Raw genomic sequence first — 144179 nt, forward strand, 5'->3', positions numbered from 1 at the left:
TTTACCTTTGGGGAATCACGCTAAAATTCAATGCATTCGTGTGGATGCATTGTACCCCAGGTTTGACCATTATGCCTGTTCACTTTCCCATTAGTGTGAAAAGTGGCTTTGTCGCTAAAGATTAAGCGATCAACAATGCCATTCCCATCCTCATTCAATTGTTGCAACTGCGAACAAACTCAAAACGGTTGTCTCTGTCGTCGTCATTGAGCTTCTGCACTAGCTCCAGTTTGACTGGTTTCCATAGACAGCTCCTGTTGCAGGACTTTCCACACTGTCATTGGACCCATTTCGAGTTCACGGGATGCACGACACACCGATTTCTTTGGACTCCTTACGAATGTGTGTAGTACGCGCTCCACATTCACTTCGCTCATACTGGGACGTCCGATTCTCTTTGCCGGGCACAAGCAACCCATCGTAACGAATTTGTTGTGTCAGTGGTAAATGGCCTTCCTTGTTGGTGGCTTCTTACCGTACTTGGTTCTAAACATCTGTTTAACAGCTGTAGAAAACTTGTTTTTGTCGAACTCCAACACACAGAAAGCTCGCTCTGCACCTGAACTCTCCATGTTTGCGACTAGCACTGACTATCGGCAAATTACCAAACTACGCTATCGCGGTATATATGAAAAAAAAATTCCGAGTTCCTGTTCAAAATGACATATGTATAATATCTGTACAATGTTTGGTTCTTGTGTAATAAATAATTGAAAGTGTTCCCGCACTTTATATGCACCGTTATAATGAATGCAAAAACATGGACGAAAATATAGATGATAAAACGGAAAAAGTGAAGTTAAAACACAAAACTAATTAAAATCATATGAACAAAGTTTCACAGTGGAAAAACAATGACAGGGAGAAAAATGACAGCAGATGAAAAAGTCAGTACGGTGATTAAAATGATGTGACAAAGGAATAGACATAAAAAATTACACTTAAACCAATTCACTGAATAAAAATACTGACTTACGTCATTTCGAGAAAGATTTAAAATATCTGAAAGGACATGAGGATATTCGAACCAACAACCCTATTACGCTACTTAAGCACACTTTACAACTTTGCTTTTTTAAAGCTGTTCGGTTGTTACATTTGACTGAGTCTCTGGACAGTGCTGCCCCTTTGGAGGTATTTGAACATGAGGGACAGTGGTCAGTGGGCCACCCCTCCAAGGGCACCTAACGGGACACTCGCCGCGGCGAGGGAGAGATTTGGCAGTGGCGAATGGGCCGTCGGTCGGACAACTGTCAGCTCGTGGCCGCGCGCGCCATGTAAACGGCAAAGATGTGTATTCCGTTTGTTAACTTACCTATGAATAATTAGTGATTCTCTCAACTCTCGTGTGTCATTACAATCTCAATGGATTCGAATCATTATACAATTCGTGTTCCTCCGGTACATTTACGTTTCCGTCTGCGGACGCAATTATTTTGGTCCTCCGGGCCTGATTGTGATGGATTCGACGAAGTCTCGTGCAGCGACAGCCTTCCATCGGCGGAACGGCAGCGACGAGTGTCGACGGAGCAACACGGAGACGCAGCCTGCAGCGCCGAGACGACGCATCTGAAAGTTAAGTACCTGGTCTGGCTATCCTGCTTCCTGTAGTTCCCACTCATTTTCAACTGCTGCTTCTGCTGTTGCCTGCCACCGCTAGCTTTCCATGATGTATCAAGAAAGAAACTTGTAACCACACGCTCGGTGGCGAAAGCAAGCCTCAAACGGTTGTTAAAGTTTGCAAACGAATTCGACGTAACAGGCAAATCGGATACTTTGGACATTACTGTCAAACAAGGACAGTTGCCAAAGATGGTGGAGAAGTATGAAGATGCGCAGTCACAACTCGAATTGTTTGAAGATGCAAAGAGTCATACTGAGGACAGAGAAACTTTCGAAAATATGGTCTTCGAGGTTTCGAAAAAACCTGAGAGCGATTCAGATGAATCACACAAACGCAGTTGACAAAGTTTCGGCAGATGCTGGGTCTGATCGTGTGTATCAAAACGTAGCATCAAGCTGCCCACCATAAAACTGCCATCATTTAACGGTGATGTAATGCAATTCCGGCATTTTCACGACACATTTGTGAGTCTCGTCGTAAACAATGAGGAACTAGGGGACATTGCAAAGTACCATCATTTGCTGAGTTCATAAACAGGTGAAGTACACAATGTAATTGCCCATCTCCCTGTGACTAATACTAACTTTAAGGTGGCCTTTGATCTGGTCTGTAATAGATACAATAATCCTCGACTGATTGCATCAGCATACTTAAAGAACCTGCTGACGCTACCGGCAATGACAAAGCCATGTTCCAGTGAACTTTGTGCGCTGCTAAACGAGGCTTTAAGCAATGAGCTGATGGCATTGTAGCTAGATGTCTCTTTGCAAGACATAATTACGTCACAGCTCATTACAGAAAGGGTTGAACATTCTATAAGAACCGAGTTTGAAGCCAGTCTGAGTTTGAGTAGCTTTCCAAAATTTAAAGAAACTTGTGCCTTTCTCGAGAATAAATGTAAATCTTTAGAAGCAGCCAAGACTATAAAACCACAACATCACAGCATAACTGATAGTAAACATCATAATGCGCCCAACACCAAGCAAATTGGGCATTCGAAACAGACATACGTTGCTATAGGTACCGCATGTGTCATGTGTTACCAGCCTCACGCGCTGCACAAGCCACGTGTAGTGAACGCAAGGCTGTTGTCATGCGCAACAAGTTGTGCTACAACTGTCTGAAGAATGATCATAGGGCCTCTCAATGCAACTCCATTGCCTGTCGTACCTGTGGTAAACGATACCACACGTTATTATATCCAGAATCACAACGGACACAAGATGCACCACGGAAGGAGTGTACAGGTGACATGCAACACCAACACAATGGCAAACATCAGTCAACTACATCGAGCTATTGTTCATTGAAGATCGGTCCAGGCAAACGACAGCGATAATAAGGTAAGGTTGCAAGAAAACAATGGAAAATGGTAGACTTGTCGTGCTCTATTAGATTCTGGGTCGCAGTCGTGCTTCATATCGGAAACATGTGCACAGCGCCTCAGACTTCAAAGGTGGCACGGCAGAGCACAGATTCAAGGAATAAGTGTAACCCGCTCAGAAACAATCCAACGTGTCTCTATACTAGAGGGCTCCTGTGTAAGCGACTTTATGTTATCTGTTGAACGCTTAGTTTTGCCAAAGCTAACTGACACCTTGCCCGAACAAAAAATTGATCCCAGTACGTGGCCCTTGCCAACTATACAAGTCGCTGATCCAGAGTTTTGGTCACCTGCAAAAATCGATCTGTTGCTAGGAGCAGAATTTTGTCCATACATTCACAAATGAAGGACTATCTCCTTAGGAACTGATTATCCAGTGCTTCAAGAGGCAGAACTAGGTTGGGTCATATCTGGTCAGTATCTAACGGTAGAGGGCAACATTTCTTCACGGCGGCCGGTCGTGTCGTGCTTTGTAAATACGAACACTGATGTTCAATCACTCTTGAAGAAATTCTGGGAGACAGAAGAATTAAATCGTGAAGTAATGACGAAATAAGAGGAACAATGTCAAGCACACTTCGTACAACACACAGCGAAAGATTCCATAGGCAGATTCGTTGTCCATCATCCGTTTCGCGAAGAGCCAAGTTAATTACGACACTGCAGCGAAGTTCTTCTCTCAGACTGAACAGAAACTGGCGAGACACCCGAAGCTTAAAGAAAGCTACACACAGTTTACGAGGGAATATGCAGACCCAGGACGTATGGAACCAGTAGCTACACCTGCTGCTATTTCATACTTGAAACACGTATGTAACATAGCAGCGATGGCGAGGCATTGTAGCATCTGTGACCAGAGAGTTTGCGCTTGACCGCGCGAGTGTTGCGAGCGGTTCTCAGTCTGTCAGTAGTCGTTGCTCAGTCTGTTAGTAGCTGTAGGCCAGTGCAGTAGCAGTCAGTCAGTCGTTGTGAGTCTGTCAGCAGTCGTTGCGAGTCTGTAGCTCTGTCTAGTTGAGAGCAGTACTCTGTCTGTAGTCGTCATGCAGAGCGGTCGGTCAGTAGTAGCAGCCCAGTGCGGTTGTGTGATGTAGGCGGTCGGCAACACTGGTCAAGATGAGGAATAAGGTATACTGTTAATTAATATAATCATTAGATAATGAAAAATTTTATTTACTGTAATTATTCTCCAACAAGTCTCCCAATAATAATTTTTTTATTTCAAAAGCATTTTTTCAAAAATTTAATTTTTTATTGAACTAAAGATCTCGTTGCACTTCCCATTTCATTCCACTTCTTTTGAAGAAAAAATTTCATTAGAATCACAAAAAAAAAGAGAATATTATTATTTGCAATGCAGTTCCTCCGAGCAGTGCGCAACAACAAGAGCAGATATGTGACATCTATTTATTCTGAGGTAAGACTTTAATTCTGATTGTTTTACACAGGGCCAAAGACCGATATTTCGGTTTAATTGAATTTTCTTGTCACTGAATGGACTTTAATTTTTTGAAGGATTTATATTTGAGTCAGATTGCGAATTTCACACATTTGTTGCCATTGTCAGTACATTTGATTGTGGGCAGGTTACTCATAGAGCCATGTCCATCAGCATTTCTAATTAGTATCGTCCTTTTTTCTTTCATTTAAATTTTTGTAGGGAGGTTACACTTGGCTCCCATTTCTATTGAGTATTGTCATTTCTTTTTCTTTTAAAATTACGGTGGGGAGGTTACACTTGGCGACCCTGCCAGGATCGTATTTCGTTGAGAGTCTTTTGAACAACAGTCAGATATCTGCTCTTATTTGCTTAGATATAATTAGGATTTGGCGCTACGCTTTTAATAATATTGTGACTTTCTCTCTACAGGTCAACGGCAATTTGTGCTTTGTTGTATTTGTGTGTTGCTTTTGCATATGTGCTTAATTGTTTTGTGAATAATTTTGACTATTGTTAAAATGCCGCGAAAGACTGTGAATAGTGTATCGCGAAGTATTTTGAATGAAACTACCGACTCAAACAACTTTACCGATAGGACATGTGACACGCAATGTAATGATGACAATCCTGCGTTCACTAACAATCAGTGCATTCCAACCACTAATGATGCCTTTTACCTTAATGATGAACAAACGAACTCAATTGTCTCGTCTGTTAATTTGACGACAATTGATGACGCGGGACGCTCTATTGCAATGAGCGCTGCCGAGCTTAACACACCCGATTCGGAAAACTCAAGTAATGTACAGACAAATTTGTCTAATGAAAATGAACAGATCACACAAAGTAGGACAGATTTATATAATTCCGAAACAATGACTGATAGTATACATTTGACTGACAAACCTTTTTGTAAATTTCAAAATGACCAAATGGTTACAGAAAGTGAAACAATTCCAGATCCACTATTGAACAGCACAGAGAATAGAAATGCTGACCTTGAGTCGAATCCAATTATGGCATTTTTGCGGCAAAATTTCAAACAGTTTAATGAAAGATTTGATAAAAATGACGAAAAATTAGACAAACTAAGGGAAGATAACAAACAAGATAACGAAAATCTCAAACAACAACTCAATGAACAGGTCAAACAACTTAGGGAAGATAACAAACACTTAAATGAAAAACTTGACAATAATGACGAAAATTTCAAACAACTTAGTGAACAAATTACAGCCGTTGCCGCGCAGTGCCATGACACTAAGGAACAGTTGCGAGTGGAAATTGAGGCTTGTTCACGAAAAAATAGCGAAGAAATTAAGTCTGTTGCGCAAGAATTAAGAGAAATGCAAACAGTCGCAACAGAAACACTCAGAGACGAAATTAGCGGAGTCGCTAAACAATGCTCTGAAAAAGCGACGCAATTACGGGACGAGTTTAAAGCAATGACGGTAGAACTTTCGCGCACTATGGACGCAAAGATAGACGCGAAATTCGAACAGCAGAACACTCAGATTAACGAGCGCTTTAGTCAGCACATACAGAACAGTGATACGCGTTTCCGCAGATTTATTCAAGATCAAAACAAAGTAAAACGACAAGTCATGGAAACAATCACTGCACAAAGACAAGAGGACAAACGTAAAATGTTCGCGAAAGCAAAGACGTATGTAGACAATAATATTACTACAGTGTCCGACAAAATTAATACCATAGAACAATTGAACGCGGAATTACGGGATGAAATTTCTGACCTTAAATCAAAAACAGATACACACACAGTAAATATTCAAACAGTGACAGATAGATTCGAACAATTAGATCTAACACAGGATTGTGATGTTATCAAAGGTGATGTTAAAAAACTGAGCGAAATTACGCGCAAGTTGCAAAAACAGATTAATGCGTCTGATTCTAAAACCGATGATCAGGTTAAAATACTGACTGAAAAATGTGATGAATTGGCCAGTCGTATTGATGTTATCGAAAATGCTAATGACAATAAATCAGACGATACTGCACCGGTTTCATTTATCCAAACGCCTGAATTTCAAAATTTACAGCAGACAATTAATGAGATCGATTCATCTAACAACACGTTACGTAGGAAGTTGTCAAATTTACAACAAGAAGTAACAGAGATGAAAAACATTTCAGTTAATAACATACCGCAACAGACGCCACTTTATGAACATGTGTCAAACTCACGCAGCGCGTATAATTTGGGTAATCTACAGAGAGTACGGGACTTAGATTCCGAACAACCACAGTTCAATAGATACTCTTACGATCCTGAACCTGTTCCATCATGCAGAGATGATAACTTCGACTACAAACATTTTCTGTCAGTGAGAAAGTTTAAGGTTTTCAAAAACGATAGAACGCAGATTCACCCACTGGATTGGATTCAACAGTTTAGTTTTGCTCTTCCACCGACTTGGCCTGTAACACATAAACTTGAATTTATTTGCAGTTTTTTGGAAGGCGAACCGGCAACTCGTATGAGACCGATCGCGAGACAGTGTTACTCGGTAGAGGAATTTCAGAATGCTTTTCTGTCAGCGTACTGGTCGAAGACGACACAGCGCGGAATTAAAGATCAGTTGATTAGTTTGCCAAATTACGAGAACTCAAATTTTCCGTGTGTGACGCAATTTTTTGAGCACATGGTACAACAAAACCAGTACCTAAGTGAACCGTACAGTGAATCCGCACTTATACAACTATGCATCTCTAAATTACCACGGTCATTACGAGTGTCACTTCTAACGGGCCAGCAAAAAGAAAACATTTCAGCATTCAGAGATCTTTTACAGCTCTTGGAGGTACAGCAATCCGATTATTCTTTTGTAAACAAAAACTTTTCGAGTAACAACCAAGGTCAACAACAGTACTGCAATTATGATCAGGGACGTAATTCCAATCGGAAAGATAACAGACGTTTTAGGAACGACAATTACCAAAACTTTAATAACAGGCAAAATTCTAATTATCAATACCGTCAAAATTTTCAGCAACAGGAACAACACTTTAGTAACAATAGAGGTGTTTCACAACAACAACATCAAAACCAGCCGGTTAACATACCTAACCAACAATGGAATACACAAGGTCAACCAGGCTTTAATGTTTTGCCGCGTGGACGTATAGCCCCTGGTCCAACAAATAGTAACGTACGTCAGCAAGGAAACAACTACGTACAAAGAAGACAGTATTTCAATTCCTATCGTAATGCACCGTATAGGAATGACTATTACGACAGACGTAAAAATAATGAGGACAATTTTCAGCGAACATCTAACAACAGTCGGTCATACCAACAGCAAAATCATACGCAAGAGCATATTCTCATGAATGAACCCGACAGTAGGTACCATCCAGAGCGTAACACGCCTGGAAAAAGTAATAGGACAGTTCAAATAGTCGAAATGCCACAGAATCCTCCTAATAATAATAACACGTCAGATAGAATCTGACTAGATAATGTACAGGACGCATCTTCCAATAATACAAGCACTACCTTAGACACGCAAAATGTTGTTCACCAAAATGTAATTACTTTTGACGACATCAGAGACACTCTTTTACAGGAAAGACCAGTTATTCAGAAAACCATTTCACATCCTGTTATCGAAATTAAAATTGGTTCATCAAAATTCTCAGCACTAATTGATTCCGGCTCACCTATATCAGTAATAAATGAGGAGACTTTTAATGAGTGCAACAAAGAGAATACCTATCCGACACTACCTTTAGGCAAAACAAAAGTGAAAGGAGCAGTATCGAGTAAAGGTGTAGACGTTAAATTACAGACGCATTTATCATTTTGTATTGGAGGTCATACTTTTCACTCTAATTTTTGGATTGTGCCTTTATTGACAACAGACATTATTTTAGGTACGAATTTTCTGGTACAACACGACGCAGTTATTGATTTTCAGAATTCTTATTTAATGTTAAAGGATGAAAATGTACAACTTGCTTTAGAATTTCAGCACTCATTATCTGCGGAAGAACAAACAATTAACCGCACAGAGGTCATTTCCGCAACACGTGACATAGACTGTAATCCCACATTGTTAACGGATACGTACGTACACAACTATAATACTCCAGACGAAGCTGACTTCGACGTAATGCAATTGATTTCTGATAAGGTTAAAGAAAGCAGTGCAACTACAGACGACGAACGAACGCAATTACACAAAATTCTTTTACAGCAAGCGCCAGTTTTTGACAACATTCCTGGTACTATGTCCGGCTTTATGTATGAATTTCAAGTCAAACCGCACGACACATTTAAAGCAAAGCATTATCCTATTCCATACATTCACAGAGAACAGGTTAAAAAAGAATTGCAGGATATGCTCGACCAAGGAATTATAGAACCAGCAGTTAGTCCGTACATAAACCCGCTACATATTGTTAAGAAAAAAGATGGCTCACTTCGCCTTGTACTTGATTCACGTCACATTAATGACATTATTATTAATGAAACAGACCGACCACAGACATTAGAGGAACTTTTACAGAAATTTCACGGCACTGCTATTTATTCCACATTAGATTTGAAATCGGGATTTTGGCAAATTCAACTTCATCCGAATTGTAGAAAATATACAGCTTTTCTCTGTTTCGGCGACTGTTATCAATTTTGCAAACTACCGTTCGGCTTAACTATTTCTTCTGCAGCTTTTATTCGCGGTTTGAACACTATACTTCCGACAGAACTTAAAGACAGAATTACGACGTATGTAGACGACATTCTTATCGCAGAAGCTAACTGGTATGAACACAATCTGATTCTTGAACAACTGCTGCAAACTTTTCATGCACAAGGACTTACAGTTAACCTCAGTAAATCGCATTTTTGCAAAACTTCCATAAAATTTCTTGGACACGTAATTTCAGCAAAAGGCATTGCGCCTGATCCAGAAAAACTTCAGGCTCTACGTGACATTAGTGTTCCTACGACGAAGAAACAATTACGCAGTTTTTTGGGCTTCATTAACTTTTTTCGTAAATTTATTCATCATTCTGCTTTAGACACACCCAGATTATGTCAATTAACAGGTAAAAACAGTATTTGGTCTTGGGATAAGCAAGCACACTCTGAATTCATGAACCTGAAACATGCTCTGTTGAATGCTCCACTTTTATCGCACCCAGATCTCACCAGAAATTTTTCCATTGCCACTGACAGCTCTAACACCGCTTTAGGTGTACATATTTTTCAGGAAATTGAAGAAGATGGTTCAATAGTAATCAAAAACATCGCATTTGCAAGCCGCATTCTGTCACCTGCTGAGCGAAATTATTCTGTTACAGAATTGGAAACATTATGTGTTGTATGGGCTTTCACGAGATTTAGGCACTTTCTTTATGGCAGACATACCACCGTTTACACAGACCACAGAGCGATACAATTTTTGCTTTCAGCTAAATTTACTCACGATAGATTAAGCAGATGGAAACTTTATTTGCAAGAATTTAATTTTACGATTGTTCACATTCCCGGCACGCAAAATGTTATAGCAGACGCACTATCGCGTTCTCTCAGCAACAATCAGCAAGACGTAGCAACCCACTTCTGCAAAGCAAATTTCAGTGTCATGTACATTCAGCAAGTTGCATTTGAAAACTTTATTTCATCGTCATTACAGGACATAGCAAAGGAGCAAAATAAAGACAACGTGTGGAAAGAAATTAAACAGCTTTGGCAAGATAAGAATAATGTTACGATTAGAAACCACTACACTGTACGCAATGACATTCTGTTTCGCCGCTCTCATCCTGACAGCAACAATTGGTTATTATGCATTCCTGACGAACTGGTTAACAAATTAATCTGGTACACTCATTTAAGTTACGCACATTACGGAGCAAGAAAATGTTTTCTTATACTGAGACAGAACTGTTATTTTTCTAACATGGAGAAACGTATTCGACGAGTTTTAGCGTCTTGTAAAATTTGCCAGAAAGCTAAATCAGACACCACTTCACATATTCCTCCATTATATCCCATTATACCTGTTAAATTAAGACATATGGCCGCAGTAGACATTTTTGGTCCGATTCCCAGAACTAACAGAGGTTTTTGCTACATATTTGTCGCTGTTGAGCTCACTTCAAAATTTGTTACTTTCACTCCGTTACGCAAAGCTACTGCTAAAACTGTTTCGAAAGCATTTGTAAAACATTTTCTATCTCATGTAGGGCATGTAATGAAAGTAATTTCTGACAATGGATCTCAATTCCGTAGTAGCGTATGGACACGCATGTTACGAGCCAGAAACATTTCTCCGATCTATATATCCAAGTACCACGCTTCTTCGAACCCCTGTGAAAGGTTAATGAAAGAAATTGGTAAACTGTGTAGAATATACTGCCACAAAAGACATATTGATTGGGATACACACATACTCTCATTCCAAGATGTAATTAATTCCATTCCAAATGAATCCACTATGCTATCTCCGTCTGTTATACTGAAAAACGTTGAACCACCAAACAAAATTAAAGAATTAGTAAAACTACCCAAAAGTCGTCGCCTACGACACCACGAAATAATTGACATTGCGCTGAAGAACATCAAACGTGCCGCAGAGTGCCGGAGAAGACAGCAAAAACAGGTTTGTACACGCCGAGACTTTCACGTTGGACAGAAGATACTAGTACGTACACACTATTTATCCAGCAAATTAAAAGGTAAGTGCAGTAAATTTGAACTTCTATACGCAGGTCCGTATCGGATTCGCAGCATCCCTCACCCCAATGTTGTACACGTCGAAACTTTGAGAACCAGAAAATCGAAAGGCAATCACCATATCTCAAACATTAAACCGTTTATTGAGTGAAACCACTGTATGATTCAACACACTATGATGCCATTTACTAATGCAATTATTTCACGTGACTAATTACTGATGATTATCGTATTTTTTCTTGGCAAGTGCCCGGCAAGGTAAGGCTAGCAGGTCGCTCTTCTTGTCGTTACACATCAGACCGTGCATATTTTTCCAGATGAATTTACACATTTACGACTATTTCAGCAATTATATTTATGTGACTACTTATTGATGATTATCGTATTTTTTCTTGGCAAGTGCCCGGCAAGGTAAGGTTAGCAGGTCGCTTTTCTTGTCGTTACACATCAGACCGTGCACATTTTCCATTTTTTTGTGTATGTGACTGTACTCCAGTTTTGTTTGTATGGACTATGAAATAGTTAAGATATAACACACACCAGTCGACTTTGACATTTTTTTTTTTTTGCCTTATGACATCTCAACATCGTGACTGTTTCACATTTTTTTTGCTACTGCATTGTATTATTCTGTGTACATTTTTGCATCTGAACACTGTCAACGTCTTTAACATATTACGTTTTCTGTCATGTTATGCTGTATGGTTAATTATGTCACCATAAACCAGTCATTATCTAGTGGGTATATGATTTAAATGCAGGACATTAATCTTTGTTCATCAATTTCAGAAAGGAATGATGATTCTAAGAAATAAATTTAACATAAATGGAATTTCACCTACGGAATAAACGAAAGGAGATGCAATAACTTTATGAGGAAGAGTAAATGGATCAGGATTAACAAGCATTAACAAGACTATACTGTACTCATCACAGAATAGCAGTCTTAACTAATTTTTTCTTTCAGATTACAAGGTGATTGATGCAGGCTGTCAGAGAACTACACATCTTAGTTTTAGTGATGAAATATGCTAGAGATAAGGAATAGTTATGTAATGAGTAATGAAGTGATTTTTTGCAGATGATAGTGAATACTGATGAATAATGATGAAGGATATGATGTTATGAATAATGAAGTTTTTCTTTACAGGTGATGATAATGGTGAAGTTATGATGATATGGATAATGAAGTTTTTTTTTTCTTTACAGATGAGGATAGTGTTGAAGTTATGTATTTATGCTACGTAGTTATTTAAGTATTTGTTGCAGTTTGCTTTGACAGCAGGTGTTACATTGCATAGTAGGATGACGGAAAGTTTTGGAAAGGACAGCTATGGAGCACATTTTATACACATTTCACTACCTGTTAATTCGAAGTTCACTACTTTTCAGCATAGTGTGCGTTTCTTCTTTCAGGTCAATAATCCGTTTTTGTATTTTTTCCAGGAGAAGCTTTTCATGATACTTACTAAACCTGTTAGTTATTATACCTGTTCTAGTACTTGCATTTTTATTTTTTACCCATTTGTGTCTATCGTTTATAAATGTGATCACATGTACTGCCTTGTTACATAATCTTGCTACAGCTGACTCATGACGAATGACGTTACCTATCCTCATTTGCTGCAATAGGTCAAAAGCAAATAGTGTTATGTTTCAGCAATTAATTATCGATCCCAACGCAATGCATTGCTACCAAAAAAAAAAAAAAAAAAAAAAAAAAAACATGTATTACCAGTCGCACATAATGTCACTAGTTTATGATAATTCTGAATAATACTGATCAACTATGAATAGCATGTCACTTGAGTAATGACCTCTTAATGAGACTATATTCAAAATAATGCTTTGTCACTAGCTAATAACTGCCACTGTTTATTGTAATGATACTACGTATATTGCCTGTGATTACTAATGATTTGACTGTAATTAACTGATTTTAATAATGACTTTGTAATGGTCTGAATACTACTGAAGGAGGAACACTGTTTATTGTAATGTTACCACTTATAATGCCTGTGATTACTAATGATTTGCCTGTAATTAACTGATTTTAATAATGACTTTGTAATGGTCTGAATACTACTGAAGGAGGAACACTGTTTATTGTAATGTTACCACTTATAATGCTTGTGATTACTAATGATTTGACTGTAATTAACTGATTTTAATAATGCCTTTGTAATGATCTGAATACTACTGAATGAGGAACACTGTTTATTGTAATGAGTACTTGTAATGCCCATGATTATTAATGCTATGACTGTAATTAACTGATTTTTAATAATGACTTCGTAATAATCTGAATAATACTGAATGATGATTCTATTCAATACTTGCTGGCCACTGAGTGCCAATAATTAATGTCACTCCACGAATTGTGATTAATTATGCCATTGATTAGCTCTTGTTTCCAATGTTGATACTTTGTAACCAGAAAAGAATGTGACTGTTTAATAATGCTTTGTAATTAGGAGAATACTAATGATTCTTACTATATTAGAATGACAAATGATTAATTAACGACAAATGATTAATTAATTGTAATTATACAAATGATTAATTAACTGTAATTAGACGAATGATTAATTAATTGTAATTATACAAATGATTAATTAACTGTAATTAGACAAATGATTAATTAACGACAAATGATTAATTAACTGTAATTAGGAGAAGGTTAGTGATTCTTAATTATACTCTGTAACTGAAAAGAATGCGATTATTTCATAATGCTTTGTAACCAGGAAAAGAAGGCTACTGATTCTATGTACAACAATTAATGAACATTTTTCTGTAATACTACATACTTGGTACAGAAATGTTCAATAACTGGGCTATGAATGCCACAAACTACTAATTAAGTCTGTAATTGTCAATATTATGTGACTTGATGTCCTTCACCTCATAAGCTGACTACCCTGAATTATTGCAATGTCCATTTGTCCTGTCTATCCCAGTGATCATGGAGCACTATATTTGGTTTTGCACTAATTCTACGTTGGTGTGCCTTGTAAGAGTGTGGTGTTGACACGACATGCTGTCCACCACCATGAGCGATGAAGACATTATTATGGTCCCACTGTTTGGTGTACCTAATGTACTGCCAAAATGAAAACATGGAACATTACTACGACAGTTCAGTGTCTTGGCTACACTGATAAATTCTGATGGGAAAAGAACTTCAAGTTGTGTCACTTGGTGTTGTACTTCTGTGGAAAGATATGGACTTTCAGAACAGCTGTGTGCAATCTAAAGTGCTACAACCATGATGCAATCCTTCCCTTTCCTATCCTGATTCTTGTCACATAAAGAAAAAAATTTTTTGGTAACATCATTTATGTTCATAGGTTATACATTTTTCGATTCGCTGAACTCCAATGCGAGTACAATTATGTCACTTGTCAACATAATATTTTTTGCCAGTCTGTTCATTTGTTCTGAATATGCTAAAGAATTTTCAGTGCCTGTGCACTTTATTATCTGTCAAATAATTTGTATATACTTTTCTGATTTGCTACTATGTTTTGTACTCACTTTTTGTCTTTGTCTGATATATTTTGTACTTAGTGCGTGTGCACAACATTTACTTTATGTACTACATCTAATTATTCTTGCCAGTCTGTTTATTTGTTCTGCATATGCTAAAGAATTTTTTCAGTGCCTGTGCACTTTGTTATCTGTCAAAAATTTTGTATATACATTTTTCTGATTTGCTACTATGTTTTGTATTCACATTTTGTCTTTGTCTGGTATATTTTGTACTTAGTGCGTGTGCACAACATTTAAATACTCTGTAAGTTGTAGAATTTTGTTAATTAAAGAAAAATTTTGCCGCGCTTGGCAAGTCCAAATGACTCACCATCGCTGCCAAATTTTTGCCCCCCCAGTGGAGGGTTATGAAACACGTATGTAACATAGCAGCGATGGCGAGGCATTGTAGCATCTGTGACCAGAGAGTTTGCGCTTGACCGCGCGAGTGTTGCGAGCGGTTCTCAGTCTGTCAGTAGTCGTTGCTCAGTCTGTTAGTAGCTGTAGGCCAGTGCAGTAGCAGTCAGTCAGTCGTTGTGAGTCTGTCAGCAGTCGTTGCGAGTCTGTAGCTCTGTCTAGTTGAGAGCAGTACTCTGTCTGTAGTCGTCATGCAGAGCGGTCGGTCAGTAGTAGCAGCCCAGTGCGGTTGTGTGATGTAGGCGGTCGGCAACACTGGTCAAGATGAGGAATAAGGTATACTGTTAATTAATATAATCATTAGATAATGAAAAATTTTATTTACTGTAATTATTCTCCAACAAGTCTCCCAATAATAATTTTTTTATTTCAAAAGCATTTTTTCAAAAATTTAATTTTTTATTGAACTAAAGATCTCGTTGCACTTCCCATTTCATTCCACTTCTTTTGAAGAAAAAATTTCACTAGAATCACAAAAAAAAAGAGAATATTATTATTTGCAATGCAGTTCCTCCGAGCAGTGCGCAACAACAAGAGCAGATATGTGACATCTATTTATTCTGAGGTAAGACTTTAATTCTGATTGTTTTACACAGGGCCAAAGACCGATATTTCGGTTTAATTGAATTTTCTTGTCACTGAATGGACTTTAATTTTTTGAAGGATTTATATTTGAGTCAGATTGCGAATTTCACACATTTGTTGCCATTGTCAGTACATTTGATTGTGGGCAGGTTACTCATAGAGCCATGTCCATCAGTATTTCTAATTAGTATCGTCCTTTTTTCTTTCATTTAAATTTTTGTAGGGAGGTTACACTTGGCTCCCATTTCTATTGAGTATTGTCATTTCTTTTTCTTTTAAAATTACGGTGGGGAGGTTACATACTACATGCGACACCATGCAGTTCTTAAGGAAGCCAGCACGACTACCAAAACATGAGTAGTTTTTGATTGTTCGGCAAAAACGAGCTCTAATTTGTCGCTGAACAGTTTGTTGATGGCGGACCAACGATTCAAAAACATTTGTGATCCATAATATTACGCTCCCCCCCATGAACCATGGACCTTGCCGTTGGTGGGGAGGCTTGCGTGCCTCAGCGATACAGATAGCCGTACCGTAGGTGCAACCACAACGGAGGGGTATCTGTTGAGAGGCCAGACAAACGTGTGGTTCCTGAAGAGGGGCAGCAGCCTTTTCAGTAGTTGCAAGGGCAACAGTCTGGATGATTGACTGATGTGGCCTTGTAACAATAACCAAAACGGCCTTGCTGTGCTGGTACTGCGAACGGCTGAAAGCAAGGGGAAACTACAGCCGTAATTTTTCCCGAGGGCATGCAGCTTTACTGTATGATTACATGATGATGGCGTCCTCTTGGGTAAAATATTCCGGAGGTAAAATAGTCCCCCATTCGGATCTCCGGGCGGGGACTACTCAAGAGGATGTCGTTATCAGGAGAAAGAAAACTGGCGTTCTACGGATCGGAGCGTGGAATGTCAGATCCCTTAATCGGGCAGGTAGGTTAGAGAATTTAAAAAGGGAAATGGATAGGTTGAAGTTAGATATAGTGGGAATTAGTGAAGTTCGGTGGCAGGAGGAACAAGACTTCTGGTCAGGTGACTACAGGGTTATAAACACAAAATCAAATAGGGGTAATGCAGGAGTAGGTTTAATAATGAATAGGAAAATAGGAATGCGGGTAAGCTACTACAAACAGCATAGTGAACGCATTATTGTGGCCAAGATAGATACGAAGCCCACACCTACTACAGTAGTACAAGTTTATATGCCAACTAGCTCTGCAGATGACGAAGAAATTGAAGAAATGTATGATGAAATAAAAGAAATTATTCAGTTTGTGAAGGGAGACGAAAATTTAATAGTCATGGGTGACTGGAATTCGAGTGTAGGAAAAGGGAGAGAAGGAAACATAGTAGGTGAATATGGATTGGGGGACAGAAATGAAAGAGGAAGCCGCCTGGTAGAATTTTGCACAGAGCACAACATAATCATAACTAACACTTGGTTTAAGAATCATGAAAGAAGGTTGTATACATGGAAGAACCCTGGAGATACTAAAAGGTATCAGATAGATTATATAATGGTAAGACAGAGATTTAGGAACCAGGTTTTAAATTGTAAGACATTTCCAGGGGCAGATGTGGACTCTGACCACAATCTATTGGTTATGACCTGTAGATTAAAACTGAAGAAACTGCAAAAAGGTGGGAATTTAAGGAGATGGGACCTGGATAAACTAAAAGAACTGGAGGTTGTACAGAGATTCAGGGAGAGCATAAGGGAGCAATTGACAGGAATGGGGGAAATAAATACAGTAGAAGAAGAATGGGTAGCTTTGAGGGATGAAGTAGTGAAGGCAGCAGAGGATCAAGTAGGTAAAAAGACGAGGGCTAGTAGAAATCCTTGGGTAACAGAAGAAATATTGAATTTAATTGATGAAAGGAGAAAATATAAAAATGCAGTAAGTGAAACAGGCAAAAAGGAATACAAACATCTCAAAAATGAGATCGACAGGAAGTGCAAAATGGCTAAGCAGGGATGGCTAGAGGACAAATGTAAGGATGTAGAGGCCTATCTCACTAGGGGTAAGATAGATACCGCCTACAGGAAAATTAAAGAGACCTTTGGAGATAAGAGAACGACTTGTATGAATATCAAGAGCTCAGATGGAAACCCAGTTCTAAGCAAAGAAGGGAAAGCAGAAAGGTGGAAGGAGTATATAGAGGGTCTATACAAGGGCGATGTACTTGAGGACAATATTATGGAAATGGAAGAGGATGTAGATGAAGATGAAATGGGAGATATGATACTGCGTGAAGAGTTTGACAGAGCACTGAAAGACCTGAGTCGAAACAAGGCCCCCGGAGTAGACAATATTCCATTGGAACTACTGACGGTCGTGGGAGAGCCAGTCCTGACAAAACTCTACCATCTGGTGAGCAAGATGTATGAAACAGGCGAAATACCCTCAGACTTCAAGAAGAATATAATAATTCCAATCCCAAAGAAAGCAGGTGTTGACAGATGTGAAAGTTACCGAACTATCAGCTTAATAAGTCACAGCTGCAAAATACTAACACGAATTCTTTACAGACGAATGGAAAAACTAGTAGAAGCCAACCTCGGGGAAGATCAGTTTGGATTCTGTAGAAACACTGGAACACGTGAGGCAATACTGACCTTACGACTTATCTTAGAAGAAAGATTAAGGAAAGGCAAACCTACGTTTCTAGCATTTGTAGACTTAGAGAAAGCTTTTGACAATGTTGACTGGAATACTCTCTTTCAAATTCTAAAGGTGGCAGGGGTAAAATACAGGGAGCGAAAGGCTATTTACAATTTGTACAGAAACCAGATGGCAGTTATAAGAGTCGAGGGACATGAAAGGGAAGCAGTGGTTGGGAAGGGAGTAAGACAGGGTTGTAGCCTCTCCCCGATGTTGTTCAATCTGTATATTGAGCAAGCAGTAAAGGAAACAAAAGAAAAATTCGGAGTAGGTATTAAAATGCATGGAGAAGAAATAAAAACTTTGAGGTTCGCCGATGACATTGTAATTCTGTCAGAGACAGCCAAGGACTTGGAAGAGCAGTTGAATGGAATGGACAGTGTCTTGAAAGGAGGATATAAGATGAACATCAACAAAAGCAAAACAAGGATAATGGAATGTAGTCTAATTAAGTCGGGTGACGCTGAGGGAATTAGATTAGGAAATGAGGCACTTAAAGTAGTAAAGGAGTTTTGCTATTTGGGGAGCAAAATAACTGATGATGGTCGAAGTAGAGAGGATATAAAATGTAGGCTGGCAATGGCAAGGAAAGCGTTTCTGAAGAAGAGAAATTTGTTAACATCCAGTATTGATTTAAGTGTCAGGAAGTCATTTCTGAAAGTATTCGTATGGAGTGTAGCCATGTATGGAAGTGAAACATGGACGATAAATAGTTTGGACAAGAAGAGAATAGAAGCTTTCGAAATGTGGTGCTACAGAAGAATGCTGAAGATTAGATGGGTAGATCACATAACTAATGAGGAAGTATTGAATAGGATTGGGGAGAAGAGAAGTTTGTGGCACAACTTGACCAGAAGAAGGGATCGGTTGGTAGGACATGTTCTGAGGCATCAAGGGATCACCAATTTAGTATTGGAGGGCAGCGTGGAGGGTAAAAATCGTAGAGGGAGACCAAGAGATGAATACACTAAGCAGATTCAGAAGGATGTAGGTTGCAGTAGGTACTGGGAGATGAAAAAGCTTGCACAGGATAGAGTAGCATGGAGAGCTGCATCAAACCAATCTCAGGACTGAAGACCACAACAACAACAACAATATTACGCTTCCAAATGTACCGTATTGGCTTCACAGCTGACATAGAGAAGATGTATCGGCAAGTTCTGGTAGTGGATGAAGATCGCGCCTATCAACGAATACTGTGGAGTGACATCAGTTAAGACAGTCACGTACGGAATGGCCTGTGCACCTTTTCTTGTGGTACAATGTCTATTACAATTAGCTCATGAAGAGCGCAGATGTAACAGGGAAGCAAACGTTCTTGCTAATGACTCCTATGTGGACGATTGTATCTCAGGTTGCGATACAGTAGAGACTGCAATCAAAGTCCAGCAAGACCTCACGAAGCTTTGGACAAAAAGTAGTTTCTCGTTACGGAAGTGGTCCACTAACATTGTGGAATTCCTCGAAAATATCCCCTCAGGGTTAAGAGAGACACAAGTACCCTTACGGCTTGATAACGACGAGGACATTAAAACCTAAGGTTTAATCCAGCACTTAAGATCTACAGCTTCACAAAACGCATTGTACTGGCTGTCACGTCATCCATTTTCGATCCTCTGGGATTAATCAGTCCCAATGTTATCACATTCAAAATCTTTTTGCAACGTCTGTGGCAGCTTCAGTTAACATGGGACGAGCCCTTGCCTCAAGAGTTGAATCGCATGTGACAGATATTATACAGAGAGGTTCGCATGATAGTATTCGTGTTGCTCGTAAAATCATTACAGAAAGAAAACTTGTCAGTATTCAACTGCACGGATTCTGGGTTGCTTCAGAGAAGGCCTATGGCTGGTGTATATATGCAAGATCAACTAATCATCATGGAATAACATGTGTCAAATTGTTAAGCTCCAAAATACGAGTATCTCCACTGAAAAAGTTATCCTTACATCGCCTGGAGCTCTATGGTGCTCTTCTGCTGTCGCGACTACTACAGCATGTTGTTCGCTCGCTGGGTATAGACACAGAACGAACTTATTTGTTGACTGACTCATCTATCACACTGACATGGCTAGCGTCTACACCCACACGGTGGAAGACATTTGTGGGGAACGGTGTCGCTGAGATACAGGAAAACACAGCAGCCACGGTGTGGAACTACGTATCTACAATCGAAAACTCAGCTGATTTGACTTCGCGAGGAGTGTTTCCTGCAGACGTGCAAGAAAACAGTCTGTGATAGGAAGGACCAGCTTGGCTTAAGGAAGACATCACTCCACGGCCTGTGATAGACACCCCTAGCGATTCTGGAGCCCAGGAGCTGCTAAAGTCCTCTGTCACATGAGCAGAGCAGTTCAAGACGGTATCATCTGTCGATTCTCAAAGTTGTCACGATTACAGCTGATACTGGCATACTGTCTTAGATTCATTAATAACTGCAAAGGAAATGAAAGTAACTTCTGAATTATCTCGCAATGAACTGCAGGACGCTTTGCTACAGTGTGTCAGGATAGCACAAGAAGATAGATAGACAACGGAAATCTACCAGTGGAAGACCATAAAGCTAGTGGATAAAAATAGCAAGCTCAAATCACTGCAAGCTATCGTTGGTGACATGAGACTTCTACGGGTTGGAGGCAGACTACGAAATGCTGATCTGTCATATGAGGAGAAGCATCAACTCGTACTGCCACCTAACCATCATCTCCCACAACTAATAGTGGAAAGTGAACATCGTCGTCTTTCCTACGCAGGATGTCAACTGTTGCTTACGCCTCTCAGAAAGCAATATTGGATACCTAACGGACGAAATTCAATCCGGCGTGTTCTGCATCAGGGCTTGACTTGTCAGTGGTTGAAGGCTAATACTGCACAACAGCTTTTGGGAGACCTGCCATGCCCAGGTGTAGAAGGTGTGAGGCCTTTCTTCAATTGTGGGATTGATTACACAGGACCGTTCTATGTGAAAACAGGCTCGCGGAGATCCAAATTAAAGAACAAGTGCTATATTGCCCAGTTGGTGTGTTTGGCAGGCTACACGAACAGTGCATTTGGAGGCAGTTGGCTAGATGACGACTGAAGCATTCCTGTCGGCGCTCAGAAGATTTGTTTCATGGCGGAGTAGGTGCCAAAACCTGTAGAGCGACAATGGGAAAAACTTCGTTGGAGCTACTCGAGAACTTCGCGAGTTACAAGCTGCTGTGAACAGTCATTATCAGCAGGCACAGGTGAAAAGCTTTATGCGCGAAGAAGGCATCGACTGGCACTTCATTCCTCCTGCGTCACCACACTTTGGCGGAATATGGGAAGCTGGAGTCAAGTCCTTCACGTACCATTTGTGGCGAACCATTGGAACCATATGTCCAACTTTCGAAGAGTTGCTTGCTTGAATTATCGTCCTCTCACGCCACTGTCTTGAGACCCTACTGATCCCCAAGCCCTCAATCCAGGTCATTTCCTGATTGGAACCGCAATCACCAGCATCCCTCAGCCAGATCTAGGTACAGCCGACCTGAGCTTGCTCACAAGGTGGCAACTACTGCAGCAAGGCTTTCAGATCTTTTGGCGGCGCTGGTCAGCTGACTACCTGCGTCATCTGCAGCAGCGGGCCAAATGGATGGTCCCTAGTAGGAATGTGCAACCTGGTACATTGGTCATAGTAAGAGAAGAAGCTGGCCGTCACTGAAGGCGTACACCCTGGGAGCGACGGAACGGTGCGAGTGCCCACTATTCGCACACCGCAAGAAGTTTTCAAGAGACAAATCTGCAAGCTATGTCCTTTACCAAGTGACGTGATTCAAAAGTGAACAGTGTACTCGTGTTTTTTATATGTTTGTTTTTCTTCTTTTGTCTTGTATGCAGCAGACTCAGTGTATTTCGCCATTTTTCATGTTTAAATGTATACGTGTTTATGTGATTGTGATTTCCAGATACCAGTTACAAACTCTATGGACAGAATGCCCGATTGAAGGACGCAATGTTGTGTGTATTTACTTGTGTTATTTTCTATGATTTTAGTAGGACTTGTGTTTCTTGTATTATGCTGGAAAGAAAGTAATATTTGAAACTTGCTGGCAGATTAAAACTGTGCGCCCGACCGAGACTCGAACACGGGAGAGAGCTTCTCGCAGGAGAGCTTCTGTAAAGTTTGGAAGGTAGGAGACGAGGTACTGGCAGAAATAAAGCTGTGAGTACCGGGCGTGAGTCGTGCTTCGGTAGCTCAGTTGGTAGAGCACTTGCCCGCGAAAGGCAAAGGTACCGAGTTCGAGTCTCGGTCGGGCACACAGTTTTAATCTGCCAGGAAGTTTCATATCAGCGCACACTCCGCTGCAGAGTGAAAATCTCATTCTGGAAAGTAGTATTTGTTTGGCGGCCGGTATGTTCGGTCGTTACATTTGAATGAGCCTCTGGACAGTGCTGCCCTCTCTGGAGGTATTTGAACATGAGGAACAGTGGTCAGTGGGCCACCCCTCCAAGGGCACCTAACGGGACACTCGCCGCGGCGAGGGAGAGACTTGACAGTGGCGAATGGGCCGTCGGTCGGACAGCTGTCCTTAGCTCGTGACCGAGAGGGCCATGTAAACGGCAAAGATGTATATTTTGGTTGTGAACTTACCTATGAATAATAAGTGATTATCTCAACTCTCGTGTTTCGTTATAATCTGAATAGATTCGAACCATTTACAGTCTTCAATTCATGGTCCTCCGGTACATTTACGTTTTCGTCTGCGGACGCTAACAAAAGTTGTAGAGCATCATGTAAAACTCAGTTTTTTTTTTTTTTTTTTTTGCGAGTACTCGCTAACGAGGATCCACCAGGATGAAGGGCTGTATGGTGTCTTACCTGGGACCTCCATCTGCATTGCCGCAAAGATGTTTTCAAAAAGTCGATCGCACCGCTGCGGACGTCTCCTTGTTACACAAGGGCAGCACGGACCGTCGCAGAAGATTAAGAAGCGACAGAGAGAAGGCGGGGTCCGCACTTGCAGGCGGCTTACCGCCCATGCAGTGGAGGCAGCTGCACGAATACAGAAGAGAGAAGAGCAGAGAGCGGTGGCGCGTGTTTACTCGTCGGAGCGTCGCAGTCCCCCTTACCATCCGCAGCGGAGACGGCGCCGGACGAAAACACTGCCGCGTCCCTGCTCGCTGATACCGGGAACCTTGTTTACGAGTCTGGGTGTTCGTAAACGGCGTCTCAAGCCCCTTCGTTTGCACTACTACGCCGAACGAAATAACAAGGAGCGAACTAATCTGCTCCAAAACATTCGGAGCTGAACTCATTATCAAGAATGTTGGACGTTTACTTACAATTAACGATGCCATTAAGCTCAACAACACATCAGTTCTGTAGTTGTTCTTGATTTGTTTGAATGAAACACTCTCCAGACACTTACTGCCGCGTACAAATTTATATCCGAAGTCCTTTTTCAAAAGTCACCCCTCACTCTCTCCGTTATGTCACTATTTCTTTTTCCAGTGGTTTGTGACTACTGTGTCCGTCATGCGTTATTTTGCATATAAAGCAGCAGGATGCTTCGCTTCGAGCAGTGCGATATCCCCAGTTTTTATGTTACGCTTATCGCTAATTTCTGCAACTTCGCATTACTTTCGTCTTTCTTTGGCTTAGCCCCAACCCATACTGAGCTCAGTTAGATCGTTAACTCCCTTCATAAATTCCTATAATTCTTCTTCACATTCACTGCTATTTATAAAAATTGTAATGGAGTTCAGAATAAATGTTCACTCTGCGCTGATTTGAAACATACTGACAGATAAAAGCTGCGTGCCGGACCGGGACTCGAAACTCGGACCTTTCCCTTCGCGGGCAAGTGCTCTACCGACTCTGCTATACAAACACGACTCACACGCAGCCTTTACAGACTGATTTGTTTTCCTGCGAAACTTCGTAGAGCACACCACTCCTTGTAGAGGCACGGTGAAAATCATGCGCGCAGACGACATAGATTCGATAGCAGTTATTACATGAACTGCTACGTTCTTTTATATAAACGAAGAACTGTGTTATAACACATATAAGATATGTTAACATGGTAGATGAGAGAACAGCTTTCTCTGAAAATGAACGATGCACAGAAACAATCCATAGTGAGCTATCACTTAAAAGTGGGATAATAGGTCGAAATCGAGATCGTGGCAAGTAAATACGAGAAGTGCCCAGTAAGTAATGCAACACATTTTTTTCTGAAAGCCGGCTGGTTTTATTCAGGTTTCCTACACACAGTATTATTCCCCACTGTTTTTCCAATGTAATCACCGTGCCATGCGGCGACCTTACGCCACCTTACTGGGAGGGCTTATATTTCCGCGTGATACCACTCTACTAGTCGACGTCGGAGCCAATGTCTTGCTGCATCCCTTCCCATCATCCACCTACTGCTTCCTGCGGAATGCTCCCATCATTGAGCCAAACAGATGGAAGTCGGAAGGCGATCAATAAATAATGCTACAGGTTTTTTTCTCGGCCGATTTCGATTGAAAAAATGTGGAATTTGCTGTGGGACATGCCCCTGTTATAGTTTCATGAGTTCCAGTAGGTGGCGGCGCTATACGTAATGTAGCCTTCGCAATGGCGTGTGTAACTGAGGTGCGTTCCAAGCAGAAAGCTGTCACTGAGTTGTTTTTTTTTATTTTTATTTTATTTTTTTTTTTTGCGCAAACCCGGAGTATCGCAGCCGTCTTCAGAATAGAATATCTACGGAGTCGGAAGGTGCGAGACCCGGCCTGCAGGGTGGATGAAAAAGAAAAGTCAAATCATGTTTTGTGACCTCTCGGGTGCGCAGGCTTATGTGAGGCCTTGCGGTGTCATGGAGAAGGCGGAGTTCGTTTGTATTTTTGGGACGATGAACGTGTTGAAGTCGCTTCTTTAATTTTATGAGGGTTTGTGCGGCAGGCCACCGAGCGGGAGATCGGACAGGTATGGGCAATCTTGTTGCCACGATTGCAGACGCTTCACCCAAAAATTCACTGTTCTTTTGACAACACTGCCAGGTCTCCGTAGACATTCTGAAGACGGCTGTGAATATGCTGCGATACTCCGGGTTTGCGCAAAAAAAAAAAAAAAAAAAAAAACAGCTCAGTGACAGCTTTCTGCTTGGAACGCACCTCAGTTACACACGCCATTGCGAAGGCTACATTGCGTATAGCGCCGCCACCTATTGGAACTCATGAAACTATAACAGGGGCATGTCCCACAACAAATTTCACATTTTTTCAACCGAAATCGGCTGAGAAAAAAACCTGTTGCATTATTTATTGAACGCCCCTTCTACATTTCATAATAATTCAGGCGGAAAACGTTGTCCTTTCTGAGCTACTTTCTGCGGTTGCTCCGAAATGCTGATCATTCGCAAATGCAAGCATGTCATTATGACGTTTGCTGCACGCCATCTTCACTGTGTTGTAATTTTAGTGGACAGTAATGTACTTGCTGCAATGCGTACGGCAACTCCTCGTAATGGGCGTTTGCTACCAGATTACTTTCATTGCAAAAAAATGGTTCAAATGGCTCTGAGCACTATGGGACTTAACTTCTAAGGTCATCAGTCCCCTAGAACTTAGAACTACTTAAACCTAACTACCCTAAGGACATCACACACATCCATGCCCGAGGCAGGTTTCGAACCTGCGACCGTAGCGGTGGCGCGGTTCCAGACTGTAGTGCCTAGAACCGCTCGACCATCCCGGCCGGCACTTTCATTGCAACATTACCTTTTAATCAAAGTAGCTTTAATAGCTACATAACGAACAGAACATAGTAGGCGACAGTACATTAATATCTGAATGAAATGATAAACACTAACCACTTTCGATGCATGTCCATGTACATGTCAGTGAGTAAGCGAAAGCCCGTGAGCGTCAGCGCACGTCTGTCTCTCTCTCTCTCTCTCTCTCTCTCTCTCTCTCTCTCTCTCTGTGTGTGTGTGTGTGTGTGTGTGTGTGTGTGTGTGTGTGTGTGTGTGTGTGTGTGCGCGTGTGCGTGTTGCGCGCACGAGCAACGTACTGCAGTAATCCGTGTCCGGAACAGGGGTCGGCAAATCGCAGATAGAAACGATGGATCGGTGGTCGCCCGTAATTGCTAAGCAGCCCGACGAATCGCTGGTGATGGTGCGTGGGAAGATGGCTGACTGGTTACGATCCTTTGTCTAGCTACTAAGCGTTGTTTTGTAGTTTTATTTTCGTCGTGCTGGCATGGAAGAATTTTACGTTAGAATTTCGGCGGCCCCCGTCGGAGGTTCGAGTTCTCCCTCGGGCGTGTGTGTGTGTGTGTGTGTGTGTGTGTGTGTGTGTGTGTCGTCCTTAGCGTAAGTCAGTTTAAGCTAGATTAAATAGTGTCGGACTGATGACCTTACCACAAACTTCCAAAAACTATGTTAGAATTTATAGAGTTTTTCAGGCAGCATGAACTCTAAAAGCGGCCGAAGTACGAATTAGTACTTACACTAAGAAGGGATACAAATATTAAAACATTGATGCCCTTCGATTTCGAAAAGATATGGAGAACAGCTGCCACTGCTGCTAAACATGACAGTTCGTTGTTCCATAGCAGAATTACTCGGCACAGTTGTGTAAGAAATTTGTTGGTTGAAATAGCTTGGTAGAACGCTCGTGCATGGTGCCGTCGAAGCGAGCGACAGATTGCAAGCGTGTGTGTGTGTGTGTGTGTGTGTGTGTGTGTGTGTGTGTGTGTGTGTGAGTGTGTGTCAGAGAGAGAGAGAGAGAGAGAGAGAGAGAGAGAGAGAGAGAGAGAGAGAGAGAGAGAGAGCGTTAACGGAACGCTTTCTTCATCTCGAACGTCGTTTGGCTTTGAGTGAGTTATGCAAAGCAGCCTACTTAAACACATCTCGCCATCAGGGAGAGGATAACCGTTTAACGTCTAGTCGAAGGCGTGTTTACTTGAGAAGGAGAACAGGCTGAGGGGCAAGACTCAACAAGGAAATCGACCGTGCCTGTTTCAATGGAAACACCTCGGCATTCGCATAACTCGATTTAAGGAACCATGGAAAACCAAAATCCGGCAGAAACTAGATACTGTCTATTTTGTGACCGTTACTGTGACAAATTACTTCGAATGGTTCTCAAGAGGGGTGGTTAACAGTTGAAACCGGTCGACCTTGTTATTAATTTCTGCGATCGAGACACCGTGAATAAAAACATTCGCAAATCTGGAGTGTCAGCGAGACTGTCTATTTCATGTAAACACAGCCCATACCATTATGGAAACAACACCAGCTCGCACAGTGTCTTGGTAACAACTTGGGTCAATGGCTTCGTGTGGTCTGTGCCACCTTCGCACCCTACGACCAGCTCTCACAAATCGAAATCGGCACTCATGTACCCAGGCCATGGTTTTCCAGTCGTCTATGGTCCAACCGATAGGGTCACGAGCCCAGGAGAGGCGAGGTTCTACCTTCGAGAGCAGCCGCAGTCATCGAGTTTAATTGATTAAGGCGGTAGAGTGTGAGTCCCTTTCGGTTACGGTATATTCATGTGCAACCAATAGGATGTTAGGAAGCTATATGAAGGTAGTAACTTTTCTGAAAGAACAGATACCAATGATGACCATGCAGCTTCTCTAGAAAGAAATGCTAATTAACCGAAACGCTCGGCTGCCAACAGGTTAAAGGCAACCCGGCCATTGACCTTCTTCTGTGCGAAAGCGCACACTTTGCCCGAACTCTTACGGGAATCGTCACCTTAGTTGGCGCTAGTAATGAGTGAAAGGTCAAATATCCTTTAGGAACATTACGAATGTAGGTTGTGGACAGTTGGGAATGTGGGTCTCACGGGAAGCGTGCAAGGGGCAAGTCCCTGCAGTCGCTCTATCCTCTGTGCCCTCGGTGGCTCAGATGGATAGAGCGTCTGTCGTATAAGCAGGAGATGCCGGGTTCGAGTCCCGGACGAGGCACACGTTATCAGCTGTCCCCACTGAGGTATATCAACAACATCTGTTGGTAGCCGAGGGTTTCGATTAATTATCATTTCTATGTTAGGAAGCGTTTACTGAAATTACGATTTGTAGTCAAAAAGTATTAATTATTACAATGTTTGCATTTTTGGTACACACTGAACTCGCTTCGACACACTACTGTAAAACTAAGCCAAACAACTTGGCGCAACCCATTGGAACAGCTACACCTGTATGTACATGATTACTCTGCAGTTTAAATTTAAATGTTTGGCAGAGGGTGTACAGAATCACGTTCACATTAAATCTCTACCGTTCCACTCTCCAATAGCACGTGGGAATAGTGAATATTTAAATTTCCTTCTTTTATCACGAAGGTCATTCCTCTTTATATAGGCGGGAGTTTAGATAATATTCTGGTTGTCGGAGGAGGAAGTTAATGACTGAGACGATAAACGCCTTTGATTTACTGATAACAATGACGCGCTTGTCATATCCGTGACTCTCGCTATCCCCTATTTCGCGATAATACAAAATGTCAAGCTCCACTCTATTCTTTTCCGATGTCCTCCGTCAATCCTATGTGGGAAGGATCCATCACCGTGCAGCAGTATTCCAGAAGAGGACGGACAAATGTGGTAAATGCTATCTGTTTCGTAAATCTGTTGCAACTTCTGCCGGCCTAGGTGGCCGAGCGGTTCTAGCTGCTACAGTCTGGAACCGCGCGACCGCTATGGTCGCAGGTTCGAATCCTGCCTCGGGCATGGATGTGTGTGATGTCCTTAGGTTAGTTAGGTTTAAGTAGTTCTAAGTTCTAGGGGACTGATGACCTCAGAAGTTAAGCCCCATAGTGCTCAGAGCCATTTGAACCATTTTTTTGTTGCAACTTCTAAGAGCTCTGCCAATAAAATTCAGTCTTTGGTTTGTCTTTTGCACAGCATTTTACGTTTGATGTCTACAATTTGTGTTGTTTATAATTGTAATATCTACTTATTTATACTTATTTATTTGAATCGGCAGCCTTTAAATGTGTATGATTAATTGTGAAACAGAAATTTAGGGGATTTTTTTTTAAGTACTCATGTGGATGACCTCACGCTCTTTATCTGTTCACATCATGTACATTTCTGATATATGTGAAATGTAGTCACCGTTATGAATATGGGCAGCTATCAGCTGTATAATGGAATGACGACAATGAAATTTTGTGCCGGACTCGTTTATCGCGAGCTGTCGTCTTACCATTACGCTATTCCACGGCCAGACCTAAACTTCCACATGTCTCAGTCATGTGTCTACTACCTGCACCCATACACCCATTATATATATATTCCAGTAAAGGGGAGACGTTGTAATTGATAGTCGCTTGCTCGGTGTCGGCGGATATATCCGGTATCACAGTGCCTCTGTTGTTCAGAACTACGGTGCAATATTACTTCAGACATTCATGCATGTCCGAAGGAACAAGCATTGTGCCGACAACAGCTGTTATGAAATAAATGAAATGTATTTCCCGGTTGGAATATGGACAACCATCAGCTGTATAATGGAATGAAGAGAGTGAAAATTTGTGCCCGACCGAGACTCGAATCCGGCTTTCTCGTTATCCGAGCACGACTTACGGCCATACCCAAACGTCCATAAGTCGTCAACCATGTGTCTACAACCTGCTCCAGTAAATTCATTGCATATATTCCGGTACAGGGGAGACATTATAATTGAAAGTCGCCTGCCCGGTGTCGGAGGATAAATACGATATTGCAGTGTTCCTTTGGACATATCGTTGTAGAGACATGGTAGACGACATTTGGAAGTTTGGGTGTCACTGCGATTCGTGCACCGATAACCTAATGGTAAGGCGACCGCTCGCGATAAGCGCGAAATCTGGGTTCGAGTACCGGTTCGGCACAAATTTTATCGTCGTCATTCCATTATACAACCGATAATTGTCCATATTCTCAACTGACAATAAGTTTCACGTATTACGACTTTATGACTACCACTCGTACTCATTATGTTAGCGAATAGTTCGATTTCGTAATTTTCGTACACTCGCATTACGGTGTCGCTTCACGATCTGGCGGTACAGGCATTGTATTTCGTTCTTCAGAACGTTATGCTTTTCACGTTCGCTGGCACGTTGTGGGTTAGCAGGGAGCTGCAACTGCGGCGGCGGCCTGCTCCACATTTGCCAATAGACTCGTCGCAGCTAATTCTGGAGCATTAAGGCCACGATTCATTCCGGACTTGGTCGCATACAGCGCGGTCGTACTTGTTCTCCTGCTTCCCTTCCCCGAACCAAGGGACGATTGCGCTGAGCAAAATTGAGATCGCAGACGTGCCAGAAACAGTCGACTAGTAGAGACAGTATGTTTGATTGCAGCACTACTACCGGTACTTTTCTGCCACTAATCTATTTCAAGCATTCTTTATTGCCGGTGGGTGGTCACGTAGTCACCTGGAACAACAATTCATCATCTGAATTATTAATTTCTTTCTTCCGCCATGTACTTGAATTTGTCACGTTATAACTGTGCTCAGATCTAATACAAACGTATACCAAGCGGCTTGTCACACAAAATTTTAATGTATTAAGATTGGGACATACCGCAGTTACTAGAACGGTTAAGTAATTTTTTGAAATCTCCTTAATTCTAACATCTGAATTTCTGTACGTCGTACATGTTGATCGAACAAGGTTAATTAGTGACCTGATTATCTGTTACTGTAGTATCTGAATTTCGGACGGATGGCCATCACCATTTATTAAGTAGTACAGTAGTCAGCACTGTATGCCTGACTTCCCGACAGATATGACGCGGCCGCTAGGAATTTCTCTTTAGTGCCAAACTATTCATATCAGAGAGCCACTTGTACCCAACATTCTTAACTATTGGTCAGAATATATTCCTGTCTGTATCTTTACCTACATTTTTTATCCTATACAGTTCCCTTGAGCACGACCGAACTTAGGCCTTGAAATTAGAACGCATGCCCCTTCATCCAGTCCCTTCTTCTTATCAAAGTTTTCCGCATGCTGTACCTCTCACGGATTCTGTGCTGAACCTCCTCAGTTCTTATCAGTCCACCTAATTTTCAACATCCTTCTATAGCGTCACATCTCGAATGCTTTGATTCTGTTTGTTTTTGATTTTTTCACAATCCATAAGTCACATCGATATAGTGCTGTGCTCCAAATGTACTTCCTCAGAAATTTCTTCCTCGAATTAACGTCTTACAGTTGATACTAGTAGACTTCTTTTTTGAGGTGAATCCCGTCTTTGCGTCTGATAGTCTCATCTTTGTGTCCTCCTTATTTCGCCCATCACGTTTTACTGCTATCTAGGTAGGAGAATTCCAGCAATTCGTGTACCTTGTGGTCTCCGATTCCGACGTTCACCACTGATCTCATTCCCGATGCTTCTCATTACTTTCGTCTTTATTCGGTTTACTCTCCGTTCTTAATGTGTGCTTCTTACCCTTTTCATTCCACTGACGTCTCCTGCAATTCTGCGTCACTTTCTCTCAGGATATGTCTTAGCGATTACTGTTATTCATATCCTTTCGCCTTGAATTTTAATCTCACTACTGAACCTTCCTCTTATTTCCGTCGTTGTTCTTCGAAGCACAGCATGAACAAAAGGGGCGAAATACTACATTACTATGTATCTTGCACCCGGAAAGTAAGTACCTATTCCGAAGCTGTTTTCACTGACAACTATGCCATTTGCAACTGAGCATGGCATATGTTTTCTGCTCTATACTAACTGTTTGCACAAGCAAGCACAAATTACTCGCGTTCAGCAGGGCTCAGGCGTCAGTTTGTTTACCAGAAATTGAGCTCGGTAACATTTTTGTTCAAATGGCTCTGAGCACTATGGGACTCAACTGCTGAGGTCATTAGTCCCCTAGAACTTAGAACTAGTTAAACCTAACTAACCTAAGGACATCACACACATCCATGCCCTAGGCAGGATTCGAACCTACGACCGTAGCGGTCTCGCGGTTCCAGACTGCAGCGCCAGAACCGCGCGGCCACTTCGGCCGGCAACATTTTTGTGTTACGAAAAAAGCACAAGACGATATGTGAAGTACGAGTGTATAAAGAAACGAAAACCTTATCCCCGTATTAACTGGTTCAAATGGCTCTGAGCACTATGGAACTCAACTGCTGTGGTCATAAGTCCCCTAGAACTTAGAACTACTTAAACCTAACTAACCTAAGGACAGCACACAACACCCAGCCATCACGAGGCAGAGAAAATCCCTGACCCCGCCGGGAATCGAACCCGGGAACCCGGGCGTGGGAAGCGAGAACGCTACCGCACGACCACGAGATGCGAGCCCCGTATTAACTATTCGCAGTAGACATACTTCGGAAACTGCCTCGCATTATTCTTGTTTTTCTTTTTTTCTCCATGCGATACTGTATCCTTTGATTTGTTGTACATCACAGTACAAAGTATGGAGAACGTAATTTAACAAGCCCAAATAGAAATTACATCAGGTAACCGACGAATGCTTGCAGAAGCCTCCACACCATTGCAACACATGTTCAAGCATACACACGCATGAAACTCTTGCACAAACATACATAATCGAAACTCGATCAAACATCAAGCTAGAATGAAATTTTCACTCTTCAGCGGAGTGTGCGCTGATATGAAACATCCTGGCAGATTAAAACTGTGTTCCGGACCGCGACTCGAACTCGGGTACTTGCCTTACGCGGGCAAGTGCTCTACCAACTGAGCTACCCAAGTACGACTCACGCCCCGTCCTCACTGGCAGAAGTAAGGCTGTGAGGACGGCGCGTGAGTCGTTCTTGGGTAGCTCAGTTGATAGAGCACTTGCCCCCGTAAGGCAAAGGTCCCGAGTTCGAGTCTCGGTCCGGAACACAGTTTTAATCTGCCAGGAAGTTTCAAACATGAAGCTGCTCGTATGGTCTTGATGGTTGCGCAAATCTATTCTACACAAACTCAAGCGTGCTAGGGTAAACAAGCCCGCGCATGTGTGGTTGTAAAGCACGCGGACGTGTGTGTAGCCACGTCGAGGAAGATCGAGATAGCTGATAGGCAGAGAGACCGGTGCAGCTGTGGGTATCACGGTATGGGGTGGGGTGGGGTGGTAGGTGAATGACGAGAGCAGGCCGGGCGGGTGATCTGGCAACAGGGCAGACAGAGGCCGCCCACCGCCGCGGCCTTCTCCTCCGCTCCGACACCTCCGTCTGTCGGTGCCCAGTCATCCGGCAAGCCGCAGTGCGCGCGCGTGCGTGCGAGCGTGCCTGCACGAGAGCGCCGGAATGCAACTCTCTCCTGTCTGCTGCACACCCCAGTGCTGATGCGCGGCTCTCCTAGCCAATAACGCGCTGTCCTTCCCGTCTCAAGGGTACGGGGCTGTACTCGCGTGGTGTGTGACGAAGGGTGCGTTTGCAGGTCCGTGGTCTCCCATACGGCTACGTGGCGCAGCGGTAACTAGTATTTAGGAAGGCGGCGGTTCAAATCCTCATCCGGCCAGTACAGAACAAAGACGCGTGCAAAAGTGGCCGGAACGTCGGTTCGTTTTACAGCATGATATTTTCTAAAACCTAGTACATTTTGTACAAGCTGACATATTACCTGTTTGCTTGTTTCGGGTTCTCCGCCCGGCGTTTGTTTGACAATTTGTCTGACGCTTCGCCAGCACGAGTGCTGGCATTGTCGAAGCTTCACTCTGCATTGCCGGTGGCGGACTGGAGTCCATTTCGGGATCGCAGATTAATTACGAAATGTGTCAAAAAAGTAACGAGACTGATTTTTTATCTACCAAAGTTTTTGTTTTTTGCAAGCAACAGTATTGTCCCCTTCAAAGTAGTTCTCTTCGGCAGCTACACACCGGTGGAGTAGTTGTTCTCAGTCTTGATAGTAAAAAATGGCTCTGAGCACTATGGGACTTAACATCTGAGGTCATCAGTCCCCTAGAACTTAGAACTACTTAAACCTAACCAACCTAATGACATCACACACACCCATGCCCGAGGCAGGATTCGAACCTGCGACCGTAGCGGTCGCGCGGTTCCAGACTGAAGCGCCTAGAACCGCTCAGCCACTCCGGCCGGCTCTTGGTAGCAGCCTTCAACATGTCGATCACGACCTTCTGAATCTTCTCCAGAGTCCTAGAATGACGTCATTTTAAGACATTTTTCAATTTTGAGAAAAGAATAATCTCATAATAACTTGGATCAGGTGAATAGAAGGTCTGCAGAACAACAGGTACGCCTTTTGAGGTCAGCTTTTCTGCCGTACACACCAAAAAAGAAATGGTTCAAATGGCTCTGAGCACTATGGGACTTAACATCTATGGTCATCAGTCCCCTAGAACTTAGAACTACTTAAACCTAACTAACCTAAGGCGTCACACAACACCCAGTCATCACGAGGCAGGGAAAGTCCCTAACCCCGCCGGGAATCGAACCCGGGAACCCGGGCGTGGGAAGCGGGAACGCTACCGCACGACCACGAGCCGTACACACCCAGGGTAAGGCATAGGCTTGCCGTATATTGCACAAGAACCGTGTGAAGACTGCTTACAAAACGACCAAGTAGATCAAACAGTGTCTCAGATCAAAAGAAGACGAAAGGGTTCCACTTGCAATGCTTGGAATATAGCGCATATCTTATACATGAGGGCGAGCTATGTTGGAATGTCTGGAGATCCATCTAAGCCAGTGTCACAGAACATAAGCAGCACTGCAGACTGGGGCAGGTGGCGAAATCAGCCGTGGCGAACTACACGCTGTGTGAGCTCGGCCACATGATAAAATTCTCCGACACGGAAGTTCTTACTGTAGACAAGAGCCACCCCCGAGAAATCCACAAACATGACAATAGCTTTGGCAAGAAAGAGGAACGCGTCAAGGTGAAAGGTTCCTGAATTCCCTTGCTGCAGCGGACAACCGCTGAAGGTAGCAATGGGAGAAACACAGCGGTTATGTGCAGGAGAAAGCCCTGAGACTTTGCACGACAGGTACATACAATCTGATGCCACGAGGTCGACTCCAGTCCGCCACCAGCACTGGATGACGATGTATGTATTAACAATGCCAGGCAATCGTACTGCCGAAATGTCACAAAATCGTAAGACAAACGTAGGTTGAAGAGCCAGATACGAAAGAAACAAGCAATATGTCAACAAGCAAATACGAAAGCCTCCACAGTTTTGTGTTTACACAAGCCAGCAGCTGACGCGAGAAGCTACGCACACGCCTTGTGGACATCAGAGACACGGTCTGTTTGGATACTGAGGCAAGGAAAGAGTGGGAGCGACTTTCCTGGACTGTTACCGTAATTATTTTGCTTTAGATTACTCTGCCTCACAGCTACAAGTTAGTTTTGAGATCAGCAGATATAAACTTAGTAGCGCCAATCTAGAATTATGGAATAAGATGCGAAGTCGTAATATGCCAAGCTTCTCATTATCGGAAAAAAAGCAATGCTCTTGCTGCTGTGATGTCGGAAGACTGGTGAAAAGCGGCGCGGCACAGTAAAAAAAAAAAAAAAAAAGAAAACTGTGACGACTGCTGGAGCGCTTAGATGTTTAGATGGACGAAGAAACTGGCATTACATCGAGTCGCCATCGTCATCCGCGGCTGAAACAACAGACGGTCAATCCACAGAGACGCAAGACACAGACATCACCGGGAAAGATAATTCAACAAATGAATTAATAACTGCAAAATTGAGGCAACTCCAGTTTTCGATAAACCATGAAAACCATTTTAAAACTCAATTGTGTTATACATCTTTCGGTCTAATTATGGGAAACATATGCCATGAAAAAACAGTATCTACATTCATAATATTTTGCGCCGTAAAGTGATGAATTGCCTTTTTTACACTCTTGTTCTTATTTTTATAGTCAAGGCGAACAGAATAAACACCCGAGGAGGTCCTGAACCCTTGCTCATTCTTCTTTCTTGTCCGTGAACCCACTAATAAATACATATTATGATCGCTTTCAAATACTTTAGTGAAAGAAAACACAAGACACATTTTTTCACGATCGCTAAGTTTACTGAAACATTGGTACTTACGCATAAGATAGGCTAGAAACTTGGCATAACTTATCTTTCCGATTTTAAGAACACCTTATCATCAATGATCCGCTTACTTTACATTCACCTGATTTTAAAACGTTTTCCGAAAGGAAATGAGATTCCTGTTTACACTATCTTGCCTGTCAGGGAACTCATGTAAGTCGCTAGATCTAGAGACAAGACTTTTCCTCCCGAATCACTTATTATTCTTTCATCAATATACAGTATTATGTGTATGGAAAAAAAACGCAAGACACCGGATAAAAACACTCGGCAGATCCCTGAAGTCCCTGTAAACAAACCACATCAGTCGTTTGACGCAGCAGCGACGTAACTCCAGGAGCCTCCTCTTTGCTGCGGTAAACTAACATGACAGAAATCTTTATTTCTGGATAACAAGACAACTAACGGCCTCAGATCTTTCTTGGACTGAACGAAAGATCTTCTTTTTATTCGTCACAAGACAATACATGCCACTCCAAAATTGTCCTTTTGCGGCAAATCCTTCAAATATTGCCAGCGAATGCTCAGGAGCAGCTTAAGTGCGAGAATTATACGGTATGTTCCTATTCTGTTCTTTCTGCAGAGAACCGATAAGTAACTTCTGTACCTGTGGCAATAGCTATGTCGACGTTACGCATGGCACGCAGTCATTCCACTATGGTTCAAATGGCTCTGAGCACTATGGAACTTAACGTCTGAGGTCATCAGTCCCCTAGAACTTAGAACTACTTAAACCTAATTAAGCTAAGGAGATCACACACATCCATGCCCGAGGCAGGATTCGAACCTGCGATCGTAGCGGTCGCGCGGTTCCAGACTGTAGCGCGTAGAACCGCTCGGTGCCGGCGAGGGTGGCCGAACGGTTCTAGGCGCTACAGTCTGGAACCGCGCGACCGCTACGGTCGCAGGTTCGAATCCTGCCTCGGGCATGGATGTGTGTGATGTCCTTAGGTTAGGTAGGTTTAAGCAGTTCTAAGTTCTAGGGGACTGATGACCTCAGAAGTTAGTGCTCAGAGCCATTTTTGTACACTAAGAGCCATTGCACTTGCCTTACGTGACTGTATGCTTTTAATTCACAAGTCCTGTATTCTCGGTCCGTTCTTCTTCCAAGAGAATACACAAAGAGAGCCTGTCAGGTGTATGGTGACGTCTGCACGTTATCGAGACGTTGTACAGCATGTGATTCCTGCTTTGGATAAGCGCACTTGTAAGCCACTGTTTCGTGTAGGATGGGGCAATACCTCACGTCACTCGCCCTGTGAAAGAACTGGCTAATGCAACCTTAAACGAATGTTTTCCAGATGCATGGTCTGCAAGACCACCTGATCTGGATCCATGTGCCTTTGGCTCTGGAGTTGTCTAAAAGAAAGCGTTTACCACGGACACGTTCAGACTGTACATGATCTGAAGGCAACTAGACAGCAACTGTTGATCACGTCGTCTTACGGATGCACCATCTCGTCGACGTCTCCGATGGTCATACGGTGTACGCAGCGCTTAATGATAAAATAAATGTTATGCGTTTCTCAGTTGTATGACCTTTTCTGCCCACCTCCCGTTCCTAATTTATTAAATACTGAAACATTTCTACGCTTCTTTCTTGAATTCACAGCGCCAGATTTGTACCTGGTGGCCAACACTGGAACTACCTTTCTTCCAGATAATTGGTTCCACGTTAAAGCGTTGGAATATCAATCAACAAATTTTCATTGCCATACGGTAATTACAGCCGGCACTGAACCTCTGTGAGTAGCTGCACTTTAATTATAATCATCCGGTACGTACATTCAAACAATATTTATAAGGGAATACAGAGAGCCTGTTTACCCTGTGCGTTATGTTCTTTTCCCACGTAGTAAATAATGTCATGAAAAAATGGAATATTTTTCTTCAACAGAGCTAACTTTTTCAGTTAATGAAAATTATTTACACTACTGGCCATTAAAATTGATACACCAAGAAGAAATGCAGATGATAAACGGATATTCACTGGACAAATATATTATACTAGAACTGACATGTGATTACATTTTCACGCAATTTGGGTGCATAGATCCTGAGAAACCAGTACCCAGAACAACAACTTCTGACCGTAATAACTGCCTATATACGCCTCGGCATTGAGTCAAACAGAGCTAGGATGCATGTACAGGTACAGCTGCCCATGCAGCTTCAACATAATACCGCAGTTCATCAAGAGTAGTGACTGGCGTATTGTGACAAGCCAGTTGCTTGGCCACCATTGACCAGACGTTTTCAATTGGTGAGAAATCTGAAATTAACGTCCACTGTTCAAAGTGCCGTCAATGTGAACAAGAGGTGACCGAAACGTGTAACCAATGGCACCCATACCAACACGCCGGGTGATACGCCAGTATGACGATGACAAATACACGCTTCCAATGTGCACTCATCGCGATGTCGCCAAACACGGATGCGACCATCTTGATGCTGTAAACAGAACCTGGATTCATCTGAAAAAATGTTTTGCCATTCGTGCACCCAGGTTCGTCGTTGAGTACACCATCGCAGGCGCTCCTGTCTGTGATACACCGTCAAGGGTAACCGCAGCCATGGTCTCCGAGCTGATAGTCCATGATGCTGCAAACGACGTCGACTGTTCGTGGAGATGGTTGTTGTCTTGCAAACGTCCCCATCTGTTGACTCAGGGATCGAGACGTGGCTGCACGATCCGTTACAGCCATGCGGATAAGATGCCTGTCATCTCGACTGCTAGTGATACGAGGCCGTTGGGATCCAGCACGGCGTCCCGTATTACCCTCCTGAACCCATTGATTCCATATTCTGCTAACAGTCATTGGATCTCGACCAACGCGAGCAGCAGTCTCGCGATACGATAAACCGCAATCGCGATAGGCTACAATCCGACCTTTATCAAAGTCGGAAACGTTATGGTACGCATTTCTGCTCCTTACACGCGGCATCACAACAACGTTTCACCAGGTAACGTCGGTTGGAAACTATCCTCATGTCAGCACGTTGTAGGTGTCGCCACCGACGCCAGCCTTGTGTGAATGCTCTGAAAAGCTAATCATCCGCATATCACAGCATCTTGTTCCTCTCGGTTAAATTTCGCGTCTGCAGCACGGTATCTTCGTGGTGCAGCAATTTTAATGGCCAGTTGTGTAGCTAAAACTCTCTGCTCAGTTTACGTTCTTACTTACGTTCAGCGAAGGCGTCAGCTCTAATCCGTTACTGTTAGACCTAAATCGGTTGTCACTTGCAGATATTTGGCTTCTCACACAGAGGAACTCTCCGTGCAAAAAATATCAAAGAGATCGTCATGAAACAATTGCAATTTGCCATGAAACGAAGCGAACGTAAATAAATAAAAAAATCAAATCAAATAAAATGAAAATCAAAAGACGCAAAAGCACAAAATCCACTCCTACAACATAAGCGAGAGCGGCGAACTTCCAATTTTTGCGGATGACAACTCAGATGCTCCCAGAAAGGTCGACGTAAAAATTATCTTCCCGAGAAACCTAGACGGTGCCGTCTCGTTCCGTTCCGTTCCGTTGACGGCGTATGTGAATGCTACCATTTTAAACGCATCGTGGAATGTTTTGACGTGACGTCACGTTCTGTTCTGTCAAGTGTGAATCGTCCTTTACCAGGTAATACTTGTCAAATCGTTTATGTACGCTGAAAACACTAGAGGCGCTATTATTATTCACTAGAGGCGCTATTATTATTCTTCGTAGAGTAACGTTTACGTTCTCCGCTGGAACGCAGCCGCAGCGAACCTGTCGCCTCGCACCTCCCACTTATCTGAGTGCGAAATCGACCCCGCCGGTGGCAGTGAGCAGACAGGGCGCACGGCGGACAATGCAGCACCTGCCTACTGGCGGCTGGCAGTCCCCCAGTCCCCCCCCCCCCCCCTCCTCCTGCTGGAGGTCAGGGACCACGAGTCGGCCGCAAAGCGCGACCCACAATGCGCGCAGACGGCCAACAGCTCTCGCCTTGCTATTGTGTTCCACAGGAAAAACCTCGCACTCCAGCTTCCTGCATCCTCGGACGATCCAGGTATTACTTTACCACTAGGCACTGAGTTGATCACGTAACTGTACTACGATTGAAATTACTTGCTGGTGGATTGCACTTCACGCGTTTGAGCTGGTCTGCTCCAATCAAAGGGTTCAACGTCACGACTGAATTGCTGATTACTCAAGGATTCGGGTTTCCGAGGACAACAGTGCCTAGCGTTACCCTTCTTATCGCATGTTGAATGTTTCCATGCGCGTAAACCGCTGTACACGACAACAGGTGTTTGATGAACAGATGTCGCAAGCCGGAGTGGCCGAGCGGTTCTAGGCGCTACAGTCTGGAACCGCGCGATCGCTACGGTCGCAGGTTCGAATCCTGCCTCGGGCATGGATGTATATGATGTCCTTAGGTTAGTTAGGTTTAAGTAGTTCTAAGTTCTCGGGGACTGATGACCTCAGAAGTTAAGTCCCATAGCGCTCAGAGCCATTCGAACAGGTGTCAGGCCGCTCTGCACAGCCATATAGGGCCAGCGACGGCCTGCTGCTTAGCCCGACCGTCATCTATTCGTATGTGGGGTGTCAGGAAACCATTTCTGGCAGGACTGTACGGAGAGAAATGTACCGCGTAGGCTTCAATAAACAATGATCACCACCACTACATACCCATGACTTCTTGTGGCCACTACACACACATCGACAGGACCGTTCCGCAACCCATCTTGTGACACATGGCGGAGGGTACGTTATGTACCATCACCACTTCCTCCCTTTCCTGATTCAGTTGTGAATGCTGGAAGAACGACTGTTAATAAGTCTCTGTGTCAGTGCTAATTCATCTACTTTTACGTTTATGCTATATACGCAGGAGGGAGCAATACTGTGATGTGACAAAAGTCATGCTACTGCGATATGTACATATACAGATGGCGGTAGTATCTCGATCACAAGGGATAAAAGGGAAATGCAATGGCGGAACTTTCATTTGTACTCGGATGATTCGTTGCGGGGATATTGGGGGGAGGAGACCAGACAGGGAGGTCATCGGTCACGTCGGAGTAGAGGAGAACGGGTAAGGAAGTCTGTCGTGCCCAGGCATTTGCCTGGAGCGATTTAGGGAAATCACGAAAAACGTAAATCAGGATAGTCGGACGCGGGATTGAACTGTCGTCCTCCCGAATGCGAGTCCAGTGTGCTACCCACTGCGCCACCTCGCTCGGTCGGGTGATTCGTGTGAAAAAATTTCCAACATGATTATGGCCCCACGACGGGAATTAACAGACTATGAATGCGGAATGGTAGATGGAGCTGGACGCATGGGACATTCCATTCCGGAAACCGTTAGGCAATTCAATATTTCCAGATCCACAGAGGAACGAGTGTGCTGAGATACCAAATTTCGGATGTTAGTTCTAATCACGGATAACGCAGTGGTGGACGGCCTTTACTTAACGACCGAGAGCAGCGGCGTTTGTGTAGAATCCTCAGTGCTACCAGACAAGTAACACTGTGTGAAATGGGCTCGTGACCATATCCGTTGGATACTAGAAGACTGCAAAACCCTGGCCTGGCTAGTTGAGTCCCAATTTTAGTTGGTAAGAGCTGATGGTAGGATTCGAGTGTGGCGCAGATCCCACGAAGCCATGGACCCAAGTTTTCCACAACACACTCTGTAAGCTGGTGGCGGCACCATAATAATATGGGTCGTGTTTACATTGAATGGACTGCGTCCTCTGGACCAACTAAACCGATCATTAAGTGGAAATGGATATGTTCGGCCACTTGGAGACCACTGACAGCCATTCATTGACTTCATGATTCCATACAACGATGGAATTTTTGCGGATGACAATGCGCTATGTCACCAGACAACAATCGTTTGCAATTGGTTTGAAGAACATTCTGGACAATTCGAGCGATGACTTGGTCACGCAGATCTCCCGACATCAATCCCATCAAACATTTATGTGACATTATTGAGAGACCAGTTCGTGCACAAAATCCTGCATTGGAACACTTTGGGAATTATGGACGGCTATAGACGCAGCATAGCTCAATAATTCTACAAGGGACCTCCAACGACTTGTTGAGTGGATGCCACGTCTAGTTGCTGCACTTCGCCGGGCAAAAGGAAGTCCGACACGATGTTAGGAGGTATGCCTCGACTTTTGCCACCTCGGTGTATATTGTTTCGCTCTTCTAGGAACTTACGGTCTCGGAAATTTAACAGAAAATCGCACCCCGATCCAGAACGCCTCTTTGAAGTGTCTGCAGCTGGAGTTGTTTGAGCCTCTCTCTAAAGGTAAGTACACATTTGTATACAAAATTGCAGAGAGACTGTATATAGACAGCTGGACAATGTATACAGACAGTCTAGATACTTTGTCTCGTGTACACATTTGAATGCCTTTTTCTTCGATATTTGCTGCATATGGCTGACCTTCCTGGGATCGTGAATTGTGCAGCGATAGTAATGGACAGCAAAAGAATCGAAAGAGGAGATGTTGATGGAAACGTGAACTGTTTTTGGAGGGGCTTCGTTTCGGTTGTAATTTACTTTCCACTTTGAAAGTAGAAGATAGCATACTTTTTTCTTTAACATCACTCACGGTGCTTCGATATTTTTTTGACTTGCTCTTCGATAAACAACTTTTTCTTGTTGCGGTTTTTATATTCGGAATTACTAATCATGATGTTGCGTGAAAATTCTTCAGTCAGCTGCAACACTTTGACTTTACTTGTCTTGATAAGTTATGTTTAACAATAAAAAAACAAAAATGATATAAAACCGACGAAGCTGCTTCCACATCGCAAATAGAGTAACGAAGGCCATGTATATCAATAAGTCCACACTACGAAATGTCGCGCAACATTGTATAAGAAGTGTCTCATGTCTCCCATTTCAAGTCGGACTCACAAGATCTGTGATTTTGTAGCAAAAACGTGTCGATACATAAAATTTCTCTCGCTTAGCTATATACAAAATCGCTCGATTTTCTATAGACACTGTCTACATACAAAAATCGCTCGACTGTGTATACTAGTGTGTACAAGGCCTAACGCGCTAAACGAACATGCGAGGAAATGCGCTGCTGTTCTTTGAATTTTTACTCTGCGAATCGTGTCCAGTACGGGATCCAGACTGACGAGACATATTCATGTATGGGACGAACGAGAGTTTGGTGAACCATCGCCTTTGTGGGGGCATTACGATTCCCAAGGTTTCATCCAATGACTCTCAGTCTGCCGTCTGTTTTACCTACGATTAATTTTGTGTGTTCTTTCCACTTCAAATCACTGCTTACGCATACTTCCGGGTATTTAAAGTGTGCTACTGCCTGCAGTAATTGTTCTTGAATCTTATAATAGAGCTTCGATTCTCTGCAAGTACCGAGTGGTTGTAGGCCTAATTGAAGTAGAGATTGCAGTTATCGCTGAAACAACTGATTGTCGGTTACAGCGGTTTTTTTCCAACAGTCAGTTTATTCTTACTGTTGAAACCGCTCAAAAGAACCGGTTTCTGAAATAACTTTTTTTCGTTGTGTTATTCGTATTATTTCCCGTAATAAGAGCTGCAAGCAGATGTATACACATGTGGCAGATCAGCTACTTTCTATTTTTACTCTAAACTATGAATGAATTCTTAAGTTTTAGGTTTTCTCCTTGGACGATGTCCCAAGTTTGTTGTCGCCCCTCCCGTTTTTTATCTTTTAAAGCTAATGGAGCACTGTTATTCACTGATACCGCAATTCGTAAATTACTTTCGGACTACGGTATTATCATTCTGTATAACAGATGTCCGACGATGACAGCGAGAAACTACAGATGGCGCAAGTCTTGTACACTGGATGGACATGCGTTCCACCTAATAGGCCACGCCACACGGTAACAGGTACATTATTGACCCAGCAAAGCTGTACAAATTCCTCTGTGATGTGTTTGTTGTTTATTTCTGTCGGCATTGTAACTGAAATGTTGCTGATCGGTTTTCCCATTTTCTATAACAACGCAATATTTCAAAGCAATGGAAATTTTAAGAGTAAAAATTACTAGTTTTCTTTTTTTTTTTTTTTAAAAAAAAAAGGTTCACTTTAAAAACAAAAATTTCAGCATTGCTGCTAGTGCTGACTGATATTTCGAGTTTTTACCCGATTATTAAAAAAAAAACACCTACCATAAACGAGACAGTAAATACCGAAAAACACCGGTTATTCAGAACTAAAATAGCGGTATCGGTTTTTCCCATGTGTGAACTGGAATGCAGCTACTCATGGAGGTCCAGTGTTGGCTATAATTATCGCATGGAAGCGGAACTTGGTAGATGGGCTAATACGTTAATGCGGAACGGATTTACGCAGGGAAAAAAAAGTACCAGTTTCAGTCACCATGTGCAAATCTCACGCCGTACACTGTCTGTATGACGGCACGACAGCCACTCTGTCGTGTGACAACCCATAACATGAGGGAACAGACGAGAGAGACCGTGTGCTGTTAGTGAAACCGTTTCGTGTGGACGCCAGCAATTACAGTGCTGCACTGACAGCGTATCACCGACTAAAAGGTCTGATGCGAGGCCCGATATCATTAAATTGTTTATAAACGAGGATAATTAAATTCGAAAACACGGGTGACCTTGCTGTGGCACCTGGAAGAGGAAGGCGTCCTATGCCGATGGAAGTTATTTACGAGGTTGTCGTTGCCGTAAATGAGCATGCAGCACGTGCCCCGGTAGTGCTAGCACTCGTGCAGTGTGGCGAGAATTTACCATCAGGTAGTCAACAGTACCATCACGTAGTCAACAGTAGGGGAAGTTTTGCGGTCTATTTCACACTGGTACAAATACAAGATCCAGAAGATGCAGCAACTGAAACATAATGATCCGTAGCAACGTTATGAATTTGCTTGTCGGTTTCTGGCACGGATCGAAGTTGATAACGTGTGGTTGGGCAATGTTCTATGGAGTGACGAAGTACATTTTACACTACAGGTGCAGTGAAGACACCCAACTGCCCAGTTTGGGGTACTGTTAAACAGTGTATTGTGCACGAAGAGCCATTGCGCTAGCCGTATGTGACTGTGTGGTGTGGATTCACAAGCGGCTTTATTCTCGGTCTGTTCTTCTTTCAAGAGAATACACCCAGAGTATCAGGTGTACCGCGACGTCTGCAGTTATCGACACCTCATTGTACAACATGAGATTCCTGCTTTGGGAGAGTGCAACTGTGTCGAAACCACTGTTTTCATGCAGGACAGGGCAACACCTCACGTCACTGCCTGTGAACGATCTGCTTAATGAAACCTTCCAGAGATTTTCCACATGCACGGCCTGCAAGATCACCTACCTGAATCCCTGTGACTTTTTGCTCTGGGGATATCAAAAAGAACTCGTTTACCAGCCACACGTCCGGTCTCTACCTGATCTGAAGGCCAGTATACAGGAACACGTTCCTCATATTCCCCGGAACTGCTGTGAACAACTGATCACCACGTCGTTTTACGGATGCAGTATCTCGTATACATCTCCAGTGCTCATACTGAACAGACCGTGTTAAGCGGTGGTTTATAATAAAAACAACATTACCCTTTCTCATTTGTTTGACCTCTTTTTCCCACATTTCGTTCCTAATCCATTACATATGAAAACACTGCTATACGTCTTTCTTGCATTCACAGCGGCATATCTGAATCTGGCAGCTAAAATTAGAAGTAACTGTTTCCACCGTAAATCGGTTCCGTATTAACGCATTATAGTATCTACCAAGCTTCGCTGCCAGACGATAACTGTAGCCGGCAATGGACCTCTGTGTATAGCTCCACTTTAATTATAGCCACCCGGTATTTTTAAATTTCTCTACAATTTTCTAGCGACGCGATTTGTCCGTATACTACTGCATTATTCAAGAACACCCTCCGGTAGGTCATTTATGTCTACTGTGAACGGAAATAGTTTTGTAACATTCCCTTGGCGTCTGCGCGAAGTTGTTACACCTGAAGATTTCTCTCCTTTTAAGAATGACTCACTGCGTTTTGCTAGGAAGTCTTCAGACGAGTCGTACAGCTGGTCCGATATTCTGTATTTTATGCAGTAGGCAACGGCGCGGCGCGAAAACTGTCTCAAATTCCTTCCGAAAGTCAAGGAATACCGCATCAACCTGGGCGCCGGAATATTCTAACTTCTGGATCACGTGAACGAACACACCCAGCTGGGTTTCAGATGTTCGTTGTTTGCTGAATCTATGTTGCTTCGCACACAGAAGATTTTCGGTCTCTAACATGAACGTGTTCCAGAGTTCAACAACAAATTGTCATCAGCGATGTAACCTTAAAGTTGTGTGCGTCGGTTCGTCGGCCCTTATTGAAAACGAGAATGATCTGCACATTTTTCGCACCATTAGGTACGCTCCGCTGTTCGAACGACCAATGGTAGACTGCTATTACAAGAGGGACAAGTTTTTTTGCAAATGTAGAATCCCGTCAAGTCTAGTCAGCTTTCCTCTGTTGAGCATTTTTCATTGACTCTCGGTTACGCGGTCACTTATTTGGAAATATGTCATTTTAGCGCTAGTGCGGCGTCCAAAATGAGGAACCACATTACGGCCTTCCTCGGTGAAACAATTTTGTAAAAATGAATTTACTGTTTGAGCTCTAGTCCTCTTATCCTCTGTTTCGATCCCATCGCGGTCACAGAGATTCTGACCAAGCACCCTTGATCCGTACATTGATTTAAGGTAAGAAGCAAAGTTCTTACGAGTTTCTGTTGAATAAGTAGATAGAATTTTACTATAGAATATGTTGAACGCTTCCCTACGCTAATTTTGCATTCGTCCTGAACCGTGATTTATTTTCAAAGAATGTTCTTAAGAATTTATTTTATTTACTAGCGATTCATCAAGAATATTAACACATTTAATCACACTGTGTAAGCATGGAGGTAGTTGCCAGGGAGTAACTGATGAAATCATAACCAAATTCCTTTTAACAAATAGGAATTTTATTCACTTTAATAATGCCTAGAAGCATCTTTTAAAAGAAATAGATTTAAAATTACAATCAGAAAGCACCCTCTAAATATCAAAGTTACAATTTATTGAGAGGCAGAAAGAAACAAGTTTTGACTGTATGAACTTTCGGGCAAAGAACCTTGCTGCTCCCTTTTGACACGGCCGTAGTTACGACCGCTCACAACAGCCTACAGAAAGACTACAGTGTTGCAAATCTGCAACACACCATATTATTTTAAACTAAGGGTTTTAACAATTTACACAAGCACACAAACTATGCACCCCCCACCCCCGCACCGTAGGAGGGATGATAATAGTACAAACACTAACAATTAAAATATTAACCTTGCCACCGAAGGTGCAACTTGATTTTAACTTCTAAGAAAAGTCTTACGTGAAAAGGTGGCAACTTTATATGCTAAAACGATTATTTAAATAAAAGCCCATGAATTGCGATCTTTTATAAAATTCTACAAGGTTGGCCAAACAATAGCTAAGATGCTCTACGGTACGCAGATACCGCCTCCCAAGATCACAGGCAATAATATCAAAGTTTCCAAAGATCAAAACATATTTCAGGTATTAGGCCATTACACTCCAAGCAATAAATTCGTTAACACACCAAATCCGACAAACATGACAGAGGCAGCTACTAACATACGGTAGATTGATAGAGAGATTACCGAACAACCCGAACCGCAGGTTGCTCTAACCCGCCCCTACTCCACAAGGCAAAAAATGGACCACCCAATTTATAAACAACCACCTTCCCGTGGGTGGGCAAACGGTGAAGAATGGTGGGACGACCCCAAAGCAAAACGGCTCGTGACCTCAGCAAGAAAACGAGTAGAATTTAACAAGAGTAAATCAAACAAGATATCACCAATCACTTAAGTTCTAATGAACTGTGATTTCTCGAGAAGACCTGGCGCAGCACCCCCAAATCGCTCTCCCGAACCATCCGCTGCCAGCCGCTTCAACGGGCGCAGGAAGGCGTGCCGATCTCCCGTCTCACGGCGTCGCAGCTCGCAACGGCCAGACTGATGTCGTGGGTTGACTCCTGTTGCTCTCGTGTCGATCGCGAAGTCACTACCCCTCGCTATACGCCGCGGCCCACTGGATTCACGTGGCGACCTCACATGCGCCGACGCTCAAGACTAACGTCATCATCTTGTGCCTCAGTGCGCGACCGACCAACAGATCGATCCAACCGCCAATGACCATTGCCTGAGCAAACTCGAGCAGACTGGCGGCCTAGCGCGCAGACTCAGATGCAGGAACTAAAGCCCGGGTCACACGCAACGATCTGTCTGCGCAGACATCGGCACAGATGTCTGTACATGCAAAAGATCGCTGCAAATGTGGTGTGTTCACAAGACACAAACCCCAATCTACTACTCGCCCGCCATCTGTCGGTGTAGAAAAGAAATATCAGTGGCAAGCGACTACGCTCCCCGTAAACGTCAAAAATTTAATCCAGTTATTTTGAAATATAGAAATGGTGGAAGTTCTGTTGTGGCCTGTGTTCGCAACTTTTGTTGCAAAAAAACATTCAGACCAACTGCAGGAAACAGAGAAAGCGGTCAAAATGGTGTAGACAGTGGCTGCTAAAGCGAAAGCAGTTTTCTCGCGTAAATTTACTGCGAGAGTTGCAGGGCGAACCTAACGACTGTCGAAATTATTTGCGGATGGATGTCGAAAGTTATAACTATCTCTTAAAGCTTGTAACTCCTCATATTATGAGAAAAAATACTTGTATGAGAAGGGCAATTTCTCCTCATGAACGGCTGGCGGTAACATTAAGATTCCTAGCAACAGGAAGGTGCTACATGGATTTGGAATTTTCAACTGCAATATCGAAACAAGCGTTGAGTGAAATAATACCCAACACATGTGAAGCTATTTACGCTGTCCTGAAGGATGAGTTCATGAAGGCAAGTCAAGTAAATTAAGTCTGTCAAGTTACAGATAATATTTTTGGTGTTGTAGACGTGTTTGAAACACAGTAGGCCTATATTATTAGCGATTATATACCTACATGGCCAATGAGCTATGGTTTGTTTCTGAGTAGGCATTTTCAGTTCGCTACTGTGTAGAAGCAACCTGTTACAAACTTTTGTGCAGCATACAAAACTCCTACACCAGATCTTCTAGATTTCTGAACTTTGGATAAGTCTTTTCGGTAAACAGTTCGCAACGAATTTTTTTTATTACTGTACTCTGTTTGCCGAGGAGTTAACTGCCCGCAATTTTTCAACTAGAGCATTGTATGCTGCTGTCTTTTTGTTTCGGTCACTATTTTCTTTACTTTTAATCTTCCACAAACATAGGTGGTTTCTATATAGTTCAATGAATTCACTTACAAACTCTCGAGAACACATCAGCCATTTTAATGCCCTGTGCGCACAAATACAAACACTAGACTGAGCAAACAGCTGTTTCGCGCCAGATTTGCGGCGATCTTCTGTCCACAAGCTCCAACTTGTCTGCGCAGATGTGGTTTGAACCCACAGATTTGAGATGTTTCGCTCAAACCTCCAACTCCGACTTCCAGGTTTGCACACATCTCAGGTTGGTGCAAATCTTCGTCCACACGCAACGATCTGTCTGCGCAGATGTGATGTGCGCAGACCGGGCGACCACTCGCTGAGTTCTCTTACTGGCGGAGTGGAAAGACACTCATTTTGCCGGCTTTAAAGGTTGATCCGAACGACAGACAGACACTAACTGCCTAACAAATGCGGACGAGAGACAGACTAGCAAGCTGGGGACGAGAGACAGACCCAGACTGACCGGCTGGCGAGCTCATAGCGCCCCTTAAATGCACGTGAACAGGCAACCTTTCCCACCAGAGGGAGACACCAAAGCTGCGACTGTCACAGCGGCGCCACCGCCAGAAACGGAGGGCGACTGCTTCACACTACGCGCTGCGGCGCGCTCTTCAAAACAGCATTTTTTACCACGGCTCACGTCCAGTCTTCGTTCGCCCACAAGCCTTTGCGTACGTTCGAATGTGCGGTGAAATTCTCTTTACTTTCGGAGCTGCTTTTCAACACGACTTTCGTAACCCGGTACGTCTTTTCCATCCTTTGTAACTTTGCTCGGCACTTAGCTGCGTAATACTCTCGAATTTCGTACATCTATAACCAAAATTTTCAGGCTCAGAGAAGTCTGACTGTTCCGAGTAATCTGAAACCTGTTCCTACCATCGATGCAAAGTAGCAGCAGTGCCGAGAATACATCCGCGTCCCGCGATAAATTCTCTATCGCTCAGTGGAGCTATACTCGCGTAATCTGCCTGGCGCACCGCTCTTCGTTAAGAGCGCGTGGTTTTCGGCCGCTGCTGCTAGGGTGTTGACGCGACGCAACGGCGTCAGCGCAGCTCGACTTGGACAGCGACTTCCGTCACGGCAAAGTGGGCCGCGAATCCGAAAGTTTGTGAACACCTGTTGTAAAAGGCCGTCAGATGGCCGAAATGGCGGTGACCACATGGAAAGTGCCCGTCTTCGTAAAACGGTAAGGAAGCGCCTGTTACGTGTTCCTGTACCAGGGAGCGAGATAAATTTGAGTGAGTGGGCGGACGGAAGACAGGCCTGGTGAGTTGTGGGGTGGGCCAGTGGGTAACGGTCCGGCTTTAAACAGCGCGGACAGGGGGTCCGTGCGGCATACATATGTATGACGACGCTCGCCTTCAGGCGGGCCACCGGAGGACCAAGGACGGCGGGGCGCGCCGGCCACAACCAGACACTTCCTGGCGACCCTCTGCTTTCCTCTAAACTCTCTTCTTCGTACGCTATTCTCACCAGAAATTCCTAACTGCCTTGACATTCACCAGCAACTACAGATGATGTCAGTGTTGGTCGCAGATTCCGCAGGTCTCCGAAACAAAGACGACTGCGAATGCAAGACAACCCCCTCAACGTGCTAGGTTCATTTTGAAAATTTACAAATGGTTACATGGTTACTGGTAACCGAAGGTAAAAATAAAATTACTGGGCACACAGAAAATAAAATCAGATAAAGACCTTCCTTAGTCACTTGCTCCTCCTCACTGGAATGGTCCACAGAATCTCATGTGTCACTGCCACTGTCATAGATGTTATCTTGCATCTCATCCCACAGCAGATCGTCTTTAGTCCCATCTAATGTACTTGCTAGACAACACTTCTTAAAGCAGTTCACAACTGATGAACTGGCTACACGTGTCCAAGTACTCTGGCTCCATTCCGCAATTAGAGATACTGAAGGCTTCGCCAACTTCCCGGTAGAGGCCAGTGCTTGAGAAGCTTGAAGTAACAAGTTGCCATACAGCTGCTTCAGATGATAATTAAATCACTCATTTCTCAATAAGCAAAGATCTCAACTACATTATGTTAAAAAAGAACACGTGAGGGAGACGCAGCATGTCAATGATAAAAAAAATGTTGTCCTTCTGAGAGTGAACTCGTTATTTAAGGACTATAGGACAAGTTGTTTTAAGGATTCTGACAGTGGAATTTTGACAAAATATAAGGAAACTGTAGGTATCACCTAATTTTGTGTACCACGGAGAGAGTTACTGCTAGCGTTAAAATCTGGAGAGCATACGGGCAACATATTACTTCCTCCTACATACGTCTCACGAAACTTGAACTCATCCGGAAGCTTACAGGCACAATCGTTCCCTCGCACTAACAGTGAATGGAACAGAGAAATGACGGTGGTATCATAGAACCCTCTGCCATGCACTGTAGTGTGGCGGAGTATGGATGTGGATGTAGATCCCCATTTGCTATCCCCCCCCCCGAATAACGAATAATAGGATGAGTCGCAGAAGTGCCTGTAAGCATTCTTACTGCCTGCGGTTTCCAAGACTCCCATAAATGAATTTCGTGTTAAGTAACATGAACTGATTTTTATGCATCGCAACACAAGACCATGGTGTCGCATCGCTCTTGTATACTGCCCAGTGCATGCTGAACAGCCTTTGCTCAGCGTCTTGCGGCAACGTAAATGGAGAGGTTGGTCGCGTATCTGCGACACGTTATAAGACTGAGAAAGGAACATCTTTTCCTCTTACGGCAAATCAGAAATGCTGATTCCGACATGCCATGCTGTACACAACAGTTACACAAAAAGGCGCCAAAAGCGTATTGGTTCGCGCTACGGGCAATGAGAAATCGCGATTTTTATACAATTTTTACATCTTCATCTTTGATATCAGCTGCTTTATACGGGGCTGAAATGTGAGTTCTCATTAGCAAGAACATACTCAGTCCAATCCTTCGAAATGCGACGTCTTCGATTAGTTGTCCGGTTGAGAAACAGGGACAGGAAAAGAAACGAATACATACGATAGATAATGAACAATTACAACTGAAATGACAGAATCTTAGAAAGTCATAAAAAATGCATTATTTGTACTACTCCAACTGCTGTCACTGACAGTGATAATAGTAACAACACTAATAATAATAGTAATAGACTAACAAAAATACTGAAAACAGAATTGACAGCAAGAAACAAGACAAAAGCTATAAATACCTATGCCATACCAATATTGACCTACTCATTTGGAGTAGCGAAATGGAGTAACACAGACCTAGAAGCACTCAATACACTTACACGATCACAATGCCACAAATATAGAATACATCACATACATTCAGCAACAGAAAGATTCACATTAAGCAGAAAGGAAGGAGGAAGGGGATTTATCGACATAAAAAACCTACATTATGGACAGGTAGACAATTTAAGAAAATTCTTTTTAGAACGAGCAGAAACTAGCAAAATACACAAAGCAATCACTCATATAAATACATCGGCTACACCATTGCAATTTCAGAACCACTTCTACAACCCTTTAGATCACATAACATCAACAGATTCGAAGAAAGTAAATTGGAAAAAGAAAACACTACATGGCAAGCACCCGTATCATCTAACACAGCCACACATCGATCAAGACGCATCCAACACATGGCTAACAAAAGGCAATATATACAGTGAGACGGAAGGATTCATGATTGCAATACAGGATCAAACAATAAACACCAGATATTACAGCAAGCATATTATTAAAGATCCCAATACCACAACAGATAAATGCAGACTTTGCAAACAACAGATAGAAACAGTAGATCACATCACAAGCGGATGTACAATACTAGCAAATACAGTATACCCCAGAAGACATGACAATGTAGCAAAAATAATATATCAACAACTTGCCATACAACATAAACTAATGAAACAACACATTCCCACATACAAGTATGCACCACAAAATGTACTGGAGAATGATGAATACTAATTATACTGGAACAGAACCACTATAACTGATAAAACAACACCACATAAGAAACCTGACATCATACTCACCAATAAAAAGAAGAAATTAACACAACTAATCGAAATATCCATACCCAATACAACAAATAGACAGAAGAAAACAGGAGAAAAAATTGAAAAATACATCCAACTGACTGAGGAAGTAAAAAACATGTGGCATCAGGATAAAGTTGACATCATACCAATTATACTATCAACTACAGGAGTCATACCACACAATATCCACCAGTACATCAACGCAATACAGCTACATCCAAACGTATATATACAACTACAGAAATCTGTAATTATTGATACATGTTCAATTACCCGAAAGTACCTAAATGCAATGTAACATATACCGTATAGTTAAAAGGAAGTCACGCTTGATCAAGGTCCGCGTCACTTTCCATTTTTAACCAGACTAACGTCTGAGACAGGAAAGACAAATAATAATAATAATAATTCTGACATTAATAGCAAGAATGATAACGGCAGACGAAATAAGTATTTATAAGTTTACAAAATATATGTTTTCTGATACAGTGAGTGGGGGGGGGGGGGGGGGAGTAGAGGACATTTAAGGAGACTGCATTGGCTAAGAATACTGGGAAATGAAGCTGAGGTTGAAAAGGAGGATGTACAGGAGTAACGAGTGCATACAGTGACAACGGTAATCCTTATTGTCGCTTCAGTAGTAATTGTCTTCTGAAGCTGGAGATGTTATTCAGTTCTCTAATATAATGCGAGAGGCTTCTTCAGTATCGGGTTCGTGCTACTGAAAAAGACTTTCAGAATGTGGCTGAACAATGGAATACGGCAGAAAGGATTTTGCTCTTACGGGAACGGGTGTTTTTGTCATATTAGACAGATAAGAGCGTTAAAATAGAGCAGAGATATGAGAGACAGTGTTGATTGATGCGACAGTAGAAAAGAGAGAGGGTATGGAAAAATTGCCTCAGAGCACTATGCGACTTAACTTCTGAGGTCATCAGTCGCCTAGAACTTAGAACTAATTAAACCTAACTAACTTAAGGACATCACACACATCCATGCCCGAGGCAGGATTCGAACCTGCGACCGCAGTGGTCACCCGGCTCCAGACTGTAGCGCCCAGAACCGCACGGGAGGCTATGGAAATCTCTCCGCTTGTCTGCATGCAGCCAGGACACCTGTGCATATGATGGTAAAATATGGTCGAAGAGCTGAACTTCACAGCTACAACGAACATAGACGTTCATAACCAGTTTTAGGCGATGTGTGCTTTTCTGAGAAAGGCCTTGCAGGATAACATCGTTGTAGTCAATAAATGAAGGTATAAGTGTTTGTACAAATTTCTTTTTCAGATCAAGGGCCACGAGCTTTTTATGTTTTTGTAGGGCATGGAGAGACTATGACGCCTTCTCTCACATTACAGTTACGTGCTCAATCTAACTTAGATTTTCATCTATTATTACTCGTAGACTCTTTGCTGAAGGTGATAAGTCAATCTTTGTCTCATTTTTGGTTAAAGATGTTACGGTTTCCCGATAATTCGGGCTAATGAGCCTATAATGACCAACTAGTACCGCTTCGGTTTTGGGCGGGTTGAGCTATAAAACTATAGTGCACGGGGGTTGGTATTGGGATTCTCGATAGCTGTCTTAAGATTTATTGGTTTTGCACTTAGATACAATTGGAGATCATCAGTGTACATGTTTAATTTGCAATAGGACAAGCCTGATGATAAATCATTTACGTACACTGGGAAGAGTATATAGTAGCTTATACCGTCACCTGGTGGACGCCTGTTACTATCAGCCTCCAATCTGTAACTTTACGGTTCCCGACGTGAAGCACGGCTGGTGAGAAGTCAGGTATGAGCGAATGACGGAATACGTCACATTCACTTACGTTCTAGGCCAACTGCCAGTCCCTTTATCAAGCGCCGAAACTCCACAGGTATCTGCCGTTACAGCCTTCCTAAAGACAATGACAACATCGTTCGCGAACAGTCACCCCGACGTGCTAATACAGACGATGACTTCGTCGTAGTTGAAGCACAAGCTAAGGCGCGGTTGGTGAAAGGAATCGGCCCTAGCCCTGCTTAAGATGCCATCTCTGAGGTAGCAGCAAACTGTTCGGACTACGACGGAAAAGCTGAACTATGACAGCGGAGTTAGTGTATGAACTCCACTCAATCTCTCTCAAACTACATTGCAGCAGTCCCCGAGTATCTTTTGTATGGCCGCCACTAACAGATACACTTTGTGCTTGAAATGTTTGGCCAACAACGTACAAATTACGCTGCAGTTCAGTATATACCAGATAGACGCGCAACGATACCGTGTATTGATTAGTGAGCAAACACAGTAAGCTAAAGGGGCTGCATTGGGTACGAGTTGATCGTGGCCTGGCGAACTGCGAGACGATAAGAGCACTCGGCCGCTATCGCTGGTTCGCGCTCGCCGAGACCAATTTAGCAGCGAAATTAGTTTCTCTTTCCCATATCGGTGTATCTGGCAGGGGCACGATGACCGCCCGGATGTCGGAACACTGCGCCCTACAGTTCGACTCTGAACGGAGAGCTAATTACTGTCCGGGCTTTTCCGCAGAGTAGGCTGCTGCAGCGCGGGCGAATACACTGGTTCGGAATGTACTGCTAATGGGAATATATACAAGAGCCTGCCAGTAACATCCTACCGTCTGCTGCGGCACTGCCGCGTCTGTTGTGCACAGCCTGTCGATGGCAGAAGAGCAAGTATGTGCGCGTTAGCAGATCTGGTTAAATGGCGAACTAATCGGACCTGTTCAAGCAGTTTCGTAAGAGTTGGTAGGCGAATCGCACGATTCACTTCACTTCCTACTTAGCGCGCTCCGTAGAGTGTCACAGGAGAGGGGGGGGGGGGGGGCGAAAAGGAAACGGACGAGGCGGTCATATGACGAAAGACAAATGGCTGCCTTTGGAAACGTGTTCTAATAAACATGGTGGATCGGCTAAGCTGTTTATCTTCGATATTCCGGAACCGTTCAACTTTTATTTCTCTCTTCACCCAAATTAAGTATGAGATTGTTCTCACTAAATGTACAGACTGTTTTGATAACTACAGGGTGTTACAAAAAGGTACGGCCAAACTTTCAGGAAACATTCCTCACCCACAAAGAAAGAAAATATGTTATGTGGACATGTGTCCGGAAACGCTTACTTTCCATGGCTCTGAGCACCATGGAACTTAACATCTGTGGTCATCAGTCCCCTAGAACTTAGAACTACTTAAACCTAACCTAAGGCCATCACACACATCCATGCCCAAGGCAGGATTCAAACCTGCGACCGTAGCGGTCACGCAATACCAGACTGAAGCGCCTAGAACCGCACGGCCACACCGGCCGGGGCTTACTTTCCATGTTAGAGCTCATTTTATTACTTCTCTTCAAATCACATTAATCATGGAATGGAAACACACAGCAACAGAACGTACCAGCGTGACTTCAAACACTTTGTTACAGGAAATGTTCAAAATGTCCTCCGTTAGCGAGGATACATGTATCCACCCTCCGTCGCATGGAATCCCTGATGCGCTGATGCAGCCCTGGAGAATGGCGTATTATATCACAGCCGTCCACAATACGAGCACCAAGAGTCTCTACATTTGGTACCGAGGTTGCGTAGACAAGAGCTTTCAAATGCCCCCATAAATGAAAGTCAAGAGGGTTGAGGTCAGGAGAGCGTGGAGGCCATGGAATTGGTCCGCCTCTACCAATCCATCGGTCACCGAATCTGTTGTTGAGAAGCGTACGAACACTTCGACTGAGTCCGCAGCTCGTGGTCGTGCGGTAGCGTTCTCGCTTCCCGCGCCCGGGTTCCCGGGTTCGATTCCCGGCGGGTCAGGGATTTTCTCTGCCTCGACTGGGTGTTGTGTGCTGTACTTAGGTTAGTTAGGTTTAAGTAGTTCTAAGTTCTAGGGGACTGATGACCGTAGATGTTAAGTCCCATAGTGCTCAGAGCCATTTGAACCATTTTGAACTTCGACTGAAATGTGCAGGAGCTCCATCGTGCATGAACCACATGTTGTGTCGTACTTGTAAAGGCACATGTTCTAACAGCACAGGTAGAGTATCCCGTATGAAATCATGATAACGTGCTCCATTGAGCGTAGGTGGAAGAACATGGGGCCCAATCAAGACGTCACCAACAATGCCTGCCCAAACGTTCACAGAAAATCTGTGTTGATGACGTGATTGCACAGTTGCGTGCGGATTCTCGTCAGCCCACACATGTTGATTGTGAAAATTTACAATTTGATCACGTTGGAATGAAGCCTCATTCTTAAAGAGAACATTTGCACTGAAATGAGGATTGACACATTGTTGGATGAACCATTCGCAGAAGTGTACCCGTGGAGGCCAATCAGCTGCTGATAGCGCCTGCACACGCTGTACATGGTACGGAAACAACTGGTTCTCCCGTAGCACTCTCCATACAGTGACGTGGTCAACGTTACCTTGTACAGCAGCAACTTCTCTGACGCTGACATTAGGGTTATCGTCAACTGCACGAAGAATTGCCTCGTCCATTGCAGGTGCCCTCGTCGTTCTAGGTCTTCCCCAGTCGCGAGTCATAGTCTGGAATGTTCCGTGCTCCCTAAGACGCCGATCAATTGCTTCGAACGTCTTCCTGTGGGGACACCTTCGTTCTGGAAATCTGTCTCGATACAAACGTACCGCGGCACGGCTATTGCCCCGTGCTAATCCATACACCAAATGGGCATCTGCCAACTCCGCATTTGTAAACATTGCACTGACTGCAAAACCACGTTCGTGATGAACACTAACGCGTTGACGCAACGTACTGAAGTGCTTGATGCTAGTACTGTAGAGCAATGAGTCGCAAAAACATTACCTTCCTTCAATTGGGCCAACTGACGGTGAATCGAGGAAGTACAGTACATACCGACGAAACTAAAATGAGCTCTAACATGGAAATTTAGCGTTTCCGGACACATGTCCACATAACATCTTTTTTTTATTTGTGTGTGAGGAATGTTTCCTGAAAGTTTGGCCGTACCTTTTTGTAACACCTTGTATATTCATACAGCGAGATCGATATCAACTTCCGTTTTTTCAGATGTAGCTATTGTAACTTTTGCTGTTAGTATACTTGTTCCAAAAGAGAAAAATTCAACGGCGATTCACTTTTCAAAATACTATTAGTAGTTTCGGAGAAACTACAGCAATTAGAACTTAGGATTTATTTCTTTTGAACATCAAATCAATTGTTGTCTTATGCGAGAAGCTCGTGTTGTTCTAAGGAACTGTTGCGTCAGCTTGAAGGGATCGCTCCAGCCTGACGCAGCGAAGAGTGTCTACTTACACAAGCGAAACAGCAGAATATATGAGAAGTGGCACCTAAAGAAGATTCACCATTTAAGTAAGGTAATAAATCTGCTCTTCTTTCTGCCAGAGTCATGAAAGAAAGGTGCACGTCAAAACTTGAATGCATTTGTAAAACACAGGACTTAAGTATAAATATTATTAAATAATAACTTCGCGTCGTGAGTTTAATGTCAAGATACACACCTGTATTACAGAATTACAGCAGCAACAGCAACAAAAGCGGTCTCAGAAAATAATGTGGCAATAAACACTATTTTCCAGTTAATAAGTAACACGTGTACCAAGTTTGGTTGGAAACGGTCCATGGATTTAGGATGAATTTTTTAGCCGCAGCTTTGTCCGCTTACACAGATGTCACATTGAAAGGTGGCTACACTGAGCCACTGCGCCAGAGATTGCGCCAAAGAGTATTATTCAGCCGCCTCCACAGGCAGAGCTTGGGGAGAACTCGTAGTAGGCAGTGCTTGCTGAGATGTGATACTGAAAAGTGCTTGTTGAGATGTGCTAGTGAAAAGTGGTTGCTGAGATGTCGTAGTAAAGAGTGCTTGTCGAGAGGTCGTAGTGGAGAGTTCTTGTTGAGATGTGGTAGTAGCAAGTCGGTGTGGAGATATATTGTAATGATTAGAGTGCTTTTCGTCAAAATATGAAGGTAAAAGAAAAAAAAATTTTCCTTTTCTTTTTATTATCTCAATGTCTTAAATAATGTGTCATTACAGGTTCAGTCAACAAAGCATCTCGCTTGTGTTCTTGTATTAGAGGGTAATTCTGGTTTTCTTGCGCAATTATAGTATTTCTAATTTTTTTTATCACGTCAGTACAAATGGTATTTGAAATTTCTTGTCTTATTCAAGAAGAACCGTGCCAGATGTGTACGTTGAGTCATACTTCCACACACAGAACAGTTACACTTGTGTTTTGGTTTCGTAGGTTTTATAGTTGCTGGGGACTTAATTAATTAATTGTGTTAACGAAAATTTTCATTTCATTCTTTGTTGTTGTTCTATGCAGTCAGATTGCGGAATAATACTAGTCAGGGCCAACCGTTTACGAGACACAGCGTAATTGGACATACAGCCACCAAAAATTAAAAATTTATTCTCATTTATTAATTAAGCCCCCATGCACGGGGCCAACCGTTTACGAGACACAGCGTAACCGGACATACAGCCACCAAAATTAAAAATTATTTTCAAATTTAATAATAATTAAGCCCCCATGCACGTGACGACCGCTGCTTCGGATCGTCCCTTGGAATTCTTCTGATTGTAAAAATAGTAGACAGTAGTATTGTTGTAGTAATTTGTAGTTTAGTAATTGTAGTCTATTTTCCATGTGTAGATTTGGTAATTGGCATTCTTCTAATGGTATTTTTCAAAATTTAAATTTGTTGTCTTGTCTACGGGTTTGACAATTTAGTGCAATTATTTCAATTGTTCGTTAATCGTGTTTGAGGGAAACATTTCGTGTGAATGGTATTGTTGGAGATAAGGAGGCATTGTGTGTAATTTTCGTACAGTGGCGAGTTTTGTATGTTTTGTAAATGATTACGCGATCGATGAAGAAGGCAAAAATGATGGATAGTGAGAATGACGAAATTGTTAACATGGCGAACTCGCCAACAGAGGAAAACAGTGTGATGAATAATGAAGTGGAAAACAATGTAATAAGTCGGGAAAATAGTCCGGAACCATTTCAAAATTTTTCTCAATCAGAAAATTCACAGAATACGAGATTAACGATAGAAGATTCTGAAATAGTATCGAACACAGATAGCCTTACAGCTATGACGAAGGAAGTTGGTTTTGTGGGAAATGTTAGGGTCGAAAGGAATTTTGAACTAGTTCATACGGAGCAGTTGATGGGTGCAATATTAAATTTGGGATCACGGTTAGACTCACTGGGATCACAGTTACGATCTGAATTTAAAACAGAGATGGGAACTTTGGCAACACGGTTAGACTCACAAATAGGAACAATTAAAACAGAGATAGGAACAATTACAACTGGTATGGGAACAATGGAAACACGGTTAGACTCACGAATAGGGACATGTTTCAAAAATATGAAAGATGAATTAAAGAAAGAAATCAGAGAAGAAGTACAACCGATTTTGAATTCTCATAATAATAGATTAGTTGCAGTAGAGATTAGACAAAGGGAACAGGATAGAGAACAGGAAGAAAGAGATCAAGTGATAGTAAAGAAATTTTCAGAATTAAATTTACAACGTGCACACGATAAGGAAGAAATAATTGAAAGAATCGAGGAATCCGTACCAAATGACAGAATAAATAACTTAACGCAACAGTGTGAACAGTTAACTACTAAATGTGACAATACCGAAACCCGAGTCGCGACACTTACAGAAGACGTAAATAAACAGAAAGAACAATTAGGTGACTTATCGGAAAGAGTTGAGGAGATCTCAGATAAATTGACAAGTCTTAGTTTAAATGGGGACAGAGATTCAGATGATACAGCACCATTGCCATTTGCAGAAACCGAAGAGTACCAGAACATAAATAAGCATGTTGAAAATCAGGGAAAATTTAATGAACGCGTTAAAAGGGAAGTTGAGGCATTACGAAAGCAAGTCAAACAAATTGAAGGCGAAATCGGAGGAAAAGACAGCAAAGGAAATTTAGAATCACAGATAGCAGAGGGGTTTGAAGAAAGTAATTTGTTTCATTTATGGGATGCAACAAGAGAGCGCCAGGCGCGCGAACTTGACAATAATCGACATTGGGACTGGGACAGACGCGGTAGGTCTTTGTCGCCACGAGGCGAAAACTTTGACTATAAACACTTTTTGACTGTTCGGAAATTTAAGATCTTTCGTAATTCTAAGAATGACATACATCCATGTTCATGGTTAGATCAATTTACGTACGCACTTCCGCCAAATTTGCCACTAAGTCACAAACTGGAAATTATGTGCAGCTATTAAAGTCCTCAGGGGATTCACTACTCTAAGTGAATATGTGCCGTAGCGTGCATAGGGCCCCGAGCTGTAGTGGTGCTATTTCCCTTTAAGTTTTCTGCACCGCTACCTACTCTTTTACTATTCTTTGCATCTGTCAAAACAACTCTTCGACTATCAATCTATCTAGACAGTAGATAAACAATAACCGGATATGACTATCTTACCTAAATGTGATTTCGGAAATTACCGTTTGGACTTACTGTATCTTCATCAGCATTCATTCGTAGCTTAAATGAAATTTTACCTGTTTATCTTCGTGACAATATTACTTCATATGTTGACGACTTTCTTATTGCTAAACGTTCTTGGAGTGAGCACAACAAAATTTTGAATTCATTATTACGTATTTTTGCAAGAGTTGGCATTACAGTGAACTTAGAAAAATCTGAATTTGGTCGTTCTCAGGTGAAATTTCTCGGTCACATTATTTCTACAGAAGGTATACTTCCTGATCCAGAGAAATTAGACGCTATTCGTAATGATGCTGTTCCTACCACAAAACGTGATGTTCGTAGTTTCCTTGGTGTCTGTAATTTTCTTAGACGCTTTGTTAGATTGGACAATTTGGCCACACCTCGTTTATGTGAACTATCCGGAAAGAATTCTAATTGGTGTTGGGATGAGGAAGCTCAGTCAGAATTTGAACAACTCCGTGATGCTTTAGTTGCTGCTCCACTTCTTTCACATCCGGATTTATCTAAGGATTTTTGTTTGGCGACGGACTCATCATACAAAGGCCTAAGTGCACATTTATTTCAAGAGATAGAAGAAGACGGCGTTGTAGTACAGAAAACCATTGCATTTGGAAGTCGTGTTCTTTGTAAATCAGAAAAGAATTATTCGATTACGGAACTTGAAGCTTTGGCTGTTGTTTGGGCTTTTACAAAATTTCGCACATTTTTGTTTGGCAGACATACTAAGGTTTACACCGATCATCGAGCTCTGGAATTTCTTATGTCGACAAAATTAACTCATGGCAGATTGTCACGATGGGCGTTGTACCTACAGGAATTTGATTTTAGTATTGTTTACATACAGGGTTCTTCAAATATTGTTGCTGATGCTTTATCACGTGCACCTATGGGTTTGAAACAAAGTGCTGAAGAGGACTGCATAGAAAACAATTATTGTTTGATGTATATTCAAGGTGTTGCGTTTGAGAACTTTATTTCGTCTTCGCTCCAGGACATCGCTAAGGAGCAAAATAAGGATCCAATCTGGAAGGACATTAAGGAGAAGTGGAGGAGAAAGGAAAGCGTAGCGATTAGACAGCATTATTTAGTTCGCAATGACATTCTTTTTAAACGAAAATCGGTCGACAACTCTGTTTGGTTAGTTTGTATTCCTGATGAGTGGGTTAATAAGCTGATTTGGTATACGCATTTCAGTTATGCACACTTTGGTCCCAGAAAATGCTTTCATAAATTATGGGAAAATTGCTACTTCAGTAATATGGAAAAACGTATTCGATCTGTTCTTGCCAAATGCAAATTATGTCAAAAGGCTAAGCCGCCAACAGTTTCTCACAGAGCACCGTTGTTTCCTGTCATTCCAGCGAAATTAAAGGAGATGGCTGCAGTTGATTTGTTCGGTCCAGTGGTTCGTTCTACTAATGGTTTTGCGTACATTTTCGTAGCAGTGGAACTGACGTCAAAATATGTGTGTCTTACACCTTTACGCAAAGCAACAGCTCGTTCAGTATCTAATGCTTTCATCAACCATTTTCGTAAAGAAGTTGGTCATGTTGATAAGGTTATATCAGATAATGGATCACAGTTTCGTTCTAAAATTTGGCTTCGTACTCTACGGCGTCGTAAAATTAAACCAATTTTCATTTCACTCTTTCACCCTCAATCTAACGCTTCAGAGATATGGATGAAGGAAATCAATAAATTGTGTCGTCTTTATTGTCATCAGAATCACAGAACGTGGGATCAGTATCTTCATATTTTTCAAAACATTCTGAATGAACTTCCTAATGACTCAACTTCTTTACCGCCAATACTGATATTGAAAAACAAAGCACCGACAAATCACATTTCTGAAATCGTTCCTTTTCCGCCTACACGGAAACTGCGGCATTCTGAAGTTGTCAACCTGGCTCTACGAAATATTGCATCTGCGGCTGCTAGAACAGAGAAATCAGCTAAGCGTCCTGGTCGTTCAAAACTCTTGTCAGTTGGTCAAAAGGTATTAATTAAGTCTCATCGTTTGTCTCACAAAGGAAAAGGCTTGTGTCGCAAATTTTTTCTGCTTTATAACGGTCCATATAGAATTCGCAAAATTATTCATGATAACACTGTCGAAGTAGAAACTCTTAAATCTCGGCGCTCTAAGGGAATACATCACATATCAAACGTAAAAATTTTTGTGGAATGACATACTTTTGAGAAACTAACAGCTAGATGTAAACATGCGGAGAGTACAAGGATACCGCGCTGTGTTTTGGCGGCGGCACATACTCAAAGCAACAGTCAAGTCTGCGCGCCGCACAAGGCAGTCGTTGACCGCAAACAATTGCTTCCTACGTCACGCCCCTACAGCTGATCGAGCGCTCAGTGCGAATGCACTGACAGCCGTAAACAAATACACAGTTTAATTTCTCCGATTAAATTCAGTATAAAGCTATAGTGACTTGATGAATTATGTTATTAACGTTCAGTATTTTTCAGGATACGGTTGTATAAAATATTTAAGAACTTCAGGTAAATTCTGTGTGTCTCCGACGTTAAGAGGACTTGCTATCGAGAAAATTTCAGAAAGAATGTAATTTCCAAGAAGAAACTAATAAACTAAAAAGGTAACTATTAATTGAGTTTATTTTTCAGGTAACATATTTCCACTTAGGTACGTGCTTTAGACGTAATTTGCTGCTCGCGATTACGTGATTCATACTTTGTGCTAAATTTCATGTTCTATGAATTTACTTGTGAAGCGACGTGCTTGCGTACTTTAACTGATTTTGACAATGATTATTAATGAACAGGGTTGTTATTTGTATATATTATGCATCGCTTGGCTGCACTGCTTTTTCACTGATGTCATATATTTTTAATTATGTGCCTGCTGTGCTTATTTATTTAAATTATAATTGTCACCTGATTAGTTGTGCTGATATGTGTGTAAGTTATACTTTGTGATTTATCTGCTTGCGCCTTCATGTTTACTTATTAAGATTACATATGAACATTTATTTGCTTATGCTGATATGATGCTAATGACCTGTTTATTATGTTAGATAACATATTTGCTGCCTTGCTTATGAATTGCATATTTACACATTTCTGTTTTGTTGTCATAACTATTGAAAGGTCAGTGCAAAGCCAAAATTTTATCTAATTATGTGATATTTACGTATTAATATTATCTTTTATTTTTGTCTGTATTTTGTGGACGAATTTGGTGGTATTTTCACCACCAATGCTGGCAAAAATACCATCAAATTCTGGCCCGTGGGGGAGGGGCATATGAAAGGTGGCTACACTGAGCCACTGCGCCAGAGATTGCGCCAAAGAGTATTATTGAGCCGCCTCCACAGGCAGTGCTTGGGGAGAACTCGTAGTAGGCAGTGCTTGCTGAGATGTGATACTGAAAAGTGCTTGTTGAGATGTGCTAGTGAAAAGTGGTTGCTGAGATGTCTTAGTGAAGAGTGCTTGTCGAGAGGTCGTGGTGGAGAGTTCTTGTTGAGATGTGGTAGTAGCAAGTCGGTGTGGAGATATATTGTAATGATTAGAGTGCTTTTCGTCAATATATGAAGGTAAAAGAAAAAAAAAATTTTTCCTTTTCTTTTTATTATCTCAATGTCTTAAATAATGTGTCATTACAGGTTCAGTCAACAAAGCATCTGGCTTGTGTTCTTGTATTAGAGTGTAATTCTGGTTTTCTTGCGCAATTATAGTATTTCTAATTTTTTTATCACGTCAGTATAAATGGTATTTGAAATTTCTTGTCTTATTCAAGAAGAACCGTGCCAGATGTGTACGTTGAGTCATACTTCCACACACAGAACAGTTACACTTGTGTTTTGGTTTCGTAGGTTTTATAGTTGCTGGGGACTTAATTAATTAATTGTGTTAACGAAAATTTTCATTTCATTCTTTGTTGTTGTTCTATGCAGTCAGATTGCGGAATAATACTAGTCAGGGCCAACCGTTTACGAGACACAGCGTAATTGGACATACAGCCACCAAAAATTAAAAATTTATTCTCATTTATTAATTAAGCCCCCATGCACGGGGCCAACCGTTTACGAGACACAGCGTAATCGGACATACAGCCACCAAAATTAAAAATTATTTTCAAATTTAATAATAATTAAGCCCTCATGCAACATGTATGCCACATATATTTAATACATTTGAAATATGTTTGTACACATTCACCACAGGATAAAAAGTAATACACCCTTTTAGATGTCTCCAGTTCACTAAAGATTTATTGCCACAACTGTGCATATGGAGTACATGAAATGATTAAATTTACAGATTCATAACACATGCTGTTATGAGGTACCAGGCATCGACGAATGCTAAACCACTTATACTAGTATGTGGTATAGCCTCCATGTGCTGCAATGCACGAGCTGGCTCTGGCACCCAGTCGATCGTTCAGATGGCGAATACTGTCCTAGAATACGTTGTGCCAAGCCTGCACGACCTGTTCACTTAGTTCTGTAAGAGTTGGTTGGCGGATCGCAGGAGTCATTTCACTCTCATCATATCCCACTCGTGCTCCATTGGAGAAAAGGCCGGAGATCGTGTTGGCCATGGTAGTTGCTGCACATCTTGCAGATGACGTTGAGTTTCACGAGCCTTATGTAGGGCAGTATGTCGGCGAGCATTATCCCGTTGCAACAACACATCAGCTTCCTGTTGCAAGAATGTCAAAAGAACATGTCTAACAACATTTTACTAGTTACCAATGTCTCCAGAAACACCATAGAAGAAAGAGAGTTGTAGCTCACAGACCACAAGGATTGGAGTGTGGCCAATGTGTCATGAAACAATGCTCTCTACGAGACAGAGGAAATCATGTCAACGTCGTACGCGCGAACGACCATCACTTCCGTGCGGGCTGAATTTGCTATCAACGCTGAAGACCACCGCAAGCCATTCCACCTTCTACGTGAACCTCTGACGGCACCAGTTCGAGCCGCGCACGTCGATGTGGTGGCTTGGAAGACGGGCTACAGCTGTAAGTGCCCGTAGTTCCACTATTAATAACCGGTTCTCAACAGTTCGTGATGACCCGTCTGGGCGCACAAGCTCTCTTCTCTGTGCTGCGGTAGCTGTACGATCTGCCGCTGCTGCCCTTGCAATATGACGATCCTGGCGGACGACTGTGCTGCGTGGACGTCCAGAATCTTGTCTACTGGTGTGAGAATGTTTACGTGTCTCCTGATACCAGCGTCGTTGCACATCTGGCGCAGTACTCCAGCTTTTGTAGAAATTCTCCGAAAGAACCAACCTCCCTCCACTCGGAAGTCCCCAATTTGACTCCTTTCAGACTTTCTCAGTGCGGCTCCATGGGATATTTGCTAGCTTGCTTCACACGTTTGCACCGAACGAGGTGGCGCAGTGGTTAGCACAGTGGACTCGCATTCGGGAGGACGACGGTTCAAACCCGCGTCCGGCCATCATCATTTGGGTTTTCCGTGATTTCCCTAAATTGCTTCAGGCAAATGCCGGGACGGTGCCTTTGAAAGTACGCGTCCGACTTCCTTCCCCATCTTTCCCTAATCCGATGGGATGACATCGCAGTTTCGTCCCCTCCCCAAAATCAATCAACCAACCAGTCACACGTTTGCGGCACAATGAGCTTTCTGGCTGCTTGAACTCCCAATTAAAGGGAACACATAGATGGGGCTCAGGTATGCCACTACGCCATCTGTTGGCGGAAGACGCTGAAACCATTCTCAGTATATCTACTATCCCTCATATGCCTTATGCCGTCATCGGATCAAAATCGACCTCGTCTTTCCAGATGTACTAATTTTTTCCGTCAGTGTATGACATGTATCTCTAGTGAATTTCCCCTTGTAGTTTCTCTTTTATGCAGCTCAATGTTTATGACGTCATATCGCCTGAAACAATGCTCGTACAATGATATAATTTTGTGTATACATTCAGCGGCATATCTGGATACCGTATGTAAAATGTGTTGCGAACACAGTTAGTAGTAAAGAAATGATAAATTTAAACGTCACGCATTATGCAATAGTTTTTCGCGTATCTCAGCCTTCATGACATCATATCTCCTGAACTGTGTGTCATACACTGATATAATTTTGTAGGTACATTCAAAGGCTTATGCGAATACGATGTGCGAAATTTATTACAAATATAGTATATAGCAAAGAAGTAATAAATTTAAATGTCATGCATGACGCGGCAGTTGTTTAGACATCTCAGTGTTATTAACGTCATGTCTCCTGAACTAAGTTTGCACATTCAGTAGTGTGTATGAATACCGTCTGCAAAACGTGTAGCGAAAGTGTTGTAAGCGATAAACTTTTCTCCTTTTACCATTTTGTTGGGGCTGTCACCGAAAAAAAAATTATGCATAAATGTTTAAAATTATGTGTGAAGTTTGTTGCAAGTCGTTAAGTGCTCTCATTCGCAATACTGGATAAATAAAGTATGGGTATTCCCGCGGTGCGGGCTGCATCGCCTTTTCATCGCTACCCCAACCCTCCGATAGGTACGTCGTTCTTATCCTCAAAATGATTCTTTCCAAGCTCTAAGTGATATGTGTACCAAGATTCGTTGAAGTGGGTCCAGTGGTTTAAGAGAGGGCGTGGAGCATACATACATACACATGTGCATCCACTTTTATAACATACATGGATTTGATATAAATAAGGTGAACAAGAATTACAACGACAAAGATTCAGAGGTGGTAGTATTGAAGAAAACAAAAAAAGGTCTAGTGAACATGTTGACTAAAATACTTAATACGTTAAGAGCTACGAGAACTTGTTCAGTGGAAGAGACGTGTTTCAGAACACTGTAGACAAGCATGGACAGCTGCATCAAGACTGTCTTCCAACTGAAGACTAGTGCAACAACAAAAACTATTCTTCCTATTCGACTACACTTTTAGGTACATCTATCACCTTAACGACACCTGCAACTGTCGGCGATTTCTGTTACATAGGCCTACGTGAGATTTTGATACGTCGGCTATTTTTTTGTAATTTTTCTCAGTGATATTACTGCTAAAATATTCCAGAAAGTTGTTTGCAATCACTAGTCGGCTAACCCTAGATTACTACGTCCTCATACAATTTTAGATTACAGTATGGTATAAAACAAGACATTTTGTACTTAATATGGTACTAACACACCGCTAGAGGTCTAATAATTGTAATTAACTAATGCATAATCTATGACTTATGACTTTCGTTGAATAAAATTGGAGCAGCAAATTTTACGATGATTTAGTAGCAATGTAACTCCCCCCCCCCCAGCCCTCTAATGTTCTAGGGTTGAGATGGAAATCGGGCGTAACTTTCGGCCCAGCGGCCAGGTTCCATGGCGAACAGGTAAGAACAGGGCTACAATTCGCAGCACAGGAGTTAAATACGGGTCGAAACGAACTGGCAAACCACATGTGGTTAGCACCTTCCTTTGGCCTGAATCTGTGAGTAAACGCCTGGTATCAGATACCTTTGGAATACGAAGAACGACCTGGTGAATGCTTGCCACGCTGTTTATGGGAATATAGCGGTGACTCTGTTCTCTGCTTCCGCTTTTAGGACAACCTGTGAGATTTTGTTGAAGTCTCTTGGGGGTTCACATGGTTCGCATTGAAAGGTTTCGTTGAAGTGCTCTGGCGTAAGAGATACCAAAACGGCTTACTTGGTCGACCACTGCCCACGGGAATTCCTGGTGAGACCTCCTAGATTACCATCATTGTCTACCCACCGTCTAAAGCTTGCAGGTGGCAAGTTCTAACAACTGGAACGAACATGAGCTAAAATGCCAGAATACACAGGCCCTGCTCTTCCATTCATAAATATTACGAGAATACAACATAAAATCGCTCACACACATACACACACGGGATAGGCAAAATAATGTGAGCAGTGGCAGTAATGGGATGTTGAGTTTGGCGGTCAACAATGCAGGTAAGGCACGTGTCGCGCTGGACTGCGCATGTTCAGTACGGACTAGGCATAAGTGCTCGTTGTTTACGAGTAGTGCACACTTCGTATTTGCATTCAGAGGCCGAGGTCGACGTGCAATGAAAGACCTAACAGTGTTCCAAAGAGGGCAGATTGTGGGGGCCCGATTATCTGGAGCATCAGTAACCGAGACAGCCAACTTATCGAATGTTTCAAGTGCAACTGTCTCCAGTCATGATAGCCTACACAAAACATGGAAAAACATCACCGTGTAAATGTAATAGTGGGTGCAAATCAAAAGTAAATGACCGAGATCGTAGTACGATAACACGAATTGTGTCAAAACAACACAAAACTGCGGCGGATAAAGTAACTGCAGAACTCAATAGCCATCTTCGAGACCCCGTATTATTGACACTGTCCGCCGAAAACACCACAAAGCGAATATTAATGGACGAGTTGGTGTACCGAAACCATTAGTGACGTTAACCAACGCAAAGAAGCGTAAAACACGGCGTCAGGAGCATAAATCCTTGATGGCTGGTCAGTGGAAATACGTCATATGGTCCGACGAGTCAACGTTTTCGTTATTTCCAACATCAGGCCGGGTTTACTTCTGGAGAACGTCCGAAGAAGCCTACAATACTGATTGCTTGATTCCAGCGGTTAAGCATGTAGGTGGAAGTGTGAGAGTGGTGGCAGCCATATCATGATATTCTGCTGGTCCCATCGTTACTCTCAAAGGCCGTGCTACAGCCAATGATTATGTGAATATGTTAGGTGATCAGATGCACCCCATAATTCGAATGTTGTTCCCCAAGAACGATGCCATATTTCAGGACGATAATGCATCCATTCACACAGCCAGGACAGTACAATCGTGGTATGAGGAATATGCAACTGAACTGCAGCGTCTTCCCTGCCCAGCACAGTAAACGGACTTGAATATTATCGAATCCTTGTGGGCGCAGACTCCAGAGCAGATTTCAGCCTTCCTCGTCACTACAAGAGTTCGGAGAGGTTCTGATCGAAAAGTGGCATAACATTCCACTGGAGACTATGCAAGCATTATAAGCCAGAATTCCAAGAAGAATCGCAGCTGTATTACGGGCAAATGGAAGTCCAACCCCTTATTAATAAACCATTCCCAAGTAATTACAGATGTTCACATTATTTTGCCCATCCCCTGTACATATATAGGGTGAATTATCTAAAACTTGCACATCAAATACTGGGAATGAAAAGTGCTATTGATGTACGCACAGAATGGAATGGAAGTCAGGAGCTCGTATTTTTAGCTAATCAACAGACTGCAATAATAATTAGAAAATGTATTTTTGCGCAAAAACACACTTTTTTAAATGGGGAAATGACATTACAAACTAGCAATAGGGTGAACTAGAATGTCAGTAACGTTTATTGCAGGATTCCTGAGTGAGTCGTTAACAAGATATGGTATTTTGAAAAGTTCCCACACTGACACTTGTACTATACCAGTGGTACCATACACACAAGAGCATACACTCATTATGTGGATTCTGACCAGTAACGAAACAACTGACCATCACAGTTTGCGGCAATATGCGCTTCCAGTTTGGTATGAACAACTACTGCGCATGTGCTAGCATTTCAGCGGAGATGTCCGAGCCGGCTGCACTAATGCATCGTTGCATATCATCTGGTGTAATTGGTATGTCCGTGGAAGATGGCCTGTTAGGAGTCTGCGATACTTGTGCATGTTCAGGCTATGAAAAACAAGCCTATGAGCTGGTGGTTCACTATTCCACACCACACATTTACACTCCATGGACGCTGACGTTCCACCTGACAAAACCAACGGGGATTATCAACCAATAGTGCATATTTTGGTAGTTTACCTGGCCATTAGTAGTAAATGTGGCTTCTTCAGTAAACAAGATACATGATATATCTGGAGCATCCTGTCTTAATGCCCATGTACAGAAGTTCACAAGATTCTCATAATCATTTCCATGCAGCTCTTGACGGAGAGAGACGTGGCAGCGAGGAAACCTGCCTGACTCATGCCAATTGCTCGTGCGACAGCGCAGGAGCTACCGTGTTGATCAACTGCAACAGCAGCAAGAGCATTAATTTCCCCCTCTTCTGTCGTTTCTTCTATTAAGTTGTCTAGGTGCTACGCTACCTAGTTCACGTAACTGGTTGAAGAGGCTGATAAATAATTGTCGAGGTGGTTGACGGCTATTTGGATATCTCGCCGCATACACCGTACAAGGACATACTAAACTCTTCCTACACTTTCCATACACCGCGAGCATGTCAGCTTTTTGTGCGTTGGTGCCGGCCGCGGTGGTCTAGCGGTTCTAGGCGCTCAGTCCGGAGCCGCGCGACTGCTACGGTCGCAGGTTTGAATGCTGCCTCGGGCATGGATGTGTGTGATGTCCTTAGGTTAGTTAGATTTAAGTAGTTCTAAGTTCTAGGGGACTGATGACCATAGGTGTGAAGTCCCATAGTGCTCAGAGCCATTTGAACCATTTTTTTGTGCGTTGGTAAATCCCATCGTCTACTGACGACCTGTTGCTATGAGTGTCACACACTAATTCAATAGCAAGTCGCAGTGCACTCAAGGAAGACACAAGCACACTGTAAGCAAACGTAACAACATCGTACCTAGCAACTACGCAGGCTGAATGGCACAAAGAAGTGTCGGTGTGGGAACTTTTTCAAAATACTGTATCTCTGCAGTAAAATCTTGCAACAAGCACTACTGACATTCTGCTTTCTCTTACTTCTAGTTTTTTAATGTCAACAGGCGTTGTTTCATTTAAAAGGTGTGTGTTTGCACAAAAATACATTATCTAAGTATTATTACAATCTATTTATTGGCTAACAATACGAGCCCTTGACTACCAGTTCAGTCTGTAACCAACCGTATATCAATAGCATTTTCCATTTCCACAACATCTGCGGTGCTAGTTTTAGTAATATATGCAAGAAATATAAATGCAAGATATACAGGGTGATCAAAAAGTCAGTATAAATTTGAAAACTGAATAAATCACGAAATAATGTAGATAGAGAGGTACAAATTGACATACATGCTTGTAATGACATAGGGTTTTATTAAAACCAAAAAAATACAAACGTTAAAAAAATATCAGACAGATGGCGCTTCATCTGATGAGAATAGCAATAATTAGCATAACAAAGTAACACAAAGCAAAGATGATGTTCTTTACAGGAAATGCTCAATATGTTCACCATCATTCCTCAATAATAGCTGTAGTCGAGGAATAATGTTGTGAACAGCAGTGTAAAGCATGTCCGGAGATATGGTGAGGCATTGGCGTCGGATGTTGTCTTTCAGCATCCCAAGAGATGTCGGTCGATAACGATACATCGCACGGACTGAGGTCTGGGGACCTGGGAGGCCAAGCATGACGAAAGTTGCGGCTGAGCACACGATCATCACCACCAAACGACTCACGCAAGAGATCTTGCATGCGTCTAGTAATACTTTTTTTGTTGTTGTAATAAAACCCCATGTCATTCCAACCATGTGTGTCAATTTTTACCTCCCTATCTACATTACTCCGTGATTTATTCAGTTTTCAAATTTATACTGACTTTTTGATCACCCGGTATATAACCGCTTAGCGACACGTGACAAACCAATAACGTCAGAATGCGTTATTAGCATGCGTTATGAGCTACTTAACTGACTGGGTCAAAGCGAGGTTGATTTATGTAATGTAACGAAGCTTCCCGGAAGGTTAAAAGTCTGTGCCGTAACGATACTCGAACTCGGGACCTTCGATAGGTGGTGAGGCTCTCAGGGCGAGTCGTGAGTCGCGCTTAGGTAGCTCAGTCGTTTAGGTAGCTCATTCATTCAGTGGAGTACCTGCCCGCAAAAGGCAACGGTAGCGAGTTAGAATCTCCGTCGGGAACACACGTTTCAATCTGTCAGAAAGTTTCATATCAGCGCAGAGTGAATATTTCTCCTGGAATGTAACGAAGGTTAAGAGAGCAGGTGGCGGACTGGGATAAGCCAGCCGCCGTCGTCCTTGTTACGCCGGGCGGCCGTGTTGTCCGGAGGACTGCAGCGGCAGCGGGCGTTCGCTGGCGCGGCGCTGCGCCCCTGAAGGCCGCCACAGGCGGGCTCAGCCTCAGCCCAGCGCCACTCTAATTGCGATGCCGGCGGCGCGCGGGCCGCCTCACTTTCACTCGCGATTTCACTCTCGGCTTTCCCGCCCGCCGCCGCCGCCGCCGCCGCCGCCGCCGCCCGCGCTGTTCACGCCTTCTGTCGCCGGCGTGGCCCGCAGCCGGCGGCCTTGCTGCACGACGTCCAGTGTCAACATACCGGGTCCAGGGGGCAAGCCGGAGGACACGTCCCGCGTGCAGCATGTCGTTAAGTGATGCTTTGCCATTTCATGTAAACCGACTGCACGAAACCCACTGAGCCGGGCGCTACAATCATTAACTGTTCTTGTTCCTGTCTTCAGCCAATACACTGGTTCCATCCATCATTTCTCGTTAGTCTGTCTTGTGCAGAACTACTGCAACCTACATCCACTTGAACTTGATTAGCCGGCCGCTATGGCCGAGCGTTTCTAGGCGCTTCAGTCCGGAACCGCGCTGCTGCTACGGTCACAGGTTCGAATCCTCCCTCGGGCATGGATTTGTGTGATGTCTTTAGGTTAGTTAGGTTTAAGTAGTTCTAAGTCTAGGGGACCGATGACCTCAGATGTTAAGTCCCATAGTGCTTAGAGCCATTTGGACCATTTCTGAACTTGATTACTGTACTCAAGGCTTAGTCCCCCTGTACAATCTCTGTCCTCGACATTTCCCTCTATTACCAGACGATTTCTTGATGTCGCAGAATATGTCCTACCAAATGATCTTTTCTTTTGGTCATTTCTCCCCTATTCGATTCAGTGCCCCTTGAATACTTATCCGGATCTTCCCAGCCAGTCTTCAGCGTTCTTCTGTAGTACCACATTTCAAAAGCTGCTGCTTCTTCTTGTCTATGCTGCTTATCGTAAAGGTTTCACTTGTGCGCAGCACTCATTCCCAACAAGTATTTTCATAAACGATATCGTAGCACTTCATTTTATATTCAATGGTGACGAGTTCATCTTTTTGAGGAACCCATTCCTTGTTAAGGCCAATATTCATTTGAAATCCTCTCTCCTTCGGCCCACGTCAGTTAGTTTGCTGACTAATTTCCACAGCATCGCCTGATCTGATTCGACTACTTTCTATTACCTTCGTTCTGCTTTCATTTTTGTTCATCTTATGTCCTCCTTTCAAGAGATTATCTACTCCGACCAACTGCTCTTCCAAGTACTTTGCCGTCTCTCATCAAATTACAATGCCATCAGCGAAACCTCAGATTTGTCATTTCTACCCCAGAACTTATATTCCTTCTCCAAATTTCACCTTGTTTTTCTTTACAGAATGCGCAATGTACAGATTGAATGATAGCCTACGACTTGAAAATAACCTTCTGTCCCTATGTATTTCGTCCCTGCTACCTCCAAAATTTAAAACAATAATTCCCAACACGCGATCGATATTTGCGAGTGAAGATCGATATTTGCGAGTGAACACGTAGAGCAGTGGTTCCCAATGTTTCTGAGACCATTACTTCTGATTGATATGACACCTAACAAAATCTAGCACCCATCTAACTAAACTAACTAAACCGACTAAATTTTTAAAGTGGCGTGCTAATGTGTGAACATCGAAAATTCGAGTGTTTTGGAGACCTTCAATTACACGAAGAAATAATCTGTCACCAAGATGGCTGACACTGCTTATTTCTAGCAATCTCTTTTACATTCGCTTAGGTGACAATAAGTGGTTTTAGTAAGTCAAGCTCCAACTTCAATCACGTTTTTGCATACGTCGTTTCGAATTACATTGCTCATGCTTTCCCAATAATAGTGGATGCTAGCCACCAACATTTCACCGAAATATTTCTGTTTCTGTGTTATTAAAATTTACTTTCATTCTCACTTGTAAATCAAATATATTTTTTCCCTTTGACCTCTTTACGAACCTGTTCATGTTCATCTTTAGATCAGACATGCAGATGTTTAATTTTTTACGTTTCAGCACGATGCTGGACAACCTTTACTGTGAAGACCATACAGGGAAGATTTTAACGTCTTGCCTTGCGCGTTAGCTATAGGTCAAATTATGTCGATTAACGAATTTCTCTACTTACTTGCGACACTATAGGCGCTATTAGCGTTAACATTCACCTCTTGCCAGTTTCCATTTACATTGCCTATCGGTCACACAGTTAAATGCTATTCACTGTAAACAATGTACATCACAAGAAACTGGCAAGCATCCAGCATAATACAAACATATCCGCCAGAGATAAAGCATTTTTCGCTTGGAAACAGTACTTTTGTGCACGTAACATAATCGTATGAGCAAATCGTACAGTGAACTAGACTGATGTTGAAAAATAGCTTTATAGTAAGTACGGAGTCAGAAAAGTGCATTTCTTACACATATACAGGCAGACAGTTATCATCCTATATAAAAAAAACACGTAAATTAGTTACAAACTACGGTGCGCACACACTTTATTCGACGTTGAACGTCACTACAGACATTCAGATTTAGGTTAAGACATGTTCGATATGCCTGCCATCATTGACGACGATGTGGCGCAGATGTAGAGCGAATTTCTGCATCGGTCGCTGAAGTGTCGGAAAATCGATGGTGTTCCTGAATGGCTGTTTTCAGCTCAGAAATGGTTTTGGTGTTGTTGCTGTACATCTTGTCTTTAATATAGCCCCATAAATAGGTGTCGCACGTGTTCAGATCCGGGGAATATGGCGGCCAATCGAGGCCCATGCCAATGGCCTCTGGGTACCCCAGAGCCAGAATGTGGTCCCCAAAGTGCTCCACCAGGACAACATTCTCTTGCTTCGATAGGGTTGAGCTCCGCTTGCATGAACCACATCTTGTCGAAATCAGGGTCACTTTGGATAGTGGGGATGAAATCCTCTTCCAAAACGTTCACTTACCCTTCGGTTGTCACCGTGCCATCAAGAACTATCGCACCGATTATTCTCTGACTGTCACCTGTCACCCATTGAGGGTGAAGAGACTTCTCGATCGCGAAATGCGAATTCTCAGTCTCCCAAAAGCGCCAGTTTAGCTTACTGACGAACCCATCCAAATGAAAGTGAGCCTCGTCGCTAAATCAAACCACGCATGCGCATACTAATTCCCTTAATGCCCGCGACCAACCGCGCAATTTTAACGACCTAAAGCAAACCGTTGAGAAGTTAAGACGATTTTGCTTCGTATAGTTCAGTAATTGTCACGCTGTATAACTATAATATAAAGAGAAGTAAAAAATGGTTCAAATGGCTCTGAGCAGGATGGGACTTAACATCTGAGGTCATCAATCAACTAGAACTTGTTGTTGTTGTTGCTGTGGTCTTCAGTACTGAGGCTGGTTTGATGCAGCTCTCCATGCTACTCTAACCTGTGCAAGCTTCTTCATCTCCCAGTACCTACTGCAGCCTACATCCTTCTGAATCTGCTTAGTGTATTCATCTCTTGGTCTCCCTCTACGATTTTTACCCTCCACGCTGCCCTCCAATACTAAATTGGTAATCCCCTGATGCCTCAGAACATGTCCTACCAACCGATCCCTTCTTCTAGTCAAGTTGTGCCACAAACTCCTCTTCTCCCCAATTCTACTCAATACCTCATCATTAGTTATATGATCTACCTATCTCATCTTCAGCATTCATCTGTAGCATCACATTTCGAACACTTCTATTCTATTCATGTCTAAACTATTATCGTCCATGTTTCACGTCCACCCCTAGGACTTAGAACTACTTAAACCCAACTAACCCAAGGACATCTCACACATCCATGTCCGAAAAAGTGGTTTTATTTATAGTCGATAATGTACAGGTTTTCTGTTAAAACCGTCTGAGAGAAAGAAAATGGAGCGTTATTCTTTCTGTTTTGTTTCTCGCAGTCGGTTTGAATTGCGATAGCAGGGCATGTAAAACCGTTATACAAACTGTTACTCCCTGGTATACTTTCTTTCTCCTTACATAATTCCAAACAAAAACTGCACAGATAACAATGCACAGTTTTGTTTTCTGCTTCGATGTTTTTACAGAAAACAGGAAAGTTGCATTTATTTCTTCGGCTCATGATTAAAATATTACTACGAAATCTGAACCTCACGGCGCTTTGTAACCCTAACTAAATCGCTGAATGAAACTATGCAAAACACTGTCACTGAAGCTACTATCTTCACAGATCCAAGGGGGAGGTGGAGGTGACTATTGCGCTATTCGAGAGTGGAACTATAGAGATACGGTTTGTAAGTTAGGTCTTTCACCCTCTACCAACCAACCACATAAATGTGAATTGCAGAGAAATCATCTAGATGGCGATGTACAAGGCCACGCTGTATTCCTTTCCTACGCTTCCCGAATCCGACTTCTGCTCCGTCTCTAATGATCCCGTCGTCGACCAGACTTTGAACTGTAGCCTGCCTTCCTTAAACACGACTGTTCGACGTATAGCCAGAGACTGTAAACGAACTATCACTCACACCATAGTGAGATAACATGAATGTGATCTACTGAATATGAAAATACCCTTAACTTGGTGGAATGTGTTGGGATGCAATAGATACACTAGCAAATCGCTTTGTAAATCCAAACATATTCGTATTTGTATGAGGCAAAGGTTGAAACTTATTAACAGGATGAATCATGGCAATGAGCTAGCACACATTTTGTGTCATATTTCAGTATTCGAAACAGTTATCTGGAACTCTTCCGTGCAGTGTGTGAGCTCAATATTTGTACTTTGCCTATCGCGTGCTTGTTATTTGTGTGAGGCCAAGTACTATTTCTCTTATCTACGCCTACGCACAGGTCGCGAACAGTGAAATTCTTCTAGCAGTTAGTTTATACCAGCTCTTCCTTTTGGGTTTTCACGAACACGACACCGAGAAACATACTTTGAAGTGTAATAAACAGTTGAATTGATCTATCTTATTTGTAAAAGATTTCTGAAGTAATGCTGCCTGCGATATCGGCGAAAAGTTAATTTGCATTGCAGACACAGGTAACAGTCATCCAACCGTCTCTCTGTGAGAAGCAGCTGACCCTGAGCTTTGCGCCTTCGATTCACAGAATATGCCCCTGTTATTTATAAATCTCTGAAATTTTAGTGGCAGCTGTAGGGGTGTTCAAAGGCGCAGTAACTTGGATGGATACGATAACATTTTCACCACGTTGAGTCGACACTTTCTCCTCTATTTATATTCTGTTCTAAAGGAAAGGAAGTGGACAACCTAAAGTGTCGTCGAGGTCGTTGTCACTAGACACAGGGCACTAAATCAACTATAGGGGTCGTACACTATCGTGCAGACATAGAGTATCTTCACCACGGGGTTCCTCTTGAGTGGAGCTGTCTCTCATTGCTGACTTCATATCACTGTATCATATCCCACACCTTAAGAAGCCACAGGGCAACCTCGCATCATACCGAAGGTCATCAGCGGGCATTTCACTGTAAGAGTTCTTCCAATACCTCGTACTCTATCAGAAAATCTCGGCATTATCTTGGGTGAGCATCTAAACTCGAAAGAACGAAGTGTTGCACCATGCAAGAAACCCCTCTTTCGCCTAGATGCAATTCAAAGATTTAAAAAAGAATTTCCATCTCAAATTGAACAAAAATTAATCCATTACTGAGTCGTGTGAAATCTTAGCTGTCGTGATATAATTCAACACGGTGCAAACGGTGAAACATCCAACGATTCAAGAGCTACCGAATAATACAAGCATGAGATATATGAAGTGTAACGTTCGGTTCTTTGATCACGAAAGTTCTTCATACGACAGTTACGACATGTGCGACCGGATATGCGACGTGACTATCAGACGCTCTGTGCTCTTCATATGTTTCTTAGACAATGGACTCCTGACCTCAATACATATCAAATACCTATCATGATCCCGTAACAGCAGCGGCAGACCGGATACGGCCAGCATCTTACCTGTTGCGTAACATTAAATCATTCTCCATCTCCTTCTACTTTCAAACAGACGACTGTGGAACATACTAAGCTACAGTCTGCATTTCATCCGAAACCATTCTGTACTCAAAAAGAGATAAAGCTTTATCTGCTGTCACCAACGTATCTTCTCTCTTTTTTGTTTCGTCCAACAGGGAGCCAGTGTGTCTGTCACAATGTAAACTATCCATGCTTTCCTTTTTTTCTTCTTTCCATCTCACCTACTAAAATTACCCCACCATTTTTCGCTCTTCCTTCGAGCAGTCAGCTATTTCTTCACACTAATTCCTTCTCTCCTACTGCCACACATTTCTGTCAGACGTGATTAATCACATTCGAAAAGAATGTTATGAGGAAACTGAGTAACGCAATGTTATTAAGACGCGTTTCTTAAATTCCATATATTCATTACTGGACATCATCATTATTAATATTATTACGTACCACTCGTGTATTGTAATGTTAATTCACTTAGGATGTCCAGTTACATGTAAGAAAGGGCGTGCAGGCTTCGTTCTTGCCAACTGAAATGTGCACAAGTAACTAAATAAACATCCGTAAACACGTACTAGCAGCTGATTTAAGTTCCACTCTCGGCGTATCTATCATGTCCGCAACTACCCTCATAACGACATGGAGCAGAAATAAGCAGTTTACTTACGGAGAAGGGCGCACATGCAGAAGAACAGTACATTGATTCCGATACTTTTTCGTCCTTGTAGACAAAATATCACCAGTAAAAATTTAGTCAATACTCAGAATTCCAATTATATACTCCTCAGCGATTTAGCACATTCGACCGTTTAGATTTCAAAAATTATCGAAAGAAAAGTGGTTTTGGAAGTGAAAGACCATCTACGGTTTCCACTAGTTTCTTAAAATAGCCCTATATAATGCTCTCTACGCCAAGTTTCAGTTAATGACGTGACTCGTAAAAAAAAAGAAAAAAACAAAAAGACGCAAATGAAATGAAGCAAGGAGAAAGGAAGCGAGGTAAGGGTCAATCCCGAATGAGCGGAAACTCTGAAACGGATCACATCGAGGAGTAAATTGGTTGTATCTTATTCAGGCGAATAATCCAGGAATTTGCCTTACGCTATTTAGGAAAATCACGGGAAAACCTAGATCTGGATGACTGGACGTGGATTTTAACTACCGTTCTTTCGAACACGAGCCCTTTCTCTTCTAAGTGCGCCCCCTCGTTCGGGAATGAATGCAGATACAATAAATCTAGTATCAGCTGGCCCATTGTTTTTTTTTTCGGACAGGAGGGCACACTGAGTTGTAACCTCCAACATTCCCCTCCAAAAAAAGTGGATAATCTCGGAAATAAACAAGTTATTCTACACACGGAAATCGGGAATCAGTTTTGTGAACGAAAAAGACGAAGAAGATGGCTTCTCCCTAATTATGCAAAGAATTAAGTCGAGTAGAAAGTACATGAAGATTGCAATTTAGACAATATACGAAACAGATAGGCACACTGGGGAAAATTCGTGACTGTCACGTCAAATTACGTGTAGCTGGTCTCCACCTGTCGCCTCATCATCTGACGGACATTCTCGTAATTACTGCACTCTTCTTAGATTCTGGTTATTTCTCGTCAGTTCATAAAGTACAAATCCTTTTATTGTGAAAACGATGTCTGTTGAAATGGTATAACCGTACTGTTTAGAGCAAGTTTAATCGAAACACGTTTAGATAAAGTTTGTATCATACAAGAATCATTGCTGCTCTTGTAGCAGCGCCGGCCGCTGTGGCCGAGCGTCCTAGGCGCTTCAGTCCGGAACCACGCTGCTGCTACGGTCGCAGGTTCGAATACTGCCTCGGGAATGGATGTGTGTAATGTCTTTAGGTTAGTCAGTTTTAAGTAGTTCTAAGTCTAGAGGACTGATGACCTCAGCTGTTAAGTCCCATAGTGCTTAGAGCCATTTGAACCATTTTGAAGCTCTTGTAGCAATGTGATATTTGAACATTTCATTTGAATTGGCTCATATGGCTCTGAGCACTATGGGGCTTAACTTCTGAGGTCATCAGTCTCCTAGAACTTAGAACTACTTAAACCTAACTAACCTAAGGACATCACACACATCCATACCCGAGGCAGGATTCGAACCTGCGACTGTAGTGGTCGCGCGAATGAGCTCTTGAAAAACAGAGTATCAAAGTATACGTGCACACGTGTCTGAAATGCGACAAGAAATGCCGTTGTAATCTAGTCATAAAGGTAACATAATATCAGCGTATACAGATTTCGATATCATGCCACTAAGTAGGCACACTTCACGACTTTTATTACAGTGATGCAATTCCTTTAGCGAGTTCGAACGTTAACCTGACGCAATTGCCGCGTATTTTATGGCGGCATGCAGCGACCGCGCAATTAGTTGGTACTGACGACGAAAATGAGACTGTGGCTACATAAAGAGATCCCTGCACGCTTTTTGCTGGATGTTTTACTTGCGCGGTCAATAGCTGTGTACATTTTGCGAAGAATGTGGGAAGAAAGCTGTATAATTAAACAGGTTTTCTTCGTCCGCCTGCTCAAAGTACTGCAGGGATCGACTTTTTGCAAAGTGTAGTTGTGACTCAGTCGGACAGAAATACACTCCTGGAAATGGAAAAAAGAACGCATTGACACCGGTGTGTCAGACCCACCATACTTGCTCCGGACACTGCGAGAGGGCTGTACAAGCAATGATCACACGCACGGCACAGCGGACACACCAGGAACCGCGGTGTTGGCCGTCGAATGGCGCTAGCTGCGCAGCATTTGTGCACCGCCGCCGTCAGTGTCAGCCAGTTTGCCGTGGCATGCGGAGCTCCATCGCAGTCTTTAACACTGGTAGCATGCCGCGACAGCGTGGACGTGAACCGTATGTGCAGTTGACGGACTTTGAGCGAGGGCGTATAGTGGGCATGCGGGAGGCCGGGTGGACGTACCGCCGAATTGCTCAACACGTGGGGCGTGAGGTCTCCACAGTACATCGATGTTGTCGCCAGTGGTCGACGGAAGGTGCACGTGCCCGTCGACCTGGGACCGGACCGCAGCGACGCACGGATGCACGCCAAGACCGTAGGATCCTACGCAGTGCCGTAGGGGACCGCACCGCCACTTCCCAGCAAATTAGGGACACTGTTGCTCCTGGGGTATAGGCGAGGACCATTCGCAACCGTCTCCATGAAGTTGGGCTACGGTCCCGCACACCGTTAGGCCGTCTTCCGCTCACGCCCCAACATCGTGCAGCCCGCCTCCAGTGGTGTCGCGACAGGCGTGAATGGAGGGACGAATGGAGACGTGTCGTCTTCAGCGATGAGAGTCGCTTCTGCCTTGGTGCCAATGATGGTCGTATGCGTGTTTGGCGCCGTGCAGGTGAGCGCCACAATCAGGACTGCATACAACCGAGGCACACAGGGCCAATACCCGGCATCATGGTGTGGGGAGCGATCTCCTACACTGGCCGTATACCACTGGTGATCGTCGAGGGGACACTGAATAGTGCACGGTACATCCAAACCGTCATCGAACCCATCGTTCTACCATTCCTAGACCGGCAAGGGAACTTGCTGTTCCAACAGTGCAATGCACGTCCGCATATATCCCGTGCCACCCAACGTGCTCTAGAAGGTGTAAGTCAACTACCCTGGCCAGCAAGATCTCCGGATCTGTCCCCCATTGAGCATGTTTGGGACTGGATGAAGCGTCATCTCACGCGGTCTGCACGTCCAGCACGAACGCTGGTCCAACTGAGGCGCCAGGTGGAAATGGCATGACAAGCCGTTCCACAGGACTACATCCAGCATCTCTACGATCATCTCCATGGGAGAATAGCAGCCTGCATTGCTGCGAAAGGTGGATATACACTGTACTAGTGCCGACATTGTGCATGCTCTGTTGCCTGTGTCTATGTGCCTGTGGTTCTGTCAGTGTGATCATGTGATGTATCTGACCCCAGGAATGTGTCAATAAAGTTTCCCCTTCCTGGGACAATGAATTCACGGTGTTATTTCAATTTCCAGGAGTGTAATTTGACTTCGGGAACTGTCTGTGTGGTCTCGCTGCGTGAACAGCAACATATAATTTAATTAGTATTTTTTCTTTTTCTTTAGTATGTTTCCACAGGCGCTGTAAATGCCTTACGGAAAGACATTTTACTACGTACGCTGGCCTGTTTTATTTTCAAATACGCAATTTATTTCATTATTCAGCAATTAGCTATTTTCGTCCCCTTGTATATTATTACGTTACATCACAATAAAAACTGCTGTACTTGTAACACAACCAAGGGGGTCGAAATTGCTGTTTGCTTAAATGATAAAATTATTACTTTCAAAATAAAACAAACCAGTCTACGTGGTAAAATTACTTCCTTTCACAAATAATTTAATTAACCTGCAGTATACAACATACGCTATGAAATCAATGACATTTTTCCTTTCTTTGTTCGGCATTTGGTATGTAGTACACTGAGCAGCTATCGGAGCTAAACATATTAGAAAAGAAATTTAATATACTGTACAATAAAATATAGAATGTACGTAGGTCATGCACAGTACCCATAGAAATACTACAAATGTCTCTCCACGGTTTACTATATTTTCATCCATCGTTTATTTCTAATTTCTGATTACGTTTGTACTGAACTGAGTAGCATAATGAAAATACAAAACCAGCTATATGTTAACCTGACAGGTTATGAGAGATTTGTATGATACATGGTAGCTCGGCTTTTTCTTCAATTCGCGGATTAGTTATTTCCTATGAGCCTCATATTTAGAATACGCAAAGAGTACATATTTTGTGGGTCCTATAGGTTCCCCGTCGTTGTCACTCTGGCGTGACGTCCACAACATCGATTCTGAACAGAGGAAGTGAGCAACTTGGGATTGAATTTTAGTACTGTTAGGCTTGTGGCGAGACGTTTGCTATTCTTGTGTTTGGTGGACCGAGGTTTTAGTGCAATTCCCGACTGGATCGTGGTACATAACTTGACTGTAATAGCTGTAGAGTAATTTTCTCTCCAGCGTTCTCCGGCTTTGTTTTTCATCCATAATACAAGACCAGATTGAGGAATGGTTGTATTTCCGAGAAGCCCTATAGGGGAGCTTTTTTTCTGCTGCAAGGTCTACCTGCTCATGCAAGACATCCCTCGAAAGAACTGGTGGGTGAGTTTACTGAAGTACAGGCCGTTTCATATACGACGCAAAGGCCGTCTCCGGCGATGAGCAAACCCAGTGTCGCAGCACAAAGGCTCTGATCACCGCATGAGGCCACGGCACGTTGCTCGGATAGTGTGGCAGGCGGTGTATGGACTAACACTGTATAAAACTGTGTCTCGTTTAATGAGCGGTCGAGTGTAGTTTTTCTTCCTGTGTTGTGTGTAGTTTCCGATTACCACAGTACTGAAGAAATTTGTGAGCATGTTCGAATTACATGAATCGTTGTCTTGATAGGTGAAATAAAGTTCCACTTCTACTGAACACAACTATTTATACACATCAGTTACCCCACGATACACACTTGTTGCTCTCGTGGCTGCCAGAAACAAAAAGCCCATGCTACTTCCTCTGCCGTACCCTTTCCGCACCAGCTGTGTGACGTCTCACCCGCATACTAAGACGGTAGGTACACTAACTGACTCCAAGTTAAAATATATCTATGAGCATGTATTATTGATTATGTTTATATAGCGGCTGTATTTTCAGACCGTCGTTATAGTATACACGAAGAGTCAACGAGTTTTCCTCATGCTGAACTACGCAAGAATACAGTGGTACGTGGAGTGTCGGCTTGTCTTTATATGACAAGTTTCTGCTGTGCGCGTTCTCAAAGATTCGACGAAGCGTAGATTACTAAAGCAATTACAAGAGACGGGACCCGTGTTAGGCAGAAGAAAGATCTAGAAAAGCAAGTGCGTCAACCGAAAATAAACGAATTAGTAGCGGCCTTGGAGAGGTCCGAAACAACCGTAACGCTGTTTAGCACTGCAGATCGGTCTGAGAGCGCTTTAGAACTCAAATTGAAATCTCACACCAGCGTCTTCATTGTGTGAAAGCAGGAGTGTAGCTCGCAGTTGGTGCAAAACGAATTATTGGATGCAACAAACCGTAACTTCTACGGGTGTTTGAACAGCGAGTTGCAAAAGGTTTCTTCAGAAACTTAACAGCCAACGTTATTTCATGCAGGACACACACACACCACCAATGCCTCTATCACAGTGTAACGAGGTGTTTTTCGTGACATAATAGTTGACTGACCTACTCTTCTCCACTTCTAATACCATGCGGTTGTATCTTAAAGACAATTATGTCCTGCAAACAATCCGCGTACGTTCTTCTATGAGTTTGTATTTTAAAACTATAGTTTATTAAGCACCACTACTTTCGAGCATGGCTCATTTTCGAGGCATCTAAAGATATAACACGTCAAATACAATGAAAGGTACGACAAAAATACCTATTCAGGATGTAGTGTTTTCTCGAACACAGCAATTATCTGTAACAGATGTGGATACACCGACTTCTTCATAAACAATCGTGTGCCTTGAGTGGTCGTGGATTATTACAACAACAACGAGTGGAAATTTTAGAAATATTCATTCCAGCTTATGCATTGCGTGCTGACCTTCTTGTGTTGCGCAAATATTAATATACTATATTCTTCCATCTTCCATATAACTGTTAGTATACTACGAAGGATATACTTTAATTTAAATAACTTTGTCTGCACACTCACTGACAGTTGCAATTTTTCGCGCGCACACTTGTACACATGTGGCAGTACCGTAGATATTGTGTGTAGTTGTGGTTTTGGTGGGGCATCGCGAGGTTTGTCCTCTCGCTGTAACTAGCTATGCGTGGTGTTTTAATTGCCTGCTGATACTACAGTTCTCCCAACCACTATCACTCCATGCGTTTTATATCTCGGATTCTGCATTTTGACGACCGTGCTATACACAGTTACACACGCCACGCGATTTTTATTTGACAAGGAAGATGTATCCACATCTGTTATAGGCAGTGAGCATGTTTGAGAAAACAGTGCATCCAGTAGAACTGCATGGGTGTTCTTATATTTTATTTGATGTGTCGTTACGTGTTTAGATGAGACACGCTCGAAACTAGTAGCGCTTAATAAAGTACAATTTTAAAATATGTACTCGGTGAAAGATGTCTTTCTTTAATTTCTAAAGGTTTTTGCACCCATTCAGAAGAAATTAATCCCCATATAGTCGAAGCGTTAGAAGACGTATTCGGATTGCGACTCGAAGAGTTTGACAAGGTGGTTAGAAGAAATCGCGCAGCTCTTGACCGGTGTTAGCTGCAGGTAAGCGCTTGCGCCGTACTTAAAGCTCCCTGCATATACAGAGGTGACGAACGTCATGGGATAGTGACTTGCACATACTGTGTACAGATGACGATAGCACCGCGTACGCTAGGTATAGAAGGGCAGTGCACTGGCGCAGCTGTCATTTGTTCTCCGGTGATTCACGTGAAAAGGTTTCCGGTGATTCAAGCGAAAAGGTTTCTGACGTCCGGAATAAACATTTTTGTAAAATAAAGAACAACCGCCTTCAGTCAGCCAGCCACGGTGGCCGAGCGGTTCTAGGCGCAGAGTGTCAAGAGTGTGCTGAGAATACCAGATTTAAGGCATTACCTCTCATCACGGTCAACGCAGACGGCCGACGACCTTGCGCAGCGGCGTCTTCGTTGAGCTGCCAGTGGTAACAGGCAAGCGACACTGTGTGAAATAACCGCAGAAATCAATGTGGGACGTACGATGAACGTCTCTGTTAGGGCACTGCGGAGAAATTTGCCGTCGGTGTGCTATGGCAGAAGACGACCGACGCGAGTGCCTTTGTTAACAGCATGACATCGCCTGCTGCGCATCTCCTAGGCTCGTGACCATATCGGTTGGACCCCAGACGACTGGAAAACCGTGGTCTGATCGGAAGTGTCTCGATTTCAGTTGGTAAGAGCTGATGGAAGGTTCGTGAGTGGGGCGGACCCAACGAAGCCGTGGACCCAAGTCGTCAACAAGGCACTGTGCAAGCTGGTGGTGGCTCCGTAATGGCATGGGCTGTGTTTATATTGAATTGACTAGGTCCTCTGGTGCAATTGAACCGATCGCTGACTGCAAATAATTATGTTCGGGTACTTGGAGACCATTTGGAGCCATTTATGAACTTCGTTCCCAAACAACGGTGGAATTTTCATGAATGACAATGCGCCATGTCACCGGTCCTGGACAGTTCCAGTGAACGATTTGGCCACCCAGATAACACGACATGAATCTCATCGAACATCTTCGGGATATAATCGAGAGGTGCTCAAAATTTCTGCAGGGGACATCCAAGCCACGTCGAGTTGCTACACTATGCCGGGCAAAAAGAGGTCCGACACGATATTAGGAGGTGTCCCACGACTCTTGCCAACTCCGTGTATACAGCACACTATTTACCGTTTTCTGCAGAGTCACAAGTACAGAGTCTAGCAAAAACGAAGGTAGGGTGTTCGCATTAGTACAGAAGTATTTTCCGTGGCGTATCAGAGCGCGACTCTGTTGTCGACCTCCCCAGGCGACGGGCAGAAGTTGGACCAGCTGGCCCAGGACCGAGCGGTGAGCGCTGCGGCGCTTTCTACTTCCTTCCGCTTTTCGTGGAGCTTTCGCTCGTCCGAAGGCGTTCCACTTCTCGATGAGCACACGACACGCTCGCTCGTTTCCGCTCACGGCCTGATTCGCACATGCGACTTCAGCTTTCAGCACAAGCGTGCTGCTCCTACTGTACGTTATCTACTTGGCAAATTACACTCTGCATGTTTCTTTATGTATTTATTTGTGCACTTATTTCAAATTATCATCATCATCATCATCATCATCATCATCAAGGATTAGACTTCAACAGGTCCGCCTCAGAACTGTTCACCTCTTTTTTTTTTTTTGTATGGTCAGCATTTCTTTTTCCTCTGGTATTGTACTTCAGATCAATCTTAGCAAATCTTCAATACGTTGAACATTATTTCTCTACTTAATTCTATTTTTTATAACACCTCTAACGACTTCACATTTGATTTCTGTCTAATGTCAATACTCTTCTTACGATCTATGAACGAGTATCCCTTTACATATCGGAGAAAAATCATTTTAGACGATTCAGTGTATCTCATTTCGTTAGATGTTAGAATCTAGTTTTCGCGTCTGCACAACAATAACGATGAGCTATAACAAATATTGTATGAGTGTTCCCTTTCACACTTATGTTTCAATGTTCATCACTGCAGACATAAACGCCTTAATGTTTGAGTTTCCATTTCCAAATCGTCAGATTTTCTGTACTCAAGATTATGTCCCAAATATTTCAGTTGTTTGGTCATTAATTACAATTTATGCTAGTTCTAATCATTAAAATGCCATCACTTCAGTTTTACTTGTGGAAACTGTCATACCATATCTCGCAACAACTTTGCCCTATTTTCGTACTGTTGTCTGTAGTTTCGTCTTTGCCTACCATGACGTATTTTCAAAATCTGACATTCTCAGGTTAAGGGAAGACAGCGATCTATATTGTTGATAACAAATTTTAATAGTCAGACAACAGATTTCGGTCATCTATTAAATAAACAGAAAAAACTGCCTTTCAGCTTGGTAAAAGTACGAAAAAACCTCCGAAAGATTTTCAAAGCATGTAAATATTTTTAGAAGCATAAAAACAGTAATGGTATTTCTTGTCTTGAATGGCGTACATTTATTTCTACTGTTTTTCCTTTCGTTTATTTCCGGATTTCTCCACTGCCGTTAATTGAGAAAAATACGAACTTATCGAGTATCGGACCAGGTTTGCAACTGCAGAGTGAACTCACTACGTCACTCTTAACGGAGCGAAATCGACAGATGTGGACGTATATGAAATGCATTCGCAGTTGCGAATATGGACAAACATCAGCTTATAATGGAATGATGAAAATGAAGAAGTGTGGCGGACCGGGATTCGAACCCGGGTTTCAAGCGGGAGTTCTGGTCCGGCACAAATTTTCACTGTCATTATTCCCTGATACAGCTGTTGGTTGTCCAAATTCGCAACTGCGAATATATTTTATGTAGTTCATAACGGCTGCGGTCGCCGCCATGCCTGTTCTTTGGACAACACAGGCGCTGCAATATCGTAGATGTGGATGTAGTTTGTGGAGTTCCCCCAAGGAAGTGTGATATGACCGTTATTGTAAGTAGTCTTCACGGGTTTTCCGCCGGATGACGTTGTGAAAATTTCACAATATTTCCTCGAAGTAACTGTACGACATCTGTAGTTGGTTGAACCTTGCTGGTGGCTAGCTACAACTGACGGTATCCGCACGTCGACGCTCTGTTATGTAGAACACGCGCGCGATGAACGCGCAAGCGCAGAAATCACGCATGTGCAATGATTTGCAGATAGACGGCGCCATACTCAAACGCCCTCTGCCGAAAGTCACAGAGCGCCCTCTTGGGCGTGCGCTGTACGCTATGTTCACTAACAGTGCGGCCAAACGTCCGCCGGGAAAGGTTGAAAAGTCACAAGACCGTTAGTGTTTAAAATGTATACAAAATGATCTAGCAGAGAGCGTCGGGTGCTCTTTGCGACTCTTCGCAGATGATGCAGTTGTCTATAACGAAACTGAAAAACCAGAAGACAGCAGATGCCAGACTGTGACTGACAGGAAGAATCTTAAGGAACGTAACTCTTCCATATAGAAAGTGGCTTGTAAGGCGCTTGTTCGACCGATTCTTGGGTACTGTTCATCAATATGGTGTCGTTTCCGGATATGACTGACAGAAGAGATAGAGAAGATCCAACGAAGAGCGGCGCGTTTTGTCAGAAGATCGTTTGGTTGGCGCGAGAGCGTTACCGAAATGCTCCACTGGCAGACGTTGCAAGAGAGGCATTGTGCACCTCGGCGACGTTTACATTGAAATTTCTAGAGACAACTTTCCACGAAGAGTCGAACAACATATTACTTCCTCCCACATACATCACGCGTAATGACCACGAAGAGAATATTAGAGAAATTAGAGCCAATACAGGGGCTTATCGACGGCCATTCTTTCCACGCGCCATCCGCGAATGGAAAAGGGTATGGAGGATCAGTTGATGGTACCAGAAGTACCCTTCGCCACACACCATTAGGTGATTTGCAGAGTATGACAGATGCAGATCTAATTTTTTTCAATTTGTATGAAGTTGACTATTTATGATGCCATCGTATCATGGAGAGCATTGGATTGGATTGTTTCTGTGAAGACACCAAACATCGAGGTCATCGGTCTCATCGGATTAGGGAAGGACGGGGAAGGAAGTCGGCCGTGCCCTTTCAAAGGAACCATCCCGGCATTTGCCTGGAGTGATTTAGGGAAATCACGGAAAACCTAAATCAGGATGGCCGGACGCGGGATTGAACCGTCGTCCTCCCGAATGCGAGTCCATGGAGAGGAATTGCATTTTATGCAAACACAGTGTCATAGGAGAGCTGCAACATCCAACAGATGATTACTTATGTATCATATTTGCTCTTTAAGTGGTCCCAAAATTTTCCTTCGTAGTTTTATTTGTGCGATTTCCATTGCTTCCATCATCGCCTTTTTATTTAGTGCTAAACATCCTGTTGCATAACGTACTTAGTATCTTATTGTATTTTTCTTTAAAAGAAATTATACCGTGTGATCAAAAAGTCAGTATAAATTTGAAAACTGAATAACAGGCGGAATAATGTAGATAGAGAGGTACAAATTGACACACATGCTTGGAATGACATGGGGTTTTATTAGAACCAAAAAATTACAAAAGTTCAAAAAATGTCCGACAGACGGCGCTTCATCTGATCAGAATAGCAATAATTAGCGTTGTGAACAGCACTGTAAAGCATGTCCGGAGTTATGGTGAGGCATTGGCGTCGCATGTTGTCTTCAGCATCCCTAGAGATGTCGGTCGATCACGATACACTTGCGACTTCAGGTAAACCCAAAGCCAATAATCGCACGGACTGAGGTCTGGGGACCTGGGAGGCCAAGCATGACGAAAGTGGCGGCTGAGTACACGATCATCACCAAACGACGCGCATCTGTCGGACATTTTGTGAACTTTTTTTTGTTCTAGTAAAACCCCATGTCATTCCAAGCATGTGTGTCAATTTTTACCTCTCTATCTACATTATTCCTGGGTTTATTAAGTTTTCAGATTTATACTGACTTTTTGATCACCCGGTATTTTAAGAATCTTTCGAAGGTTCACCATTACCAAGCCGAAAGGATTTTTTTTTTCCTGTTCGTTTCATATAAGTGATAATGTTTAACAATCAACCGAAGTCAGTTATCTGGTTACTATTAGATTTTAGTGCGATCAAGACTTTTAAAACTTGAAGTGTATTATGACCTATCCGTCTGCAGTCAGTAGAACGAGAGCGAAGGAGTGAGCTAGAGATGTCATTCGTCAGTCCCGCACTAGCTGGGAGCGGTGAGCGAATTAGCCTGGTGCTGACGTACCCGGCGCACCCAGCGTCGGGTTGAAGGTCCCCGGTGCACTGCAGCTGCGAAGGCCAGCAGGGTCGAGTTGCGCGGCGCTTCGCTTTTTGCTGACCGCCCGCAGACGAGGAACTTACAACTGCATTCTGCGCTCGCCATTCACGACGCAGCAGCAGATTCCGCGCGGCGGCTGCCGGGCCAGCGAATAATAACGAGCGGAGCGCCCGTCTCGGCCTCTCTCTGTTCCATTCCAGACACGTTTCGTGCGCCTTCCGTGTTTTTCTGCTCGTGCCCTTCACGTCTCCGTCTCCCTGCTGGCACGCGGACGGGGGGAGCCGGCGCCGAACGGTCAACTATGAACGGCAGCCACCTGAAGCGTACGTCTGTACAGGTTTCCCCTGAAGTGTGCCTCTATACAGGTTTCCCCAGAATACCCACACGCAGAATTCTCTCGTTCCAAGCGCATTCCAGTTCAGTTTACTTCAATCATCGTACGTTCATTCTAATTAAAATATCCTGTTGACATTTAACCACCACTGGCGGAAAAAATGTTTACTTAATTTTATCCATTTCTGTCAGTGTTTCTTCCGTGACTGCATTACTTTCGCATTAATTTTCGTTCTACAGCAAATTTTATTTACAAAATGTGCCGTGGAACGAAAAGTGTATTATGTACATAAACATGTTAACTCCTCTTGTATCCGCCACCGGAAATATATCAGAATTAAACGAAACCTGGAAAAATAATCGATGTTGACTGTCAAAGCACCTGAAGACGAGCCCCTAGCCTACTGAAATAAAATTACGGCTATCACTGTAGACGGTTGTTCTTTATTTTATAAAAATGTTTACTCCGGACGGAGCCTCTACTTACTAAACGGATAAATTGCATTGCTACCAGGATGAAACTCCCATTATCAGTTGCAGAAGCATAAATATTCAGCAACAGTAAGAAGGTAGCATTTCTGTGTTATTATACTCCAGAATAAGACAGGAATTTAATTCCTGAAGGGCATTGTATCTTTCAGCAATTTTTTTACAGTGGCCCTTTGTTTATAAAATTTGTGCTATACACTTAAGTTGACTTAATCAGAACACAGGAAAAGCTTGGTGAATGTCTTACACATTGCTCGTTTATGGTTCAAATGGCTCTGAGCACTATGGGAATTAACATCTGAGGTCATCAGTCCCCTAGAACTCACAACTACTTAAACCTAACTAACGTAAGGACATCACACACATCCATGCCCGAGGCAGGATTCGAACCTGCGACCGTGGCGGTCGCGCGGTTCCAGACTGAAGCGCCTATAGCTGCTCGGCCATACAAGCCGGCCACTGCTCGTTTATTTGCTGCTAAAAAAAAATCATGTGCAATTCTCATTTCAAATCGTTCATTTTTTTTCACAACCAAACGAAACTAAACGTGTGTGTGTGCGTGTGTACTTGCTTGAAGTTAGTAACACCGCAGAGAAGGAAAATGAAATATAATTATAAGCGAAGACCACAATACTATTTACGTCCTACAGAATCAATTTATTTGCTAACCAGTTTTCGGCTTACAAAGCGGTCTGATGATAGCCTTGCAAGCTGAAAACTGGCTAACAAAATAAATGGATTCTGTAGGACATACACGACAACGTTTTTTATTTATAATTATATTGTTCTACCAAGAAGGGACGGAAGAATCAGTTAACATTAATTACTTTACACACAAATGAATAACAGACTTTGGTTGCGCGTAGCACTGATTTAAATCAATGGGGAAAGTCGAAAATTTGTGCCAGTTTCGGAATCGAACACGGGTCCCGTGCTCACTAGACAGACACTCTGACTACTAAGCCATCCGGACACTGTGGTCATTGCAATTGCGCAGACTACCCTAGCACATCTCCCGTCACACCGAAATTCTCAACTTACCCACACACTACAAATGTACTGCCCCATGCCGATTATCCTCATTACTCGCGGCATTTTCCCAATTTCCTTAAGAGTTAGAGCATGGTGTGCATCCGAACTGATGAGATCATTGGCCATCTTCACGTCAGAAAGGACTGACACCACATACACATCACTAAAGCGAAGGCGACCAATAATCTCTTCAGTACGGACGCACGCCAGGCTCGAACTGGAGTTTGTGACGTACGGAGAGGGAATATACTGACATTTGCACGGAACCCACGACACTGTAGGTGGGCAGGGTGTTCCAGAAGTAGGATATACCGACCTGCCCGCCGCTAGCTACGATGTATTCTGGGAAAGGCCAAAGCTCATTTCCTGCAAAAGCTCCCTGTCCCCGCATTAGTTCATAGTGCGCGTCGCTTTCTCCCAGAGATCAGTACTGCAGTTGACCTCTGACTGGCAAGCAGTGTTCCGCGTTTCAGTGCTGACTTCACGGAGACCACTAAAGCGAAGCCTTTACTTTTTTACAACGGGTATCAGTATACAGTGCCAGCGGCCATGCAGCAAACGTACCACCGGTTCCCGTCCGACCACCGAAGTTAAGCGCTGTCGGGTTGGGCTAGCACTTGGGTGGGTGATCATCCGGTCTACCGAGCGCTGTTCGCAAGCGGGGTGCGCTCAGCCCTTGTAAGGCAAACTGAGGAGCTACATGATTGAGAAGTAGCGGCTCCAGTCTCTAAAACTGACATACGGCCGAGAGAGAGGTATACTGACCACATGCCCCTCCATATACGCATCCAGTGACGCCTATGGGCTGAGGATGATACGGCGGCCGGTCGGTACCGTTGGGCCTTCATGGCCTGTTCGGGAGGAGTTTAGTTTTATCAGTATATGGTGGACTATACAAACAAACAAGAAGTAATTTACAGGCGTTGTGTAGACTTTAAAAAGAATAAATGCAAAGGAGGACTATCTGCAAAAAATAGCACAGTTTAGGGGAATTAACCATGTTGGTATTCCAGGTGTAGCAGTCAATGAAGAGCGAAAACATTTTCACAGTGCAAAGAAGCGGGTAAAAGAAACAGACGCTACAGAAGAAATACGGCAGCCCTTCAATCGAGGCTACGACTTAGTAACATCGTTACCAACACACAGGCTTGCGAAACAATCGTTACATCGCATCAGGTGAAAATATATAGGAACTATACAAGGTACCACGGATTCTGGAGGAGTATGCTTTCGAAAAAGTAATTTACTGATGAATGACGGCAGCAATTTTTTACTTGCAGATGATAACAGGGGACCGAATGACAAAATGCTGGTATTTGCCAGTGAAAAGGGAATAGTTGTTTATCAAACTGCGAATCATTCTTTGTGAATGGAACGTTTAAGAGTCTGAGCAAGCAATTTGGACAGTTATTTATACTCCAAGCTGGCCTTAATAGTTCTTGGGAGGGAACAAATACCATTCTATTTGTTTACGCTTTTCTGCCAAATAATCTCACTGGCAGACTTCAACTTAGGAGCTTGTCTTCGAATTAGCATTACTCGGAAAGTGGTACTAGACAGTGATACTGTATGGAAAAGCAAAATAAGTAATATTCATCGAAATTCTTTGTTTTTATGTTCAACGTTGAAATAAAATGGTAACGAAATACTAATTACTCAATTTAAATTTCGTTCTAAACGGCAGTCATCATAAGGATGCAACAGTCATTAGAAATACCACATTTCTTACTTAGTTGCCCCCCCCCTCCCCCCTTCTTCTTTGTATCATCAAAATACTAAAAGAGACGCTGAATTTCATTTTCAGTTCTCATTATGTTGAATTTCATTGTCAGTTCTCATTAATACACATACCTAAAAGTAAATTTGTCACAAAACGGGTTAATAACCCACCCTAAAGAGAAACATGGTTGCTCACTACTGTGGTGTGAGGTAAGACTGTTTATATTTCTAAAAATAACGTGGATCCTATATATCGATGTTCAAAAAAACATTGTTATCGGCTCTCGATATGTCGTAAAACGAGAAACGTTGTATCGACAGAAAAATATCGACCTCCAGACCTATAAAAATACCGGCCGAACACTGTAAAGATGCTGCCGCTTTCAGATCTGAATATTTGAAAACTGATTTATTATTAGATATTCTGAACATCAAAAACCTAACAGCTTTATTTACGCCCCTTAGAGCAAGAACAGAAATGAAAACGACTAGGTTCACACTTAGCGATAACCACTTTTCTAATGAAGGTAAATGCATGTACAGTCATTTCCACAAGAAAGTGTACGCGATAATTTTGAATGTAACGGCTGCAGAGAATCTGCAATCAGTGTGCTTTCGTACAGAGTATAGATAACCAGGGTGAGTGTTGAATGTTTTGTTTTGTCGGTTACAGTTTGAAAAGAGTGCAAAATATTTGAATCATCACGAGGCAGTTTTCCTTGTCACCTTGTAAATCATCCATTTCACATGGAGCTGCCGCTAAAATTCTCAAAATGTCAAAAACATTCGCTGCGAAGTGGGTCGAACGATATTTAGAGGTTGATAACGTGGATGATTTACCGGAGAGTGGCTAAGGTGCCAAGCTACAGTCGATAATGGCGGTGATTGGATTATCTATTAGGTAATTGTGCAATTATTAATAACATGTATTTCCATGTAAACATATATTTATAATAGTGTCTTTTATTTCATGCAGGTACTTTCTTGTGGAAATGACTGTAAGTGGCACAGTAAAAGGTGTCCGATGTGTCCGTTGTCCGGTTTCGTCACATATCGGACTTGGCCGGAACAATTGATATCGATATCCCTTTTTTTTCGTTTCTGCAAACGACAGCGAACTACCAGTCGTCATGTCAGAATTGCGTGGCGAAATTAAACGTTTCAGTTTCTTTTAAGAGCGCCAGCGCCCATTGCATCAGCATTTCCCCTCACACGTCTACGCCCACCGCAAAGACCAGGCTTGTTATTTAGATTTTTGTTTATCATTTTCAGCAAATGTTTTTAAAGAATGCCAATGGGAAGATATGAGACACTAGTTGCGTTAAAAATTGCGTTTTAACGTAATTGGTGTGCTATTTCCTGACATCGGAAATCTTGTTATTCCAATCACACCGCCACCTCCCAGAGCAATCGCACTTCTTCTCTGTGTCACCTATACTTGCTCCACACAATCAACGAGAAAGACAGGACGTGATGAATGCTCAAAAAGTAGTAAAACTCCTTTACACACAGTAAAATTATGGTCTACTACAATTTCAAAAGAATGATTTCAAATATTTACCGAAAACTGCCACAAAAATATATAACACAAAATAAAAATATCGGCACGTGATATTGCCATTTCAGTATCTACATATCAAGAAAAAATATATCGCCGATATATATTTACATTTTTTGGAAAAAATATAGATACATCGATATTTTATCAACAGCCCTAGTGTGAGCGCAAGCCAGCTCGCACGAGCAGCTCTGCTGACAACTGGACTTTTTTGTGTGCCTGTATCCGCGAAAAGCCTATTAGCCCGGCAAGAGCCCCAGGCTTCGTGCAAATGTCACTCCGTGCAAGTGTTCCAACACCCTCGAACCCTTCGGTAAATCTCCCCGAAATGTCGCGAGTAAAGAGGACCTTGAACAAGGGCCACTACAGTAATAGGGTGTGGGTACGTTGAGAATTTGGGTCTGACAGGAGGCGTGCTAGGGTAGTCATTGCAGTTTCAATGACCACTGTGTCCGGCTGGCGTAGTTGTCTTTGGTCAGAGAGCTGGTTCTCTGTAATAAAAAAAATTGAGTCAAGAGATAAACGATGAACTTCAACGGGTGTTATTTGACGTCCGCCACGACCAAATGCAACGAACAATAACGAACAAAATGGAAAAAAGGTTGTAAGAGCATCTGCCTTGTAAGCATGAGACGCGGGCTCGATTCGCGGTACGCCACATATTTTCATCAACCCCCTTTGATTTAAATCAGTGCCACACGCGGCCAATGTCTGTAATTCCTTTGCTATTAATCCATAGTGGCTGCTGGGTCAAAATAAGAGTTTGTTTTTTCGGACATGACCGAAAGAACAGACACCATACTTGTATTAATCAATTTACTTTCAAGAATTCGCACCATCTAAAATGAGAATACAATGAAATTCGATGGAATAATTATTCGGTTACGCGCAGTTTACACGAACTGTAATGCAGCTCATAAACTGTCGGACAAAAAGAAAAAGATGCCCGCAGCTAAAAGTACTGTGTCTGCAAATAATGCCATCATGGCTGAAAGAAGTTATCCTCTTTTCACGCGTAGCATGTAAAGAGCAGTGCGTGTCAGGCGCAAATAAACAACTGTCAGCTTCAAGTAGATGAAACAAATCTCATTGTACCTTCCAGTTCTCACTCTGTGGCTGTAAGGACGATCCATGGGGCTCACATCGTTTACCTGCAACGAAAGAGAGAGAGAAATTAGAATTCAACAGTGTATATCAAGGAGGAATAAGAGCATGAAATGTCACAACGTTTCGTTCACTTCCCCATCTGCTCTATCGGATGCTTCGAAAGCCGAGACAGGAAGTACAGACACGAATAAATGGTAAAATTATGCAATCGTCGTAGCTCGCTGTATCCGCATTCCTTTTCTATAGTTACCAGGACGCATAAACGCAACACACATCTTTTACTTGAGCAAGGTTTGGCCAATGGGCGCGCATTCTCGCTTCAGGGAGGGACAGTATTCATGCAGCAGTACATTGTTTCTCTTAAATGACAAGATGACTGCTCGAATTTTTTCTTTGATTTCTTGTGCGGTCCTTTTCCAATGAAGAGTTTCTGTCCCGACTTAACGGCCCACACGTCGCTGGGACTTTAAAACCTAGTCTGTGTTTCGGCGGAGACTTCTGCGACTTCCCCGCCATAGCGTTGTCAACCTCAGCAGTAAATGTTACTGTCTTACATACTGTACTAAAACATTTGTTCAAATGGTTCAAATGGCTCCGAGCACTATGGGACTAAACTTCTGAGGTCATCAGTCCCCTAGAACTTAGAACTACTTAAACCTGACTAACCTAAGGACATCACACACATCCATGCCCGAGGCAGGATTCGAACCTGCGACCGTAGCGGTCGCGCGGTTCCAGACTGAAGCGCCTAGAACCGCTCGGCCACATCGGCCGGCTTATATTTCAAGCTTAAAATTTATGAAAAGGAATTACTTTATAAAATATTTTAGTTTCGACGTTATAATCGATAGTACTACTCCTGAATATACAGTTAAATTTTTTTTTTTGAAACATTTCAAATTACGAATTATTTGCACACTTCTATTATTAATTACGTAATCTTGTATTGTTTATTGTGTTTATTTCTGGATTCATATATGAAATAATAATAATAATAATAATAATGTACGAAAATTAGTAGGAATTAATATTGTTAAGAAGAATCGTAAACCCTTTGGAATATTGTTATTTCCGCAGAGTGAGAGAGTCGTAAACTTGCCTCTGATATGATCGGACGTATTTATGTGTAATACATGCGAACAAGGTAATTTCGGCTTTGTTAATCTGAAAAATCAAAATACTGTATGATATACTAAGATGTGATAAAATCAGTGGAAAATATATTTACGTTAAAAAAAATTCTGCAACAACAATCTTCAAATTTATTTGGTTCAAACGCACCGTGAGGACCTGATGTTAGATTTTCAGCTTCAAGAAGTTGGAGCCATCTGAAGACAAGCTAAGTAAACTTGAAAGTTTACTGTAATCTTCGCTCCTCTCAAAGCCTCATAAAAGACTTTGCTTATTAATTACTTGGACTGGGCATTGTTTAATTTGGACAATAGATGGAAAAGGAAGGAGGGGGGATATTACAGCAAAGAGAAGTTTTTTTCAGTGAAATAGGCATTCACAAAACATAACAAACTACATCACCGAGAGTCAATATTAACACATACAGATAATCACTGATAATCAGGCATTTATAAAGTAGTGCTTATTACCTGCAAAGCGCTCTTTGTAGGCCGGACTGGGCGAGGCTTCCGAACAGGATAAAAGGAACATATAAATACCAACCACACTAACAACTACAATAAATCAGCAACAGCCGCCCACACACAAAAACAGTCTACCCATTATATGATATTGCTCATGATCTTCATACATTACATAAAACGGACAAGGGACATCAAATGGACTTACCTAAGCAATTGGAAATATTCATTCATGGCACATTACATGAAGACATGTTACTAAATGATAAACTTGAAAGTATGTGTATATATATATATATATATATATCGAAATAGTAAGCAACGAGTTGCATAAAAGAAATGTAATGCCTTTCTTGAGAATGTTATACCTATCTCATTATTTGCGAGTGTCAACAATAAGACACATAGAGAAAAATTCTATGGTCATTGTTTCATGGTGCCAGAAAGAACGACTAGTACAGACATGGTGCAAAACTTCTATTTATTGGACTTTTTTTCTTTTTCGTCTTCGAACACACATGTTTGTCGACTTATTGGAGAGTACTGACATAACCAATTAATATGGCCGTTTGCAGACTCGCTAGCTGTTGCTTATAAGCTATGTGAGACGTATACACGCACAGATTTCAGCTGTCGAACTGCATAACCCGTACAGTGCGCTGGCCGCACTCAACTGTACCGCCACCATTCCACTACCGTTGGCCCTCTCGCATCGCGGCGTCTGTGCAGTTAGGAGCCGAGATAGTTTGTGCACACACTATGTGCCGGCGCCAACCGACAGAGGACGATTGTGGTTGCTGCCGAGAAAGCGGGCAGTTACAATCGCTCTCGCAGTTATGAACGTAACTGACACTGATATACAATATTAATGATGTGCAATGTGTATGATACGCAGTATTTTATGTTATTTTGTAAACAATATAAATTTACTGAAATTTGCCGCCTTTTAAATCGATTTCGCCATTCAGTTGCGACCTTTAGTAGTCGACCCGACCCTAAGTTTCAGTTAATAGTGGTTACAATAAACACATAAATTTTGCAATGGCAGCTTTGTACACACGAAAAATTGCCACAAACCGGACCCGAGTGACGCAATGAGTATATGTCAATGCCTCACTGTTCTCTACTACTTGCTACTAAAGCGTCGCCGAGCCGGAATAGTTATTTATACGCAACATGTGTGGCCGTAAACCTTGCCGGCTTAACGATGAGACAGACCACCGAAATAAACTGCACGCCAGCTGCTTGAGCACCGCTACGGCGACCTTCAGCTTCCGGACTAGAGCCAGCGGAAAGAATAAGTCAGTTTTATTATGTCTCACACACGGCGACGCAGCATAGTAAGGCAACATTTATAGCTGCCGAATTATGACACCGACTTTTTAAAATTGATTACATATTTTTATCTGTGACATTGGAGAGAAACCTCTGAAGACTTCAAGCATTTAATATATGTGGCAAATGATCGAATCATTACTTACACGCGCCACTGTCCCGTCATCAGCAGAAAATGTCCCACAAACGTCTACTCGGAGGAGTGTTGCACAAATACAACATTTCAATGCATTTCACCTTTCCTACAATTCGCTCCATCAACTAGCTTTATTGCATTAACTTTCAAAATCGTTAATAGCTCTATGTACCGTATCTACGGAAACTACAAAATGACACGGCGTTTCAATACAAGACTTTCTTTACGGTTAAAGATTCGCTTACAAATATGAACAAATGACTACTGAAGACTAAAAATCGACGCTGGCTCAAAGTCGTGGGCAAAAAACGACCCTGGGCTGTCGACGTACGCTACAGGCATTTCAAGAATATCATCATTGGTCCATATTTTATTGACGCATTCTAGATAATCAACAGTGCAGGAGCAGATCCAATGGGGGTAAATGGAGGGGGAAGACACTCTTCTGTTGTGTTCCTGAGGGTTAGCTCATGTGGATTGGTTTCCGGCCTGAGTGAATCTAACACACATTCCAGATACGGAAATGCGCATGACCGCACCCGCTGCCAACAACAAATGAGTCCACAGGTAGAACTGACAAACCACAGAAAAAGCTGAAGGAAGGCAATACAGAAAGAATAAGATCCTCCACTAAGAAAAAAAAATAGGAATGATTTTCCGAATGTGCATGGAAACAGCCGGCCGGAGTGACCGAGCGGTTCTAGGCGCTACAGTCTGGAACCGAGCGACCGCTACGGTCGCAGGTTCGAATCCTGCCTCGGGCATGGATGTGTGTGATGTCCTTAGGTTAGTTAGGTTTAAGTAGTTCTAAGTTCTAGGGGACTGATGGCCTCAGCTATTAAGTCCCATAATGCTCAGAACCATTTGAACCATTTTTGAATGAAAACAACAGAAAGATACAGCAATCTTTCGATTTGTATGCATGGTATAGCAATAGTCTGGGTTCACTACCTTGGAGCTAAATGAAGTAATGGTGAGCACACGATTCGAATTTTATACAGTATAAATTTTAAGCTCTCAAAGTTGTGCAAATTGTTTGCTATTATAATACGTATTTGAAAAGGTTGCATGAAACAGGTATTTCTCATATTTTTGAACAAATGTTTTCCAGATGATGTCTTTATCTGGACTGGAATTTCTTGGACGCTACACTGACAGACATGCTGTTGCAGTTGTTGGAAGACGTCCCGGTGGACGTAAGACGTTCGATGTAGTATCGACATGACAGGTGTTCCGCCCTTTTCGCAAAGTACTTACAGATCTTCCTAACAGAACTTTCGGCGATTTGTCGAGCGGCAATCACAATATAACCAACAGGCAAACCAGACGTAACACCTCTCGATTTCTACGAGTGGGAAACATTAAAATAAATACTCTGCAATGAAAAACCGAAGATTCGGGAAGAAATAGTGCCTGTGTTGCACTAAGTCCACAAGAAATTCAGTGTCCAATACTGTCGCAACGGAATTTCTTTACAGCACGTATCAGTGACCAAGATCAACATTCTGATCACTCTGGTATGACAGTCATAATAATGAACACACGAACAGTACCTCAGTTATACGTACGCTTGCATTTGGTACGTTAGGGCAGAGATTCGTCGGACCTCTTCTGCTGACAGCGCATAGTGATTTTCGACGCTGCTAGTATCTGATCCAGTTCCACACATGACATGTCGCTGAAGCCCTTTTCGAAGGCTGTTTGGAATGCCACAGAGAAAAGTGTATAGTCCAGTATCTAAACGTAGCTGCCAGTTATAAACTTTTGAAATTACTTGCGCACTTCAGAAAATTCGTGACTTTGTGTGGCGTGCCTCAACTGCCTCGCCCTACCTGACTCCTCCTCCCTGTCGGCAGACGTTGGCGCGTGTCGCAGTCGGAGAACCTCGCAAGTACGGTGTACGGAAAGTCGCCGCAGAGGTACTCGGTTAAGAGCCCCACGTTAACAGTGATTAGGCCAGAATGAGGCACTTCGCCCTCTACGCGCCTTTAGTCTTGCGGAACGTAACGGTCATCGCTCTGGGCGCGCGCCGTAAAGAACTTAACGACACATTAAGTGGCAGAAGAGTAACCGCGTGGTAACACTGTAACTCATTCAGTGAAAGCTGCAGAGAGGTCCATGTCGCTGCTCTTGTGCGTGGCATACGCCACAGGTACAGGTGAAGATGAAATACTACGCCTGATGCAATGGGTGTGATAGATACACAAATTATTAACTCTTTATCGAATAATCTTTTGAACGGTATTGCTTACGTTGCTAGGACCAGTGGAACAAAGTATTCTGACGGGGATATTTCTGTATTTACATCTATACTCCTCAAGCCACTTTCCGGTGTATACTGTACTTGGTGTGACATTGACACTCTCCTCCTTTCCAGTTCCAGTCGCGGAAGGTGCGAACGATTGTTGGTAAGCTTCAGTGTGAGCTCTCTTACGCTCATGGTCCTTTCACGAGATATACGTGCGGGAAAGCAATAAATTGATAGACACTCTTAGCAGCGCACGCTTGCAATTTTGACGGTGAACCACATCGTGACGCACAAGTCTCTATTGTAGCGTCTACCTTTGGACCTGGACAAGCATCTCCATGACATTTTCGCGTTTACCAAACGAACCAATGTAGAAATGTGCTCCTCTTCTTTCAGTTTTCTCTGTTTCCTCCATCCTATCTGCTAAAAGTCCTAAACTCACGGGCAATATTCAAGAGTCAGTCGAACAAGGTATTCGTAAGCTACCTTCCCCGGGGCCGATTGACTAAGGATTCTTCCAATGAATCTTAAGTTCGAGTATATCATCTGCCTCTCCTACGGTTAGTCTTATATCGTCGTTTCAATTTAAATGGCTCCGTATCTTTACTCTCCGAAATTTAATGGATGTGACTGCTCCCAGTGATTTTTCAGAGATCGTGTAACTATACAACAAAGTGTCCGTTTCGTTTGTTTATACGTAATATGTTGCAAGACGTGTATATTTATATTGTCTATTGTCAAACCGCAATTTATGAAAGATGTTTATATTTTATTTATAGGATCAAGTAGGAATAATTAATATTTGTCATTTTGGAAATAATTATGGTAGCAGGGAATGTCTGCACCAAAGTGTTGTTGGCGAGGGAGACCGCACATTGATATAATTTTAAAAAGGGCGGGAGAGACCGCGTATGGATACATTTTAAGAAAGGAGCGGGAAAGACTGCGCATTGATACATTTTGTAATGGTAGCAGGAACTGTCTGAACCAGAAAACATTGTTGGCGGGACAGACCGCATTTTAGAGTTCGTAGGAAGTCAGTAGTACGCGAGATGTAAAGCGAGTCGGTAGCAGGTCTGAAGCGAGAGGTAGAGAGGAGCGGTTTGCCTGCCAGCCACCAGCTATGATTTACAAGAGATTACAAACGGATGTACAGAGACATCAGCTAACTATTATCATAAGAAAAACAAATATTATTGAATTATTTAATGTAAGTCTGTCTGTAGGTAATCAGAATATATGTCCAATTGTTATTAGAAAGTGTTGGTTCTTGAAGCAGTGCCACCATTAATTGTAATTAATTACTCTATTTCAGCTCTTGGTGTTGCGGGAAGCTCTCTTTCCCTGGCAGCATTTGGTCGGCCATTACGCTGACGATATTTTTTAGTTAGAAATTCAATCTGTAATATTAAATGTAAATGCGGGAGACTTCTCTGTTTTGATGTTTTAATAGTTTCAAAGCTAGTACAGTAAAGACAAATTCAATTAATTAATGTTTTCGTACTGAATAAGTTCAGTATGTTTAAGATTGGCCACTTAACGGCAGATGTGATTCTCCTCAGTTTTTGCCTTGCAAATATCGAATAGTAAATACAGAAAAATATTCCGTTTAATAAGCATAAAAATATCTCAGTTTCTTTGTGAAAGTTGGTACATAAATGACCAGTAGCCCCTGAGAACCAAATTAATCATTACAGTTTGTGTAAAAGCACGCATATTTTCTCTCCATAATAGCAGCGCTCGCGCGAACTATCTCTTAGAAGGCAGTGAGTCGCGCGCTGTGTATAAAATATTATTTCGAGCGTACTTAGGAATAGCCTATGTCCGAACTATGTTATCGTGGTATTGGGTTATTTCAGAGTTTCATGCTAGCCCACAATATTTAACAGAGTAAATAATATTGCAGTATTCAGTATTTATTTATTAATCACTGTGCATATAGAATTAAACAAAACTACCAATCCCGAGTACCGCGATAAACTTGACCAAAAGAAGAGTTCAGGTGATGGGACACATACTGAGGCAACGAGAAATCGTCGATTTGGTAATGAAGGGAAATGTGAGGGGGAGGGGGGATGAATTGTATGAGGAGACCAACGCATGACTGCAGTAAGCAGGCTCAAGTGAAATGAATGTAGGTTGCAGAAGCTTGGAGAACTGCACCAAATCAGTCTTTGAACAATAAAAACATTAACTAGGAGGCGCGTTCAATACGTAATGCAACACATTTTTCATCTCAGTCAGTTTCGGTTGAAAAATTACGAAATTTGTTGTGAGACATCGTGGAATATTCCCGCTTAAGCCCCTATGGTTTCACAAAGTTCCGATAAGTGGCGGTGCTTGCTGTAAGTAGCCTTCAAAACGGCGTCTGTAACGGAGATGCATTTCAAACTGTCACTGACTTACTTTTGGCGGAAAACTAGGGCGTCGCAGATACTCATAGGCGCTTGCAGAATTTCTACGGAGACCTGGCAGTTAACGAAAGCACGGTGAGTCGCTGGGCGAGGCATCTGACATCATCGCAACAAGGTCACGCAAACCTGTCAGATCTCTCGCATGCCGTCTAACCGTACACAGCTGAAACGTGCGGACACTCTCATTCGAGGTGAGCGACGGATCACAATGAAAAAGCTCGCTGCACAACTGCACGTCTCTCTGTTGGCTCCGACGTCGACCAGTAGAGCGCTACGACGAGGGCACAGGCTGTCGCATGGAGATTATGTTGAAAAATAAGATTTTGTGGTCAAATGAGCGAGGAATAGTATGGTGTATTGAAATCCTGAATAAAGCCAACCTGCTTTTAGAAAAAAAGAAGTATTGCATTACTTGTTGAACAGTCCTCGTATAAATGACACAAATTTATAGGTTGTCGATTCAATAAATATCTAAGAGCGCACCGAAAATCTTGTAGGGAAGGCGAACCAAAGTCTACGATTTATTGACAAAACACTTGAGAGGTGCAAAAAAAAAAAAAAACCATTAAAGAAATAGCATTAAAGAAATGGAGACTAAATTATTCACTCATCTTCCAGAGTACAGCTTGACAATATGGAATCCTTGGCAGATAACATTGACTGGAGACATCGAAAACGTTCGAAGCTGGGCAACTCATTTGTAGTATAATTAAATTCGGGGAAGAGCGCCAAGGATATTGTTAAGTTGGGATAGCAATCATTTAAGTAAAGGCGTTTTTAATTGTTCTTTGATGAAATATCACAGAACAACTTTCTGCCACGAACGTCAAAATATTTTTAACGTGTAACACTCAGCGGAATCCAAGACAGCTGCGAACACATCTAAGTACTCCTTAATTCAGTTGGCAATAGAAAGTGAGCAAGGATCTCCACACTGCGTCACGTGTCTGCCCATCACGCGTTATCGTCAGCCAGGAGCTGCGGTGTGTGGAGGTGGGGCAGAGAAACAAAAAGTGTAGTGTGGATGTGGGTTGCCAAGGCCGCGCGGGCCCCGTGATTAAGGCCTGCGACGTGTCCCGGATTCCCCGGCGCTTTCTCCCGCCGTTACGTTACGTACGGCGAAAGCAGCCGCACGCCAGCAGCAGCACTAGTCCGTAATGGCGGGCTGATCCAACACGCACTGCGGGCTGGCGCTTCCTGCAGCATGCGGCTCCATGACAAGAGCAAGCTCCTCATCCCTAACACTTACAACAATAATCAAGGATATTTTGCCGCTGTCAAATGAATTTCTTGAAGAAACATAGCATTTCCTCCCCAACCTCCCTATTTACAGCGAACATTTTCATGGTGTTGTAGCTGTTGAAGGTAACATTCGCCGACCGCTGTGGCCGAGCGGTTCTAGGTGCTTTATTCCGGAAGCGCACTGCTGCTACGGTCGCAGGTTCGAATTCTGCCTCGGGCATGGATGTGTGTGACGTTGGGGTTGGGGTTGGGTTGTTTTCGGGAAGGAGACCAGACAGCGAGGTCATCGGTCTCATCCGATTAGGGAAGGACGGGGAAGGAAGTCGGCCGTGCCCTTTGAAAGGAACCATCCCGGCATTTGCCTGGAGCGATTTAGGGAAATCACGGAAAACCTAAATCAGGACGGCCGGACGCGGGATTGAACCGTCGTCCTCCCGAAGGCGAGTCCAGTGTTTAACCACTGCGCCACCTCGCTCGGTGTGTGTGACGTCCTTAGGTTAGTTGGGTTTAAGTAGTTCTAAGTGTAGGAGACTAATGGCCTCAGATGTTAAGTCCCATAGTGCTTAGAGCCATTTGAAACTATTTTTGAAAGTAACATTCGCACCGTGGCTCACTACTGACTCAGGTATAACTTCGTTTCCGGCTGCTCCTGCGCAGAGACGTGGCATCGTAGACGGTTGTTGTGCCATCGTGGAAGCTGGTACAAATCTTCTTCACATCAGAATCCATATAACTGTCAGGTTCCTCTTGATATGGCCATGGCGAGCCCATCAAGGCTGGTGGTAGCACAGTTCTCCCGTTACGTGAACGACGTGTTCTCCCATTGCGTGGACAGATATGTCTGTGTTACAGAGACATGGACTTACGGTGACATGGGATTATGGAGACATGGGCTTAAGGAGACATGGGCCAACAGCCTAGCCGCAATGGTAACACCAGTTTCCGTCAGATCACCGCAGCTAAGGGCTATCGGATATGGCTAGCACTTGGATGGGTAACTGTCTGGGTCTGCAGAGTACTGTTGTCAAGCGGGGTGCACTCAGCCCTTATGAGGCCGTTTGAGGAGCTACTTGACTTAAAAGTACCGGCTCCGGTCAGGAAAACTGACTACCGCCGGGAGATCGTTGTGCTAAACACATACCCCTTCATATCCAGTGACACCTATCGGGTGAGGACGACACGACGGTCGGTCGGTGCCGTGCCTTCTCGGACGGAGTTTACGGAGACACGGCAATGACTAACTAGGTCGTTTTCATTACCACCTCGGTAAGATAATCCGAAATCTGTTCAGCATGGAGGGGGAGGAGGTAGCAGTAGATTAAAGCTCATGTACTTGCTGGTCTTCAAGACGGTCTTCCGGAAACCCACACACACTAGCCATTACCTACAGCGGCATTCAAATCACCGTCCACGAGAAAAGAGGTATTATAAAAACGTTTGCAAAGAGAGCGAGGAATATTAGTGAGCTGGAACTGCTCGATGCAGAATTTTAACATTTCTCCAATGCGATGCTGCAAAAAAATGAGTTTTAAGGTCGGCGCGTAAAGGTAATAGTCATGTACAGCCGCCTGCGGAATCCTAAGTTTTCCTACCGTTCACTCAGGCGTTATTAACGCATACGAAATATTTGGAAGAAACAGAATATCGCCGTCTTCTATAAATCCACCCGAAAGATATAGGGACGCCCAAGATTGACGAAGACTGCTAGTAAAACGCTGGGAAGTGTAGGAATTTACATGATACCATGGAACTGTGGAGCTGTGAACGTGGGTAGTACAGAAATAACGGTGGAAAAACGATTGGGATGACATAAGTATGTCTGTAGAAGGAAAACCGAGACGGATCAGCTGTCACGGAACACGTTTTGTTACTAGGAGAACATCGAATTGGATATAAAAAGACTGAGGCCCTGGCTGCCATAAGTATATAGAACGGCGATAGGCATTAATAAATTCGAGAATAATTTTAATCGGAAGGACGACTGTGTAATACTGGTTAGCAGCTGGCTTCTTGTGTTGAAGACGATGTGTACCACTGGCGATAGCAATTGAGGACAACGATAACTGACACCGGCCAATTGCGCTCTAGTTTTGAAAACATGTGGCGTCTCGGCTCTGTAGCGTGCCAGCGTGTGAATCGGACACTACATACGCCCTTGAAGGTGTCCGCATTTAGTGGCCCAACGTTGGGTTTGTCCAAGAAATTCAGTCGGTCACGGCATACTATTCCATAATATATTTAATAAGTCTCACATTTTCTGACAAGAAAATGTACAGCTTACTTAGTACCCAACTTTTTGGGTCAAAATGAGAGGCGAGCGAAACGAGTGAGATACGATGGCTATGTGGAAATATGCTCGCTGTCTTGTTTGTCGTATGATCAATGGCCTGCGAGGTACTCAACTCTAAATGTACATGCACGTAGTTCCCTTCACAATATTCACTCACAAACTAGTTGAGATGGACCTGTATTGCCTATCAGCAGCAGTTCCTGACGGGTTTCAAACTGGCTGGCGTTGGCAAGGCGTGACACTGCTTTTGTCTCGCTGCCGCCCGTCTCTGGAGACTTCCACGCGCTCTGAGCGCAATTAAATGCCCTGTTGCTTCTAAAAAGAAGCCGAACAACCTCCTTCTGTCACCTTCATAATGTTCCCCCCAAAATTAACGTCTCTGGCCAGTACTGATTCTACCAAATTATGAAGCCAATGTTCTCATCTTCTGCCAGTCAAGCTTCTTCCCTTTTTCACTTCTCAAACAGTCACTACACTTTGTTCTCTCCTATCTTCATTAGTTACGTTTTGTGTTGTTTCTCGTTCTCTATCTCTTCCACTACTTTTCTTATGTCCAATGCTGCAAGCGCTCACAGTTTAACTCTAGACTCCTGTAATTGGTCTTTGTTATTGTACATCTCATGAACGAATGTAAACCGTGTTTTTTTCCTTTCTTTTGGCCCTACAGTTACTCCTGAACGTTGCGTATTAGATGGGAGTTACAACACGCTTATCATAAAGAACGTGAAGCGATGTATGTAGAATGTCTGATTAAATTTAGGAGAGGACCTGATGACCCTACTCTCATTAAATTTAAGAAATAAATAAATATTTTTAAAAATAGACTCATCTGCGTTCCCTGCAATGATTTACGTCACGTGAGTTCTTGGAACTCTACCATTTACAGGGGGCGACTGGTATTTTGCCGATGAGTTTACTGTTCTGCTACCACCCGTCACCTATGGCTGCAGTCGCATATCAGTAGTTCTGACATGACGAGAGGCGGCGAGTAAGTAAGTTGTTGTACGTGCAATAATGTCAGCTATCCTCACGTGTCTGCCTCTTCCGATAAGTATGGGCAATGAAGTACACGCCCTCCCTCTGTTACACCTCTCCCCTCCCCCCTGCCCCGCAAGTCGGCACCGAAAGGTGGGTGCGGAGGGGTACGCACAGGGGCGCGCATCTATGCAGCGTGCTACTGAGGTAACTATACAACATACTACGTCGACATTACGCAAAAAATTTAATAATTTTCTAACATACTTTATGTTCAATTATATAAAAAGAAACTGACTAAGTGGGAGTAGGCCTCGCGCACTGAGGGTTCGATAAAATCTTAATTATCTATCTGGACTCGAGAATCGAGAAGCTCAACTATTTTTTACTGTTAGCAATATAGGTTTTGGCGAGATGTTGGTCCTAGGAATTCCAAGACTGTATAAAAATCTCTACAGCACTTACTTGGACTAGCCCAGACACATAAAAAGAAACGTGCAGAAGACTTCAGTTTAAAAATGTAGAGGGGGAAGATTTACGAAAACACATTTTATTTGCTTCCTAAAACATGACTACAATTTACATTTCATGTTTGCATGCAGTAATGTTGGTCCATCATGACGGATAATGAAAGCAATGTATTTTCAGACGTCAAAAAATAATTTTATGTGATATAATTACATTTAAACAAGTTTCAGATTTTTTACTTTACTGTGAAAGCTTTTTCTTGATGAATTTGTTGGTTCTACGTCAGCGGGAAGCATCCTGCATGTTCTCGTGAGTTTGTCTGCGAGTGTCAAAATACTGACGCAAATAACCGATTCTTTTGATTGCATTGCTTAGAAGCTTAAACGTTTTATACCGGCAAGAGGCAATAGACTTTAGTATGCGACATAAACTTGAACTTGCTACGCCAACCTGATCAACAAAAAAAGACGTCTTAAAAAGATGAACAGACAGACAGACGGATACAAAAGCGACAAACAAATATTTTTTCGCGTGATATAATAACAAATTAGCAGTGTTCTGGTTTTTGTCCTCTACTTACACTGTGAAACCTTGCTTCTTGCCAAATTTCATGATTCTATCTCAGCAGGAAGCACCCTATAGGTTTTCAAGAGTGAGTTTTCGGGTATCAAAATATTCAACATAAATGACCGTATCTTTTGACTGCATTAACGTAGAAGCTTATAATTTTTACACCGCCGGCGGGCCATAGACGTTAAGATGCGACGTAAATTTGAACTTGATACGTCAAGCCGTTCTTCACAAAAAGGGTTCTTAACAGTCGGACAGACAGAGAGGCAGACGGACAACAAAGAGATCCTGTAATGGTTCCGTTTTCACAGATTGAGACACAGAATCCCAAAAAGATGTTTGCTCCTCTACTTCAATCTCTTAGGGGTCGATTTTAATTATTTATTTATTTGTTTATTTTATTTTTACTTTCTAAAGTAGCCTATGTCCTTCATCAGGCGTCAAGCTGTCTCCATACTTAATTTCATCGTAATCGGTTCACCCGTTTAGTCGTGGAAACGTAACAGACAGGGTTACTTTCTCATTTAATAGTATTATTATACAAGGATGCATTAAACACGTTGAGGATTGCACAAGTACTGTATTCATTACGTCGAATCGTATTACCTAGAACATATCGGGGGCGTCTTGTCACGGTTCGCGCGACTCCCCCCGTCGGAAGTTCGAGTCTTCCCTCGGGCATGTGTGTGCGTTTTGTCCTTAGCGTAAGTTAGGTTAAGTTAGAGTACATAGTGTGTAAGCCTAGGAACCGATGACATCAGCAGTTTGGTCCCATAAGAACTTACCACGAATTTCCAAATATTTCTCGACATTTTGTGAAAATTGAAAATTCCATTATTTAAAATAATCGCTTTTTGTGGAGACAATAGAACGCCAACTTCGGAGGGCTTCATCGACGCGGCCAGCGGAATGTGCTTCACCAAGTTAAAGAAGAACTAGAGAAAAAATGTAGAAGGAATTGGATGCCCTGCCCGTATTCTCAACAATACTATGTCAAGCGCTGGTGGAGTCTGTGAACTGTCGACACTGAATTAAACGTCTGAAAATATTTTATTTTTTTCATTATAGACGGTAAGGTCAGAGAAGCTGGAAGAGTTCTATTTATACGTGGATTTCAAAAACAAGATTGCTTTCGTTAACGACCGTAGTCGAAAGAATTCATAAGTTATGGATTCCATTAAAACAATTTTTTGACGCCGAAGACAGGCCACCTAAACTAACTTCAGTTTTTCTCAACTGTCCGATCAGTGAAATTTACTCCATGTTTCTACAGCCAACCTTGGCTCTGTTCAAAGCAAATATAAAAGGCGTAGAGAATAATACAGCTTCGATAACTGAAATAAGAAATAAATTAATCGACACTCAGAAATGTCTGAATGAAAAGAAGTCAGTTTTATTGGCATGCAAATCAAGATGAATTTGAGCAAATTAATAATGAGAACCCTAACCAGAAATAATTAATTTAATTTTGAAATTCGAGGAAGAAACAATGGCTTTTAATACCATAGCAATTGATTACTTAGACAAATGGGTCATTTTTTTTTAATACACACATCAAAAAAAGTTTTGCATCACCTCGCTTCCCATAGTTCCGCAACATGTACAGAAAATTGGAATAGAGATCAAGATAATCATCATTTCCGCCCTTTTTATTGCTCATGAAAACCACACATTGCATGTTGTACCACCAAACAGCGACACTTTCAGAGGTGGTGGTCCACACTGCTGTACACACCGCTGCCTCTGACACCGAGTAGCACGTCCTCTTGCATTGATGCACGCCTGTATTCGTCGTGGCATACTAAGCACTACTTCATCAAGGCACTGTTGGTCCAGTTTGTGCCACTCCTTAATGGCGATTCGGAGTAGATCCCTCAGAGTGCTTGGTGGGTCACGTCGTCCATAAACAGCCCTTTTCATTCTATCCCAGGAATGTTCGATAGTGTTCATGTCTGGAGAACATGCTGGCCACTCTAGTCGAGCGATGTCGTTATCCTGAAGGAAGTCATTCACAAGATGTGCACGATAGAGGCGCGAATTGTCGTCCATGAAGACGAATGCTTTGCCAATATGCAGCCCATATGGTTGCACTATGGGTCGGAGGATGGCATTCACGTATCGTACAGCCCTTACGGTGCCTTCCATGGCCATCAGCGGCCTACGTCGGCTCCACATAATGCCACCCCAAAACAGCAGGAACCTCCACCCTGCTGCACTCGCTAGAAAGTGTGTCTAAGGCGTTAAACCTGACTGGGTTGCCTCCAGACCCGTCTTCGACGATTGTCTGGTTGAAGTCATATGGGACACTCATCGGTAAAGAGAACGTGATGCCAATCCTGAGCGGCCCATTCGGCATGTTGTTGGGGCCATCTGCACCGCGCTGCATGGTACCGTGGTTGCAAAGATGGACCTCGCCATGGACGTCGGGAGTGAAGTTGCACATCATGCAGCCCATTGCGCACAGTTTGATGCGTAACACGACGTCCTATGGCTGTATGAAAAGCATTATTCAACATGGTGGCGTTGCTGTCAGGGTTCCTCCGAGCCACAATCCGTAGGTAGCGATCATCCACTTGGGCGGCCTAAGCGAGGCATGTCATCGACAGTTCCTGTCTCTCTGTATCTCCTATATGTCCGAACAATATCGCTTTTCTTCACTCCGAGACGCCTGGACACTTCCCTTTCCTGGCGGAGGTTCGAGTCCCCCCTCGGGTATGGGTGTGTGTGTTTGTCCTTAGGACAATTTAGGTTAAGCAGTGTGTAAGCTTAGGGACTGATGACCTTAGCAGTTAAGTCCCATAAGATTTCACACACACACACTTCCCTTGTTGAGAGACCTTCCTGGCTCAAAGTAACAATGCGAACGCGATCGATCCGCGGTACGGACCGTATAGGCATGGTTGAACTACAGACAACATGAGCCGTCGTGGTCGTGCGGTAGCGTTCTCGCTTCCCGCACCCGGGTTCCCGGATTCGATTCCCGGCGGGGTCAGGGTTTTCTCCGCCTCGTGATGACTGGGTGTTGTGTGCTGTCCTTAGGTTAGTTAGGTTTAAGTAGTTCTACGTTCTAGGGGACTGATGACCATAGATGTTAAGTCCCATAGTGCTCAGAGCCATTTGAACCATTTGAACATGAGCCGTGTACCTCCTTCCTGGTGGAGTGACTGGAACTGATCGGCTGTCGGGGCCCCTCCATCTAATAGACGCTGGTCATGCATGGTTGTTTACATCTTCGGGTGGGTTTAGTAACGTCTCTGAACAATCAAAGGGGCTGTGTCTGTGATACAATATCCACAAAATGGATCAAATGGCTCTGAGCACTATGCGACTTAACTTCTGAGGTCATCAGTCGCCTAGAACTTAGAACTACTTAAACCTAACTAACCTAAGGACATCACACACATCCATGCCCGAGGCAGGATTCGAACCTGCGACCGTAGCCGTCACGCGGCTCCAGACTGAAGCGCCTAGAACCGCAAGGCCACACCGGCCGGCCAATGCCCACAGTCAACGCCTATCTTCAGGAGTTCTGGGAACCGGGGTGATGCAAAACATTTTTTGATGTGGGTACATATCAAGTATTTGATTGGATTTCGTGATCGATAACCCCAGATTGGGTGATGAACGAAAAAAACTATGATATATCCGACTAATTGTGGTGTGAAGATTTCAGGCGATAATTATTTTCAGGAATATATGTATCTGAAAGCTTTTTAGAAACTAAGAGTAACTCGGAAGAATGGAAGTCTAACCATTCCGTCGAAGAAAGATGGATTTACTTTCTTCAGGAAACCGAAAAAAAGTCTCCAACGTAAATGCCAACTGCTAAAATTATGCGAGTATTTGTTTTCTGTCCCCACACTCAACGCCACTGCGGAATGAGTATTTTCGCTTATGTTAGCCCAGTGGACTGATGAGAGAAATCGACTGCTCTCATGGACTGTGGAATCAATGTTACAGAGCGAGTTTAACTACAAGCTAAGCTTACATGGAGTTTTATAAATACATGAAAGGGAAAATAGACCTGATGAAAAAGGTGAAATCCTCCGAAAAATGTGGCGAACCAACTATCTCTGCTGCAACAAACTCCGCGTGATTGTGATCTAAATAAAAAGTAATTACGTTAATTTTTTTTTACTTCATTCCCATACCCCCATCTCAGAGTGTCCCGGCGGCGAGGTCCCAGCTAGATATGCCAACCCTAGGCTAAGGTTAAGTGTGGACACCCCATTAAAATTTGTCAAGCGACTTTGGAGATTGGCGTGTTCAAACAGACAGACAGGCACGATGGTTTTACAGGTTTGTCATTAGTATATACATACGAGTAGACAGAGATTTTTCCGGGCTAAGCGTGTATCATTCAGGATCACGAAAGGACGGCACAGAAATTCTCTAAGTTCTCTCCGCTAAGCACTGTACTGCTACTTGCAGCTCTGTGCGCACTTGCCGGGGCCCTCAGTCCGGAATAGTGGTACGACGATGAGTGCGTGCGCGTGCGTAAGGAGGGGGCGCGCGTGTGCGAGCACAGCCGCTGCCGGCTGATATATTTAGCGGCGGCAGCGACACGTGTCCTCTGGTGTGCCGTGCTGTGCTGCTGTGCGGTATGGCGTGGCGTCATCCTTCTGACGCAGTCGCGGCCTTCTCAGTGCTCACCTCACACACCCGCGGCATTCCATTAAGTCACGCAGTGGCGCGTCACGTGTGGCGCCTAGCTACGAGCTATCGGCATATACGTATATGTCTACATGTCTGCAAATCACTGTCAAGTACAATGGTAGACGGTATTTGCCATTAAACAAGTATGAAGTTTCCTTAGCAGTCCAGTCACATAGGGAGCGTGGAAAGAAAAACGGCTTTATCGCCTCTGTGTACACCCAAACCTAATCTTGTCTTCGTGGCCCCTGCGAGAGCTGTATTAGTCTGTACTCTGTTGATCCCTCACTTAATACTGGTTCTACACACTTATCCGTAAGCTTTCGCGAGCCCTCCCGGTTGGCCGTGCGGTCTAACGCACGGCTTTCCGGGCGGGAAGGAGCGCCTGGTCCCCGGCACGAATCCGCCCGGCGGATTTGTGTCGAGGTCCGGTGAAACGGCCAGTCTGTGGATGGTTTTTAAGTGGTTTTCCATCTGCCTCGGCGAATGCGGGCTGGTTCCCCTTATTCCGCCTCAGCTACACTATGTCGGCGATTGCTGCGCAAATAAGTTCTCCACGTACTCGTACACCACCATTACTCTACCACGCAAACATAGGGGTTACACTCGTCTGGTGCGAGACGTTCCTGCTGGGGTCCACCCCGGGCCGAACCGCACAATAACCCTGGGTTCGGTGTGGGGCGGCGGTGGGGTGAAGTGGACTGCGGTAGTCGTCGTGGGGTTGTGGACCATTGCGGCTGCGGCGGGGACGGAGCCTCTCCGTCGTTTATAGGTCCCCGGTTAACATACAATACGTACAATACAAGCTTCCGCGGGACAAATGACGTCATTCTTCAAGCGCCTGCGAGGTCAGGTTTCCCGCATTACCGTGACCTCTCCCGTGGGTATAAAAACAAAGCTGTGGCCATTCGGACTGCCCTTCTTTGTGTACTTTCAATATCCAACATTAGACCTGTCTGGTATGGGCTCCCATACACTTTAACAATATTCTACGATTTATCGTACAAGTGTATTGTAAGCAAAACCGTTGTGGGAACAGAGAAAGATCTCGTCGAAAAAACTGCCGTCGCTGCTGGTACCGCTGCGAACGTGCCAGTTATCGGGCACGAGAATCAATGGTCCCGACCATGTACTGCATGCATAGGGCCAATACCCGCGCATTCGAACAGGTCCTTTGAATGCCACGCCTGTAATTATAATGCCAAGCTACCTTCTGTGTAAAACCTCCCTAGCAACGTAATTTGCCGTCAGGGACCAGATATTTATTTGTTGGTCTCCACTTCCTGTATTCATTTGAACTAATAGATTCGAAACATTTTGTGTAGCTACACTGACTAGCGCATTAGATTTATTTGGGTCTACTCTACCGAATGGAAATGTAATTTTCACTGAAATAGTTGTTTGGAAAACGAGAGGAAACGGACGTTTTCTTTGGCATGGAACACGTAATTACATTGTTTTTTGAGCCAAATCTACTTACACATTCAAAAAACTAAATTGCAAATATCTATTGAAACAAAAGAGAAAATGCAGTAAGAGCGTTTGATGAATGCTGTGAGAAACATCCAGTAAGTATGCATACCTTCGGCCAAAATTAGGGTTGAAAGAGACTGCAGTTCCTTACCTGTAAAAGAAGAAGAAAAAATATTACATTTGGGAATGCTCCCATACACTTTAACAATATCCTACGATTTATCGTACAAGTGTATTGTAAGCAGTCTGCTTTGTAGACGTAGCATTTCTCCATTTGAATGAAAGGAAGTCTGCTAGCTGCTCTATCCACAGCTGGCCCTATGTGAGTGTTCCATCCCACTGTCTCCACAGTTGTTAGATTCTCCACACTTCTGTACGACGTAAATATTATATTCATATAAGTGTGGACAGTCATGAAGTGGCGTTTTAATTGAACAACCAAGCTAGTGGAGAACAATGTATTATGTTAACTTAATCGGTAATTTACTAAGAATGGAAGCTTCAGATTTCCAAACCATATTCCCGTGTGTTCGTGGATGACAGTTTCCTATATGTACCGATGTAATTTATGGCGATTTGGTAGATGGAGTCACCCACGCGTTTGGTTAACATTTATTTTCTGCATTATGACGGTTGACGATGTACTAGCTGGAAAAAAGCTGCAAAAATATCAAGTTACGAGTACAGCAAGATGAGATTTCGGCGTAGTGCAAAAATTTGCGATATGTTGTAAATGTATAAAACTATAAAGCTCCGCATTGTACAAAAAGTAAAAACGCAGCTTCATATGACAACAACATCAGAGTAACAACTGGAATCAATTAACTCATATTAATACCTGGGTGTAAAGATTTGTACAGTTTTGAAATAGGATGACCACATTTGCAGCTTGTAGGTAAAGCAGGTGGGGAAAGAAAGGCAGTCTGCAAAGATGTTGCTTATAAATACAAGCTGTGACCACTTTTTTATTGATGCGTTTTTTTCTCCCACAGTAGATATGCCCTATTAAACTGTTAATGAGAATAACTCACATAATTAAATACATCTTCTTATGGCGATAATTACAACTTGTTATGGCGTACGCCTTCAAAATATTAAATTCTTACTGACAAAATATTAATCCTTAATCCACGTACCCAACCATCCCTACTACTATTACAGCACGATTATTATAATTTTCTCGATCAGTTCACTCATTAGGCACACCATTACTACTGGAAGTGAGGAATACATGAGGTGTACCTATCAGCTAGCTGTTTTCTAAAATTAGAAATATCGATAAAAAGTAAAAAGGCACTTGACTCGTGGTCAAGACGAAAAAATGTTGAATAGTCCGCCCGGATATCCCGATAGGTCTTGCATGGTTCCACTAAAACGCTTCCCGCCTATTCCTTTATGGTTCTTAAACGAAAAAATTAAGGTGGTTCAGTTGGTGGACTCGGATTCGAGAGGAAATGTGTTCAGATTTCCTTCCGACAGTCCAGTTTTAGGTTTATCTAAGTCCTTTCCGGTAAATACCGGGAAGGCTACTTGGAAATGAATACGGCCGGTTACTTTCCACGCTCCAAGTTTGTGCTTCGTCTCTCCGTAGTCGACCGGCGGTTAAGTCATAATAGCCTTTTTTAGGCGGTTTTCCATCTGCCTCGGCGAAGGCGGGCTGGTTCCCCTCATTCCGCCTCAGCTACACTATGTCGGCGATTGCTGCGCAAACACGTTCTCCACATACGCGTACACCACCATTACCCTAGAACGCAAACACAGGGGTTACATTCGTCTGGTGTGTGACGTTCCCTTGGGGGGGGGGGGGGGGGGCTCCACCGGGGCCGAACTGCACAATAACCCTGAAAGTGTGGTTCGGTGTGGGGCGGCGGAGGGGTGAAGTGGAGTGCGGTAGGGGTGAAGTGGACTGCGGAAGTCATCGTGGGGTTGTGGACCACTGCGGCTGCGGCGGGGACGGAGCCTATCCGTCGTTTCTAGGCCCCCGTTTAACATACAGTACAATACAATACATAATAGCCTTCCTTCCTTAGAGAAGGGAAGACAGCCTCTAGTAAAATCACGTGTACATCAAAACATCAGTTTCACATTTGCTACGCAGAAAATGTAGACGTATTGAGTAATAAATATGCCCAAGAGATTTCTCTCAACCAGAAATAATAATGTTCTTTTAAGGTAATTAGAATGTACATAAGGTACTTATGACGTTCATAATTCCACAAAATTTTTGAACTGATTACAATTAAGGTACGACTTTGCGCTACTGTTTTCAAAAAAAATGGTTCAAATGGCTCTGAGCACTATGGGACTTAACATCTGAGGTCATCAGTCCCCTAGAACTTAGAACTACTTAAACCTAACTAACCTAAGGACACCACACACATCCATGCCCGGGGCAGGATTCGAACCTGCGACCGTAGCAGTCGTGCGGTTCCGGACTGAAGCGCCTAGAACCGCTCGGCCACAACGGCCGGCTACTGTTTTCCACACGTCCACTTTTAACTGTGAAACTGTTTAAAAAAATTTTCCCCTTTCGACTTGATTGTAGCCATGAAAACATTTTCCTTTATTTCGTAAATTATGTCGAGGATGCTGTGTAAGGTGGATCGTTCTTACGTTTACAAGCGACATATCAGAGAAAAACATTTGCTACTGCTATCATAACACATGGTCCTGTTCTCACAGGACGGTACAGTTACGACTGAAATGTTTGAACGTTCATCACACAAGCGAAGCTTGTACAACAAATGGACCTCTCTCTGATTTGGCGGTTCAGTTCATCATCTGATTCCAGAAGTGAAGGAACGGAAGGACACATAGCACTTTAACCCAACACTAAAACGATTCTATAGCCTATATATACAAAACGCGAGATTAGAGAGTAGAATGTCATTCACAAAGCGAAGGACAAAGTTTGAGGATACGAAGAGTAACATGTAAATGAACATCGGGTAAACAAATTAATTCAATTACAGAACTGAGGTCGGTCTCTCTCTCTCTCTCTCTCTCTTACACACACACACACACACACACACAGACTGACAGACTGTAGCGTGAAACGCATCACGAGGTAACATAAGTAAATACGTAAATGAATGAACGCTATAACCAAATTGCCAACTTGGCTTCACTGTCCCTGTTTTCACAATCACTTCCGATATTGTGACGTCCCTGAAAATATTTCTGCTTGTTGGATGTACGTAATAACGAAACACATTTGTCACCGGACTCAAGATTTCTTCACCAATAAAAGCAAAGGGCATAGTTATAACGGGAAGAAACGGGCAGAAATGAAATGAAATGAAAATACGGCATTAGTGGCCGGGAGTCCCCGCCTGGGGAAGTTCGGCCACCGAATTGCAAGTATTTTCAGCGGACGCCACATTAGGCGACTTGCGTGTTGAGCGGAGAAAATCTCAGACCCAGCTGGGAATCGAATGCGGACCCGAAGCATGGCAGTCAGACGCGCAGACCACTCCTCTAAGGGGCGCAATAAGTAAAAATAGCTCTGGGCCTAGACAAGGGACTGTTATACAGCAGTAACTGTTCACGAGATACAAAAATAATCTGGTAGATGTAGACAACTCCAAGAGGCCATTTGCTGATGATGATGATGTAAGCAGGAAAGTTGCAATGCAAGAATACTGCAGGGAGATGCAAGAAGACCTGCAATGGATTGAATCTTGTGGTGCAGACCTGCACTGCGTAAAAAATGTGGAAACACTCGTTATTATTCTATTGCACAATTAAGTCAGCTGCTGCTAACAGTAACAACCACAAAAAATAGAGGAATATGAATTGTGTGGGATTCAGATTGGAACTACCCCGTAAAACTAGCTGCAGGAAAAGGAAATGGCAGGCTGGCAATCACTGGAAAAATCCTAACGAAGTGTGATGCATCCTCGGAATAGGTAACTTACAAAACCCTAGTTCGACCAGTATTGTTCATTGTTCTGGAACCCTTCAGGAAGAGTAGGGTAACAAAAGAGATAGAGAAGTAGGCTAAGAAAAGCGGCATGTTTCGTTATGGATTTATTTGGCTAGTGCGAGAGCGTAACGGGTATGCCCGCAGACGCTACCTGTGCTACACAAATGTTTAGTGTTGAAAACTGTGAGAGCACACAGTGCATGATGAGTCACGCGGTAATTACTTCTTTCGGGACACTTCTCGTGTAATAAAACCTGGCGTGAAAATGAGAGAAATAAGAGCTTACGCGGAGATTATCGACAGTCATTGCTCATATGCGAATGGAACAGGAAATTGGGGACTGGTGCTGGTACGCGAAGTACCCTCCGCCCCATACCATAGGTTGCAGAAGATATACGAGTATGTAGATACAGCAATACCACAGAAACTGGTTTGCACAGAACAACCGTATTCTTCGCAAAGGCATATGTCCCTCATATCACAGAATACGAAACAACAAATTGTGGAATCCGAAGAAAAAAAATGACGACGATGGCAACAACGTGTAGACCGTCGCAGAGAGGAACGCACCACTGACTCATGCTATCATGCAACGCAAGCATTGCGTCAGTGTAACGTGGGGTTCTTCCTCTCGATGTCTAGTTCGATCTGTTGACAGTTGGCGCGATGGTACGCAATACTTTTAAAGTGCAGTTACGTCCATTTCAAATCTACTTTAGCAGACTCGAAAACGTGTGACAGTTTCCTGGTTCCATAACATAGTTTCGACACTCTTCTGTGCTTTGTTACCCCGTAAGGGAGCGGCGCAAAAGAATTGCGACAGGGGGGAGGCGGAGTGAACGCGCGGACAGCTCGCCTGAGTCACGGAGCGACAAACGGCAGCTGACGACCGGGGGGGCGCCCGGGCGCCCGGGGCAACGGCCGGCGTTTCCGCGCCCTACCGCAAGGTGGCTCTGGCGGCGCGTGCCAAGTGCAGCAACCCCTCGCCGCGGGGGGAATGCTCCGGAAGCGGCGCGGCGCGGCCAGCGCCGGTAAACTGGGCAAGCGACGCTAAACGGCAAAGCAGTAGCGCGCTGCAGCCAGCTACGACGTAGCTCATTGCAGTATTTGAATAAAAGCCATTTGGACATTAGATGGCGTCTTTTTAGGACCAATGCCATCAAAACCAACTAGGAGAGGAGTTCCGCCTTATGCAAGACACATTTGTAGTTTTGTTTCTACCCAAACATTTTTCAGCACTTCTTGTGCATAACTGAGTTGAGGAATTCTACGTTGTTTATTTACCATACGTCTAAAGGTTCTAGCTTCATAGTACAATTGGCAAAAAAGTGGCTGTCTCCATTTGTTTACATACCTCTCATGAAGCTATTGGATGTTTATGCTAATAGATTTAGGCCATTACGCAGTCTACACCCTGTAATCTGTAAACAGCAAAACTATTTAGTGAATTACTTACAGTTTTTGATGTTGTGGTGCTTTTTCTTTTGTTTCTGTCGTTGTAACACGCATATTTATTCCACTTTTGTCATTACACATGCATTTTTGACGATTTCTTCGCCAAGTACAGAGTTTTCGCCGCCTTTGTGTTGTTGTGGTTGTGTAGTGTCCGTTTCTTTCGTGGCGTGTTTGTTTGGAATGTGACGCGCGGATATGAAGTTGGCTCAATTGGCTCTGAGCACTATGGGACTTAACTTCTGAGGTCATCAGTCCCCTAGAACTTAGAACTACTTAAACCTAACTAACCTAAGGACATCACACACATCCATGCTCGAGGCAGGATTCGAACCTGCAACCGTTGCGGTCGCGCGGTTCCAGACTGAAGCGCCTACAGCCGCTCGGCCACACCGGCCGGCGGATATGAAGTGTAATTGATGTTTGTATGTAATACGATACACAGCGATTCTCAGTCGGAAAAGCGTAATAAACAGAAAATTAAATTGTTGTTTGCAGATGACAAGCCGTAGACTGCGACACAGACCTAAAGCTACTAGCATAAACTTCCAACAGCTTCTTGCGAGTTATGCAAACAAATACATACAACCATTTTATTTCCAAATGTACTATGAAACTAGGACCTTTAGACATACCGTAAATAAACAACACAGAATGCGTCAACGCAGTGATATATATCTCAACTATGTACTGTATACAAACCAATGCAAAATATTTGACAATAATTATAATTATAAATATTTGTATTCGAAATTTCTTTCAAGGTTAACATGTAACAACAATTTTGCAGAAGGAAAACAAACAAAGAAACCCACTGAAGACAGCATAAAAGGGCTTTAACCTGTCTGGGTGAAAACAAAACTACAAAGCCGTCTCGGATAAGGCGGGACTCCTCTCCATTTTTCTTAGCAAGAACGGAAATAAGAAGAGCCGACGTTTCGACTGTCTCTGCAGCGTTCGTCGTCAGGGCAACTGAACTACTGGTTTCTGGCGATGGCCTTGTGCCTGTTGCCATCACATACAATCGACACTACTATATGTCACTGGACAGATATCTGCATGCATAGTCGCCCCACCATGCAGCGCAAAAGAGCACTGTAGCGCGAGGTAACCGGATAAGTCATGCGCATATCCTCCATCAAGATTTAAACAAGTTTCGGACAACATTCGGTACGAGTGGGTAACGTAATAAATATATACGAGCCACGAGGTACAATGAAGGCAAGACGGATAAAGAAACAACAACAACTCGCTATTGTTAGCGAGAGGTATCAGGGACCGCGTAGGACCGCGGAGGATTAACCCAGTACTCGAGAGCGACCTTAAGATCCGACAACTGTTGAGGCCCATAAAGAATTCCGTAGACGCTTTCATGTTGCAGGCGTCTATAAGTCGGAGAGCCGTAAGCTGTCAGCAAGATTTTTATTAATGTAACAGTACTTGCAGCCGCCTTACAGTTAGAAGTATTTTATTAGAGTCGCTTATGACTGCACATAAAGCAGGCAGAAAATCTTACCACTAAGCTCCTGACGTACAAAACACAGAGATTTACAGGAGCGGATGAAAGTGTGCAAATGTCAACTGTAAGCTACCAAAAGAGAACATTTAAGCATCAGAACTTAAACAGCACAATAAATAAATCTTTTATATACTTCTGCCATCGTCAGCATGGGGGCGATCTGTAGTAGTATTAACACTGAAGAAATTTTTAGCTGCCAAGGTCGCTAAAATCATTTATACAGATAACCGATTCGGCAATTCTCTGATCCCGTCTTCGGACCTGCAGAAGATGGAACGGAAAGTGCTAGGATACAGCAACTAACATAGCAGCACGCATAATTATATCCAAAATTTGTAATATACTGAATAACAACATAGCTATGTTTACAGCACTATACAATCTTCTCCTTCAGTACAGTAAGTGGTGCTATATAACGCACGTCTATCGTGAGCTATACTAGAAGTCGGCAAGGTAAACATTCTTGGTGATACAGAAGTACATCTGATGGCGCAGTGGTAGTACGAATTGATATTATCATCTCACTGGATTAAAACATGTACCTGCTATTCCATTTAATTATATATGTTTACATTTTCATCATGAGATAAAGCCAAGTCAGTATTCTACAACTTTAAAAAACTGTCTATAAAATCGTGTGATTCATTCATGAAATATAAGTTATACATAAATCTTTTTATATCATTTTTTGAAAATTCGTTAAAAATATTTTATACAGCTTCTTAAAATTCTTTTTTGAAATTTTTCTTTATACAAAATCACAAACAATAGGGCAAACTATAGACTATAAGTCACTCTTACGTTTTCAACACACACTCATTTCATTGTTAAAGTCACATGTACTTACTTCAATTGAACATAAACAAAGTTTCATAATGAAAACAGAAAAATGATCTCCCAAAAATTGGACATAAATATTCAAATAAACAAAACACAGCACTCTAGTGATTGGTTATCACAGGCCTTTCCTACGAATTACTGTTGCCAAACGCCTTGGCACTGAATGTACACGCTGGCTCGTTACGGTCGAAACAGCATGATTCCATTCCTGCAGACTAATGTCTTTCAGTCCTGTTTCAGTTGTGATGAGGTTTTTCCTGGTCCTATCTTCCAATTCTTGCCAGATATTATCGATCGGGTTCTAGTCGGGTGACGGAGTTCGTGTTTCGAGTGTATGTGGTGTGATGATCCGTAATCCAGCAAGTTCAGATGTATCTTAGGATCGTTGTTATATATATATGGTGTTACAAAAAGGTGCGGCCAAACTTTCAGGAAACATTCCTCACACACAAAGAAAGAAAATATGTTATGTGGACATGTGTCCGGAAACGCTTACTTTCCATGTTAGAGCTCATTTTGTTACTTCTCTTCAAATCACATTAATCATGGAATGGAAACACACAGCAACAGAACGTACCAGCGTGACTTCAAACACTTTGTTACAGGAAATGTTCAAAATGTCCTCCCTTAGCGAGGATACATGCATCCACCCTCCGTCGCATGGAATCCCTGATGCGCTGATGCAGCCCTGGAGAATGGTGTATTGTATCACAGCCGTCCACAATACGAGCACGAAGAGTCTCTACATTTGGTACCGGGCTTGCGAAGACAAGAGCTTTCAAATGCCCCCATAAATGAAAGTCAAGAGGGTTGAGGTCAGGAGAGCGTGGAGGCCATGGAATTGGTCCGCCTCTACCAATCCATCGGTCACCGAATCTGTTGTTGAGAAGCGTACGAACACTTCGACTGAAATGTGCAGGAGCTCCATCGTGCATGAACCACATGTTGTGTCATACTTGTAAAGGCACATGTTCTAGCAGCACAGGTAGAGTATCCCGTATGAAATCATGATAACGTGCTCCATTGAGCATAGGTGGATGAACATGGGGCCCAATCAAGACATCACCAACAATGCCTGCCCAAATGTCAAATGAGTCGCATGTCAACACAAGCACCGAAGTCAACATTATCTTCCTTCAATTGGGCCAACTGGCGGTGAATCGAGGAAGTACAGTACATACTGACGAAAATAAAATGAACTCTAACATGAAAATTAAGCGTTTTCGGACACATGTCCACATAACATCTTTTCTTTATTTGTGTGTGAGGAATGTTTCCTGAAAGTTTGGCCGCACCTTTTTGTAACACCCTGTATATATATATATATATATATATATATATATATATATGTATATATATACTCCTGGAAATGGAAAAAAGAACACATTGACACCGGTGTGTCAGACCCACTATACTTGCTCCGGACACTGCGAGAGGGCTGTACAAGCAATGATCACACGCACGGCACAGCGGACACACCAGGAACCGCGGTGTTGGCCGTCGAATGGCGCTAGCTGCGCAGCATTTGTGCACCGCCGCCGTCAGTGTCAGCCAGTTTGCCGTGGCATACGGAGCTCCATCGCAGTCTTTAACACTGGTAGCATGCCGCGACAGCGTGGACGTGAACCGTATGTGCAGTTGACGAACTTTGAGCGAGGGCGTATAGTGGGCATGCGGGAGGCCGGTGGACGTACCGCCGAATTGCTCAACACGTGGGGCGTGAGGTCTCCACAGTACATCGATGTTGTCGCCAGTGGTCGGCGGAAGGTGCACGTGCCCGTCGACCTGGGACCGGACCGCAGCGACGCACGGATGCACGCCAAGACCGTAGGATCCTACGCAGTGCCGTAGGGGACCGCACCGCCACTTCCCAGCAAATTAGGGACACTGCTGCTCCTGGGGTATCGGCGAGGACCATTCGCAACCGTCTCCATGAAGCTGGGCTACGGTCCCGCACACCGTTAGGCCGTCTTCCGCTCACGCCCCAGCATCGTGCAGCCCGCCTCCAGTGGTGTCGCGACAGGCGTGAATGGAGGGACGAATATATATATATATATATATATATATATATATATATATATATATATATATATTTCCAAGATTTAGCTTTTGAGCGCTTCTGTGCAGATGTCCTTGCAGTATACTATTATAACCATACTTGTTCGTGTTGCCATCAGTAAAAGCTGACCACATACCCACAAATTTCCCACTGAATATTTTTCTACCTCCAAACCTTTAATCGGCCATTACTTCGGTATATTTTGAACATGCTTTCATTTGATCATGCCGACACTATTTTTTCTTCCTTACTCACTGGCAAATACTAAACCCTTGTACTTCTTTACTTTACTAAAAAACGATTTTCTTCTTGATGTTCTAGAATTGCACCCAGTGATGTTCAAAAGCCTACGAACTGTTCTTTCATCAACCATCTTCCCAAGATGTTCTTCCAGAAGTTCTCTAATTTCTCTTGATTTTATTCTGGGATTTTGATTCACAATTTTCAGCACTTGTCTTTTATCTCTAAAAGCATGTTTTACCGCAATACCTGTTCTAGGCCTGATTCACTATGGTACTCCTCGTTTTATACTTTTGGATGACACACCACACAGAGGACGGATTTCTGTGTACAGCTTCTCTCATTTCTTTACATGTCTTATTTTGTTCACGCATACGCAAGTTCATTGTTCTCTCCTCTAGGGTCGTCTCCTCCGCTTTCCGTCCCATGCGGACTGTGGCCACTGGTGAAAACTACTTATATATTCTATGACGGCAGACATGAATAAGGAGTCCCGAAGGTACAAACGTCAACATTTCCACTGTTTAATGTATTTACTACTGTATGCCAGAGAGAGTTTGAATACTTCTGTCATAAGTTAACGTAACGTTGTTACGGGAATAATATACAGGGTTTCCGAAAAGTCTTTCCCTTATTACATAAATTGATAACTTAGGCTAGAAGTAAGATACAAATATGTAACTTGTGTCTAATTGTTTACAAACTATCAAAGTTTTTTTTTCTGTTTTAGGTTCGCAGTACGTAAGTAGTGGATGAGGTGCAGTGCCCAAGAAGCCATATTAACCAATCAGGAGAAGGCACAGTGTGTCCTGTGGTATCATGAGACACGATCACCAACCACAGTGCAAAGACACTTCCAGACAACATTTGGAAGGAATCCACCTGATGTCAAGAGCATTAAAGCCTGGTATGAGAAGTTAAAGAACACAGGACAGGTTGCTGACCTTCCGAGGTTTGGTCGACCAAGAACCTCAGCAAAAATGGCTCTGAGCACTATGGGACTCAACTACTGAGGTCATTAGTCCCCTAGAACGTAGAACTAGTTAAACCTAACTAACCTAAGGACATCACACACATCCATGCCCGAGGCAGGATTCGAACCTGCGACCGTAGCAGTCTCGCGGTTCCAGACTGCAGCGCCAGAACCGCGCGGCCACTTCGGCCGGCAGAACCTCAGCAGACAGGGTGGAAGCTGTAAGGGAGTCTTTTCCGCGAAGTCCAAAGAAATCGGTGCGCAGGGCCTCACGTGAATTACAGATGCCAAAAAGCTCTCTTCATGACATTTTACACAAACGTTTATTGTTTCGTGCATACAAAGTGCAAATCGTTCAGGCCTTGCCCAATGACAGTACACGTCGATATGACTTTGCGGTCGAAATGCTATCACGTACTGACGACGATGACGGTTATCTCAGACGAATTGTCTTTTCCGACGAAGCGACCTTTTTTGTCAGGGGATTAGTGAATCGCCGTAATCTACGCATTTGGCGTTCACAACCCCCTGGCGAGGTCATGGAGTGCACCAGAGGCAGTCCAAAGGTGAATGTTTGGTGCGCGCTATTGCACGACCAAATTATCGGGCCATTCTTCTTCGCTGAGGCTACCATCACATCTGCAGTGTATTTGGACATGTTGCAACTGTATGCTGTTCCTCAGCTGCTTCAGTATCACCCCGATGTCTTGTTTCAGCAAGACGGTGCACCGCCTGTTTGGCGTTTGCACGTCCGTGCATATCTCGATATGACCTTTCCTGGGCGATGGATTGGTCGTGATGGGCCAACGGTTTAGCCTCCACGCTCTTCTGACGTAACCCCATTAGACTTCTTTTTATGGGGCTATGTCAAGGACGAGGTCTACCGAACACGTGTACCAGATCTTGGAACCGTGAGGCAACGGATAACCACAGTCGTTGAATCGATCGCTCCAGTGATGTTGGCTAATGTGTGGACAGAAATTGAATATCGCCTAGATGTGCTACGTGCTACCAAGGATGCTCAGGTGGAAGTTTACTGATGTGTGAAAAAAACTTTGATAGTTTGTAAACAATTAGACACCAGTTTTATATTTGTATCTTACTTCTAGCCTGAGTTATCAATTTATGTAATCAGGGAAAGACTTTTCGGACACCCTGTACATGTATTTTTATCATTCGTGTACTGTGTATGTCTTTGAAGCACATAGTGAGGCATCAATGGGATCACGACATAATAAATATTTTTCCGCCTTATGTGTCGAGTAATTCAACATTTAAAGCTGCATATCCACAGATTTTAATACTTCTGTCCCCCTTTGTATCACGTCGCCTCCTCTGAGACTCCAAAACGCCGTCAGACACGATGCAGCGGTGGCTGGGGCAGCTCCCCAATCCAACACAGACAGATACCATCTGCAGCAGCGCCGCGCAGCGGCCAATGAACGCAGGACGGAAACGCCGCAACCGCGCCGCGCCGAAACAGTTGAGGCAACCACGTGCAACTACTGCGAGCCCGGACACTGGCGATAGCTGTACTATCCGCAAGTAGAACTCCTGTCTCGGCGCGTAGAACTGCAGCGAATCGGCATCGCCCGCACCGAGCGAGGTGGCGCAGTGGTTAGCACACTGGACTCGCATTCGGAAGGACGACGGTTCAAACACGTGTCCGGCCATCCTGATTTAGGTTTTCCGAGATTTCCCTAATTCGCTTCAGGCAAATCCCGGGATGGTTTCTTTGAAAGAGTGTGGCCGATTTCCTTCCCCGTCCTTACCGTATCCGATCGCACCGATGACTTCGCTGTTTGGTCCCCTCCCCTCACATCAACCGACCAACCAGCATCGTCCGCCATGTTGTAATTACACTAAACATTCCTGTGAATCACGACGTGACTAACTACTAATTACTTCCAAGAAATGTACTCGCCGTTGCGAATTCGAACAACCATAAGCTCTATAAGGGAATGACGACAGTGAATTAATGACTTGTTTCTGGTTATTAATGTCATTGACTGTAACACCGCAAGAGGCAGAGAACTATCAATTAAGTACAGGACTGCAACTCTTCATTAGGAGACGCCTACATAAATAGCAAAGTTACTTTAAAAAAAATGCTCTGAGCACTATGGGACTTAACATCTGAGGTCATCAGTCCCCTAGGACTTAGTACTACTTAAACCTAACTAACCTAAGGACGACACACATATCCATGCCCGCGGGAGGATTCGAACCCGCGACCGTAGCAGCGCGCGGTTTCAGACTGAAGCGCCTAGAACTGCTTGGCCACTCCGGCCGGCAAAGTTACTTCCTTCACATGAACTACCACTGGTACAACCTCTCTCGTGATTTAATTCCTGTAAATGTATATTAGTAAATGGATAAAAGTCACCAGTTCCCAGTTCCTGGTTGCCTTTCTAGCGGTTCCCTGAGACAACAAATATTTGATTTTAAGTATTTCATTTATTTTGCAACAGAACGCTGTTTTAATTTACTCATTAAGAGATGTGACCTTACGTTAAAGGTTTAACACAGTGAATCAAGTATTAAAATAAGGAACTATGCAATTGTCTTGACGCATCGTAACTTAACGACGCGCGAGATGGCCAGACTGTATCAGCCTTTATTTCAAGACCGGAGCATTTACCGACTTCCAAGAAACTTCACATATAATTTTAAACATTTTGAAACCTTTTTCTCGTTGTCAATACGACAAAATCATGAGAGGATAAGATTTATCGCTAACAACATTTTCGCTCTTCATGCAATATACCTGCAGCATCAGACAGGAGTTTTAATTTACAAGTATTACTTCTTTCGTACTAATCCTATTCGCAACAAATTTTGTCGACAGTAACCATACATACCACTGAATGTACCTGCAGACGCAAAGTTGTTTCACTGTACGACATATCATGTCATAAACAATGAGATGTAAGACGAACTAGCTTTTTTTAAGACACAGCGCAAATTACCCGGAGTATACTCATCCAGTGTTTGATAACAGAGGGAAATTCGCGATTTCCAACAAATTTTAATCATACTTTAAATCTTTGGTATATGGGAGTTCAATTTTTAAAGAATCGGATATATATATATATATATATATATATATATATATATATATATATATATATATGTGTGTGTGTGTGTGTGTGTGTGTGTGTGTGTGTGTGTGTGTGTGTGTGTGACGGGAGGGGGTGAGAGTTACTGTATTGCTCCAGAATAATTCGTGTGGTTAGTATTTTTACTGCGTATATTCTCCAGGAAATTACCAAGCAATTGGAATGCTATTCGCGAAACCCATTACCTTTCACCTTGTGCATGTTTATTTGTTCTCAGAGCAAACCATATGTAGTACTCATAAGTGTAGAAAATCTTTCTGAAATCTCAATATTTAATGATGTCGTCGCATTTGCAGTGCCCCTACTCGTGTCCGTGACATTTTGTGCCGATATAAATGCCAATGGACAGTGAGTGTATCACCTCAGATACCAAACACGTAAAAACGTATTTCACTTTACTCTGAGATGTAATTTCTTTCGCATATTTTAATATCACTTTACATTTAATGAGTATTTGCTTTAATCGTTCGCAATTTCTTATAACGTCAACTTCAAGTGGCTCACCGTTGTTTATAAAGCTCGTAGATTCACAGAACCTGTTTGCCTAGTAGTGGCATGCCAAGGTAAAGCCTTTGACGGATTAGAGAAAAAGTCGGATAAGGACCTGGGGTACTAGAGGTGTGTGGAAAAAGTAATGAGATTGGTTTTTTTATCAGCCAAACTTTTTTTTCGAAAACAATACTGTCCCCTTCAAAGTAGTTCCCTTCGGCAGCTAAACACCGGCGGAGTCGTCGCTCCGCGTCTTGGTAGTAGCGGTGAAAGGCTTCAGCTGGTAGGGCCTTTAACATGTCGGCCTCATTCTTTTGACTGTTCTCCGGAGTCCTTTTAAGAAATTTTTCAATATCGGGAAGTGACAATAATCCGTCATGACGATGTAGCACCCGCTTGTCTGCAATGTCTAGTCTCCTTTGATTCACCTGAGTCCTGAGCCTTTCAAGGGCATCCTTGTAAAACACTGGGTTGACAATTTGTCCTGGAGGAACTAATTGTTTATGTTAAAAAAGAAAATCATCGTTGTCTTGATCTTTGATTTTCTCACTCGAGCTTTTTCCGGTCGAGGAGATGTCTCAGTATGCCACTCCTCACGTTACAACTTTGTCTCAGGTTCGCACTCAAAAATACAGGATTCGTCATCACCTGTGATCACACGACTCAACCATTCGTGGTCACTGGCAGTTCTCTCGAGAAGATCAACACACACGTTTCTTCGATTGTTCTTCTGCTCAGTTACGAGGTTTTTCGGCACGATTTTGGTCAAAATTTGATGTATGGTGAAAGTGTTTAATAGATCACTCATCATACTTATTGTATTGTTAACCGTCGTTATGATCTCACAAGAGCACGCACAGGTTCGACGGTTTCGTCAGTTTTTGAAGCTGAAGGTCTTCTTGAACGAGGTTCATCTTCAACGTGTTCTCGGCCTTGCAAAAAGCAGAGGAAAAACTTGTACTCTTGATAAGGAATGTCCCCCATAGGTCTGTTTCAAGGTTTCGAAGGTCAAACTCGCGGATTCCGTACGTTTAATCCAAAACTTGGTGGCGTAACATTGCTCTAAATTCCGCGGTTCCATTTTCGTACACACAACGAAAACACTTCACTAATGGCGCACTCAAAAACCAAGTACGTAGCTGAAACTCGGTCTGAGCATGTGGAAGGGATGATAGCACAGGTCTAAGCAAGTACAACACAGCGTTGCCAGATCGCTGACAGTGTTGTCAGTCTCATTACTTTTCTTATATTTCGTATATTACATCAAATCACACCCGCATTCTGATACAAATAAGAGAGTCGCAACGTTGATGCAGGTCGATACCAGGGAGGTGGATGACACGTCTTTCTCCGTCTATAAGCATGAAGAGTATAAGATGCGAGAAGAGACTGGGATATCTGGGAGTGAGGCTGGAGTAGAGTCTACTGTTGTCACTAAACCCGGGAAAGAGCGAACCAACAATTGAGGCCCCGTATTTGTTTTTGATACGGCAGGTACGTACTGGAACTGGTACTGGTACGTAAACATTTTACACGGCACGATATTACAAGCGTATGGGAACGCTCGTAATTGCTGTTTTTTGTTTTAAAAAAATTCTCTGCTTTCTGACATAATCATATTTAATATTCATACATGATTACTTTCAACCTATAAAAATGGAGACTGGTGTCTTAAAAGGTCTTCGATATATATGTATGTAAAAGGCAATGTCCTGATTGACTGACTCTTCATCGCCCAGCCCAAACGGCTAACTGAAATTTGAAGAGGGTGTTGCTCTTATACTGCAGGCACCGTTTAGTAAGGGATTGTTCGAAATTCCATCCTTAGGGGTGTGAAGTAAGAGATGAAAGGTTTTCTGAAAATATGTCACTACTAAGATAATTTTAAAGCGAGAACTACGAAAATTGGTATTTAGTTTATATGTCAGAAATATAAAATGCTTCATGTGTTTAGAAATTCAATCGCTACGGGGGTAAAATACGGATGAAAGTTGTTTTTGAAAATAAATCACTATTAAAGAACTGCTAAAGCAGTTTTGTAGCTTCATCTATGAACACTTCTCTATTGGAAATAAAAACATAAGTGTGTCTGTGGTTTTGGAAATTCAACCCCCTAAGAGGGTTATGATGTGATAGGATGAAAATATTTATAAAATATTTCATTGTGAAAAAATTTTTAAAGCTAACTCTGTGAAAATTGGTATTTGATTCTTTAAGAAATATTTGTTATGGGATGAAACTTTTTATGGAAATATCACCACAAGAATTCAAAAGTCAAGATTAACAAACATCTCAGATTCCAGGTACCAAAATCGCTTTTTGGTCAGCAGTGTATTCAGAAAAGAGCTGGCTTCTATAGCCATAATTAGTGTGAAAAGTTTGTGAAGAACATAAAAATTCAGTTCAGTTAAAGAAAAACAAAAAAAATCTGTGCAGCAGGGCGCTAAGCTAGTTCTTCATATTTATGGGATTTGACCATCATCACCTTTCTAGGTGGCGCTCACTTGACCCGCCCGGATAGCAGTCTTGTTTGCGTCTTGCCTGCTGTGCTGCTTGCGAGCAAGCGCGCGTTTGTTCACTTCTGCGTAGCGGCCTCATCGCCCATCACTGCGTTTTCTTATCGTCAGGCCACGATTAAATTACCTTTACCTTTGGATCATAAACGACCAAAAGGGTCTGAAGTAGAACAGTTTATACGGGACAAAATACGTTTGCCGCCGCAAGATGTTCTCGGAATTCATTTCTCGATTCTCAGCACTACTGTGTACATGAAGCTGGCGAATGAAGATTTGTGCGCCGACGTTGTTCGGCGCCACGATAATGATGTCAAGTTCTGATACTCCGACGACCATGCAGGGACCGTTGTGGTTCATCACGCTGGTTTTGGCCTCAGAACACTGAGGGTTTTCGGACTTCTGTTTGAAGTGCGATCGGTCGTTTTGATCGCGTTATTGAAACGTTGAAGATGTTCGATACCTACTGTGTCCTCCCAAATAAAAATTGAATTGAGGGTTGTCGTCATGTCCGATGTCCAGCAGCGCACTTATTCACGTAGTGGCCAATAAGGCCATGTCCGCTCTGACGCTGACTGATTCAGACGCCGACTGGAGACGTCGCTCTCCCTGCGGCGCCCACTGTGTTACCTCTATCTTATGCGTCCGCGGCGGGGTTGCCTTCTGTGCCCACTCTGAATCAGTCGGCACTGGTATCGACTCCTCTCGACGACGCGATGGATGTTTCGTCTGTCTCTCCTACACTGCAGCCGGACGCAGTAGCAACGGTCGATAGCCGTCAGCGGATGCAAGCCATCCGTCCCGGCCCCATGAGTGTTGATCAAGGGGCAGTACCGACCTCTGGTTTTCTACCGTCTGGCCACATGTCGAACGATAGCCGCCGGCCATGCGACATGGAACAAAAATGTTAGGAAGCAACGGTCGCCGAGGAAACGCAAGAGACAACGCCGTACCCTTCTGATGCCTGCCTCCATCGGATATGTGCGCAGGTTAACGGTCCTCCTACTGACATTGCGCTGTCCTCTGACGCCCTGGCACCAGACGAAGAGGCCGGCCGGGGTGGCCGAGCGGTTCTAGGCGCTACTGTCTGGAACCGCGAGACCGCTACGGTCGCAGCTTCGAATCCTGCCTCGGGCATGGATGTGTGTGCTGCCCTTAGGTTAGTGAGGTTTAAGTAGTTCTAAGTTCTAGGGGACTGATGACCTCAGAAGTTGTTGAGTCCCATAGTGCTCAGAGCCATTTGAACCGTTTTTGAACCAGACGACGAAACATCTCTCTGTGCCTCCGCCTCCAGTCAGCGTCGATCTTCCCCAGCCACGTCTGATGCGGCTGCCTCCCTTTCTGTGTCTGACACCACTTGTGGGCGCACCTCTGACATTGTTCCACTGAACAGGCCCAGTCTCCTAGGCGGACGACGTCGATGCTGAGGATGGACGTTCTGGAGGTATCCAGAGCGATGGAACCTCCTTGGTGGGGTTACCTCCCTTCCCGTCACAGTGATGTGCCGTTCCACAAGGACCTAACGAGTGGTTCCCTGTAGACATGGGCAAACTCGTTCATCCTTGGGAACTAGTTCACTGCTGATCGTTCTTTTTTGGGAACCGTTCATTTTTACTCGTTCACCGTTCATTTGTGCTTCGTATATGGTTCTTATGAAAAACTGAAAACTAGTAGTGTAGGTGACTGAAGGATGGAGGGCACCAAGACGGGGCACTTGCCTCCCCCTGGAGTATAGTGTTTTTATTCATTACAGAATTCTTGTACACTTTTAGAAGTAATTTCTGTGATTCTGCAGAACCCCTCGTTTAGCCAACTGTAGCGTTGTGTAGCTGATCGCAGGGAAATAATATAGGGTGGCGCACGGAAAACCGGCCCCGAGTACAGACTGCTCGCCAATTACGGACGATGTGTTGCCAATTACGAGCAGATACAACAGACACACATGTAATAATCAGGGAGTGAAGAAATAACAAGCTAATGCAAGCAACAATGGCGAAACAATCGATGACGATGTGTAGAGAGCTGGAGAAGAGAACACGAAACTCTCACGCGACGTGCATGGGCTATAGCACATGTAGTCTTGTAAGCCTGTTGGTGGCTGTTTCCCAATTTAATAGACCATAAGTGTCTTGCATAAAATTCTTCGTTTCGACTTCCACTACATAGCTATGCTACGTTTTAAACAGTCATCGTTTACACCCTATATATACTTCACGTTGTTTCTGAGTTCGTAGGCGAAGTAGACTTTATGGAAGCATAAAATAAAATGTGGTTTTCTCATCATACTTGCGTCACACGCTTAGTAAAAATTAGGTTTTTATGTTGCATTATTAAAGTTAATGCAGCAATAATGATAATAATTAAGTTCGCAGTAGTAAAGTTTTTGGTTTGAAAGCTCCTTCTGAACAAATATTTTTGAGATAATAAGTAAATCCCATTTTATGGCACTCTATGTCTTTTCAAATGGAGAGGCACCGCTTTTCCTACTGAGCCAAAATGACCCACAACCCACTTTTTTTTTTCAAAGAAACCAAACTAGCAGGTAATGCAAATTGGAAACAACCAAACTTAAAAATAATTAGAGTCTTCCTAAATGTAATGTTTTGTATATGAAAGATACACGAAATGGCAGCTTTTCAAACTTACCGCATAGCCATGGTGGATGTCAATACTATTCGCGCACGCTACAAACTGGCTTTACTCCATATGTATGCTGTGGACAACGACGTTGCCCTCCTTCAGGAGGTGCATGTTGCAACCTTTTGTGTTCCCCACTCCTTTACAGAACACGTCTCCCATGCTTCCCCTACTGATAGTGATGTGGCGACCCTCCTTCGTGACGGTATCCTCGCTGATGCAGTTACCTATCTCCCAAAGGTATGGCTTTCACGTTTGGTGGCGTTAGGGTCATTAACATCTACGCCCATCTGGTTCGTGTCGCTGATGCGAACGCTGCACTTTCTTCTCCGAGGCAGTTACGCCTCTCTTCCTGGGTCGGCAGGATGCACTAATCATGGGAGGCAACTCCACCCAAGCACCCAAAGACCAACTACCCCGTCACTCTCCGTGCGCGGGACTAGCGGCATTTCTCCAGCACATCAACCTTGTGAACTCTTGGGAGCATATTCATGGTGATCGTCCGGGATTTAGACACTTCACTAGCCATTCTTCCAGTCGTATCGATCTCCCATGTTGGGTGGGGTGCAGACTGCTGAAGTCTTGCCAGTTGCGTTTTCTGGCCATGAAGCGTATATCCTTGCCATCAATCTCTGCCGCCAAGTGGTGTGGAGTGGCTAGGGACCATGTAAACTGAACAAGATCAAAATGTTCAAATGTGTGTGAAATCTTACGGGACTTAACTGCTAAGGTCATCAGTCCCTAAGCTTACACACTACTTAACCTAAATTATCCTAAGGGCAAACACACACACACCCATGCCCGAGGGAGGACTCGAACCTCCGTCGGGACCAGCTGCACAGTCCATGACTGCAGGGCCTTAGACGGTGAACACGATCCATCGCACTTCACCTGACTACCGGCAGCTCATCGACACCTTGTGGACGGCATGTCGTCGACGTCGTGATGCATACCAGTCTGACCTGACATGGCGAGTCCTCTTCGCAAAGCATGCTCTCTGCAAGGCTTTGATTGGAGGGTTGCAGTGCGGCGACGAACCCAGGATTTCAGCCGGCCGTGTTGGCCGAGCGGTTCTAGGCGCTTCAGTCCGGAACCGCGCAACTGCTACGGTCACAGGTTCGAATCCTGCCTCGGGCATGGATGTGTGTGATGTCCTTAGGTTACTTAAGTAGTTCTAAGTTGTAGGGGACTGATGACCTCAGATGTTAAGTCCTCTAGTGCTCAGAGCCGTTTGAACCATTTCAACCCAGGATTTCTACTTCACCATTCTCTGAGAATGTTCTATGATCCCATATTCACCAGAAAGTCAGGCGAGGGCGAGTCATACTAAGGCACAGCCCATATCCCTCTCTCAACGTCGCCTTGAAGGAGCTATGGTCAGGGCACACACACATTTTGGGTTAGTGCAAGAGCGGCACCGCCGTCGGAGGACTCTGATCAATGTTATTATGACTGATGATGGTTCGCAATTAGATACCCAAAGTGATATAGGGTCTGTCTTCCAAGCACATTATACAGGGTGATTCAAAAAGAATACCACAACTTTAAAAATGTGTATTTAGTGAAAGAAACATAATATAACCTTCTGTTATACATCATTACAAAGAGTATTTAAAAAGGTTTTTTTTTCACTCAAAAACAAGTTCAGAGATGTTCAATATGGCCCCCTCCAGACACACGAGCAATATCAACCCGATACTCCAACTCGTTCCACACTCTCTGTAGCATATCAGGCGTAACAGTTTGGATAGCTGCTGTTATTTCTCGTTTCAAATCATCAATGGTGGCTGGGAGAGGTGGCCGAAACACCATATCCTTAACATACCCCCATAAGAAAAAATCGCAGGGGGTAAGATCAGGGCTTCTTGGAGGCCAGTGATGAAGTGCTCTGTCACGGGCTGCCTGGCGGCCGATCCATCGCCTCGGGTAGTTGACGTTCAGGTAGTTACGGACAGATAAGTGCCAATGTGGTGGCGCTCCATCCTGCTGAAATATGAATTGTTGTGCTTCTTGTTCGAGCTGAGGGAACAGCCAATTCTCTAACATCTCCAGATACTGTATTCCAGTTACAGTAGCACCTTCGAAGAAAAGGGGACCAAAAACTTTATTGGCTGCAATGGCACAGAAAACGTTCACCTTAGGCGAGTCACGTTCATACTGAGTTGTTTCCCGCGGATTCTCAGTGCCCCATATACAGACATTGTGACGGTTGACTTTCCCGTTAGTGTGGAAAGTTGCTTCACCACTAAACACAATCTTTGAAACGAAAGATTCATCTGTTTCCATTTGAGCAAGGATAAAATCACAGAAATCGATTCTTTTAATGTTATCAGCTGCAGACAGTGCTTGAACCAATTTCACACGATAGGGTTTCATACCTAACCTTTTTCGTAGGACTCTCCATACATTTGATTGTGGAATTTGCAGCTCTCTGCTAGCTCTGCGAGTCGATTTTCCTGGGCTGCGAACAAATGCTTGCTGGATTCGTGCTACATTTTCATCACTCGTTCTCGGCCGTCCAGAACTTTTCCCTTTGCACAAACAACCATTCTCTGTAAACTGTTTATACCAACGTTTAATACACCACCTATCAGGAGGTTTAACACCATACTTCGTTCGAAATGCACGCTGAACAACTGTCGTCGATTCACTTCTGCCGTACTCAATAACACAAAAAGCTTTCTGTTGAGCGGTCGCCATCTTAGCATCAACTGACGCTGACGCCTAGTCAACAGCGCCTCAAGCGAACAAATGTACAACTAAATGAAACTTTATAGCTCCCTTAATTCGCCGACAGATAGTGCTTAGCTCTGCCTTTTGTCGTTGCAGAGTTTTAAATTCCTAAAGTTGTGGTATTCTTTTTGAATCACCTTGTATTATCCTGTACTCTGCGCATCACTACCCTGCCGACGTTACGGCGGTCTCTCGACTCTCCTTTGATTTGGTTCCTAGGGATGTAACAATGGATCTGATTGCCGACGTCACGGAGGATGAAATCCATGATGCCATCCAGAAGGGTTCTATGAACAAGTCGCCTAGTTCTGACGGGCTCCCAATAGAGTTTTAACGGACATTTCGTCCGCTAATGGCGCCGGTGTGAACGGAAATTTGACAGGACCTTACGTCGCTTCTCGTGCAGTTCCCAGGCAATTTTCTCGATGGACTCCTCATTCTCATCCACAAGCCTCAGGGTACATCACGGATATGTTATTCCCGCCCCCTTACGTTGCTCAACAGTGACGTGAAGATCTTTACTCAGCTATTGGCTGCATGACTTAAACGGACGTCCCAGTATGTGGTTTCCCATGATCAAACTTCTTTGGGAGGAGCCAATTACATTCGCACTGTCCTCTGTCACTATCAGGATTTAATCGCTCTTGCTCATACTCGTCCTGTGCCTGGACACATGGCAGCTCCTGACTTCAGCCAGACGTTCGATCAGGTTGCTCACAACTACTTGGAAGGGGTGCTCCGCACAATGGGATATCCTGTTACTACTATCGACGTCGTAATGCGTTTCCTTCGTGGAACTATGTCCTGTGCACTCTGCAATGGCCGTCTCACACCTCCCGTTTTGATCCGTCGCTCAGCGCGTCAAGGCAGCCTGCTTTCTGCACTGTTGTATGCTTTCGGCGTGGAACTGTTGCTCTGTGGGCTCCGTCAACGCCTGTCTCAGATGTCTTTCGGTGGCCATGTATTCAGCTGCACTGCTTATGCGGACAATCTCGTCATCGTTCATCGTAGTGCTGATGTCAGGGAGTCACTGGCATGGCTTACTACCTACGGTGAAGCTTCTGGTAGCTGCATTAACGTCCATGGCTAAAGGTGCGCGGATTCCTGCAGAGAGCGCTGCTTCATTGCGTGTAGCTGCTTCTATGCGATGCTTAGGATTAGATTTCGCAAGTGACATGCGGCACACGATTGCCCTCAACTGCCGGCACATAATGGCCCAACTACGAGCAGAGCTCCTGTATCATCGTTTACGACTCCTCGATCTTCTGCAGCGTACACATTATGTAAATGTATATTTGGCGTCACGCATCCTCCACACAGGTGCACAGGTACTTCGGGTTTCACCGCCCATGCCCCCCCCCCCCCCCCCCCCGCCGCATGTAGCGATAGTAGGTTCGTACGTTTGCCATGGCTTGCTGTCCAAGATAAGTTACGAGACCCTCACCCTCCCGCAGTGCAGGGGCGATTTAGGTCTGTAGCATGTCACTGGCAGAGCGATAGCCCTTTTCGTCAGCTCTCAAATGGTACGGTGGCGCCGTCCTACGTGTCTTGAGCCACGCTCTCTCTCAGCTCCTATCTAGCTTTCCGCCATTTTTTCCTCGAACTGACCTACGTCCGTACAGTGATACTGCTAACGCGCTTTACATCCACGAAGGCGATCCATGGCTTTCTTTTAGCAGCAAAGGTCACCGAATGTGGTTGAGGGCAAACATCTGCAAGTCACCTGGCGTGCCGTTTGGCGGTCAGTGTGCGCTCCTTAGCACGCCACTGGGCTCAGTCTGCATGGTACCTTACAGTCAATGGTAAGTAAGTACGCCGGTCATGCCTTCATGGGATTCACCTTCGAGACACCGTGTTATGCGCCCCCTGTTATGTTCTGGACATGGATAAGCATCGCCTAATGTGCGGATCGGCGATACGTGTTTGGTTCTTGGTGCGACAGATGCTGGCTTTAATTACCGATACGATTCCTCACCAGATAACTCCTGACTTGCTCCTCTTTCCCGGTTCGGAATACTTTCCACAAATGAAGACGAACTCTGTGAAGTGAATATGTGGACACGCAGTTCACTACTTGTTTGCTGACGACGAGGGAAATGTCCTTGATTTTTGGCACTTCCTTAATGAACGCCAATGTGCAGTTGTCCTAAATCCCAAATACAGACAATTTTTTTCGAATTTCCTTTGTAGTGTCTTTCTTTCCCACTCCAGAGTTGGGGTGGTACTTCAATGAGGAGTTGATTCACGCCATTTTCACTCTTAGAACCGGTTATTCTCTGGTCATCGGAGAGTTCTCCTCCGTAAAACCATGCGTCGATAGACTCAACGACTCTGATGTCTTGCAGCTCCCTCCTCCTCGCAACGTCGCGTCGGTTTCCTGCTATTCTCGGTGGTATTAATAACAATTAAAAGAAGGAAAAATAAATAAATAAATCACTGTTGTTCTTTGTACCTATATAGCACGTTCCCTACGCTTTCCTTGATTCCTACGGGGTGGAAACAGGACGTTATGGCCAGGTCTCGGGTTGCGACCCCTGCCCACTTTGCCCCCATCCCTCTTTTTGGGCGCCAGGAAAGTACCTTAAGGAAAAAAAGGGGGGAGGGGGAGAAAGTGGAACACTGGGAAACGAGCCTGACGCGGGTCGAATACATCTCACTGTTTAACGACGAGGGCTGCTGAGTGAGCCGGCCTGGGTGTGGGTTTTAGGCGCTTTTCCATAACAATAAGTAAATACCGGACTGGTACCCACGTCAGATACATGCTACGCAAACATTTAGTATCCGTTCTCATACTTCCACATGAGATTTACTCTACCCGTAGATAGATGGGATACACTGGTTCCGTCTTGTGATAATGAATAAGAGACTGTCGAGTGACGAGTATACATAGATATTTAGTTTCTTTAAATCCATAATCACCATGTCACATCATGGGATTTAAAGATCAGTGCGGTAGAGACATTTCTCAAAAAGATCCGAAGACATTAATTTTAAAGATTTTTTGGCACCGTAAAGCGTAAAAAATTTTGAGGTCCGTAATAGCTAGCGTGCTAGCGTTCTCGCAATGTGGATGAGATTTCCGGGTTAATTCTCGCAAGACGCAACTTTCTTTACACGTGTTTCCATTATCAAATTGAAATGTTAGTTCACAAATTTTGATTCCTCAACTGGCCATTTGTTTTGCACTACGGGCGTTATTATTGACGAGGTGCCAAGTGACGAGTCCGTCTGCGCTACTTTGTCCCCTCCCGCGCTGGCTTCCGTTCGACAAGGGAAGCGAATAGTG

The sequence above is a fragment of the Schistocerca piceifrons genome, chromosome 2 (assembly GCF_021461385.2).
Source record: "Schistocerca piceifrons isolate TAMUIC-IGC-003096 chromosome 2, iqSchPice1.1, whole genome shotgun sequence".
Taxonomy (NCBI): domain Eukaryota; kingdom Metazoa; phylum Arthropoda; class Insecta; order Orthoptera; family Acrididae; genus Schistocerca; species Schistocerca piceifrons.